Raw genomic sequence first — 144,179 nt, forward strand, 5'->3', positions numbered from 1 at the left:
CCATCACATTTCATCAGCAGAAATTAAACAGTCCATCACATTTCATCAGCAGAAATTAAACAGTCCATAACATTTCATCAGCAGAAATTAAACAGTCCGTCACATTTTATCAACAGAAATTAAACAGTCCCTCACATTTCATCAGCAGAAATTAAACAGTCCATCACATTTCATCAGCAGAAATTAAACAGTCCATCACACTTCATCAGCAGAAATTAAACAGTTCATCACATTTAATCAGCAGAAATTAAACAGTCCATCACATTTCATCAGCAGAAACTAAACAGTCCGTCACATTTTATCAACAGAAATTAAACAGTCTGTCACGTTTCATCAGCAGAAATTACACAGTCCATCACATTTCATCAGCAGAAATTAAACAGTTCGTCACATTTCATCAGCAGAATCTAAACAGTCCATCACATTTCATCAGCAGAAATTAAACAGTCCATCACGTTTCATCAGCAGAAATTAAACAGTCCATCACATTTCAACAGCAGAAATTAGACAGTCCGTCACATTTCATCAGCAGAAATTAAACAGTCCGTCACATTTTATCAACAGAAATTAAACAGTCCGTCACATTTCATCAGCAGAAATTAAACAGTCCATCACATTTCATCAGCAGAAATTAAACAGTCCGTCACACTTCATCAGCAGAAATTAAACAGTTTGTCACATTTCATCAGCAGAAATTAAACAGTCCATCACATTTCATCAGCAGAAATTAAACAGTCCATCACATTTCACCAGAAGAAATTAAACAGTTCATCACACTTCATAAGCAGAAATTAAACAGTCCATCACATTTCATAAGCAGAAATTAAACAGTCCGTCACATTTCATCAGCAGAAATTAAACAGTCTGTCACATTTCATCAGCAGAAATTAAACAGTCCATCACATTTCATCAGCAGAAATTAAACAGTCCATCACATTTCATCAGCAGAAATTAACCAGTTCGTCACATTTCATCAACAGAAATTAAACAGTCCATCACATTTCATCAGCAGAAGTTAAACAGTCCATCACATTTCATCAGAAGAAATTAAGCAGTTCATCACACTTCATCAGCAGAAATTAAACAGTCCATCACATTTCATCAGCAGAAATTAAACAGTCCGTCACATTTCATCAGCAGAAATTAAACAGTCCGTCACATTTCATCTGCAGAAATTAAACAGTCCATCACATTTCATCAGAAGAAATGAAACAGTCCATCACATTTCATCAGCAGAAATTAAACAGTCCGTCACATTTTATCAACAGAAATTAAACAGTCCGTCACATTTCATCAGCAGAAATTAAACAGTCCATCACATTTCATCAGCAGAAATTAAACAGTCCATCGCACTTCATCAGCAGAAATTAAACAGTCCGTCACATTTTATCAACAGAAATTAAACAGTCTGTCACATTTCATCAGCAGAAATTAAACAGTCCATCACATTTCATCAGCAGAAATTAAACAGTCCGTCACATTCTATCAACAGAAATTAAACAGTCCGTCACATTTCATCAGCAGAAATTAAACAGTCCATCACATTTCATCAGCAGAAATTAAACAGTCCATCACACTTCATCAGCAGAAGTTAAACAGTTCGTCAAATTTCATCAGCAGAAATTAAACAGTCAATCACATTTCATCAGCAGAAATTAAACAGTCCATCACATTTCGTCAGAAGAAATTAAGTAGTTCATCACACTTCATCAGCAGAAATTAAACAGTCCATCACATTTCATCAGCAGAAATTAAACAGTCCGTCACATTTCATCAGCAGAAATTAAACAGTCCATCACATTTCATCAGCAGAAATTAAACAGTCCATCACATTTCATCAGCAGAAATTAAACAGTCCGTCACATTTTATCAACAGAAATTAAACAGTCCGTCACATTTCATCAGCAGAAATTAAACAGTCCATCACATTTCATCAGCAGAAATTAAACAGTCCATCACACTTCATCAGCAGAAATTAAACAGTCCGTCACATTTTACCAACAGAAATTAAACAGTCTGTCACATTTCATCAGCAGAAATTAAACAGTCCATCACATTTCATCAGCAGAAATTAAACAGTCCATCACATTTCATCAGAAGAAATTAAGCAGTTCATCACACTTCATCAGCAGAAATTAAACAGTCCATCACATTTCATCAGCAGAAATTAAACAGTCCATCACACTTCATCAGCAGAAGTTAAACAGTTCGTCAAATTTCATCAGCAGAAATTAAACAGTCAATCACATTTCATCAGCAGAAATTAAACAGTCCATCACATTTCGTCAGAAGAAATTAAGCAGTTCATCACACTTCATCAGCAGAAATTAAACAGTCCATCACATTTCATCAGCAGAAATTAAACAGTCCGTCATATTTCATCAGCAGAAATTAAACAGTCCATCACATTTCATCAGCAGAAATTAAACAGTCCATCACATTTCATCAGCAGAAATTAAACAGTCTGTCACATTTTATCAACAGAAATTAAACAGTCCGTCACATTTCATCAGCAGAAATTAAACAGTCCATCACATTTCATCAGCAGAAATTAAACAGTCCATCACACTTCATCAGCAGAAATTAAACAGTCCGTCACATTTTATCAACAGAAATTAAACAGTCTGTCACATTTCATCAGCAGAAATTAAACAGTCCATCACATTTCATCAGCAGAAATTAAACAGTCCATCACATTTCATCAGCAGAAATTAAACAGTCCATCACATTTTATCAACAGAAATTAAACAGTCCGTCACATTTCATCAGCAGAAATTAAACAGTCCATCTCACTTCATCAGCAGAAGTTAAACAGTTCGTCAAATTTCATCAGCAGAAATTAAACAGTCCATCACATTTCATCAGCAGAAATTTTAACAGTCCATCACATTTCATCAGAAGAAATTAAACAGTTCATCACACTTCTTCAGCAGAAATTAAACAGTCCATCACATTTCATCAGCAGAAATTAAACAGTCCGTCACATTTCATCAGCAGAAATTAAACAGTCCGTCACATTTCATCAGCAGAAATTAAACAGTCCATCACATTTCATCAGCAGAAATTAAACAGTCCATCACATTTCATCAGCAGAAATTTAACAGTCCGTCACATTTTATCAACAGAAATTAAACAGTCCGTCACATTTTATCAACAGAAATTAAACAGTCTGTCACATTTCATCAGCAGAAATTAAACAGTCCATCACACTTCATCAGCAGAAGTTAAACAGTTCGTCAAATTTCATCAGCAGAAATTAAACAGTCCATCACATTTCATCAGCAGAAATTAAACAGTCCATCACATTTCGTCAGAAGAAATTATACAGTCCGTCACATTTCATCAGCAGAAATTAAACAGTCCATCACATTTCATCAGCAGAAATTAAACAGTCCGTCACATTTCATCATCAGAAATTAAACAGTCCATCACATTTCATCAGCAGAAATTAAACAGTCCATCACATTTCATCAGCAGAAATTAAACAGTCCATCACATTTCATCAGCAGAAATTAACCAGTCCATCACGTTTCATCAGAAGAAAATAACCAGTTCATCACAATTCATCAGAAGAAATTAAACTATCTGTCACATTTCATAAACAGAAATTAAACAGTCTATCACATTTCATCAGCAGAAATTAAACAGTTCATCACATTTCATCAGCAGAAATTAAACAGTCCATCACATTTCATCAGCAGAAATTAAACAGTCCATCACATTTCATCAGCAGAAATTAAACAGTCCGTCAGATTTTATCAGCAGAAATTAAACAGTCCGTCACATTTCATCAGCAGAAATTAAACAGTCCATCACATTTCATCAGCAGAAATTAAACATTCCATCACATTTCATCAGCAGAAATTAAACAGTCCGTCACACTTCATCAGCAGAAATTAAACAGTCCATCACATTTCATCAGCAGAATTTAAACAGTCCATCACATTTCATCAGCAGAAATTAAACAGTACATCACACGAATTAACGAAAGGTGCTGAGAACTTAAATGCATTTAACACTACAATTAAATTCTGATATAAAGGCAAATACTGTCATAAATTTCTTAGATCTTAGTATACTGAAACATAATGATAAACATAGTTTTGTCGTCTGCCGGAACGTGGTAGTTCTCTTTGAACGCATGTAAAATAGATGACTTCCGTGCCTTTTTTTTAAGCAAAATAAAAAGTGATGCTAACGTTTCTGATAGCGACTTTGGCATGTACACCCGAAGTATTGTTGTCGATGTTGGTTTGTTATCGATTCTGATTAGGACAACTCTGTCACTAAACTTTTCACGGCAACTTACTCTATACCTTACCTTCCAATTCATAACGAGTCGTACTCGGGCTGTTGCATTTTCTGGTGCTGTTGTTATTACCCTATACACCTTTGACCAGAAATTCTTGTCTTCCTTCTATTTCACTTCACGGATTCCCACGATATCTAGATCGAGCCTCCTTAGGCGATTGTTAGATGCTATCAGAAATCTACGCATCCTGCATGATAGATAAGTTTATTTCCGGTTTCCGGTAGGCAGATTATTCAGTCTACTCTAGATCAAACTGAGTATAATTATGAACTTGGAGTACTAAGAAAATTAGCTGCTACTAACCCTTACAAAGGAAAGGGCGTAATCAACTTGAACAAATAGTGCATTAAGAAGTGGACCAGCAGTTCAGATGATAAAAGCTGAAATAAAAAAATAAAAAATAAAAAAAATTCATATAAAGCGTGGGTGGTCTTCCCTACTGACAGCCAACTTCGAAATAAAATATGGCATCAGGAAATACTTGTTTGTAATAAATATTCAGTGTAGGGTGAACAAGATGAAATGCGCCACCTTTCTGAAATTTTGCGCCGGACGAACCGGTAGATATTTTGATATCCACTTAGAGACATTGTGACGTAGGTAGTTATAGAATACTTTTAGGTAACGTTCGAAAAACTCCAGACATATAGTAGTTCGCATAGAACAACGTCTTGATATCTTCTGAAGGATACCATCTGAATACACTTGAATAGCTTGAAGCTGTTACTAGTGAAAAAAATGTCTTTCCCCTGACTTGTTAAATGAACGAATTGTTTGCGTAACAAAACCTTTTCCCAAGTATTATCTTACCTGTTTGTCATTCTCGTTATTTACTTTTTTCTTTTGTTAGGGTTCCTTTTTCTGCCAGTTTTCAACTGTTGGTGGTAACTTGACGAAACAGGTCTCTCGTACTCGCTGTTCAGGGTGTTCGTGTGACAACTTAGCACCAGTCTGCCACTAAGGGATCTTGTCTATAGACAGCACCACTTAACCTGCTTCTATAGTCCGATTCACGTGTAGGTTGAGACACAGACGCGGAGTGCAGCGTTGCTGGTTCTAATTACAGTTGCGATATACGCTTACAGACATAGCATGTTTCCTGCAAATGCTGTCTCTCGCTCGTTTATGTGGCATTGCTCTTACCACCGTCATCAGCCATTACATCTTGCAACAAAGGGAATACAAATTCCCGCTAGGATCACGTTTAATTCTCACACTGGCTACGGCGTTCAGATCGGAGCGCTGAGAACGTTGCTGAATGCGTGACGCCAGGTGAGCAAACTGAGCCTAAACACGACCATCAACGTTCCTGAATCCAGCTCTAGTGAACGGATAGCTTACCTTCACCTGTAATCACACAATTTTTTTCTAGTGTCTACATTGAGAAAGGTACAGCTTACAATAAATTATTATTATTATCGTTAATTCCCCATTGAGGAGAGCGTTAAAACACAATCAATATTCACAATGACAATATGCTACATAAATTGGAACATTTCAAATTCATGGCACTTTTTTCTGTCTCTTTCTTTTCTCTTCCCAAAAACCACTCATAAATTCACTGTGCTTCTTCTTCCTCTCTTCTGTCCACTTCTTTCCTGCTTTCTTCTCTTTTGGTGTTTCTTCGAATTTCTGTTTGTTGATTTTTTCTCTGTATTTTCCTCTGTTTGATATTTCTTCTGTGGAGATGTTTAGATTTTTAAGGTCTTCCATGGTTTCCTTTACCCAGTTAGTTTTCACCTTATTCGTCACCACTATATTAAAAATCTTCTTGGTCAGCCTATTTTCATTCATCCTACGAATGTGTCCATAGAATTTTGCCCTTCTTTTTCTGATATTGTCTGTAATTGTCTCTGCCTGTTTGTACAATTCCTTTGTTGGTCTCTTTATTCAGATCCCCTGTCTCTGAACTGGCCCATAGATCTTTCTCAGAATTTTCCTCTCTTGCTTTTCCATTTCCTTGATTTTAGTTCTTCCTCTGATTACTGTTGTTTCTGAGGCGTACAAGGCCTCAGGTAAGACTACTGTTTTGTAGAGTCTTAATTTGGCATTGATGGAAGTATTTCTTTTATTGTAACGGTTCCATGTAAGTCTGTATGCTTTTTGTAGTTTTGTAGCCCTTTCTTCATTGGCTGTTGAATTCAGTCCTGTTTTCTGTATAATCTCTCCCAGGTATTTGAAACTTTCTACTAGTGTTATTTTTTCGTACTTTGTTATCAATGGGCTTCTGTCTGCAGATTTTGTGTCCACGTACTGTGTTTTTTCATATGATATTTGTAGTCCTGTTCTGGCTGCGATTTCATGCAATATCTCTAGGGCTTCTCTGGCTTCTTTTCTGTCATTTGTAATGATGGCTATATCGTCGGCAAAGGCCAGACATTTTATGTTGACGGTTCTATTTTTCTCTCTCCCCATCTTTACCCCATTGACTCCTTTGTCCCACGTCCTGATTATTTTCTCTAAAACAGCGTAAAATAAAATGGGTGACAGGCCATCCCCTGTCTCACTCCTGTCTTGATTTCGAAAGATTCTGAGATCTCGCCCATGAACTTCACTTTTGGCTTTGTATTTGTTAATGTTTCCTGAATTTGTTTTCTGGTCTTATTGTCTACATCCATTTCTTCTAGTGTATTAAAAAGTGTTTCTCTGTCTATGGAATCGCAAGCCTTCTTGAAATCAACAAATGTTACTGTGGTGTTTCTGGACTTTCTCGTTGTTAATAATGTTCTCAGGCACCAGATCTGCTTACTGCATGATCTTCCCTTCCTCAACCCTCCTTGGTATTCTCCGATCTGTGGATCTATCTGAGGTTCTAGGCGATTTAACAGAACTTTTGATAGAATTTTGTATGCCACCGGCAGTAACGAAATTCCTCTGTAGTTATTAGGGTCTGTTTTGTTTCCTTTCTTGCGTGTGTGTGTGTGTGGGGGGGGGGGGGGGGGGGGTGTATTAGGGCTGACTTCCATTGTTCTGGTATCTTTTCTGTTTCCCAGATGTTTTTGATTACACTTTGAATTTTGGGTGTAATGTTTTCATGGTCTAATTTCCAGATTTCTGCAATCAGTCCATCTTCACCTGGTGCTCTGTTATTTTTCAATGATTTTATTATTTTCACGATTTCTTCACATGTTGGGGGTTCGGAGTCCCTTTTCGGTTCTGGTTTTGTAAACTGTAATCTCTGTTTTGGTTTATCACAGTTAAGTAACATTCCAAAGTATCTGGCTAATATTTCACAGTTTTTCTTCGGATTTGTCTCCAGTGTTCCATCTTGTCTTTTGAAGCATAAGCTTGGTGGCTGATATCCTGTCATATTTTCTCGGAATACTCTTACAATAAATATTTTACTGTAAATATTTTTAATTCCATTATTTTTATTCAAGAGTTACTAGCTTTATACTGTTTGCAGTTAACTGTAGCTATGGCTGTCAGTTTCGCCAGTCAGTGTGCAAATGCGTTTACGTTGTGAATTTGTCCATTCTAGTCTGTTCACTTGCATTGTTATTAGACTTGCGGAAAAATATGGCAAGACAAAGAAGGAGCCGTGTGCCGTGTGATTGTTCGCCTACCTGGTTTACGTCCCTTCAAGTGGACTCTCCAAACATTCCGCTGTTTCGTTTATCTCAGCCAGAGGCAGTAGTATCGCCGGTGTGTGTCGATACGTGTTGACGTGAATGTTTAAGTTTAGTTCCTTTGTTTCGTTTTTATCACTGTTAAAATGCTAACCATTGAAGAACGTGTGTTTTAAGTCGAACAAGTGTTCAAAGCCCGCGGTAAATACAGTTTCAGTTCGTCAAATATTTAATTCAGTTATCCCGGAGACAACACTCGCACATCGCGATACTGTGCGAGATCTGATTAACATATTCCGAAGTACAGATTCAGCGACAAATGCACCGAGAACTGGTCGTCGTAGCATTTTGTCTGATGATAAACTACTCGATATTTCCGATGAAATATCCATGAGCCCGAACAAGTCAGTAACAACACTCGCCCGGGAAGTCGATGTTAGTGACGGAACGGCCCATACAGCTGTAAGGAAAAAATTTGAACTTTTCCCATACAAACTGACAGTGTTGCAAAAACTGAAAAATATTGATCACGGCAAGAGACTGCATTATTGTCAATGGTTCAAAATTTTCTTTCAACAAAATGGAAGGGATATTCTTAATGAAACGTTTTTCACCGGTGAGGCATGGTTTCATGTGTCCGAGTACACGAACTCGCAAGATTCTCGTACGTGGAGTACTGCAAATCCATTGTGTATTCATGAGGAACCACTTCATTCTGTGAAAATTGGACTGCAATTTCTAGTGGTCGGTTTGTGGGGGCAATATTTGTCACCGAAACAATAAACGCACAATGATACTGTTGTGATACACCCATGTACATGTGCGTCAGTGAAAAAGATCACTAAAAAGGTGTTAGCATGTGGAAGTAATGTGCTGTTCCAGTCTCTTCTGTACCTAAGGTCCATCACCGCTCCCTTTGGATCCCTACGTAATTCGGTGCTCTCCGATACACACGATCGAACAGCGGAGGAGTGGTACTCAAGCGTCAACTTTAGGTTACAATATCTCCGGATGTAATTAACATTTTACAATGCGACAAACGGCACTGATTACGTATTTGTTTATATGTTCAGATGGGCTAACAAAACAAATGGAGTTCCATTTAAAAAAACGTAGGTTTGTGTTAAAAAACATATTTCCGTGCATTTTTTTATGGTTTCTATTAACCAATTACACTAGCCCCTCTCCTCACGTTCGGTGTGTGGAATCGGTTAGTCAGTATTTGATGTGGTTTACGAAATATATCCAGCGGTAATGTTAGGTGACTCACCTTGTATATAGTTAAAGGCTACCCAGCCATTGACCTTCGTCTGCGCGAATGCGCACAGGTTGCCCAAAACTCTTACGGGAATCTCCAAAGCGTGCGCGAGCAATGAGTGAATGAGCAAAATGTCTATAAGGTACATTCAGTAGAATTGTGGACAGTTGAGAATGTGAGTCTCACAGGAAGCGTGCAAGGGTTAAGTCCCTGCAATCGCGCTATTCATCTGTGTCCTCGGTGGCTCAGATGGATAGAGCGTCTGCCATGTAAGCAGTAGGTCCTGGGTTCGGGTCCCGGTCGGGGCACACATTTTCAGCTGTCCACATCGAGGTATATCAACAACACCTGTCGGGAGCTGAGGGTTTCAGTTAGTCATCATTCGTTCCTCTATTCACCGAGTAAGTGCAACAGGTATCCCACAAACAGGCTTCTGGCACCTGTACTACACAATGCATGCACATTTTGATGCTTACATACAACACTCTGGCGGTAACACCACTTATTAATATCCCAGCATTTCACATTTGCAAATAGCTTATCTCGAATTTGCATTAACCTGTGATGTTAATCACTTATTTATGTTAACTAGGCAAATGTATTCTCGAAATTTCAATACTCTACACTGATTATTTTTTGGTGTGTCCAGAAAAGCTCGAGTACGTAAATTAGTTTCTTAACATTTTACTACCCTTTTTTTCTCCGGTTGTGTGGTCAAGTCCGCTCATATGGTTATTGACCCCGCAGAAGGTTGCTTTGAAGTAACAGGATGACTGACAGTGCAGCACGCATGTAGCACCAGGTTGTCGCCCATCACACATTCATAGAAGCTGTGCGAGAGGAGTATCAGATAAATTTTGTCACAATAAATACAGCAAACAAAAGCGTTGTCTTTTGCGGTTTGTGCTCAGCGTGTGAGGATTTGCCTCGGGCAGCAGTATTGCTGTAAAGAAAAGACGTCACCACCTCGGCGAGGGTTGGCGTCAGTCCTGCGTGCCGGCCGGCACGGCTTGGCAGCAAACTCCGAGGTAAGCAGGTCGCACCGTTTAAAGCAAATGCGTGAGCAGCTATCTACACTCATTCTCATAAATTAAGGATAATGCTGACACACGGTGAAACAACGCTCTCGTTGGCGGTTTGCGGGTCGTCGCACGGTGGCATATTGGCAGCAGTCCACGTACGCAGAGGTGCGTTCGTGCATGTCAGTCTTCGGTGCAGCGGGTAAGTGTGCAGACGTTTTCAGAGGTGCTAATGGTGACTGTGTGTTGAAAATGGCTCAAAGAACACGTATTGATGACGTTATGAAGGATAGAATTCTAGAGTGACTGGAAGCTGGTCAAACACAGCAGGTCGTAGCAAGGGCCCACCGTGTGCCACAAAGTGTGACCTCAAGATTATGGCAATGAGTCCAGCAGACAGGAAACGTGTCCAGGCGCTACAGTACGGGACGTCCACAGTGTACAACAGCACAAGAAGACCGATATCTCACCATCAGTGCCCGCACTTGGCCACGGAATACTGCAGGTAGCCTTGCTCGGGACCTTACCACAGCCACTGGAACAGTTGTCTCCAGACACACAGTCTACAGACGACTGAACAGACATGGTCATTGGAACTGTGGTCCCAGGTTATGTTCCCGGACGAGTCCAGGTATTGTCTGAACAGTGATCTTGCCTGGCTTTCATCTGGCGTGAACCAGGAGCCAGATAACAACCCCTTAATGTCCTTGAAAGGGACCTGTATGGAGGTCGTGGTTTGATGGTGTGGAGTGCGATTTTGATTGGTCCACGTACAGCCCTGCATGTGTTTGATTGAGGAACTGTAACAGGTCAGGTGTATGGGGACGTCATTTTGCACCAGTACGTCCACCTTTTCAGGGGTGCAGTGGGTCCCACCTTCCTCCTGATGGATGATAACGCACGGCCCCACCGAATTGCTATCGTGGAGGAGTAGCTTGAAACAGAAGATATCAGGCGAATGGAGTGGCCTGCCTGTCCTCCGGACCTAAACCCCATCGAGCACGTCTGGGATGCTCTCAGTCGACGTATCGCTGCACGTCTTCAAACCCCTACGACACTTCAGGAGCTCCGATATGCACTGGTGCAAGAATGGGAGGCTATACCCCAGCAGCTGGTCGACCACCTGATCCAGAGTATGCCAACCCGTTGAGCGGCCTGTGACATGTGCATGGTGACCATATCCCATACTGATGTCAGGGTACATGCACAGGAAACAGTGGCGTTTTGTAGCACATGTGTTTCGGGACGGTTTTCTCAACTTATCACCAATACTGTGAACTTACAGGTCAGTGTCGTGTGGGTTCCCTATGTGCCTATGCTATCAACGCTAGTTTTATGTAGTGTCACACTGTGACCACCACATTCTGCAATTGACCTTAATTTATGAGCATGAGTGTACTTGGGGTGTGGCCAGTGTAGGAAGGACCCAAAGACTGTGGGTGGCATCTGGGCATGGCTTTGAACTGAGTTCCCCCAGGTAGGTGGCCTGAAGTCAGCCAGCATTCGGTCCCCACCTCGAATGCATGTGTTCAGCTCCCACAAGCATTAGGATTAGGCACAACCCGTATATATGCCGATGGCGGATGCAGCGTCCTGCAGTAGTCGGGCAGGATGACCCACGCCACGTAGACGACTGCCGTGGAGCGCTTCTCGGAGCTCGCTGCGGACAATAACACAAACTGCATTACTAGAGCGGACAGTATTTGTGATCGCTTGACATAACGTTTTTCGACAGGACATCATGTGCTATCGTGTAGACCACCGAAGCAGCAGAGTGCTAGGCTCGGACATTATGTAATCTAGGTCACCATTTCGTCCTCCTACTATGACGTCTCGATTACAGTGGGGTATCTTAAGTAATGGGATAACGATGTGCACTTATACACATAGCGATAGTACCGCTTCGCAGGTATACAATGGCAGGCTACCGTCGTGACTGTGGCCTTACGACAGGAAGTAACAGACTTTGAACGCGTAAATGGTAATTGGAGCTAGATGCACGGACCATTCCATTTGGAAACTCGTTAGGGAATTCAATATTCCGAGATCGACAGTGTCAAGAGGAAGCCTAAAGTACCAAATTTCAGATGTTGCCTCTCACCACGGAAAACGCAGTGGCTAATGGCCTTCACTTAATGACGGAAAGTAGCGGCGTTTACATAGAGTTGTCAGTGCTAACAGACAGGCAACACTGCATGAAATAACTGCAGATATGTGGAACGTACGAATAGGGTATCCTTTAGGACAGTGTGGCGAAATATGGTGTTGATGGGCTGTCGGCCGGTGTGGCGGAGCGATTCTAGGTGCTTCAGTCTGGAACAGCGCTGCCTCTATGGTCGCAGGTTCGAATCTTGTCGCGGGCATGGTTGTGTGTGATGTCCTTAGTTAGGTTTAAGTAGTTCTAAGTTCTAGGGGACTGACGACCTCAGATGTTAAGTCCAATAGAGATCAGAGCCAATTGAACTACTTGTTAATGGGCTATGTGAGCAGAGTGCCTTTGTTAACAGCACGACATCGCCCGCAGCGCCTCTCCTCGGCTTGTGACCATGTCGGTTTGACCCTAGACGACCGAAAAGCCATCCAAGGTTAGATGTGTCCTGATTTCAGGTAGTAAGAGCTAATGGCGCAACCCAACCAAGCCACGGACTTAAGTTGCCAACAAGGTACAGAGCAATTTGGTGGTGGCTCCAAAGTGCTGTTGGCAAAGTCTCGGCTCGGCTCGGTCTTCTGGTCGAGCTGTACCAATCGACACCATTTCTGCTGTTCATGGCCTTTATGTTCTCAAACAACGATTCCTAGACAACGATGCAACTTTTATGGATGACAATGCGCCATCTCACCAGGCCACAAATTTTTGCCATTGGTTCGAAGAACGTTCTGGGCAATTCGAACGAATGATTCGGGCAACCAGTTCGCCCGACATGAACCTCATTGAACGTTTACGGTACATAATCCAGAGGCCAGTTCGTACACAAAATCCGACACCGGCAACATTTTCGCAATTATGGACCGCTATAGAGACAGCATGGCTCAATATTTCAGTAGAAATCATCCAACTTGTTGAGTCCATGTCACGTCCAGTTGCTGCACTACACCGGGAAAAAGGAGGCCAGACACGGTATTAGGAGACATCCCACCACTATTGTCACCTTGTCCACCTCGGTAGTAGGCAGTGAGTCTAGTCATGTGGCAACCAGACTCGCCTTACTGCAGGCCGGATCCTTCAGTCATCTCACCTCGAAGCCTTTCAGCTTCTGGTCGAGAAATGCAGTGACACCTTCCTACTCACTTGCCCGCAGGTTACAGATTCCAACTGGAAAGGCAGTCGCGCAACACTTCCTTTTTAAACAATTGCTCTGATGACCAATTCTCAAGGTGTTAAAACCGACTCTGCTGTTGTTTATGTGGCCTGAGGCTGGAAAAATCGCAATAAAAGAATGTTACTTACGAGATTGTCACTGTGTTTCCTTTAAGTATTATGCCTAGTGCGTACGATACTTTCATTTTCCCATATATAATGTCAAACAATGTTGAGTTTTATGAATTAAAAATTTTTTCCTGTATGGACGATCAAAAATTGCAGTTTATGTAGGTACCTGAACGGAGAGCACTGTAGTAAAATTTGGGGAAAATAAAGACTTATGGCAAGAAGTATAATAATGAAAGAGTTAAACAATACCATAAACTTTAAAGATTAAATAATGTTTGCTACTAATTCACACACTAAATATGAAGAAAAAAATAGTATTGAAAAATTTGGTAAAAGTTTAGGACAATGAAACCTATTTGTAATGAGTCTAGCATAAGTCTTCTTTTTGTAACAGATATTATTTGAAGAAGACATTTGTTTTTTTAAAAAAAATAACTAAATTTCGAAGCTGAATATTTGGATAGCCATCCAGAACACAATGGTGATTGTGCTCAAGTTAGTAAATCTGTTTGTATATTTTATAATATAACCTTAAGGAGCGTGGCTTGATAATTATAAATAAAGCAGGTTGAAATACTTTAAGAAACAACAAAAAATTAAACATAGTTACAAATGAAAATTTGACAAATAAAAGAGTTATTCACGGTAACTAATAATAATCACAAGAGCAGATTAGTACATTATAAACATTTAATAACTAAAATGTCTGTTTATTTAAGTATTAATGAGCATGCTCCTATACAATAACCAAAGTAACATCTTCATGAATGGTTACTGTTGTTACAAAATAATTTTTTGAAGCTTTTAAGCAATAGAGAAAATATGGAGCACACTACTTAAATTTTTTCCTTCATTCAGAAAGGTACTACATTTTTCCTTGATCAATTACTTTTCAGGTTGAATATTTTGTTCGACTGTATAAAACTATGTGAAACTTTGACTAATAAGAAATATGAAGTTCCTAAGTAATATATTCGTTTCGGAGTTTTGCCAGACTGATAACAATACGTTTTATCACTGAATGAATTATTGAAGACTAACAGTAGGGGTCAACAGTACAAAACATAGGGGTCTGTGAGATGCATTGCCGCGTTTCCAGAAAAAAACAGTATTCTGATTCTCTTGAGGAAAAAAAATTAATGGAACTTGTCATACAACGAGTTTGACTTCGCGTGATTTGTACAGTCGAGAGTAGCAATACACAGTAGAATGGAACGAAAAATTGACAAGTTGCTTGACAACTACCAGTCTAGATTGGAAACTGGTAAAGTTACAACTGAAAATAATTCTACGTTTTGATTAGTAATGGGAGAAAGATGGAACATTGCGATAAGCTGTAACTGGGTGCTAATAATCTAAATGTTTAGTCCAAATTCATTTAACCCGGATATGAGTCGACGCATTCTGTGCTTTTCCCTAACATCGTCACTGACGTGTTATTATCCACCTGCTATCTGTAATCTGATCTGATGTGACTCACTGACTGCGAATCCTCTCAACAATTTCTGATAAAATGTTGAGGCAGTGACGCAAGTAAACCAAACTTAACAGCTCATGCTTAGCTTGCTGTATTGTGATCGTTGTCTGGAGAGAAATGAAAAACAAGTGGCACTTGTTAGAATTTATTTCTCGAATATCGAGTGAAAATGCTAACTGAGAGTTTGATTACAGCAACTGCGCATATAACTCTGCAATATATAAACGCATCGTCAGCCATGTTTTATTGATGTTGTAGTTATCGGACAGAAGACTGGTTCGATGCACTTCTCTGTGCGAAACTATCCCATGCAAACCTCTTCGTTTCTACATAACTGTTGCACTCTACGTCTATTTGCATCTACTACCTGTGTTCAAGCCTTGGTCTCACTCGACAATGTTTACAGCAAATTCTTTAGTTCATTAACAAACCGTCGATCCCTTGATCCCGCAGGACGTGTCTTACCAAGATCCCATTCTTTTAGTCGTGTTGCGCCATAAACTTCTTTTCTGCCCTACACAGTTCAGTTGCTCTTCATTAGTTACCAGAACTGCTCACCTAGTCAGTAATTAAAACTTCCGGGCTAAGAGGCCGTGGTCCAATAGTAGAAATACTTCTCCTTGACGTTTCGTTGCCAGCTGCGGGCTACATCATCTGAGGTGAGTCTACGACTGGCTGCTAGGCCGTGGAGGTCCTGTTTATATAGAGCGCGTAGAGGGCGCCACAACTCGTCACGTGCTATCAACAGTAAAACTATCTCTGGCTGGCGTCATTCGATCGAAGGTAATCGATTGGAACCACAAAAAGAAGTATCTATACTCACCTAACTGAACATAAAAGGAACTGTCGACTGGGACACACGGACAAATCAGCTGTAGCAGAACATGTTTTTGAAACGGGTGACCTTGAAATAAAATTTAGTGAGACGAGCGTGCTAGCTAAGACATCGCATTATTATGCACGTATGTATAGAGAGGCTGTAGAGATTTTTAAACACCACAATAATTTTAACAGGAAAGAAGAAGGCTTGAAATTAGATGAGATATGGCGATCGACTTTGTACCAAAGATGTGACAATCGATTACCTTCGATCTAGAGTAATGACGCCAGTCAGAGATAGTTTTACTGTTGACAGCACGTGACGAGTGGTGGCGCCCTCTACGCACTCTATATAAACAGGACCTCCACGGCCTAGCAGCCAGTCGTAGACTCACCTCAGATGATGTTGCCCGCAGCTGGCAACGAAACGTCAGGGAGAAGTATTTCTACTATTGGACCATGGCCTCTTAGCCCGGAAGTTTTAATTACTGAAGACGCCGGCCGTGAAAGCGTACACGCTATGATTATGCTCACTTAGTCTTTAGCGACCTTGTGTAGCGCCACATGGAAAAAAAATCGCAGTATCAAAAGGTAATTATGGTACAGTAACGAAATTTCGGTAATACATTTCTCTCAATAATATATTTAAGTGATCAACATTGCAAGACCACAGGTTAATGCAAGGGCGAGATAAGCTTCTGCAAATGTGAAATGATGATGCATTAATAACAAGTGTAGCCACCAAAATGTTGAATGCAAGGAAACAAATGTACGTACGTCGTGTTGAACAGGTGCCGGATGTCAGTTTGTAGGCTTGAGTTCTATGGCTGTACAGTTGGTCGGTCAATACAGGAACGGTTAATGCTGTTTGTGAATGACGCTGGAGTTGTCGTCCGATGATATCCCATATGTTACTGATTGGAGGCAGATCTGATGATCGACTGGGCCAAGGCGATATGTCGATTATTACAGATACTGTTGGGTTACAACAGCGGTATGTGGGCTGCGTTATGCTGTTGGAAAACACTTCCTGGAATGCGGTTCATGCATGCAGCTCAAAAAGTCGAATCACCAAATTGACGTACAAATTTGTAATGAGGGTGCGTGCGATAACCACGCGAGTTTTCCTGCTGTCATACGAAATGGAACCTCTGAACATAAGCCAAGGTGTAGATTCAGTTTGTCTAGCACGGGGCCAGTTTGGTTTCACATCGTCAACTGGCTTCCAACCAACACACGGTCATCACTTGCACCGAGGGAGAAGTATCCTTCACCAGGCGTGCTCTGCAATCAGTTGTCGCTTGACAAGACTGAAGTCGCAGTTGATGGTGGTTTGGTGTCAGTTGCATACGCGCTATACGGCATCTGACTTGGAGCTATCCTGGAAGTAACCGATTTGTAACAGTTCGTTGTGTTACTGATGGTGCCTACTGCTGCTCAAATTGCTGCTGCATATGCAGTGTGAGGTGCCACAGCCATACGCCGAAAACGATAGTCTTTCCTCTCGATAGTGCCACGTGGCCGTTTGGGGCCCTGTCTTCTTGCGACCGTATATTCATGTGACCACCGCTGACAGCAATTTACTGAGGTTGAGTGAAGTCGTATAATTGAGAAACGAGAAGCTGGGTGTTATTTCTGCGATATTGCTGAAAGACTTGACAGGAATATAGCCACTGTAGATGATTCCTGACAGCGGTGGTCAGAGGAATGTACAGTGGCAAGAAGACAGTGTTCTAGACGGCCACGTAGCACTACTGAGAGAGAGAACCATTGTGGTTGGGGTATGAATCTGGCCCATCGTACTGCATCTGCAGCAGCAATTTGAGCAGCAGATGGCACAAATAGTGACACAATGAACTGTTACGAACCGGTTACTCGGAGAACACCCTGTAACGTGCGTGCCGCTGACCCCAAACCACAGCCATTTGCCATTTAAGTGGTGTCAAGCGAGAGCTCATTGGAGCGCATGGTGGAGTTCTGTTGTGTTTTCAGACACCAAAGGTGCTTCTGTCCTGGTGCCAGTGATGGTCGTATGTTGGTTTGAAGTCGGTCAGTTGAGGGTCTGAAACCAACCTGTCTGCGTTCTAGACAAACTAGATCTACACCTGGAGTTATGGCCTGGGCTACGATTTATGACAGCCGTAGCACTCTTGTGGTTATCGCACGCACCCTGACTGCAAGTTAGTACGTTAATCTGGTGATCCGACTTGATGTGCTGCCATTCATGAATAACATTCCAGGGGGTGTTTCCCAACCCGATAACGTTCGCCCACATACCGCTGTTGTAAGCTGACATGCTCAACGGAGTGTCGACATGTTGCCTTGGCCTGCTCGATCACCAACTCAGTCTCCAATCGATCACATTGGACATCATCGAATGACAGCTCGATAGTCGTCCACAAACAGCATTAACCATCTCTGTATTGACCGACGAAGTGCAACACGCATGGAACTCCAGCCCAAAAACTGGCTTCGGTAACCATACAACACAATTCATGTACGTTTGCGTGCTTGCATTCAACATTCTGGCGGTTACACATATTATTAACGTACCATCATTTCAAATTTATAATAGCTTAATGTGTGATCTTGCAACGTTGTTCACTTAAATATGTTACCTAGCCAAATGTATTCCTGAAATTTCATTACTCTAAATAATTTTTTGCTGTTGCGAATTTTTTATTTAAAACCTTTGAATACTTTTCTCTTCTTGGCAGAACTGTTTATCGTTCACGTTTCACTTCTGTACAAAACTACGCTTCAGGCACAAACCTTCATAACAGGTTTCTGAACTCATAAACTGATATTGTATGTTAGCAAATTTCTATTTTTCAGACATAATTTTTTTGCTGGATTTTACATTGTTTCTACTCCAGCCATCTTCTGTTATTTCGGTGCACTGATCAACTACTTTTAGCGTCTTATTTCCTAATCGAATTCCATCAGTATCGCCTGATTTGGTACAACTACATTACATTTGGCACTGTACATCTTGAAGCCTTGTTTCTATGCACAATCCATTCTGTTGAACGGATCTACATCTACATCAATACACTGTAAATCACATTTAAAAGAAATAGCGAAACGATTTAGAAAAGATACCTGTTTGGTGGGAAAAGTGGCATTTGGCTAAATAAGGACAAGTGTGAAGCCATCCACATGAATACTAAAAGGAATCGGCCAAATTTCAGTTACAGGATATAACACACAAATTTAAGGCTGGAAATTCTGTTAAATACTTAGGCATTACGAATAACTTAAATTGGGACGATCCCATAAAAAATAGTATGAGGAAAGCAAACCAAAGAATGCGATTTATTTGGCTGAACATTTAGAAAATGGTCTACTAGAGGTCTACTAGAGAGACTTCCCTAGCCCGCCATCTTCTGGAGTACTTTTGTGCGGTGTGTGACCCGCAACAGAGAGGATGGCGGAGGACATCGCAAAAGTTCAAAGATCGGCAGCTCGTTTTGTATTATCGTGAAATAGTCGAGAGACGATGATGATGATGATTCGATGATGATGATGCGCTAATGCTGTGTGTCAACGGTCTCTGTCCATCACTCAAAGCAGCGGCCACGTTCCTTGTGCTCCAGACGTGTGGACGTTATATTTATATCAAACATATTTAGACGTGACGCACATTGGAGTTATTTTTCTGTCAAGCAGTTGTGAAAATCAGTCAGATTGCTTACCAAAATTGCATTCTGTAATGATACGTAATTTTGCAACTGAATTGCTCCAAGACATCAGGTAACTTAGTTATTGGTTGGTCGGTTTGTGGGATGAAAGGGACCAGACTGCTACGGCCATCGGTCCCAACTTCGTTATTACAGCTCTTATGGTTGTGCTGCCACGTAATCATACAAAATACTTAAAATATTAAAATAACCGACTTTTTGCTACAGTCTTTGATTTATCGGCTTTTCCCGTCTGATTTGAGTATATCAGACAACAGACAAATAATATCAAATTATAACTCCACGTTCAAACTCACTTAAATCTTGATAACCTGCCATTGTAGCAGTGGTAGTCGATTTAACAACTGCACTAGACACTTCTCTTATAGAGGAGTTGACAACCGCAGCGCCGTATTCTGCCTGTTTACATACACTCAGTCGCAAAAGTATTCGGGCAGTGGGAAGTTTCACAATGAGTACTCGAGAAACATTGACTATGAAACCCAAACATATTTATTAGCAATATATATGGGTAACAACATTATTTACAAAAGATTATTGTATTATTTCTTTCCAAAACATAAATAACGGAAAAATTAACAACAAAACTGAAACATCCTGCTCACCCTGCTGTTACAAAAGTATTCAGACACTGTCCAGTAAATGTTCATAAGTTGTACGACGAAAATGTCAATACCTTGTGGATCCACCTTTCATTTTCAATACCTCCTCCAATCTACTAGGCATACTTTCCACAAGTTATTACGTGAAATCTGGGCCTATATTTGCCCATTCTTGGCGCAATTTCTCTTTCAAGGTCTCCTTCGTATAAATGTTGTCCGCGCGGAGGGTCCGTATCAATTTATCCCACAAATATTCGATTGGGTTAAGGTCTGGTGATTGGGGAGGGGGGTGCAATACTTTCGGGCAACTGAAGAGCAAACACATTTGTACAATGTGCGCGGTATGCTTGGGATCATTATCCTGATAAAAATGAAAGTTGCTCGCAATACCTAGATGTCATGCACTCTGCTTCAAATGTCCTCGCAGTATATTCAAATACGCTTCCTTGTTCTCGTATCGTACACGCATCCCCACACCATGATGCTCCCACCTCCAAACTTTACTGTTGGTTTGAGGTTCCTGGGATTCAGCTCTTCATTGGTCTTTCGCCACACGTTTGCCTTTCCGCCGCTTTGCCATAATGTAAATTTACATTCGTCGCAAAATATCACCCGATTCCACCAAGCCTGTTCGTATTCGGCGTATTCCCTCGCAAACTGCATACGTTTCTTCTGGTTCACTGCATTTATGAATGGCTTTTGCCTTGCCACTCGACCATGGTACTGCGATCGTCGTGGTACTCTCCGCACGGTTTCGGGATGAACTTTTATACCAAGGTCCCCTTCCACCTCACTTGCAATTCGTGTGGCAGATATTTTCGGATTCTGTTGTACCTTTCGCACAATCACCCGTTCATCTCTCCGTGAAAATGTCCGTGGCCGTTCTGTACTGCAACGGAATTCCAATCGGTCTTCTTTCTCGAACCGTTTAATAATGTCGGGTGAACTGTACTTTTCTTCATGTTCACTATTGCGGCAATTTCCCTGCAGGTTTTCCCCTTCGCGTGATGATAAACGACAAGTTGCCTTTGCTCAAACGTAGAACACTGCCCTCTGCATCCCATCGTTGACCTGCACAGGCTCGCGATACGTGTTTACTAATCATCGCTATCGTCTCGCGGAAATGTCGGACGCACTGCAGTCGCTTCACCCTCTGTGCGTCTCGGAATGAACTACTCTCTCACGTTGTCAGCCTTTGTCCGCATACTTTTGTTGCACCTTCCCATGCGGTTTTCAGGAAATATTACGTAACAGACACATGTCCAACAACAACTCTTCGTATTTGACGTTGTGACATCCTACCCAGAGTCCCAAATACATAACAAAGTGCAATTTCTGTATTTGTTCATGCGGCAAACTGCAACATTATGCGCCGTTACGTGCTGTCCGAATACTTTTGCGACTGAGTGTGTCTCTGTATTTCAATACTCATACCTATACTAGTTTCTTTGGCGTTTCAGTGTATTGCCGACGTTAAATTCATTAGTTTTTATTGGGCAAAATAACCACTGGTCCGCTGTACAACAGAGAGAGTGTTATGCAGGACGGACAATTGGACTGCAAGGCTTGCCGGTAATTGATAGACCACTGTAAAGTGGCGAGAAGCTGGTGGGTGAATTGTTATTCTGCTGGTAGTTACGAGGAAACGACGTCATTTCCACCCGTGCACTCTGAACACACTGTCTTGGCAAATTCCGATGACATCAGTAGGAAGTGATCACTAGAGGCTCGCTCTTCTCTGGACGCTGGCAACTGGGATGTCGGGGCCCTGTGGCCGTCCTCACCACTGAAATCGTTACGCTGCTTCATTTTCTCGAGGTATTCATGATCGCTGTTAGTGTAACATCAATATCTACATCTACATCTACATGACTACTCTGCAATTCACATTTAAGTGCTTGGCAGAGGGTTCATCGAACCACAATCATACTATCTCTCTACTATTCCACTCCCGAACAGCGAGCGGGAAAAACGAACACCTAAACCTTTCTGTTCGAGCTCTGATTTCTCTTATTTTATTTTGATGATCATTCCTACCTATGTAGGTTGGGCTCAACAAAATATTTTCGCATTCGGAAGAGAAAGTTGGTGACAAATTTCGTAAAAAGGTCTCGCCGCGACGAAAAACGTCTATGATGTAATGACTTCCATCCCCACTCGTGTATCATATCTGCCACACTCTCTCTTATAACGTGATAATACAAAACGAGCTGCCCTTTTTTGCACCCTTTCGATGTCCTCCGTCAATCCCACCTGGTAAGGATCCCACACCGCGCAGCAATATTCTAACAGAGGACGAACGAGTGTAGTGTAAGCTGTCTCTTTAGTGGACTTGTTGCATCTTCTAAGTGTCCTGCCAATGAAACGCAACCTTTGGCTCGCCTTCCCGACAATATTATCTATGTGGTCCTTCCAACTGAAGTTGTTCGTAATTTTAACACCCAGGTACTTAGTTGAATTGACAGCCTTGAGAATTGTACTATTTATCGAGTAATCGAATTCCAACGGATTTCTTTTGGAACTCATGTGGATCATCTCACACTTTTCGTTATTTAGCGTCAACTGCCACCTGACACACCATACAGCAATCTTTTCTAAATCGCTTTGCAACTGATACTGGTCTTCGGATGACCCTACTAGACGTCTCAGTTTTGGGACTCGATTCGTAGTTTCCTGTTAGAAAGGTCACAGTTTGTAGTAACTAAGGTAAGCACATCCAGTAAAACTAAAAGGATATCTGGCGTTCCCCATGGAAGTGTTAAAGGGATTTTACTGTTTATAATGCAGGCTATATGAACTGTTTACAAGGCAATCTACGCAGCCATCTTACACTGAAGCGCCAAAGAAACCGGCATTGGCATGCGTGTTCAAATACAGAGATATGTAAACAGGCAGAATACGGTGCTACGGTCGGCAACAAGTGTCTGAAACAGTTGTTAGATCGGTTACTGCTGCTAAAATGGCGGGTTGTCAAGATGTGAGTGAGTTTGGACGTGGTGCTATAGTCGGCGCACAAACGATGGGACACAGAATCTCCGAAGTAGCGATGAAGTGGGGATTTACCCGTACGACCAATTCACGAGTGTACCGTGAATATCAGGAATCCGGTAAAACATCAAATCTCCGACATCGGTGCACCCGGAAAGAATCCTGATAGAACGGGACGACGACGACTGAAGAGAATATTTAACGTGGCAGAAGCGAACACTTCCGCAAATTGCTGCAGATTTCATTGCTGGGCCATCAACAAGTGTCAGTGTGCGAACGATTCAACGGAAGCCCTTGATGACTGCACGAGACCAAGTTTTAGGCCGTGCCTGGGCATTGGACTGTTAATGACTGGAAATATGTTGCGTTTCTACATCTACATCTACATTTATACTCCGCAAGCCACCCAACGGTGTGTGGCGGAGGGCACTTTACGTGCCACTGTCACTACCTCCCTTTTCTGTTCCAGTCGCGTATGGTTCGCGGGAAGAACGACTGTCTGAAAGCCTCCGTGCGCGTTCGAATCTCTCTAATTTTACATTCCTGATCTCCTCGGGAGGTATATGTAGGGGGAAGCAATATATTCGATACCTCATCCAGAAACGCACCCTCTCGAAACCTGGCGAGCAAGCTACACCGCGATGCAGAGCGCCTGTCTTGCAGAGTCTGTCGCTTGAGTTTGCTAAACGTCTCCGTAACGCTATGACGGTTACCAAATAACCCTGTGACGAAACGCGCCGCTCTTCTTTGGATCTTCTCTATCTCCTCCGTCAACCCGATCTGGTACGGATCCCACACTGATGAGCAATACTCAAGTGGACTACATTTTCTAAGGACTCTCCCAATGAATCTCAACCTGGTACCCGCCTTACCAACAATTAATTTTATATGATGATTCCACTTCAAGTCGTTCCGCACACATACTCCCGGATATTTTACAGAAGTAACTGCTACCAGTGTTTGTTCCGCTATCATATAATCATACAATAAAGGATCCTTGTTTCTATGTATTCACAATACATTACATTTGTCTATGTTAAGTATCAGTTGCCACTCCCTGCACCAAGTGCCTATTCGCTGCAGATCTTCCTGCATTTCGCTACAATTTTCTGATGCTGCAACTTCTCTGTATACTACAGCATCATCCGCGAAAAGCCGCATGGAACTTCAAGTTGTATTGGGCGGGTGGAGGTGCTCGGGCATGGAGAGAACCTCAGGAATCCATGGCCCCTGCATGTCAGCAGGAGACTATTCAAACTGGTGGAGTTCTGTAATCGTTGTGGGACGTGTGCAGTTGGAGTGATATGGGACCCCTGATGCGTCTAGTACGACTCTAACAGGTAACACGCACGAAAGTATCCTATTTGATCACACCTGCATCCATTCACCTCCATTGTGCATTCCGATGGACTTGGGCAATTCGAGCAGGACAATACGACACCGCACACTTCCAGGATTTCTACAGAGTGGCTCCACTCTTTTGAGTTTAAAGACTTTCGCTGGCCACCAAATTCCCCAGACAAGAACATTATTGAGCATATGTGAGATGCCTTGCAACCTGCTGTTCAGAAGACTCTAACGCCTCGTACTGTTACGGATTAATGGACAGCCTTCCCTCCAGCGCTGCTTTAGACATTAGTCGAGGCCCTGACACTTCGTGTTGCGGCACTTCCGTGTGCTCTCGGGGGCCCTACACGATACTAAGCAGGTTAGCAGTTTCTTTGGCTCTTCAGTATGTTATGACTGCTGTAGAGACAAACAACAAAATTGACACTGAGGAAGTCGGCTGCAGCACTGCCTAAATTTCGGTTAATTTGTTGTTATTGTGGTCTTCAGTCCTGAGACAGGTTTGATGCAGCTCTCCATGCTGCTCTATCCTGTGCAAGCTCCTTCATCTCCCAGTACCTACTGCAACCTACATCCTTCTGAATCTGCTTAGTGTATTCATCTCTTGGTCTCCCTCTACGATTCTTACCCTCCACGCTGCCCTCCAATGCTAAATTTGTGATCCCTTGATGCCTCAGGACATGTCCTACCAACCGATCGCCTCTTCTAGTCAAGTTGTGCCACAAACTTCTCCTCTCCCCGATCCTATTCAATACTTCCTCATTAGTTATGTGATCCACCCATCTAATCTTCAGCATTTCGAAAGCTTCTATTCTCTTCCTGTCCAAACTAGTTATCGTCCATGTTTCACTTCCATACATGGTTACACTCCATACAAATACTTTCAGAAATGACTTCCTGACACTTAAATCTATACTCGATGTTAACAAATTTCTCTTCTTCAGAAACAATTTCCTTGCCATTACTACTTTAAGTGTCTCAATTCCTAATCTAATTCCCTCAGCATCACCCGACTTAATTCGACTACATTCCATTATCCTCGTTTTGCTTTTGTTGGCCGGCCGCGGTGGTGTCGCGGTTCTAGGCGCGCAGTCCGGAACCGTGCACTGCTACGGTCGCAGGTTCGTATCCTGCCTCGGGCATGGATATGTGTGATGTCCTTAGGTTAGTTAGGTTTAAGTAGTTCTAAGTTCTAGGGGACTAATGACCACAGTAGTTGAGTCCCATAGTGCTCAGAGTCATTTGAACCATTTTTGCTTTTGTTGATGTTCATCTTATATCCTCCTTTCAAGACACTGTCCATTCCGTTCAACTGCTCTTCCAAGTCCATTCAATACCTCCTCATTAGTTACGTGATCTACGCACCTAATCTTCAACATTCTTTTGTAGCACCACATTTCGAAAGCTTCTATTCTCTTCTTGTCTAAACTATTTATAGTCCATGTTTCACTTCCATACATGGCTACACTCCATACAAATACTTTCAGAAACGGCTTCCTGACACTTAAATCTATACTCGATGTTAACAAATTTCTCTTCTTCAGAAACGCTTTCCTTGCCATTGCCAGTCTACATTTTATATCCTCTCCACTTCTACCATCATCAGTTATTTTGCTCCCCAAATAGTATAACTCCTTCACTACTTTAAGTGTCTCATTTCCAGTTAATTTAGTGTTTTCAATATTGCCCAAGATGAGGCTGTAAGTATTTCATTGTGTTCGGCATCAGTCACTGGCGGTCGTAGATTTATACGAGTGAAATTGCTTCCTCTTGAACAACATCCTGCAGGCTCAGGTCCTTAACGTATTACTGGGATCTACAATAACGGAATCAATTATCTCTCACTTACAGGCAAATAAAAGCTCACGTGAGAGGTGATATCAAGCTAATGCAGAGTAACAGTACCTCTAACCTCGATTATTAGACAAGGAAGAGAGTCCACAGCTGTTTCAGATACATCTGATCCGGCCAAGGCCACTCGGTGATGATTGGAATCCCCCAGAGTCACTAAACTGGGGCGATGTTCGTTGCCACGTTTCACCCGTTGTTGCTCATAAGCCCAGACTTTTTCTATATGCTTAACATCGGATGGTTTAGCGAGCAAGGTACAGGTGCGATACGCAATTTCAGTATCCGTCCAACGACAGACATGCAAGGGTTGAACAAACATCTGTGAACACCGTGATGAATGCATGCTCGAACGTGTGCTGAGGTGACAAAAGTCGTGGGATACCTCCTAATATCGTGGCGGACCTTCTTTTGCCTGTCGTAGTACAGTAACTCGACCTGATATGGACTTAACAAGTCGTTGGAAGTCGCTGCAGAAATACTGAGCCATGTTGTCTCTATAGCCGTCCGTAATTGCGAAAGTGCTGCTGGCGCAGGATTTTGTGCACGAACTGGCCTCTCCATTACGTCCCATACATGTTCGATGTGATTTATGCCGGGTGATCTGGGAAACGAAATCATTTGTTCGAACTGTTCCTAATTTTCTTCGAAGCAAATGCGAACATAACAGTGTTAATGCAAACTATCGCCCATAAAAACTCCTTCGTTGTTTGGGAACATAAATGGCTGCAAATGATCTCCAGGTAGCCGAACACATATATTTCCAGTCAGTGATCCGTTCAGTGGGATCAGAGGACCATTATTGGGCTGCAACGAGGTTGCACAGTGTCTTGTTGAGAACGTGGGTAAATGGTTTCGTGCGGTCTACGCCACACTCGAAATCTACCATCAGCTCTTACCAAGTGAAGTCGGAACTCATCTGACCACGCCACGGCTTTACAGTTGTCTAGGGTCCAGCTTATATGGTCTCGAGCGCAGGAGAGTCGTTGTAGGCGATGTCGTGCTGGTTAGCAAAGGCAGTCGCGTTGGTCGTCTGCTACCATGGTCAATCAACGCACTGTTCAAATGGCTCTGAGTACTATGGGACTTAACATCTGTGGTCATCAGTCCCCTAGAACTTAGAACTGCTTAAACCTAACTAACCTAAGGACATCACACACATCCATGCCCGAGGCAGGATTGGAACCTACGACCGTAGCGGTCGTGCGGTTCCGGACTGAGCGCCAAGAGCCGCTAGACCACCGCGGCCGGCCGTACTGTCCTAACGGAAACATTCGTCGTGGGTCCCACATTGATTTTTACGGCTATTTCACGCAGTGCTGCTTGTCTGTCAGCACTGACAACTCAACGCAAACCCCGCTTCTGTCAGTCTTCAAGTGAAGGCCGCCGAGCACTGCCTCGTCCATAGTGATAGGGAATGCCTGAAATTAGGAACTCTCAGCACCTCTCTGACACTGTGGATCTCGGAATACTGAATTCGCTAACGATTTTCGAAATGGAACCACCCACGCGTCTAGCTCCAACTACCATTCCGCGTTCAAAGTCTTTAATTCCCATCGTGCGGCCATGATCACGCCGGAGTCCTTTTCACATGAATCAAATCTGCCAATAGACTACCCTTTTATACCTTGTGTACGAGATACTATCGCTATCTGTATATGTTCGTCTTGCTATCCCACGACTTTTGTCACCTCTGTGTGCATTAGGAACACTACTCAATAGTTCACTAAATAATTTCTAACACAAGAAGCAGTCAAAGATTTAGTTTTGTTAAGTGTGGAAATACGTAGAGACGCAATTTAATGGCGAAATGTAGCTGCACGTGTAGCCTCAGTAGCAAAAACAGCCAGACGCGGTGGAAAAGTTTTCAGGATATCGGTGTAGATTTTATTAACTTGCTCCAAGGAAGAGAATTTTTTTTTTAACTTGGTACAATCCCATCAATGAATTTGGCAATAAGCGCACAGGAACATAAGTTACTTTTTTGTACTATAACGCAAATTAGAGTAATAGAAAATATATAGTGTTCGGCACCTCCGTGGATTTTAATTTATAACCCTTCAGACACGAGTTCACGTAGGATATTAGTGAAAGTTGCAGTGAGCAGTTTGGTTACAAGGTTTCTCAATGGTGTCTACGAAAATTACAAAGTGATGAGACATTTTTGTGCCAGATTTTGTTTACAGATGATGCAGGGTTTACAAACCATGGACAAATAAATCTTCGAAATTAGCAATATTAGTCAGTAGAAAACCCATGTTAGTTGAGAGAAGTGGACTACAATGACCTCCCTATGTCAACGTGTGGCGCATGCTGTTCAAGACTGACATTAATGGTGTATGTTTCATCGAAGGGACCCTAAATAGAAGTCTCTACAGTTCCTGATAGATTTGCTACCATAGTTATCGGAAGACATCCCTCTGGGCCAGTGGCCGTCAAACTGTGGTCTGAATCAAGTGTTCATGCGGCCCGCGCGTCTCAGCCGTAATTTATAATAATATGCTTTTAGCAACTAGCAGCAGAATCGAAAACCATCAGCTAATATTGGAAGATTCTTATGAGTGTAATTACAGAGACATATTTGTAATTACAGAGACAGCAACATTTTAAGATGTGCTTAATTTTATCTGACATTGTTGAATACGGCTGTGAGAAAAGTAAAATTTGCCGCTTACGTCAAAGGCAGAAAGGTACGTTGCGATGCCACTGCGGGATTTATAGAAGTGAAAGTGGGGATGTTTTACTGCTTCTCTGCCATTTTGATATTCACGAGCGTGCGAAACTAGCACCGATCACCGCCTGTGGTGCCGATGCCAAACGGAACTAACAAAGATTTGTGGAATGCGCATTATAGGGCTGTTGTCCTCAAATATGGTAGATGTTTGTAGGAAGTAGTATGAATTCAGATAGAGGCTCATGTAGTACAATGTAATGAGTGAAAGAAAAATGATATTCAAAAAATTTGTTAAACATTTGTGATCATGTCACACATTTTAATTATTGTTATTAATGAATACAACTTAGTAATTTATGTAGGGTACCAGTTAATAACAAGATCAATAAGGGAAGTTGGGTAACGTGACCAGGGCGAGAAAAGCAGTCACTGCGTATATTTTTTTGGCCTGAACAGCGCTGCTGCCTGCCGATAAGTGATCAGACGAGTTCTAATATACACCGCCATTGTTGTCAGTGAAATGACTAATATAAGCTTTTTCCGTTATTTTTTAGTAAAATCGTTTTTTAGTGATATGACATAAGGTAAGTCATTTATATTATATACCGAGCGAGGTGGCGCAGTGGTTAGCGCACTGGACTCGCATTCGGGAGGACGATGGTTCAATCCCGCGTCCGGCCATCCTGATTTGGGTTTTCCGTGATTTCCCTAGATCACTTTAGGCAAATGCCGGGATGGTTCCTTAGAAAGGGCACGGCCGATTTCCTTCCCCATCCTTCCCTAATCAGAGCTTGCGCTTCGTCTCTAATGACCTCGTTGTCGACGGGACGTTAAACAGTAATCTCCTCCATTTATATTATATATGTTACTTCACGTGTATGGAGAGCAATAAGTCTTTACAATATCAGTATTTAAAAACGTCTTTTGGCCTGAAAATGTAGTTCCTTGTTACTTATTTCACTCTGATAGTTTCTTCTGTGGATCACTAATGCAGACATGGCGTCCGACCGAGAAAAGTGGCCACGCTAGTCGTCTGGTAAAAGTGTTCACCCCAGTTTGAGTTAGTTACCTACAGAAAAACATGCATAATGCAACAGATAAAACTGACTTCTAAACCCTTTTATGTACAAAACTATCATCCATTGTTCTATCCCTTTATGACAATTTTGAATTAATTAAGTAGTATTACGTAATCCATTCTCTGTGTTGTTATATTTGGCCTAGTCCGACTGAAAACAGTCTGCTGCAACCGCTTGTTATTCTTTCAGATAGAAGGGCGTGGAGACACCTAGAAAACTGCTCGGAATTCAGAAAAACAAACACGGAATCCCGTTGCGATGCCAATGGCCACGGTACCTGCTTAGGTACGGATAATTGGTAACAATGTAAGCCTCCAGAAACATGCAAGCAGTTCCAGTAGATTATTTTCTTTTTTAGTTGAAATAGTTGGTATGATACCTTATAATATGAAGATTCATAGTGCGTAAGTGGTAAGTTTCTATCAGTCACCATGGTTTGCTGAAAACTGAATTTCTCTCTCAACGACCGAGGAACCGTCTTGTAACGTCAGTATTGGCTCTTAAGCTAAAAAGTTTGAGGACCACTGCTCTGGACCGTCCATTTGGGCCAACGTGTGAAATACCCGCCCATTCTTCTCAGACTTTTACAGACATCAAATGTTTTTTATTCCAGTCTTTCCTCACAATATCAGTTCTTTTGACGACAATCGGTTTCAGCCCGTAATGACCATCCTCACATCTGCAATATACAGTATACAGGGTGTTACAAAAAGGTACGGCCAAACTTTCAGGAAACGTCCCTCAAACACAAATAAAGAAAAGATGTTATGAAGACATGTGTACGGAAACGCTTAATTTACATGTTAGAACTCATTTTAGTTTCGTCAGTATGTACTATACTTCCTCGATTCACCGCCATTTGGCCCAACTGAAGGAAGGTAATGTTGACTTCGGTGCTAGTGTTGACATGCGACTCATTGCTCTACCATACTAGCATCAAGCACATCAGTACGTAGCATCAACAGGTTAGTGTTCATCACGAACGTGGTTTTGCAGTCAGTCCAATATTTACAAATGCGCAGTTGGCAGATGCCCATTTGATGTATGGATTAGCACGGGGCTATAGCCGTGGCGCGGTACGTTTGCATCGAGACAGATTTCCAGAACGAAGGTGTCCCGGCAGAAATACGTTCGAAGTAATTGATAGGCGTCTTAGGGAGCACGGAACATTCCAGCTTATGACTCGCGACTGGAGAAGACCTAGAACGACGAGGACACCTGCAATGGACGAGGCAATTCTTCGTGCAGTTGACGATAACCCTTATGTCAGCGTAAGAGAAGTTGCTGCTGTACAAGGTAACGTTGACCACGTCACTGTGTGGAGAGTGCTACGGGAAAACCAGTTGTTTCTGTACCATGTGCAGCGTGTGCAGGCACTATCAGCAGCTGATTGGGCTCCACGGGTACACTTCTGCGAATGGTTCATCCAGCAATGTGTCAATCCTCATTTCAGTGCAAATGTTCTCTTTACGGATGAGGCTTCATTCCAACGTGGTCAAATTGTAAATTTTCACAATCAACATGTGTGGGCTGACGAGAATCCGCACGCAATTGTGCAATCACGTCATCAACACAGATTTTCTGTGAACGTTTGGACAGGCATTGTTGGTGACGTCTTGATTGGGCCCTATGTTCTTCCACCTACACTCAATGGAGCACGTTATCATGATTTCATATGGGATACTCTAGCTGTGCTGCTAGAACATGTGCCTTTACAAGTACGACACAACATGTGGTTCATGCACGATGGAGCTCCTGCACATTTCAGTCGAAGTGTTCGTACACTTCTCAACAACAGATTCGGTGACCGATGGATTGGTAGAGGTGGACCAATTCCATGGCCTCCACGCTCTCCTGACCTCAACCCTCTTGACTTTCATTTATGGGGGCATTTGAAAGCTCTTGTTGACGCAACCCCGATACTAAATGTAAAGACTCTTCGTGCTCGTATTGTGGACGGCTGTGATACAATACGCCATTCTCCAGGGCTGCATCAGCGCATCAGGGATTCTGTGCGACGGAGGGTGGATGCATGTATCCTCGCTAACGGAGGACATTTTGAACATTTCCTGTAACACAGTGTTTGAAGTCATGCTGGTACGTTCTGTTGCTGTGTGTTTCCATTCCATGATTAATGTGATTTGAAGAGACGTAATAAAATGAGCTCTAACATGGAAAGTAAGCGTTTCCGGACACATGTCCACATAACATCTTTTCTTTCTTTGTGTGTGAGGAATGTTTTCTGAAAGTACCTTGTTGTAACAAACCAAATCCAGGACGTCACAAGTAAGGCTCAGCATACAGAACTTTGAACTACCGATTGTCTGGGGCAAGGATGGTTGTGGAAAAAACATTCGGTATTATGGCCTCAGTTTTATGTGTCTTCCGAAAACCGATATTGCTGCAAACCTGAGAAGGCACGAACTGTCACTATGACAACTCTGAACTTCCATAATTTCTTAAGGGGAAATGCTGGTCAGTGAGCTCTTACAAACCACAAGAAAACTCCGATTCTGATTCTTCACACACGGGTGAAGTGACCTCAGGGGCAAAGAGACGAGGTGCTGATGCATCGTGATAACTGCACTATCAAATATACCACAGAGAACGCAAAGAAATTTGTGATGAATATGCAATTATTTTCAAGCACAGAAGGAGCTGTACTGTGGCAAAAAATTGATATTGAGGCAGAGGTGGATCTGTGTAGAAGGGCGGTGTCGATAGTGGATTGTTGTTCAGTACAAAATACTAACATAAGCAACACTCCGTCTGAGCAGGCCTTGGAAGGCCCACCTGTACCGACCGGCCGCCGTATCATCCTCAACCCACAGGCGTCACTGGATGCGGATATGGAGGGTCATGTGGTCAGTACACCTCTCTCCCGACCGTGTGTCAGTTTACCAGACTTGAGCCGCTACTTCTCAATCAAGTAGCTCCTCAGTTTGCCTCACAAGGGCTGAGTGCACCCCACTTGCCAACAGCACTGGTCACCCATCCAAGTGCCACCACAGCCCGACAGCGCTTAACGTCGGTAATATGACGGGAACCGCGTTACCTCTGCGGGGAGGCCGTTGGCAAACATAATCAAGCAAAACCTTATTTACCTGTTTTGATTGTGTCTCTTGTTTCGTTTGGTTCCTGAAATCATGCAGGAACAGTAATCAAATGAAACCAAACGCCTTTGGTTTATACAAAGATATTATACTACTTCCACACTGTGAATTTTAAAATTTTCCCTACGAATTGACTGTTGAAACAAATTTCGGGCTTGCAGCCGGCCGTCGTTCAATGCATCGCACGATATTTCAACTGGGCACCTGCCAGTCATCTTCAGGTAAGACGTCGCAGACTGGCGAAAACGTTTTCTTTTCTTTTATTGTATTTCGATTCCCCCCAAAGGGGGCGGGCTGGCAGCAGCTTCTTACACTGCTCTGCAGCCTACAGACTTTTTAAAATGTAAGGAGAAGTTAAGAAACAATAAAAGCAGGCGATAAAACGGGGACTTAAATTGTAAAACGGCGGAAAATTGGGGAAAGTTAAAACATAAAGCAAAAGGTTGGCAAAGCGAATAAAAATAACAGGATGCAGACAGATAACATAGTAGACAGACAAAAAAAGCATGGCGACAGTCTGGTTTCTGTTCGCAAGAGATGTAAGATCACAACCAGCGATAGCATGATGGCCGTTCGCAACTCTTCGGGAAAGACACACAACACTGAACACTCACTGTAAACACTGCACTAAAATGTCGGCACAAAGAGGACACACCATAGCCTAGGGCAGATGGGGGAGTTGGACCTAGACAGATGAGAGGGAAAACAAGGAGGGAGGAGAGGAAAAAACGAAAGGGGGCGAATCAAAGGAGGGAGAGGACCCTTAAGGGGGGTGGAAGGGGCATTGCAAACGCGAGAGAGAATGGGAAAAGGCAGAGGAAGGAAATGCAAAAGGACTCGGTGGAGAGAAGGGGGGCAGAGAGAGGGTAGGTGGGGGAAAAAGAGGATGGAAGGGGGGGAGAGGGAGCCCAAGAAAACGATGGAGGAAAGGAGGGGGGTGAGGACCAGAGTTGATAGGAGGGATAAATGGAGGGAGAGAGGGCATCATGTGGGAGGGGGAGTTGATGGAAGCCACCTTGGGAAAGGAGATAAAGGGTGTAGATGTGGAGGGTAGGGGGATCACAACATTGAAGATGTGGCAGGAGGTGGGGATGGGAGAGGAGTGGAGCAACCAGGGGGTGAGGGGGATCAAGGCGGCGGGAGGTGTAGAGTATGCGGATATGTTCGAGGAATAGGAGCAGATGGGGGAAAGGAATGAGCTCATAGAGGATCCGCGTGAGGGACGGGAGGCGTATATGGAAGGCGAGGCGGAGTGCAGGACGCTCAAGGATCTGGAGGGACTTATAGAATTTGGGGGGGGGGGGGGGGGCGAAAACGTCCCCGTTCCGCAAAATATAGCGTACTGTAACTATTCTGCGCATGTGTCGAAATCTTGATAGATGAACCACACTGCCCGCCGCAGTGCCCTCGCTGGTGGGATAGCCGCGGCCGTCGACGCAGTCTGTCGCCTTCGATTAGAGCAAATCGTGGAGATGATGGGCTTCCATGCACTGTCCAGCTGGTAGCCGCTGTCACGGTTTAACATATTTTCCGCCAGTCGTATTTCTACGGATTCTTTAATAATGGAGTCCCAGAAAGACGTTGCTGTGGACAAAATCATTGTTTTCTCATACTCCATTGAATGTCCAGTAGAAATACAATGTTCAGCATTAGCGGATTTGCTTCGCTGCAAAAGGCGGGTGTAAGATTCATGTTCCGAGCAGCGTTCTTTCACGGTGCGTGTGGTTTGACTTATGTAAGCTATGCGACATTGGCACGGTATCTTGTAAATTCCGGCCTTTCGTAGTAACGGATTGTCCTTAACTGATCCCACAAGGTCCGCAATCTTCTATGGTGGGCGGAAAACCACTTTTACCTGAAATTTTTGGAGGATTCTTGCTATTTTAAATGAAGTGTTGCCAACGAAAGGAAGAAAAGTTAAAGATTGTTCCGGCATGTTCTCCCCTTTATTCACTTCCTGCTTCTTAGTTTTAACTGTTAGTGCCTTGTTAATCTGCCGGATGGTATACCCATTTTTGCTGAATACTGTCTTTAGATGGGCGAGTTCTTGAGGTAAGCTATCTAGATCTGAGATAGTATAGGCTCTATGAACAAGTGTTTTAAGCTAACTCATGGTTTGCGATGGGTGGTGGCAACTCGATGCCAACAGGTATAAATCAGTATGAGTGGGTTTCCAGTAAAGTGAATGCCCTAGAGAACCATCATTGCCGCCCGGTGTGGCCGTGAGGTTCTAGGCGCTTCAGTCTGGAACCGCGTGACCGCTACGGTCGCAGGTTCCAATCCTGCTTCGGGAATGGATGTGTGTGATGTCCGTAGGTTAGTTAGGTTTAAGTAGTTCTAAGTTCTAGGGGACTGATGACCACAGTTGTTAATTCCCATAGTGCTCAGAGCCATTTGAACCATCTGAACTATCATTCTTCCTTCGAACCAGGACACCCAAGAACGGCAAACAACCATCTTTCTCTATTTCCATGGTGAACCGGATGTTATTATGAATGAAGTTGAGATGATGTATAAACTCCATTAATTTATCTTCTCCATGAGGCCACACTATGAAAGTGTCATCCACATACCTCCAAAAAACTGTTGGTTTCAGGACTGCTGATTCAAGCGCTCTCTCCTCAAAATTCTCCATGAAAACGTTGGCCACCAAAGGAGACAGGGGGCTACCCATGGCGATATCGTCAGTCTGCTCAAAATAGTTGAGGAAAGAGCATGCCTGAACAAAGCTACGATATCAACAGGAAACATTTTACCTATCAGTGTCAAAGAATCTGCAAGAGGAACTTTTGTAAAAAGTGAGATCACATCAAAACTTACTAGAAGGTCTACACTGCTAAGACGAAGAGCCCCCAGTCTATTGATAAAATCAGATGAGTTTCGTATGTGATGAGAGTACATTTTTTGCACTCCTTAATCTCTGTTTTCTCATGGTTGAACTGAGCCATGACAGATGTCAGTTTTTACCCCTCTTTCTCTTTTTATCTTTTTAGTAATATCTGCTTCATTTTAGGTTTTATAACTGTCTCTCTGAATTTTCCAGATTTACTCTTCTGTCTCACAGACGGTAACAAGTTCGTACATCTCATGTCTTCTCCACTCCATTTTCGAAACGTAACGCACAACGCACTGCAAGTCAACACGGAACGCCATACGAAGTAAGACAAAGCATAAATATAAGCGTTCTATAACGGCGTTTAGTGGTAGCAGACGAGAAACAATGTTCCTTTGATCTCTAGCGACACTTGGGGCACGTCTTTTCTGTCAAACTTAGCGTAAAGTCTTCCGAAGTAAGAGTGATTTCAGGTGTGCCGCAGGGGAGTGTCGTGGAACCGTTGCTATTCACAATATACATAAATGACCTTGTGGATGACATCGGAAGGTCACTGAGGCTTTTTGCGGATGATGATGTGGTATATAGAGAGGTTGTAACAATGGAAAATTGTACTGAAATGCAGGAGGATCTGTAGCGAATTGACGCTTGGTACAGGGAATGGCAATTGAATCTCAATGTAGACAAGTGTAATGTGCTGCGAATACGTAGGAAGAAAGATCCCTTATCATTTAGCTACAATATAGCAGGCCAGCAACTGGAAGCAGATAATTCCATAAATTATCTGGGAGTATGCATTAGGAGTGATTTAAAATGGAATGATCATATAAAGATGATCGTAGGTAAAGCAGATGCCAGACTGAGATTCATTGGAAGAATTCTAGGGAAATGTAATCCGAAAACAAAGGAAGGAGGTTACAGTACACGTGTTCGCCCACTGCTTGAATACTGCTCAGCAGTGTGGGATTCGTACTAGATAGCGTTGATAGAAGAGATAGAGAAGATTCAACGGAGAGCAGCGCGCTTCGTTACAGGATCATTTAGCAATTGCGAAAGTGTTACGGAGATGGTAGATAAACTCCAGTGGAAGAGTCTGCAGGAGAGACGCTCAGTAGCTCGGTAAGGGCTTTTGCTGAAGTTTCGAGAACATACCTTCACCGAGGGTTCAAGCAGTATATTGCTCCCTCCTACGTATATCTAGCGAAGAGACCATGAGGATAAAATCAGAGAGATTAGAGCCCACACAGAAGCATACCGACAATCCTTCTTTCCACGATCAATACGAGACTGGAATAGAAGGGAGAACCGATAGAGGTATTCAAGGTACCCTCCGCCACACACCGTCACGTGACTTGTGGAGTATGGATGTAGATGTAGATGTTTTGCTGCATGACTTATTTCATTTTATACTTTCTTTTTCTAGCTATATTAGTATACAGATGAGACGTTTGTGTATCCATGACATGAATTAAATTGGTGCAGAACTGTACGGAACCATATAATACGTCTCACTTACGAAATACGCGGCTCTGACAGTAGTGCTGGATATGGTTACCAAGAGAGGTTTCCAGACCCGATGTTAGGCTGTCGAGCTTTCGGTCCAGCAGCATGTCCGCCACAGGTGAAGTACGGGACGGAACAGTCACCGTCCCCTCTACCACCTCCCCCCCCTCTTTACGCTTCCTTTACAGATAATTACACGAGAAAACAGCTGAGTCAGTCTCGAACGCTGATATCTCCGCTGCTATATAACTGTTACTTACCTCAGCGTGCCATTCATTGGCAGAGGACTCCTGCCTGCAAACAGGGGAGCTCTGGTGCTAAACCGGTTGGCGTCTGGCGACTGAGGTGAGTCACATCTCCGTCTGCTCTGTGCTTTGTATCAGTGTTGTTTGTTTATTATGAATGGATGCGGAAGTGATGCTTGTGATTTTGTTCTTATCGCGTGAAAATTACAGCTTGATTTCCTCCATTCTGGTTTAAGGGCTTATGTCTATGACATCCAATAACGTATTAGATAATTCGCGAGAAAACCGTTTTGTTTAAACAAACATAACAATTCAACCCGTATTATGACTTTATTGTCAGATACTTTTTCGTGTACGTAATTTATATTCACGTTATTATACGAGGGCTATCCACAAAGTACATTACGTTTTGGAATTAAAAATTAATAAAGTATTGGCATTTTTAAAAATTATATACAGATGAAAGCTACACTTAAATACTACTTTTATACATAGTTGCCATTTAAATTAAGGCACTTATCGTAGCGATGGAAGAGCTTGGAAATTCCTTCGTCGTAAAATTCGGCCCCCTGCGCCTTCAACCACGTAATGACTGTCTTTTGGGACAGAAAAGGTGTGATTTTTGTGGATTTCCTGGAAAGAGGTACTACCTCAGCACAACTACCTCTGCACAACCTCAGAAGAGCAATACAAAACAAGCGCAGGGGAAAGTTGGGCTCAAAGATCTTGCTGATTCACGACAACGCCCGGGCCCACACGGCAATTGCCACTCGTGAAGTTCTCGAATCTTTTAAGTGGGAGTTGTTTCCTCATCCGCCGTACAGTCCCGACCTGGCACCGAGCGACTTCCACTTATTCCCAGCAATGAAGAAGTGGTTGGCTATGCAGCGATTTGATGACGACGCACAGGTAACCACTTGGTTGAAGGCGCAGGCGGCCGAATTTTACGACGAAGGAATTTCCAAGCTCGTCCATCGCTACGATAAGTGCCTTAATTTAAATGGCAACTATGTATAAAAGTGGTATTTTAGTGTGTCTTTTATCTGTATATAATAAAAAATGTCCAATATTTTATTTATTTTTAATTCCAAAACGTAATGTTCTTTGTGGATAGCCCTCGTAAATACCAGCTACTACGAAATTTTCCATAAGTACCGAACAAGGTCACTGTATGTAACTGTTTATATATTAGGTTTGATTTCATGTGGAAGCAGATGTGCCCAAGAACTGCATTTATTTGAAAAAGTAAAGAGTACAGCAATCAGTAACAAATACAATAGAATATTTGTGGCTTTTGTACTCTTTAGGATTTTAGGATTCTGTACATAGCAGACTTCACAATATTTTAGGGAAACTCTGGCTCTTTCAATAATTAAAAATTACAGGGCGACGGTTATGTAAGATATTATGAAATTATTTGCGTTATTTTCTGCACACAAAATTTAATAGAGATTCCACATGTTTTTCTTTAAATTAAGTCTTGGTGACTTAAGACATTAACATTTGGCTCTATACTAAGTGTAGTGGTGGTGGTTCTAGTAGCAGTAGTGCGTGACTAACGCCACGCCTTAGGAAACGTGATCTCTATTATTGCAACAAATAAACAACATAGTTTGGATCACAACTTGTTATTACTGATTACCAATTTGTAAACAAACTGCAGTTTGCGTCCAGAAACCTAAATATATTATATACTGCAGGCTGAAACCGATAATTGTTAGCAAAAAGTTGTAATCCAGACATTATTTAGTTGTAGTAGTTACTTATTCGTCCATGGAATATTTTACAGTGATGTACGATGTGTTAGCTTGTTACAAGGAAAATGCGAGTCATAGAGACAGACATATCAGTATGCACAAATGTTTTGATGAGGAGAGGAAGTGCCTAGCATATGACTGAAATGAGTTATGAAAACTACGTAAAACCTCAATCAGAATGGCTGGACAGAGTGCGAGTCCCATCTTCCGGAATCTGGCACCAATGTTTTAACAAATGCACCACCCTATTTGGTTGTACCTAAAGACCAATTCTCTTATATCTGTAGATACAAAGGTTAGGTTAACTAAAAATAATAACATACTGTTCATTTAATGTACCCATATTGCACATGCCATACTCATTACAGTTCCATCTCTCTCAAAAACTAAGTCAGATTCCCCTCACCTACCATATCATTATTATAATTTACTCCCATTCAGTTCTCTAAGTAGTTTTTAATAATCTAGTATACATTATTTACATGGTACACTACACAGGTGTATAAATCTTAAGGACGAAATGGTAATAAAAAAATAAATCTCAAACTGATGTTAATTCATGATTTATTCTCATGACCGGTTTCGTTCCATTATAGCAGGATCATTAGGTGATACTAAATACTGTAGAAAGGAAGAAGTTAAGGATATCCAATATACGTTGTGTCACATAGATTAGCAAACGGAGACGGCATCATCGTTCATAGTCACAGAATTCAACCCCATGTAGACCGCAATGCATGGCATGAGGCACAATGTCAAAAAGAACAGTAGGTAGCGTAATAAATATTGCTAAAATCTAATAGAAAAAGTATAAATAAGGTTACATCAGTAGGACGTCTATCTGGGAAACGTTACCCATAAACTAGCCCCATTACTACAAAGTTGAAAGCCTCAGAAGCAAAGAGTTAGGCAAGATTAAAAATCGGTAAGCGAGAAGATAATTAAGCTGTTGGGTCTACGTATGCATCCATGTTCATGCATGAAGGCAGATGAAGGACGAAAGGTTCTAAAAAGCCTTACGAGGTTATAAGTCTTATTTTAGAGACTCACCAATAACAAACTTGCGAGAATCGAGAAGGAAGATCTCTGATAGTAGCAGACCCGATTTATAATAGCAAGAGACCAGATTAATAAATCACACAACATAAATACATCAATGCACGAAACTTACATATCTTGGAGCTGGTTGCCACGACGGTAAAGCCGTGGACACGATCTGATGTATACTAAAGAGGCGGGGATCCCCATACGAAACTGTGATGCGCCATTGCCAAGTAACATAGATCGATGAACTTGAACCATACATAGAAAGAACTCCTACAATACAGTACAAAACGAATCTGATAGAAATGCGCAGTGAGATGAACAGAAATTCAAAGACAATAATTATACTGGCGTGATCGCGATACAAGATGGTCCCCAGGACATTACGAAAGATGGGACGTGGTTCTCAGTACAGTGTGTGATCAGCATAGACGACAATGCGTTCCCTGCAGTGAGCTCTTACGCTAGGCGCAAGGTTGATAACGAGTTCTTGTGGCATAGCGCTTCATTCCTCCACCAGCGCGGATAATCGTATCGCGACATTGCTGCTCGCGTTGGTCGAGATCCAATGACTATTAGAAGAATATGGAATCGGGGGGGGGGGGGGGGGGTTTCAGGAGAGTAATATGGAACGCCGTGCTGGACACCAACGGCCTCGTATCACTAGCAGTCGAGATGACAGGCATCTTATCCTCATGGTTGTAACGGATCGTGCAGCCACGTCTCGATCCCTGAGTCAACATATGGCGACGTTTGCAAGACAACAACCATCTGCACGAACAGTTTGAAGCAGCAAGGACTATCATCTCGGAGACCGTGGCTGCGGTGACCCTTGACGCTGCATCACAGACAGGAGCGCCTGCGATGGTGTACTCAACGACGAACTGGGTGCACAAATGGCAAAAAGTAATTTTTTCGGATGAATCCAGGTTATGTTTACAGCATCATGATGGTCGCATCCATATTTGGCGACATCGCGGTGAACACACATTTGAAGCGTGTATTCGTCATCGCCATACTGGCGTATCACCCAGCGTGATGGTATGGGGTGCCATTGCTTACACGTCTCGACCGCCTCTTGTTCGCATTGACGGCACTTTGAATAGTGGACGCTACATTTCAGATGTGTTACGACTCGTGGCTCTACCCTTCATTTGATCCCTGCGAAACGCTACATTTCAGCAGGTCATGTACGGGCCTTTATGGATACAGACAATGTTCGACTGCTGCCCTGACCAGCACATTCTCCAGATCTCTCACCAATTGAAGACGTCTGGTCAATGGTGGTCGAGTAACTGGCTTGTCACAATACGGCAGTCACTACTCTTGATGAACTGTGGTATCGTGTTGAAGCTGCATGGGCAGTTGTACCTGTACACGCCATCAACGCTCTTTTTGACTCAATGCCCAGGTGTATCAAGGCCGTTATTACGGCCAGAGGTGGTTGTTCTGGGTACTGATTTCTCAGGATGTATCCCCCCAAATTGCGTGAAAATGTAATCACATGTCAGTTCTAGTATAATATATTTGCGCAATGAATACCCGTTTATCATCTGCATTTCTTCTTGGTGTAGCAATTTTAATGGCCAGTAGTGTATATATTTCAAGTTTCTTCGATCTACGTTATTTGGCAGTGACACATCATGCGAATGCGACTTTCCTCTTTGAGTTTTGGACACCATTATATAACACCCTTTTATAAATAAATGTACTTTAGTCTCCTTTCTCATCTTGTTGGGCAAATTATAATACAATTGCTATCCCTGATAGAAATTAGAAATAATCTAACACGCTACGCAATGAGTTGTTGTGCAGTGCAGTAGTGGAACTTCGAGTATTTGTCATTGCAGCATCGCAACGGCATAACGTACGTGACAGAAGATATGCGCCTTTGAATTATCCAGGGCAGGAACAATTACTTTCAACAGCTTGTGTGACGTGTTGGTGGCCACATTCAGCATGGAAGTAAGAAGTTAGAAATGGCTTTGCACATTAGTAATAGTGCAAAATCTTCATTGACACTGTGTGTTCTTTGAGGCATTCCGGATTTCGTAAGCGAAACCTACTGAAACACTAATGGCAACCTATTGTATAAACAAACTGCTTCCATCGTCCACAGATTTCATGAAAAAGCTCTTTGATAGGTTCGGCACACAAGCAACCAGTAGTTGATTTAAATAGGCTCCATTGAGAATGAGATTTTCACTCTGCAGCGGAGTGTGCGCTGATATGAAACTTCCTGACAGATTAAAACTGTGTGCCGGACCGAGACTCGAACTCGGTACCTTTGCCTTTCGCGGGCACACTCCGCTGCAGAGTGAAAATCTCATTCTGGGATCATCCCCTAGGCTGTGGCTAAGCCATGTCTCCGGAATATCCTTTCTTACATGGGTGCTAGTTCTGCAAGATTCGCAGAAGAGCTTCTGTGAAGTTTGCAAGGTAGGAGACGAGGTACTGGCAGAATTAAAAGCTGTGAGGATGGGTCGTGAGTCGTTTTTGGGTAGCTCAGATGGCAGAGCACTTGCCCTCGAAAGGCAAAGGTCCAGCACACACATTTTTAATCTGTCAGGAAGTTTCAGGCTCCATTGAGTCCAACAAATGCCATAAATGATATTAGTTTATTTACAGGTACCCAAGTAGGTCATTCCCAAGAAGTGAGAATTATCTGTGGAGGGAATATGCTCTTGTACCTCAAACATTTCTTTCTACTATCCGTTGAGTTAGCATTCTAAATTTTCTAGTTCTTCAAATACGCGTATGCCAGTGTTTAAACTAACTTTCGCACCGCAGACGTTTCTACTAGTAAATAAGTAACATCTCTTATTCTGTGTAATCCTTAATTATTTGACGAAAATGTATCAATCTATCAGATCCTTAGACCTGTATAAAGCTCTCGTTTTTTGTCGAGCGAGGTGTCGCAGTGGTAACACACTGGACACATTTGCGGGAGTACAGCGGTTCAAATCCCCATCTTGTAGATTCTCTAAAACTATAAGGCAAATGTTGGGACATTTTCTTTCCTATCCTTCCCAAATCGATCTCTTGTCTCAGGATCTCATCGTCTGGACGATAGGAAGTTAAAATCTAATATTAGTTTATTTTTTCAACTTTTTTTTGCAAGGTCGATATTATCTTTTAATTGATTTAGTCTTTGAGGTATAACCAATATTTAGGTCAGCAAACTTATGTAACTGGCCCACATCATCTAAGTTTGCTCATAACTCTTATAGCAATCCCGGCCTAGGCCTATGAGCAGCTAAAGCTCAGAGCCAGTTATGAGGCTGATCACATGCCAGCAAAGACCTACTGCTCGTTCTGTCGTTTAGAAGTCACACATCATGCATTTAGATCAAAGTTCGTATGGTAGTGTAAAGCGTTGGACAAACGCACAGGAGTATCGTGAGAAATACTTGCTTGAACATAAACGCAAATACCAGCCACGCCTGTTGTATTTGACCACCAACGACACCTGTGAAATGTCGTCATTACGTTGCAAGTGTCTATCGTGGTCAGAGCTGTGTTCTGTACAGTATTGAGTGCGTTACGCTGGAGGTAAGTGAATTCAAAAGTTGTAAGAATGTTCGTGTTCGTAAGGTGATTGCTTCCGTAACATCTACATCTGCATCATACTCTGAAAGCCACTTAATGGTGTGTGACGCAGCGTACTTTTGGTACCATTAAGTGATCCGCGCCTGCTCTGTTACATCGCGAATGGCAAGTGAGAAGTATGTTTGTGGGAGACGTATGTGGTAGGAAATAATACGTTGTTCTACTCTTCCCTGAAAGTGCTCTCTCGAAATTTCAATAGTAAACCTCTCCGTGATGCACAACGCCTCTCCTGTAACATTTGCCAATGGAGTTTATTGAGCATCGCCGTAACGCTCTCGCGCCGACTGAACGATCCTGTGACGAAACGCGCCGCTCTTCGTTGGATTTCTCTCTGTCTTTTGTCAGTCCTACCTTCCTTAGTGGATGAGTTACATTTCCTCAACATTCTTATTATGAATCTGTCTGGCATCTGCTTTTCCTTTTATTTGTGTTGCACGGTCATTGCACTTAAGGTTGCTTTGGATACTTACTCTTAGATATTTTATGATAGATACTGCTTCCAGCAGTTTCTCATCAATAGTGTAGTTGTACAGTAGTGGCTTCCTTTTCCTACGCATGCGCAATATGTTACATTCATTTACGTTTGCGATTCACTTGGCAGAGTCTGCGCCATGCAGGTCATTCTACGAATCGATACTGTCTTCTGGCCTTGTTACTTTACTGTAGACAACCGCATCATCTGCGAACGTCTTACAAAGCGTCCCACTCTTCCTATTCTATCATTTATGTACATTGGAAACGGTAACGGTGCTGTCACTCTTCGCTGCGGTACTCCGGAAATTACCTTTACCTCTGCCGATTTTACTCTATTAAGAGCTACGTGTTGAGTTCTATGCCAGGGAAGTCTTGAATCTAATCGCAGATCTGGTCCAATAATCGACAAGCTCGTCTGTTTTTCACTAAACATCAGTGCGGGACGATACCAAAGTAGCCGAAATGTTTGATGTTTCAAGAGGCACTGTATCAAAGATTTATACCGAATACGGGGAAAGCAGGAAGACGTCACCTCTAGGTCACAATGCGGAAAATGTGTGTGTAGTGATTGAAAAGTACTGTGAGGAAAAGTAACAGAACTACAGCTGAAAAGTCCCTGGAGAACTGGGTGTTTCACTCGCGAAACCTGTCAACACCAAAACAACACGAAGGGTGCTCCAGAACTCACCCGTGATGCAAACGCCTGTAATAGGAAAATGTAGTCGCAAAGCCATAAAACCTGGACTGTCAAACAATGGAAGAACGTCATTTGGTCAGATGAGTCTCTTTTCATAACGTTACCAACTTATGAACAGTACTTCTAAATGCTCATTGCAGCCCACTTGCTTAATCATTACAGTCTAATAACCGAATGTAATATTTTAATGTGTTCAGAGAAAAGTAACATTTTTAAGGACTACGTTTTCACCTTAGACTTTTAGCTTTACTTAAATATGATCATAAATGTTTATACATCCATACCCTCCACACTCTGTGAGAGCTCTTGTCGCAAATTTGGCGTGTATAAAAGGAGTCCGTACTGCGGAAACTGCCTTCGAGATAATGCAGTTGATTCGAATCCAGGCTGAAAAATGAAAGGGGCGTGTTAAGGTGCGTTATCAGAAGATTGGCGGTTCACCACACTTCAGAACCTCCTTGGTTTTCTTCAACGCAAATTATGTTTGCGAACTGCGCGGGTAAGACAAGCGTCTAATTCAGAAAACATGAATATGATTTAAATTATCCCTCTTGCTGGCGTCACATGCGCCGCGGTTTCCTTCTGATCGTGCATTCATATATACTGAAACGTCCCCTTTGAAAATGAAGAAAGAGGGTGCTGGTAAAATTCTACGTTATTTGATACAGAAACTGCTGAGTAAAACGCAACGTACTCAGGCAGTTTTATCTTTACTTATTCTGATTATCACTAAACTGACACACAATATTTTAGCGCAACGCAATCTGACTTTCAATAATCCCCACTAAAGAACAACCCTGACTAACAATAACCTATACCTTTCATGAATCACTTAGGTCACAAAAATCTTCGACTCAAACTACTGAAATACAGCGAGCTCCAATACTGCCAGCTGAATAAACGTTTCTAACTAATGAAGGCATCAACTACTGATAGGCATAGTTATCAAATGCAAGATTTTGATAGAGAACAAACAATGTATTTATCTTAATACTGTTCGAAAGTCGTGACATCCAGTTTTACAAATTTCCTTTTTCTGGCGGACACACGTCCAGATCTTCCGCTGACAGTAACCTCTCAAAACTCTGACCTCTCTCTCCGCACATCCACCACTGCTGGCTGCTCACCTCCAAGTGCCCAAAGCTACGCGCTGTTCACATCCAACTGCCAACTGCCCAACACTACACTAGCGAATATTCCAACAATGAGTCCAGCCAGCCACAGACTGCACACAACGTAGTCAGCGATTTTAATACAGAGCGCTACGTGGCGTTACCATTATAAAAACCTAAACAATCTACTTACAATACCAAAATATTTCGTGTTTATTCTAATGGATAGCCTTTAAAAATGGAAAACTTCAGCTTCTGATAGACATATCGAGTGAAGTACATTAGCTTTGGCGTAAACAGTTCTTTACAGAACACTCCGTATTATTAAGTTTCCTTTAATTTACGTCTATGGTCACAAATCTTTTCTGTTTAACAGAAACTTACATATCTTGGAGCTGGTTGCCACGACGGTAAAGCCGTGGACACGATCTGATGTATACTAAAGAGGCGGGGATCCCCATACGAAACTGTGATGCGCCATTGCCAAGTAACATAGATCGATGAACTTGAACCATACATAGAAAGAACTCCTACAATACAGTACAAAACGAATCTGATAGAAATGCGCAGTGAGATGAACAGAAATTCAAAGACAATAATTATACTGGCGTGATCGCGATACAAGATGGTCCCCAGGACATTACGAAAGATGGGACGTGGTTCTCAGTACAGTGTGTGATCAGCATAGACGACAATGCGTTCCCTGCAGTGAGCTCTTACGCTAGGCGCAAGGTTGATAACGAGTTCTTGTGGCATAGCGCTTCATTCCTCCACCAGCGCGGATAATCGTATCGCGACATTGCTGCTCGCGTTGGTCGAGATCCAATGACTATTAGAAGAATATGGAATCGGGGGGGGGGGGGGGGGGGGTTTCAGGAGAGTAATATGGAACGCCGTGCTGGACACCAACGGCCTCGTATCACTAGCAGTCGAGATGACAGGCATCTTATCCTCATGGTTGTAACGGATCGTGCAGCCACGTCTCGATCCCTGAGTCAACATATGGCGACGTTTGCAAGACAACAACCATCTGCACGAACAGTTCGCCGACGTTTGAAGCAGCAAGGACTATCATCTCGGAGACCGTGGCTGCGGTGACCCTTGACGCTGCATCACAGACAGGAGCGCCTGCGATGGTGTACTCAACGACGAACTGGGTGCACAAATGGCAAAAAGTAATTTTTTCGGATGAATCCAGGTTATGTTTACAGCATCATGATGGTCGCATCCATATTTGGCGACATCGCGGTGAACACACATTTGAAGCGTGTATTCGTCATCGCCATACTGGCGTATCACCCAGCGTGATGGTATGGGGTGCCATTGATTACACGTCTCGACCGCCTCTTGTTCGCATTGACGGCACTTTGAATAGTGGACGCTACATTTCAGATGTGTTACGACTCGTGGCTCTACCCTTCATTTGATCCCTGCGAAACGCTACATTTCAGCAGGTCATGTACGGGCCTTTATGGATACAGACAATGTTCGACTGCTGCCCTGACCAGCACATTCTCCAGATCTCTCACCAATTGAAGACGTCTGGTCAATGGTGGTCGAGTAACTGGCTTGTCACAATACGGCAGTCACTACTCTTGATGAACTGTGGTATCGTGTTGAAGCTGTATGGGCAGTTGTACCTGTACACGCCATCAACGCTCTTTTTGACTCAATGCCCAGGTGTATCAAGGCCGTTATTACGGCCAGAGGTGGTTGTTCTGGGTACTGATTTCTCAGGATGTATCCCCCCAAATTGCGTGAAAATGTAATCACATGTCAGTTCTAGTATAATATATTTGCGCAATGAATACCCGTTTATCATCTGCATTTCTTCTTGGTGTAGCAATTTTAATGGCCAGTAGTGTATATATTTCAAGTTTCTTCGATCTACGTTATTTGGCAGTGACACATCATGCGAATGCGACTTTCCTCTTTGAGTTTTGGACACCATTATATAACACCCTTTTATAAATAAATGTACTTTAGTCTCCTTTCTCATCTTGTTGGGCAAATTATAATACAATTGCTATCCCTGATAGAAATTAGAAATAATCTAACACGCTACGCAATGAGTTGTTGTGCAGTGCAGTAGTGGAACTTCGAGTATTTGTCATTGCAGCATCGCAACGGCATAACGTACGTGACAGAAGATATGCGCCTTTGAATTATCCAGGGCAGGAACAATTACTTTCAACAGCTTGTGTGACGTGTTGGTGGCCACATTCAGCATGGAAGTAAGAAGTTAGAAATGGCTTTGCACATTAGTAATAGTGCAAAATCTTCATTGACACTGTGTGTTCTTTGAGGCATTCCGGATTTCGTAAGCGAAACCTACTGAAACACTAATGGCAACCTATTGTATAAACAAACTGCTTCCATCGTCCACAGATTTCATGAAAAAGCTCTTTGATAGGTTCGGCACACAAGCAACCAGTAGTTGATTTAAATAGGCTCCATTGAGAATGAGATTTTCACTCTGCAGCGGAGTGTGCGCTGATATGAAACTTCCTGACAGATTAAAACTGTGTGCCGGACCGAGACTCGAACTCGGTACCTTTGCCTTTCGCGGGCACACTCCGCTGCAGAGTGAAAATCTCATTCTGGGATCATCCCCTAGGCTGTGGCTAAGCCATGTCTCCGGAATATCCTTTCTTACATGGGTGCTAGTTCTGCAAGATTCGCAGAAGAGCTTCTGTGAAGTTTGCAAGGTAGGAGACGAGGTACTGGCAGAATTAAAAGCTGTGAGGATGGGTCGTGAGTCGTTTTTGGGTAGCTCAGATGGCAGAGCACTTGCCCTCGAAAGGCAAAGGTCCAGCACACACATTTTTAATCTGTCAGGAAGTTTCAGGCTCCATTGAGTCCAACAAATGCCATAAATGATATTAGTTTATTTACAGGTACCCAAGTAGGTCATTCCCAAGAAGTGAGAATTATCTGTGGAGGGAATATGCTCTTGTACCTCAAACATTTCTTTCTACTATCCGTTGAGTTAGCATTCTAAATTTTCTAGTTCTTCAAATACGCGTATGCCAGTGTTTAAACTAACTTTCGCACCGCAGACGTTTCTACTAGTAAATAAGTAACATCTCTTATTCTGTGTAATCCTTAATTATTTGACGAAAATGTATCAATCTATCAGATCCTTAGACCTGTATAAAGCTCTCGTTTTTTGTCGAGCGAGGTGTCGCAGTGGTAACACACTGGACACATTTGCGGGAGTACAGCGGTTCAAATCCCCATCTTGTAGATTCTCTAAAACTATAAGGCAAATGTTGGGACATTTTCTTTCCTATCCTTCCCAAATCGATCTCTTGTCTCAGGATCTCATCGTCTGGACGATAGGAAGTTAAAATCTAATATTAGTTTATTTTTTCAACTTTTTTTTGCAAGGTCGATATTATCTTTTAATTGATTTAGTCTTTGAGGTATAACCAATATTTAGGTCAGCAAACTTATGTAACTGGCCCACATCATCTAAGTTTGCTCATAACTCTTATAGCAATCCCGGCCTAGGCCTATGAGCAGCTAAAGCTCAGAGCCAGTTATGAGGCTGATCACATGCCAGCAAAGACCTACTGCTCGTTCTGTCGTTTAGAAGTCACACATCATGCATTTAGATCAAAGTTCGTATGGTAGTGTAAAGCGTTGGACAAACGCACAGGAGTATCGTGAGAAATACTTGCTTGAACATAAACGCAAATACCAGCCACGCCTGTTGTATTTGACCACCAACGACACCTGTGAAATGTCGTCATTACGTTGCAAGTGTCTATCGTGGTCAGAGCTGTGTTCTGTACAGTATTGAGTGCGTTACGCTGGAGGTAAGTGAATTCAAAAGTTGTAAGAATGTTCGTGTTCGTAAGGTGATTGCTTCCGTAACATCTACATCTGCATCATACTCTGAAAGCCACTTAATGGTGTGTGACGCAGCGTACTTTTGGTACCATTAAGTGATCCGCGCCTGCTCTGTTACATCGCGAATGGCAAGTGAGAAGTATGTTTGTGGGAGACGTATGTGGTAGGAAATAATACGTTGTTCTACTCTTCCCTGAAAGTGCTCTCTCGAAATTTCAATAGTAAACCTCTCCGTGATGCACAACGCCTCTCCTGTAACATTTGCCAATGGAGTTTATTGAGCATCGCCGTAACGCTCTCGCGCCGACTGAACGATCCTGTGACGAAACGCGCCGCTCTTCGTTGGATTTCTCTCTGTCTTTTGTCAGTCCTACCTTCCTTAGTGGATGAGTTACATTTCCTCAACATTCTTATTATGAATCTGTCTGGCATCTGCTTTTCCTTTTATTTGTGTTGCACGGTCATTGCACTTAAGGTTGCTTTGGATACTTACTCTTAGATATTTTATGATAGATACTGCTTCCAGCAGTTTCTCATCAATAGTGTAGTTGTACAGTAGTGGCTTCCTTTTCCTACGCATGCGCAATATGTTACATTCATTTACGTTTGCGATTCACTTGGCAGAGTCTGCGCCATGCAGGTCATTCTACGAATCGATACTGTCTTCTGGCCTTGTTACTTTACTGTAGACAACCGCATCATCTGCGAACGTCTTACAAAGCGTCCCACTCTTCCTATTCTATCATTTATGTACATTGGAAACGGTAACGGTGCTGTCACTCTTCGCTGCGGTACTCCGGAAATTACCTTTACCTCTGCCGATTTTACTCTATTAAGAGCTACGTGTTGAGTTCTATGCCAGGGAAGTCTTGAATCTAATCGCAGATCTGGTCCAATAATCGACAAGCTCGTCTGTTTTTCACTAAACATCAGTGCGGGACGATACCAAAGTAGCCGAAATGTTTGATGTTTCAAGAGGCACTGTATCAAAGATTTATACCGAATACGGGGAAAGCAGGAAGACGTCACCTCTAGGTCACAATGCGGAAAATGTGTGTGTAGTGATTGAAAAGTACTGTGAGGAAAAGTAACAGAACTACAGCTGAAAAGTCCCTGGAGAACTGGGTGTTTCACTCGCGAAACCTGTCAACACCAAAACAACACGAAGGGTGCTCCAGAACTCACCCGTGATGCAAACGCCTGTAATAGGAAAATGTAGTCGCAAAGCCATAAAACCTGGACTGTCAAACAATGGAAGAACGTCATTTGGTCAGATGAGTCTCTTTTCATAACGTTACCAACTTATGAACAGTACTTCTAAATGCTCATTGCAGCCCACTTGCTTAATCATTACAGTCTAATAACCGAATGTAATATTTTAATGTGTTCAGAGAAAAGTAACATTTTTAAGGACTACGTTTTCACCTTAGACTTTTAGCTTTACTTAAATATGATCATAAATGTTTATACATCCATACCCTCCACACTCTGTGAGAGCTCTTGTCGCAAATTTGGCGTGTATAAAAGGAGTCCGTACTGCGGAAACTGCCTTCGAGATAATGCAGTTGATTCGAATCCAGGCTGAAAAATGAAAGGGGCGTGTTAAGGTGCGTTATCAGAAGATTGGCGGTTCACCACACTTCAGAACCTCCTTGGTTTTCTTCAACGCAAATTATGTTTGCGAACTGCGCGGGTAAGACAAGCGTCTAATTCAGAAAACATGAATATGATTTAAATTATCCCTCTTGCTGGCGTCACATGCGCCGCGGTTTCCTTCTGATCGTGCATTCATATATACTGAAACGTCCCCTTTGAAAATGAAGAAAGAGGGTGCTGGTAAAATTCTACGTTATTTGATACAGAAACTGCTGAGTAAAACGCAACGTACTCAGGCAGTTTTATCTTTACTTATTCTGATTATCACTAAACTGACACACAATATTTTAGCGCAACGCAATCTGACTTTCAATAATCCCCACTAAAGAACAACCCTGACTAACAATAACCTATACCTTTCATGAATCACTTAGGTCACAAAAATCTTCGACTCAAACTACTGAAATACAGCGAGCTCCAATACTGCCAGCTGAATAAACGTTTCTAACTAATGAAGGCATCAACTACTGATAGGCATAGTTATCAAATGCAAGATTTTGATAGAGAACAAACAATGTATTTATCTTAATACTGTTCGAAAGTCGTGACATCCAGTTTTACAAATTTCCTTTTTCTGGCGGACACACGTCCAGATCTTCCGCTGACAGTAACCTCTCAAAACTCTGACCTCTCTCTCCGCACATCCACCACTGCTGGCTGCTCACCTCCAAGTGCCCAAAGCTACGCGCTGTTCACATCCAACTGCCAACTGCCCAACACTACACTAGCGAATATTCCAACAATGAGTCCAGCCAGCCACAGACTGCACACAACGTAGTCAGCGATTTTAATACAGAGCGCTACGTGGCGTTACCATTATAAAAACCTAAACAATCTACTTACAATACCAAAATATTTCGTGTTTATTCTAATGGATAGCCTTTAAAAATGGAAAACTTCAGCTTCTGATAGACATATCGAGTGAAGTACATTAGCTTTGGCGTAAACAGTTCTTTACAGAACACTCCGTATTATTAAGTTTCCTTTAATTTACGTCTATGGTCACAAATCTTTTCTGTTTAACAGATTACCGTATTCGGTCTTTAATTACCATCATCAGATCTGTCTCATAAAAACAAAGTCCTAATGCACTGCAGCCATGATGATGGTCATTAAAGACCGAAACCGGTAATCTGTTAAACAGAATAGATTGTGACGATAGACGTAAATTGAAGGAAACTTATTACATATACGGCTCACTGTGTTTTTTTCGCGTCGATGTCGCAGCTTGTGACTTTGTATGAAAAAAAGCCGCAACATCCATTTCGTAGTTCCATATTTCATTGAATATAGATATTAAACGTACGCCATAATTGTTTAACATCCTACACTGTTCTTTACAAAACCAAATATCAAAAATATTTGCGCACTCTCATTTGTAGCCCGAAGGTTGCTTGATTCTGTCGAAGGCATTTATTTTTCTTAACCGTCAGTGTTTGCTGTGCTCGCGCAACAACGACAGAATCTGGTAGTGCTGAAGAGACTTGTATGGCGACCTGGCACTCATCTTTCCCACATCGTCGTGCTTCAGACTTAATTATGTATATTGATAGTTCAGCCATCCCGGGAATCGAGATTTTCTGTGATTATTGCTGTTATCGGTACTGACAGTGTTAAGATATCAAAATGCGTGACGTAAATAGCCGTATCTGTTGCTTGCATTATCTTTTGCTTGCATTGACATATAACTTTAAATTTTTTATATCGCCAAGGGACCGAGGACATTAGCCGTGGAATAAATTTCAACTTGATACACTATGTGATCAACAGTATCTGGTCACCCCCAGAAACATACGTTTTTCATATTAGGTGTATTGTGCTGCCACCTACTGCCAGATACTCCATATCAGCGACCTCAGTAGTCATTAGAGAACCTGAGAGCAGAATGGGGCACTCCGTGGAACTCACGGACTTCGAACGTGTTCATGTGAGTGGGTGTCACTTGTGTCATACGTCTGTATGAGAGATTTCCACACTCCTATACATCCCTAGGTCCATTGTTCCCATAGTGAAGTGAAGTCGTGAAATGACACATACAGCACAAAAGCGTACAAGCTAACCTCATCTGTTGACTGACAGAGACCGCCGACAGTTGAAGAGGGTCGTAATGTGTAATAGGAAGATATCTATGCAGACCATGACACAGGAATTCCAAACTACATCAGGATCCACTGCAAGTACTATGACAGTTAGGCGGGAGGTGAGAAAACTTGGATTTCATGGTCGAGAGGCTGCTCATAAGCCACACATCGCTCCGGTAAATGTCAAACGAAGCCTCGCTTGGTATAAGGTGCGTAAACATTGGACGACTGAACAGTGGAAAAACGTTGTGTGGAGTGACGAATCACGGTACACAATATGGGGGTCTGATGCCAGGGTGTGGGTATGGCGAATTCCCGGTTAACGTCATCTGTGAGCGTGTGTAGTGCAAACAGTAAAATTCGGAGGCTGTGGTGTTATGGTGTGGTCGTGTTTTTCATGGAGAGGGCTTGCACCCTTTGTTGTTTTACGTGGCAGTATCACAGCGAGGCCTACATTGATGTTTTAAGCACCTTCTTGCTTCCCACTGTTGATGAGCAATTCGGGGATGGCTACTGCATCTTTCAACACGATTGAGCACATGTTCATAATGCACGGCCTGTGGCAGATTGGTTACAATTTTTGAGTCCGTAGACGCATCACCTCATTGCACTGGACAGATATTTAAGTGTTGTGCAGGGGCAGTTGAATTTAGTGAAACTAAACTTCTAATTGTTGTTGTTTATAAGTCCTGTAACTCTGACTTCAGAGCATTTCTGCTCAAGCTAGAGAGGGCACTTGATTCACTTTGTAGAAAGTACCAGCAAATTAGTTATATGTGGTGACTTCAATACAAATTTTGTGTATAGTGGTGGAAGGAAAAAGATGTTGGATGATCTCCTAAATTCATATGATCTGATGCTGACTCTGTCTTTTCCACCTAGGGTGCAGGGGAACAGTAACACAACGATTGACAATATTTTTATTCATTCTTCGTTAATAGATCGGCATTCTGTCAGTAAAAAGCTGAATGGCCTTTCAAACCATGATGCACAAATTTAAACAGTAAAAGGCTGTTGTACTCAAATGAATGTCACATGTAACTACAAACTATGTAGGAAAGTTAATCCAACAGCAATTCAGAGTTTTTCTAAACCTTGTCAAGGGACAAGAGTTGCTGTATGTTTATAGTGCTGATAACATAGATGATAAATATAATACTTTCCTTAACACATTCCTCATGCATTCAAAGGCAGGCCGGGTGGCTGACTAGTGGGATAAGGATATCATGTAGAACAAAACGGGAATTAGATCAAAATGTTAGAAGTAGTCACAATCAAACTGCAGTAGCCCATTACAAACAATACTGTATTGTGCTTAAAAATGTTATTAGGATGCAAAGGTATGTGGTATGCAAATAGAATAACTAATTAGCAGGACAAAATTAAAAGCATATGGTCAGTTGTGAAGGACGTGTCTGATCACCAGCACAAGATCGACAATATAAAGTCAGTTGGAAGTAAAATATATCTGTTACTGACAAATCACATATATGTACCGTATTTAAAGATCATTTTCTGAGCATTACTGGTGAATTAAATAAAAATTTAGTTTCTACAGGGAATCATATAATTTTCAAGGCAAATGCCTTTCCGAGATTGATGTCTGAAATACTCCTCTGTGATACAGACAAGGGGGAGGTTGAGTCAATAATTGAATCACTGAAGACTAAGGACTCTCATGGTTATATGTAGCTGGTATCTGTACAGATATCATTGGTGACCTTGCAGCTCTCGAAGAATGAAGTTATAATGAATTCTAGACCTATCGCTGCTTACAGGCGTTGATAAATAGCAACGGGGACAATTGTAAAATGTGTGCCCCGATCGGGACTGGAACCAAGGACCTCCTGCTTACATGGCATACGCTCTAGAGGACTTTTTTTTGTAATCTCGTTTTGTTCGTTTTCGATCATTGCATCTGCTCGGGGCGAACGTTGCAAGACACCTGTTTCAGTTCGCCGTTGATCCATTAACTCAGTTTATTTTTTTAATTACAGACCCCCTGACCGAACACGCTGAGTTACCGTCCTGCTGATTGAGCCATCGAGGACACAGGCAACAGTGCGACAGCAGGAACTTATCTCTGGCACGCTCCCCGTGAGACCCACACTTCCCAACTTCCTGTCCACACACTACACTTGTAGTGCCTCTGCCCACCATACTCATCACTCACGGCAGTCGAAAGGTCTAGATCTGATTATAACTTAATTCTTCGGTAGCTGCAGTATCACCAACGATATCTGTACAGATACCAGCTTCATAGAGATAAGGCTTACCGGCCAGTCATCGTCTTCAGTGCGGATGCACTCAAAATTGCCCGAACTCTTACGGGAATCAGTACAGTGACTGCCGCCAATAATGATATGGTGGACAGGGGCACTACAAATGTAGTGTGTGGACAGAAAGTTGGAAAGTGTGGGTCTCACGGGGAGCGTGCCAGAGATAAGTCCCTGCAGTCGCACAATCGTCTGTGTCCTCTATGGCTCAGTCGGATAGAGCGTCTGCTATGTAAGCAGGAGGTCGCGGTTTCGAGTTCCGGTCGGGGCACACAATTTTCGACTGTTCCCGTTTATATTTATCAACGCCTGTAAGCAGCGAAAGGTCTAGATTTCATTATAACTTTATTCTCTTGGTTATAAAAAAGTACCTAGAAGAATATTAAAGTACTGTGCTGCACATGTTAGCCCTGTATATAGCCATATTTGTAATTTTTCCGCCGGCCGTGGTAGCCGTGCTGTTCTAGGCGCGACAGTCTGGAACCGCGCGACCGCTACGGTCGTACGTTCGAATCCTGCCTCGGGCTTGGATGTTTGTGATGTCCTTAGGTTAGTTAGGTTTAAGTAGTTCTAACTTCTAAGGGACTGATGACCTCATATGTTAAGTCCCATAGTGCTCAGAGCCATTAGAACCATTTGTAATTTTTCATTTTGGAATCGTCAGTTTCCTGAATGACTGAACTGCTCAGTAGTAAAGCCGCTTTATAAAAAGGGAGAAAGGGATAATGAAGACAATTTTAGACTTATTTCTATGCCATCAGTGTTTGCTAAAGTCATTGAAAAGGCTGTGTATGTAAGAATAATTGATCATTTTATATCACACAATTTCCTGTCAAATGAACAGTTCGGCTTTATAAGTCACTTAACAACTGAAAATGCTAGATTGTATTTTCTCTGTGAGGTGCTGGATGGATTAAACAAAAGGTTTCGAACTCTAGGCATATTTTTTGAGTTAACTAACGCGTTTGATTGTATTGATCACAAAATATTGCTGCAGAGGTTTGACCATTACAGAATACAGGGAGTAGCTCACAACTGGTTCACCTCTTACTTTAACAACATACAGCAAAAAGTCATTACTCACAACGTTGAGAATAGCTGTGATGTTTGGTCTGAGTGGGGTACAGTCAAGAGGGGGTGCCCCAGGGATCAGTGTTGGGGCCACTCGTGTTCCTTATTTATATAAATGATATGCCCTCTAGTATTATGGGTAACTCTCAAATACTATTTCTGTTTGCTGATGACACTAGCTTGGTAGTAAAGAATGTTGTGTGCAACACTGGCTCGGTATCAAGCAGTGTAGTTCATGACCTAAATTTATGGCTTGTTGAAAATAAACTAACGCTAAATCTCAGTAAGACACAGTTGTTACAGTTTCTGACACATAATTCAAGAAAACCGGACGTTCTAATTTCACAGAATGGTCATATGATTAGTGAAATTGAACGGTTCACATTTATATGGGTTCAGATAGATAGTAAACTGTCGTGGAAAGCCCACGTTCAGGATCTTCTTCGAAGACTTAATGCTGCCGTTTTGCTATTCGAATGGTATCTGAAGTGAGTGATCGTTCGGCACGAAAATTTATCTATTTTACTAATTTTCTTTCGCTTATGTCGTATAGTATTAGATTTTGGGGTAACTCTTCGCATTCTAAAAGGATGTTTTTGGTTCAGAAACGGGCGGTTCGGGCAATAAGTGGTGTAAGTTAACGAACCTCTTGTCGACCCATGTTCACGAGTCTGCGTATGTTGACATTAATTAGCCTCTTAGCATATTCCCAAGAATAAGCAGCGTTCACTCGGTTAATACTCGGCAGCAAACAAACCTCCTTTATATCGACCTTCCTTAACTCTTGCGTAGATAGGTGTGCAGTATACTGCTGCATCCATTCTCAGTAAGCTACCACTCTAATTAAAAAATCTTATCAGTAATCCACGCTCTTTCAAATCGAAACTAAAGATTTTTCTGATGGCTCACTCTTTCTATTCTGTGGAGGAGATACTTGAAAAAGTAAGCTGATTCTTATTGTATTGTTGATTGCGTTTATTTAAACTTATGGAGCGACTTTTTTCGGATTTATGAATATTTTATTTTTATCTGTGATTACTTTTACGTTATAATTTCATATACTGACAAAAAATAGAGGCATACCAACAACTGGCGTAGCACAAGAATACACTTCAGAAAATAGGGTAGAATGCTTCAAATTTTTGGATTTACATGTTGATGGAAGCTTGAAGTTGAACAAGCGTATTACTTAGCTTCTCAGACAGTTACATTCAGCTACTTTTGCTCTTGGTATAATTGCTGGTCCTTGAAACAAACGAATCAACCTCGTGACGTATTTTGCGTGTTTCTACTCAATAATGTCTCATGGAATCATTCACTGAGTTAACTCACTAGTTATAAAGAAAGTATTAATTGCGCAAAGGCAAGTAGAAAGAGTAATGTGAGTTGTACATCCGCGGGTGTCATTTAGGGATCTCTTTAACGAGTTAAGACATTTTAAAATGCACCGTCGCAAATAATGCACCGCAACTCGAGAAGAACAGTTGACATCTGTACCTACAACATTAGAGGAAAAAATGTGTTTTTCATTAGCCATTATTAATTCTGTAAGTGACACAAAAAGGAGTTCAATATACAGCAACATAAAATTTCATCATTTGCCCAATAACATAAAACTTCTGACAGGTAGCAAGACAAGTTTTAAATCTAACCTAAAATCATTTCTCCTGACAACTCCTTCAGTTCTAAGGAAGAATTTCTATTTAAAAACTGGTAGCCTGTAAAAATAAAATAAAATATATAAAATAGAATAAAAAGCTTTGTTTTTAAGTGTATTAGCACGAGTACGGCTAAAACAATGATGCTTTCATCAATGTTATGTATCATGTATACATATCCTATAAACTGACAGTTTCACATAATTTCAATGAAAAAATTGTTTATACGTTCTATACAAGGAGATGAACTCGGAAGGCAATACCATAGAAATGGAAGATGATATAGATGAAGATGAGATGGGAGATATGATTCTGCGAGGAGAATTTGACGGATCACAGACCTAAGTCGAAATACGACCCAAGCAGTAGACGACACTCCCCCAGAAGTACTGATAGCTATGGGAGAGCCAGGCATGACAAAACTCTTCCGTCTAGATTGCAAGATATAAGAAACTGGTGATATACCCTCAGAATTCAATAAAAATGTATTGATTTAATAGCAAATAACTTAGGTGCTGACAAGTGTGAATGTTACCGAACTATCAGTTTAATAAGTCATGGCCGCAAAATACTGACACGAATTTTTTACAGAAAAAGGGAAAAGTAGTAGAAGCCTAGCTCTGGTTGGATTCCAGAGCAATGAAGGCACACAGGAGGCAGTACTGACCCTGCGACTTCTTTTGTGAGTTTGGTTAAGAAAAGGCAACCCTACGTTTATTGCATTTGTAGCCTTACAGAAGACTTTTGATGAAGTTTAGTGGAATACATTCTTAAAAACAGTGAAGGTAGCAAGGGTAACATACAGGCAGCGAAATACTATTCACAACTTGTACTGAAAACAGATAGCAGGGAAACGAGGCGAGGGGTATGAAAAGGAAGCATTGGTTGAGAAGGGAGTGATACCGGATTGTAACCTTCCCCCAATGTTAATCAGTCTGTACGTTGACGAAGAAGTAAAGGGAATGAAAGCAAAATTTGAAGAAGGAATTAAGGGGAGAAGAAACAAAAACTTTGAGGTTTGCTGATGACATAATTCTGTCAGAGACAGCAAAGGACTTGCTGCAGCAGTTGGATGGAGTGGACAGTGTGTTGAAAGATGAATATGTGATGATTATCAATAAAAGCAAAACAAGGGTAAATGAATGTAGTCGAATTAAATTAGGTGATGCATCTGGAATTATATTAGGAAACGAGACAAAGAAGTAGATGAGTTTTGATCCTTAGGCATACACTAAATGATAACAGCCGAAATAAAGGGAATATAAAATGCAGATGAAAATGGTAAGAAAAGAGTTTCTGAGAAAGAGAAATTTGCTAACATAGATTATAGAATTTAGAGTTAGTAAATCTTTTCTGGAAGTATTTGTATGGAGTTTAGCCATGTTTAAAAGTGAAACATGGACGATAAATGTTTTAGGAAAGAAGGAAATAGAGGCTTTTGAAATGTGGTGCTACAGAAGAATGCTGGAGGTTAGACAAATAGAGTACGCAACTCAAATGTTCAAATGTGTGTGCAATTTTATGGGACTTAACTGCTAAGTCCCATCAGTCCCTAAGCTTACACACTACGTAACCTGAAGTATCCTAAGGACAAACACACACACACCCGTGCCCGAGGGAGGGCTCTAACCTCCACTGGGACCAGCCTCTCAGTCCATGACTGCAGCGCCCTAGCGCCCTAGACCGCTCGGCTGATCCTGCGTGGCAGCACGTAACTATTGAGGAGGTACAGAAGAGAAATGGGGAGAAAAGAAATTCGTGACACAACCAGATTGGAAGAAGGTTTCGGTTGATAGGAGACATTCTGAGACACCAATGAGTCACCAAGTTAGTACTGGAGAGAAGTTAGCACATTCAGAAGGATGTAAGTTGCAATAGTTATTCGCAGATGTAGAGGACAGGATAGAGTAGAGCGCAGAGTTGTATCAAAATAGTCTTCGGATTGAAGACCACAACAACAACACGCTCTAAGGGACGTGTAAATAACTAACAAACATCGTGTTTTCAATACTATGTATTGATAAAAAATCTGGTTCCGCAATTTGCTTTGTTTACATGCGTTATGAAAACTGATCGAGTCTGTACGTTGCACGCTTTGTTGTTTCAGTACTGCTGGCAGCAGGTGGGTAGCGCCGCGCCTGTGACGTAATGGCCGTCTTCCTGGAGTCTTGGTTGGCCGAGCTGGTGGCCGTGGCGTTGGTGGCGCTCACGGCTACCTACCTGTGGTTCGCCAACAGATTCCAGTACTGGACTCGCAAGGGCGTCTTCCAGGTAGAACCCCAGTTCCCTTTCGGGAACATTCGAAAGACCTTTCTGGCCCAAAGTCGTCTGGAGCTGACAATGAAGGAAGTCTACGATCTACACAAAGGTACTGTATTTCATTACAGCGGCTACATTGTCTTCAAATTTCACTTTCATTGCTTAATCCCATATTTTTTACGTGTAGACCAATTTGCATTGTGATGACCTCATCGCGATTGGGGTTGCTGTGGTCTTCAGTCCTGAGACTGGTTTGATGCAGCTCTCCATGCTACTCTATCCTGTGCGAGCTTCTTCATCTCCCAGTACCTACTGCAGCCTACATCCTTCTGAATCTGCTTAGTGTACTCATCTCTTGGTCTCCCTCAACGATTTTTACCCTCCACGCTGTCCTCCAGTAGTAAATTGGCGATCCCTTGATGCCTCAGAACGTGTCTACCAACCGATCCCTTCTTCTAGTCAAGTTGTGCCACAAACTCCTCTTCTCCCCAATTCTATTCAATACCTCCTCATTAGTTATCTGATCTACCCATATGATCTCCAGCATTCTTCTGTAGCACCAAATTTCAAAAGCTTCTATTCTCTTCTTGTCCAAACTATTTATCGTCCACGTTTCACTTCCGTACATGGCTACACTCCATACAAATACATTCAGAAACCACTTCCTGTCACTTAAATCTATACTCGATGTTAGCAAATTTCTCTTCTTTAGAAACGCTTTCCTTGCCATTGCCAGTCTACATTTTATATCCTCTCTACTTCGACCATCATCAGTTATTTTGCTCCCCAAGTAGCAAAACTCCTTCACTACTTTAAGTGTCTCATTTCATAATCTAACTCCCTCAGCATCACCCGACTTAATTCGACTACATTCCAGTATCCTCGTTTTGCTTTTGTTGATGTTCATCTTATACCCTCCTTTCAAGACACTGTTCATTCCGTTCAGCTGCTCTCCCATGTCCTTTGCTGTCTCTGACAGAATTACAATGTCATCGGCGAACCTCAAAATTTTTATTTCTTTTCCATGGATTTTAATTCCTACTCCAAATTTTTCGTTTGGTTCCTTTACTGTGTGCTCAATATACAGATTGAATAACATCGGGGATAGGCTACAACCCTGTCTCACTCCATTCCCAGCCACTGCTTCCCTTTCATGCCACTCGACTCTTATAAATACCATCTGGTTTCTGTACAAATTGTAAATAACCCTTCGCTCCCTGTATTTACCCCTGCCACCTTCAGAATTTGAAAGAGAGTATTCCAGTCAACATTGTCAAAAGCTTTCTCTAAGTCTACAAATGCTAGAAACATAGGTTTGCCTTTCCTTAATCTATCCTCTAAGATAAGTCGTAAGGTCAGTATTGCCTCACGTCTTCCAACATTTCTACGGAATCCAAATTGATCTTCCCCGAGGTCGGCTTCTACCAGTTTTTCCATTCGTCTGTAAAGATTTCGTGTTAGTATTTTGCAGCCGTGGCTTATTAAACTATTAGTTCGGTAATTTTCACATCTATCAGCACCTGCTTTCTTTGGGTTTGTAATTATTATAGTGTTCTTGAAGTCTGAGGGTATTTCGCCTGCTTCATACGTCTTGCTCACCAGATGGTAGAGTTTTGTCAGGGCTGGCTCTCCCAAAGCTATCAGTAGTTCTAATGGAATGTTGTCTACATCCAGGGCCTTGTTTCGACTTAGGTCTTTCAGAGCTCCTCATCGGGATATCGTCATTAAACCAAAAGGTTTAGGGTCCGAGTTAAACAAAGGATAGAGCAGATCGCAGTTTTCCCCAGAGACATTCGTGGATAAACGTTTGCGGGTTCCTTGTATGAGATTTGTACGTAAACTGAACTTTCATCGACATCCTCTGTCATTATACTCAGGTGTTATCTGAGGCAGGGAAAGAGCGGTTATGACGGTGATCCTACGTTTGGTGATTTTTTTTCTTTTTTTAGCAAGAAGCAGTCGACCACTAAAATCTCGGGGTGTACAATCAAACTATTCTCCCATCTGCTCGATTTTTTTTCATTCTCGTTGGAAAAACGAAAGTTCCTAAATAATCAATAACCCAAAAAATATGTAAGAGGCCAGTATGCCCCACGGGACAAACACATTGACCACAGGTAAGAAAGGCTAAATAAATTGAGAAAACCATTTTCAGCTTTGAAACACCGCACTGAGAGGGAAAGAACTTATTACCGCGCAAATTACGTGTTGAGAGTAAAAACATTGCACAAAATAATGATGTTTTCAAGAACAAATTCATTATTACTACCGAGAAAAAGTGAAGAGTTTCGAATTTTTTTCAGCACACTTATCTCATAAATACTCGTTTTCGTTCTCATCAATAGCCACATATTGTTTGTGGACCCACATAGCGCATCCTAGTCACTAGGTCTCAACGTCAGTCTTGGAAACTGTTTCCGCAAATCACCAGTCCATCACTTCCCAGCCATTCTACTCTACTTATTAAAATTATGAGAAAGATGATTTCCCTCTGCCAGTTCAATTGCTGCCCATCACAGTTTGTTAACAGTCATGACGATAAATCTTCTCTCCGACAATAGGAGACGATTATATATTTCCTTTTCTTGTTTTGAGGTAAACACTCACACCGACAAACTCCAAATACCTTCTTGTTGTCAGCATCAGGTGGATTTTCCTTCTAAACTCATCTCCTCAATCTATACCTTAGAAGTTGATAGGAAGTCGCAGCAGTTTTGAAAGTTTGTCGTAATTCGCTGACTGTGTTGGTCTCTCCATGTCGCAGGGAAAATTAACTGTTCTGTTACTTAAAAAAAATGATTATTTATTAATGTATGGTAATTATTACCTTTATTGTTAATTAGGAATATTATTATTGTTTATAATGATTCATCGTTAATTATAGTTACGTTCAATATTTGTTGGCATGAATAACAGTAAAAGCGGAACAGATAACTTTTAGTTTTGGGCGGTTGTATTGGCCCCTGGCTGTCCGTTGTGGCCGCCTATACGCCATTCCACAAAAGGTCCTGTTACTCAGAACACCCTCCGTGGAAGCATTACTCTACGTGGTAATGTTTGCTAAGTAACCACCCTTTCAACTCAATTAAGTAAGAAAAACTAATTTTTTTGTAAATTTGTGATAGAACATGAAGTGAGAACTTCCTTCAAATCAGGTATCAAAACCATACAAAACGGGACTACGAGAGAACGTGGTACCCCGGTTTCTTCAAAAGACTTTGTGTAACTGAAAGGATTCGTAATGTAACACATTTTTTCTCGGCCCATTTCGGTTAAAAAAAAATGCGGTGTATGTTATGGGACATAGCGGCAGAGAGAGCTGTCACTGAGTTTCTTTAAGCGGAGAACCAAAGCATCGCAGATATTCATAGGCGCTAGCATGATGTCTACGGAGAACTGTCAGAGAACAAAAGCACGGTGAACCGCTGGGCGAGTCGTCTGTCATTATCGCAACAGCGTCGCTCAAATTTGTCAATCTCCCGAGTGCCGGCCGGCCGCGCACACCTGTGACTCTTGCGATGTTGGAACGTGCGGACACACTCATTCGAGGTGATCAAACACCTTAGTGTACAACAGGAAGTGCTGACGCACTCGCCCATCAGTTGGGATACTCAAAGGTGTGTGACCGCTAGGTTCCTCGCCACCAAACTTAAGGGCATAAAGAGCGACACAGAATCATCTGTACACATTTGCTTGCCCGGTTCGGCACGGTTCAAAAATAGGCTCTGAGCACTATGGGACTTAAATTCTGAGGTCATCAGTCCCCTAGAACTTAGAAGTACTTAAACCTTACTAACCTAAGGACATAACACACATCCATACCCGAGGCAGGATTCGAACCTGCGACAGTAGCGGTCACGCTGTTCCAGACTGAAGCACCTAGAACCGCTCGGCCACCGATAATCTATCAAGCGCATGGCGCTTCCCACGGGAAATCAAAGAAAGACTTCAGCGTGTTCTTCCCCACAAAGAATGCAAACGAACCTCTCCTTCTCCATGACAACACAAGACCTCATACAAGTCTGCGCACCCGAGAGCAGCTCACAAATGTTTATTGGACTGTTTCTCCTCGTCTACTGTACAGTCCGGGCCTCGCACCTTACGATTAGTATGAAGAATGAACTCCGCGTGAAGCATTACATGAATGGTGCGGAGGGTATTGATGCAACAAGACGTTGGCTCCGACATTGGCCACTAGGGTGGTACCGTGCGGACATACAGGGTGACAATTATTGAACTATATGAAAAAAACTTAAATTAGTTACAAACTATGGCGTGCACACATTTTGTTCAACATGGAAGCGTGACTACAGATAGTCATATTTCGGTTATGACATGTTCAATATACCTGCCATCGTTGCCGATGATGTGGCGCAGACGAATAGCGAAATTCTGCATGACCCGCTAAAGTGTCGGAACACTGATGCTGTCGATGATCTCCTGAATGGCTGTTTCCAGCTCAGCAATGGTTTTGAGATTATTGCTGTACACCTTGTCTTTAATATAGGCCTACAACAATGAGTCGCATGTGTCCAGATCCGACGAACTTGGAGGCCAATCGAGGCTCATGCCAGTGGCCTCCGGGTACCCCAGAGCCTGAATGCGGTCTCCAAAGTGCTTCTCCAGGATGTCGAACACTCTCCTGCTTCGATGACGTCGAGCTCCGTCTTGCATGAACGACATCCTGCCGAAATCAGGGTCACTTCTGGTAATGGGGATGAAGTCACCCTCGAAACCTTCTCGTACCGCTCGTCTGGTAACAAAGTTCTATGGCGTTCAGGTTTATTAGTGAGTGCCACCAAGCTAGTTCATCATATACCGTCAGTCGCATAACAATATGGGGACTATTGTGTTTGTCGCTCAGTACGCTTTCTTTGTTAATATGGCTACTATTTAAATTATTTTCATGAATAGCGCATAATTCAATGAGTGATACACTGAAGAGTCAAAGAAACTGGTACACCTGCCTAATATCGTGTAGGGCCACCGCTAGCACGCAGAAGTGCCGCAACACGTCCTGGAATGGACTCGACTAACGTCTGGAGTAGTGCTGGAAGGAATTGACAATGTGAATCTTGCAGGGCTGTCCATAAATCCGTAAGACTACAAGGAGGAGGAGATCTCTTCTGAACAGCTGGCTGCAAGGTATCCCAGATACACTGAATAATTTTCATTTCTGGGGAGTTGGTGGCCAATGGGAGATGTTTCATCTCAGAAGAGTGTTCCTGGAGCCACTGCGAACCAGTTCTGGACGTGTGGGGTGTAGCATTATCCTTCTAGAATTGCTCAAGTCCGTCGGCATGCACAATGGACATGAATGGATGCAGGTGATCAGACAGGATGCTTTCGCACGTGTCACCTGTCAGAGCCGTATCTCGACGTATCAGCGGTCCCAGATCACTGTAACTGTACACTCCCCACACTATTCTAGAGCCTCCACCAGCTTGAACAGCCCGCTGCTGACATGCAGGGTCCATGGATACATGAGGTTGTCTCCAAATCCGTACAGTTCCATCCGCTCGGTACAATTTGAAACGAGACTCTTCTGACCAGGCAACTCGTTTCCCGTTATCGACAGTCCAATGTCGGTGCTGATGGACCTAGGCGAGGCGTAAAGCTTTGTGTCGTGCGGTCATCAAGGGTACACGAGTGGGCCTTCTGCTCCGAAAGGCCATAACGATGATGTTTCGTTGAATGGCTGGCTCAAATGGCTCTGAGCACTACGAGACTTAACATCTGTGGTCATCAGTCCCCTCGAACTACTTAAACATAACTAACCTAAGGACATCACACACAACCATGCCCGAGGCAGGATTCGAACATGCGACCGTAGAGGTCACGCGCTTCCAGACTGAAGCGCCTAGAACCGCACGGCCACACCGGCCGGCCTTTCGTTGAATGGTTGTCAAGCTGACTCTTGTCGATGGCCCAGCATTGTAATCTGCAGCAGCTTGCGGAAGGAATGCACTTCTGTTTCATTGGACGATTCTCTTCATCCGTCGTTGGTCTCGTTCTTGTAGGCTCTTTTTCTGGCCGCAGCTAGGACGGAGATGTGACATTTTACCCGATTCCTGATATTCACGGTATACTCGCGAAATGGTCGTACGAGAAGATACCCACTTCATCGCTACCTTGGAGATGCTGTGTCCCATCGGTGGTGCGGTGACTATAACACCCCATTCAGACTCACGTACACGTTGATAACCTTGATATATCAGCAGTAACTTATCAAGCAACTGAGCCAGACACTTGTCTCTTGCCGATCGCAGCATCGAATTCTGCCTGTTTACATATCTATACCTATACCATTTTCTTTGGTGTTCTTTAAGAAGTATGATTCTTTTTACCTGTATAATTTGAATATGTCTTACATTCTGTATAACAAATGCACCGCTCTACTGGTATGTTTCTGATTTAAGATCATTTCACACATTGGGTGGTTATGTCACATCTCTGCCGTTCTCCAAGGAACCTTCCAGCACCAGGCTGAACTATGCCTGCGAGAGTGGAAGCTGTCATCCAGGCTAAGGGTGGGCAAACACCATACTGAATTCCGGCATTACCGAAGGAGGGCGCCACGAACTTCTAAATTTTCAGCTAAGTTCAAAATGGCTCTGAGCACTATGGGACTTAACATCTGTGGGCATCAGTCCCCTAGCACTTAGAACTACTTAACCCTAACTAACCTAAGGACATCACAGACATCCATGCCCGAGGCAGGATTCGAACCTGCGACCATAGCGGTCACACGGTTCCAGACTGAAGCGCCTAGAACCGCACGGCCACACCGGCCGGCCTTTTCAGCTAGGTGTCCTGATACTTTCGATCACATAGTGTCTCTGTATTATTATCTTGTGCCATACATCAGTTACTTGAATACTTGTTGACATCCTAATGTACAGGGCCTGAGAATAGCACCAAGGAAGCGACGAACCTGCTGATTTAAAGAAAAATAAATAAAAACTGAGTTAAATACGGCTGTTGTTTGGTTTTTATTCTATTTACAATAATGGAAGCCGATGCGTGCAAGTTCTGCTCTGAGATGAGAGGGTTGGCGCAAGAAAGGAAGACGTGACAGGTTGCATCAAACCAGTCACTCATGATGACTATAAAAAAAAGAAAACAACAAAGAGTGGGGGAGCAAAGTTATTTGCGTAATGTTGTGGTTCACCGGATTTTGGACCAATATCCTGTGTTAAATTGCAAAACTCTACGTAGGACCTCGGCGTTAAGCTTTGGTAAAGTAAAAAGAATGGACTTCCAAAATTACAGACCAATATCTCTAACATCGGTTTGCTGCAGGATAATTGGACATACCCTGAGTTCGAATATATTAAATGTTTTGAGACCGAGAAGCTTATGTCCACGAGTCGACCCAGTTTTAGTAAGCATTACTCGTATGAAACTGAGCTTGCCCTATTCTCACATGATGTACTGCAAACTGTGGAAGAAGGGGAACAGACAGATTCCATATTTCTAGATTTCCAGAAAGCATTTGGCACGGTGCCCCATTGCACGCTGTTAACGAAGGTACGAGCGTGTGGAGTAGGTTCCCAGATATGTGTGTGGCTCTAAGACTTCTTAAGTAATAGAACCCAGTATGTTGTCCTCGACGGCGAATGTACATCAGAGACAAGGGAATCGTCAGGAATGCCCCAAAGTAGTGTGGTAGGACCGCTGTTATTATCTACAAACTTAAGTGATCTGGCGGGCAGGGTGCGCACCAGCGTAGGGTTATTTGCTGATGATGCTGTTCTGTAGAGGAGGTTATCGAAGTTGAGTGACTATAGGAGAATAAAAGACGATTAGACAAAATTTGTAGTTGGTGTGATGATGGTAGAAAAAAAAGGAAGTTAATGTGGATGACAAGGGAAAACAAATGCGTAATGTTCAGATAGAGCATTGGTAATGCCCTGCTTGACACAATCAAGTTGTTTCAATATCTGAGAGTAACGCTGCAAAGCAATATGAAATGGAACGGGTATGCGAGGATTGTTGTAGGGAAGGAAAATGGTCGACTTCGGTTTATTGGGCGAATTTTAAAGAAGTGTTATTCATCTGTAAAGGAGGTCGCATATAGGAAGCTAGTCTGACCTATTCTTGAGTACTGCTCGAGTGTTTGGTAGTCGCACCTGGTCGGATTAAAGCAAGACATTAAAACATCTCAAAGAGAGGCTGCTAAATTTGTTACCGGTAGGTGCGAACAGTAAGCAAGTGTCACGGAGATACTTCAGAAAACGGGAATCTCCTGAGGGAAGGCGGCGTTTTTTCGAGGAACATTAGTGAGAAAATTTAGAGAACCAGCATTTGAAGCTGACAGTCGAGAGACTGTCCTGCTGCCAACGTACATTTGGCATAAGGACCGCGAAGACAAGGTAAGAGAAGTTAAGGCTCATACGGAGGCATATAGAGAGTCGTTTTTTTTCTCAATTGGAACACAAATGGAAATTGAAGTTAAAATCTTAGCTTCAGTGACTATGTCCAGGAAAGCCTGCAGACTTAGAGGGCAAAAAAAAAAAAAAAAAAAAAAACTGGTTGTGGTACAGAGTACACTCAACCACACCCTGTACTGTGGCTTGCGGGATTTGAATGTAGATGTAGATGTAGAAGGTTAACGGCTTGGCCGTGCTGAGGCTTGCGTTGGTGCCGTGTGTAGGTTTCTCCAAGGCTGTATCGTTTAGTTCGCACGGTTGCGTTGTTTGTCTTCTTCTCGTGTTCACTGGCGCCACTCGATTTCGTAAGCGTTGCCTGTCCGCTAGTGGCAGCAGCGGCGCTTATCGATATGTAGTTGTGCTGCCCTGTCTTTGGTTAGAGTGTGGATTCCGGTTGGAGATGCAGGAGCAGCGAGGTCCGCGCAGAGCGGCAACACGCCGGGACCGCTGGCGGCGTGTATGGACTGCCGGATCGAAGGGCAGTGGTCACGAGGGTGCACGATCTCGTCGAAAGCGGATCCTGCATGTTTAAGTTGACTGCATTGCAATTTGCGTAGAGAAACCTCCACCCTTGTGAAATCTCGCGATTCTCCAGTGACTTGAGTTTGTGTTGCTGCTCGTAGTGTCGCCGAGGCGAGAAGCAGCGAGTGGTGTACCTGGGGAAGCCGGATCTGATTAGCCTTCCTAAGCTTCTATTTCCTATTTACTATTTTTAGCTTGTTACATTGTTGAGTACAACCAGCGGTATTTTTCTGTCTTGTGGCCGCTAACGCCCCAGTTACGTGCCCTGGGGGTTAGTGTATGTAACGGCAGTGTACATTTGCTTGCCATGCTGCCGCTGTCCGGTGAGGCGTGTAAGTTTGACAGCTTCTTGATTGTAGGTTGGGTAGTCGTTCCTTCTTGTTCTGGACACTCTAAGCGCAGTATTCTGTGGGCGGAGCCCAGACCGCCGGTTCCGGCTTTGGCGTAATTTTACATGTTGCTTTTGTTTTGTTGGATGTCAGGTAGCTTCACCAAGATTATTATTAGTCGCTCGTTAGACAGCCACTAGCCCTAGTTACCATCTTGTGATCTGAATGCAACTTTTGGTTTCCTTTCTGTTCGCTCGCGAAAGCGTTTTTGGTGTGACCTACTCAGAGGTCGATTCCTGGAGCACCCTCTGTCACTCGCCCTTGTGTTTTATTTTATTATTGTATTACTAAGCTACCATCATTTGTCTCGCCTGTTTGGTGATCTGTTGTTGTTGTTTTGTTTTTTTTAAAATCCACTTTTGCGATGCTCTTTGCCGTTTGAAAGTACATTTCTTAGATTTTTTATAATTGCCAATTTGGTGTTAAGGGTATTCAGCCGTGATTGTGGTTACTTGCTTTAAAATTCTGATTGGGATCACATTGGGTTGTTTTCAAAAAATTATTTGTTGTCTGTATTTTATGTATGTTTGTGAATTTTTTTAATAATTGCCATTTTGGGAGCTAAAGGCCTTCAGCCGTGATCGTGGTTACTTGCTTAAAATTGTGATTGCGACCACATTGGCTTGCCTACAAAATTATTGGCTATCTGTATTTGTTAAATTTTAAGTAATTGCCATTTTTCGCGTTAAGGGCCTTCAGCCGTGATTGTTGTTACGTGCCTTAAAAGTCTGATTGCGACCTCATTGGCTTGTTTAAAAATTATTTACTAAAATAAATGAGTGAAATTGCAAAGCAAACCACTAGTAATTGATTCGGGCTCCGTCCACAATCGTAACCCAATCCTGCCTTCCTAAATTACCAGGTCTCAATGGCCGACTTGGCACTTTTCCGATTGCAGCAGGTTATGTGCCGCCACTGTGTTTCACCCTTGTCCTTCACGCCCTCACTGACATCGATAACATAAACAGGACACTGAACTCTATTCGCACTCGTCAAGCCAACTATCATGCACAGGAATACTTAAGCCGCAGAACTCACACTTTTTGATGAAAAGGCGTTATATGACTTTACTTTATTAGCGTCATCAGCGAAGCAGACTTTTAATTCTGTATGACGTGTCACACTGAGGCTCTGAAATCATCTTTTCATTTTTCTTTTCAATCTTCAAATCAAGAGCTCAGAAAGCTCGTGATATGGCTAGGTTTTGAAATATGTAAGTTAATCCGAAGTGTATCATGCGATTTGTTGCTGTATTCATTTTGATATCAGATAGATTCACCATTATTTTATCAGTAACTGTCGCAATTTTACTGTTCTTTCTCCGTACGGCAGGTGAGAGATATGTGGGAATGTATGCGTTCAACAGACCATTCCTCATGCTGAATGATCCAGATCTCATCCGTCTGGTACTGGTCAAGGATTTTGACACGTTCCGCGACAGAGGAATCAAGTACAACGAACAAGAGCCATTGAATCACAACCTATTCTTCATGGATGGGCCAAAATGGAAGCGAATGAGAACGAAGATGACTCCTACATTCACGTCAGGAAAGCTCAAAATGATGTCCCAGGTAAGTACATATTGAGTGCAATGAGTGAAGGCCGGCCGGAGTGGCCGTGCGGTTCTAGGCGCTACAGTCTGGAACCGAGCGACCCCTACGGCCGCAGGTTCGAATCCTGCCTCGGGCATGGATGTGTGTGATGTCGTTAGGTTAGTTTGATTTAATTAGTTCTAAGTTCTAGGAGACTGATGACCTCAGGATTAAGTCGCATAGTGCTCAGTTATCTATCACCAATGAGTGAATTGTCGTGCTATAAACACGTTTTATAGTTGCGTGGCTTTACTACAGTAATATAGTTCGCACATGCCTTATTATGCAACAGTATATCAAAATGATCTGGGTTTCAGTCAAGAGAGAATTCTTGTAAGTTATAATGTAGATTCACCTGAGAACAATAGTCAACATTTCTATGGCAAAGAACATTTATCATATTGAAAACGACATTTTAGGTGCTAATACTTTTCTGGTTTTCAGGGCTATAGATAGTAAAGTACAAATAAAAAATTCACTATTTTTAATAATAGCTGTATGGCAAAATGTAATACCAAGATCATATTGCAAAAAGATTGCCTATTCAAACGCCAAGGGAACGTGCCACAGTTTGTTACCAAATTTCCTATTTTCCAACGGTGCCTACATCAGCAATTTATTAAATGAAAGCTAAAATACGACAGAAAAGTTGAAAATCGAAAGAAAATCAGGAATTAGTTATCAGTCTATTACATCTACCTCGTGAACTGAAGAATAATTTTTTATGTTATGTAATAAATTGAAATTGTTTTGATTAATTGAAAATGATGTCACCCCACCTTGGGCGACAAACTATAGTGAACTGAAATGAGGTTATGCCATTCTGGGTGCCAAAATATATAGTAAAATTTAATGTGAAAATGGCTCCAAACTGGGCATCAACACGTAACGAATTGGAATCGAGTGACAATATTATTGCGTGCAAATCACGTCGCAGTGAAACCAAATGGATTTAAATATTAATACATGGAAACATTTACGTCTGTTGTTGGTGTTGTATTCTCTTTAGCCGCTTTTATGTCGTCTCGTTGTCTCTGTAGAGGTGTACATTGGGAAGCTAGGCGAGGAGGTTGGTTGGTGGACGGTGTCCTTGTTATTAATAACTGGGTTTCTTATTCATGAACAAATAGCTACTCCATTTAAGTTTCCATGTGCAGTGGTACAAGCTCTCTTCTCTGTAGTCCAAGTAGCCTCAATACTGTTTAGTGGAAGTCCGCTATGTTCACTGTAAGGTTCCTATCTGCTGCCTGTCCTGTGTGGCTGGTCCCGGAGGAGGTTGCGACGAGCCAGGTGCTCGGCCACCATTGGCCAGATGCTTTCAGTTGGTGAGAGATCTGGAGAAGGTGCTGGCCAGGGCAACAGTCGAACATTTTCTGTATCCAGAAAGGCCCGTACAGGACCTGCAACATGCGATCGTGCATTATCCTTCTGAAATGTAGGGTTTCACAGGAATCGAATGAAGGGTAGAGCCACGGGTCGTAACAGATCTGAAATGTGACATCCCCTTTTCAAATTGGCGTCAGTGCGAACAAGAGGTGACCGAGACGTGTAACCAATGGCACCCCATACCATCACGCCAGGTGATACCCCAGTATGGCGATGACGAATACACGCTACCAACGTGCGTTCACCGTTATGTCGCCAAACACGGATGCGACCATCATGATGCTGTAAACAGAACCTGGATTCATCCGAAAAAATGACGTTTTGCCATTCATGCACCCAGGTTCGTCGTAGAGTACACCATCGCAGGCGCTTCTGTCTGTGATGTAGCGTCAAGGATAACCGCAGCCATGGTCTCCGAGCTGTCACTCCATGCTGCTGCAAACGTCGTCGAACTGCTCCTGCAAATGGTTGTTGTCTTGCAAACGTCCCCATCTGTTGATTCAGGGATCGAGACGTGGCTGCACGATCCGTTACAGCCATGCGGATAAGATGCCTGTCATCTCGACTGCTAGTGATACGAGGCCGTTGGGATCCAGAACAGCGTTCCGTATTACCCTCCTGAACCCACTGATTCCATATTGTGCTAACAGTCATTTGTTCTTGACCAACGCGAGCAGCAATGTCGCGATACGATAAACCGCAATCGCGATAGGCTACAATCTGACCTTCATCAAAGTCGGAAACGTGATGGTACGCATTTCTCCTCCTTACACGAGGCTTCACAACGTTTCATCAGGCAACGCCGGTCAAGAAGTACTCTTGTTCTTGCATTTGCTCATTGTCGGAGTCGAGCAGCATCACCACGACGTCAGGAGCCACGCCAGGCGGCGAGACGATCGGGCATTGCCAGCAGCAGCCCTGAGTTCGAGACAGTGCTGTGGCTATTGCCACCAGCACTAAGTTTCTCATGGAGCCTGATGTCACAGCTACGCCAACCTGCTGCCTGTGTCTGCTGCCACCAGCACTGAGTTCTTAGTGGGACTTCGTGTTCTCAGCACCACACGCTGTCCAACTACTGCCAGCAGGTGGTTAAGTTGAATTCCGTGGACAGCTGTCTCCACACGCCGTCACGGAAGGCACATAATGAGCCAAGTGGCCGAAAGACCTCCACACCACTGAAGGAAGTAGGACACCGCTGACGACACGGCTATGGCCCCAAGAAGCCGTCGGCCTGCTACGGACCTTGTGTCAGCACTCGAGGACTGCTACTCAGCATCCAGGCTGGAAGCTGGTGCCAACACATCAGCGCTGGATAGGGACAACAGAGTGATTCATGTCTGCCTCGTTGACCCATGACACATCATATATTGGAATAGACTGAAGGCATTCTTTACTGTCATTAGTGTTTCCACTTGTCCTGCTGGCCATCCTGCCTTCTCAACCCCCTGAGTGCAACTACTGTCTCCAAGACGGTGACCGAGTGGTCGTCACTGCCAGGCGGTCTTCAGATTAGTGTCAGAAGTGGGATCTTCAAGCCCGTCGCCTCGTCGTTTGGTGACAACAGAAGAAGTAACAACACCTACATTATCTTCATTGTGGGGCGAATATAGGCTTTTTGTTTGACTACGAGTCTCACAGCAATACAGTGAGTTTTTTCAGAATTTAACACTTGTCAGTTCAGCTGCTGATAAGTAAATGCAGACAATAATTGGAGGAGGCGTAAATGCAAGTGTTAGTTTTCACCTGGTTGTTATTGGCAATACAGGTGTCAGAAGCAAGAGGTGTGGCTCATTGTCTATTAGTGTATAAACTAGTAGTTGTGACGTCCCCTCTCCATTTTGTTGTCGCTGTTGATGTTGAGCAGCTACTGCTACAGCTCGGTCGGTGGAATGGAGACGCGAGTGAGCATGGAGATGTAGATGTAGATGTAGAAGCAGTGATGGTTGTCCCCGTCGGATAACGTGGAACAGCACCTGAAATTCTCTAAAGAAAGTTGTTCCTCGCGTAATGTATGAAAGTCAGTTTGCGAGTCCGCACAGTCTTCTCAGCGATGAGAACTGCTGATTTTAATTGTCTTTTATGGTTTCATGCTTATTTCCCATGCCCGGTTAGTTAGTTATTGCAGTATTGAGTGAATCATTCATCACCGGCGTCGTTTCACACCACTGAAGCGAGCGAAAATTCATTTGCGGTTCAGTATCAGTAGTTGTTACACTGCTAGGCAGAAGTTTTCGCTACGGCACGACGCAAATCCATAGATAATCTATAATGCTGTCTTGCTTTCGTGCGTCGTAATATTATTTCGGAAAAAACACTCCATTCAATGCTCAATGTTCATCAAGTCACCCTTTCAATTAAAATGTTCACATTTAATTAGTTTTGATCATCACCTATCACACAGTTCAATTAAATGGCTCTGAGCACTATGCGACTTAACATCTGAAGTGATAAGTCACCTAGAACTTAGAAATACTTCAACCTAACTCACCTAACGACATCACACACATCCATGCCCGAGGCAGGATTCGAACCTGCGACCGCAGCGGTCGCGCGGTTCCAGACTGTAGCGCCTAGAACAGCTCGGCCACACCGGCCGGCGACACAGTTCAATTAATGATGGAGCTAACACGTGAGATTTCCGTTACTGACCAACAATTTTTATTGTTCCTTCTTAGCAGTTAGTTTATGATCACCACTCCACAAGCACACCGATGGATCAGATCAATTACGATTCTTTTCACTTCTGTGATCGTGACAATTACGACAACTTTTACAATCGGCGTATTTGTATTATTTTCGTGTGGTCGTATTAATGTTTCCTACTCAAGGCTAATCAGGTATTGCAGTCTTCGATACTATGTCCATTCTTCGTTGTAACTGTTCACTTTGATGAAGGTGGAGTCCAACAGTAATATCTCCAATAATTATAAAGTTCATTAACTCATCCTACACTGTCAGAATATCACTTCAATTCAAGTTCTCAAGTCAGAATAACTGAGAACAAAGTCCGTCTATCTGTATCACACAGTAGTACCTTTTTGAATAGAAACAATCTCGTAGCGTTCCGTTTGTAGTACTATAACAAACTGTGCTCTCTCACGACTTTATAGCAAGCAAGCTAACAAGCGACTAACATTTCCATGATCGAGCATTGTAGACGCTTTGAATTTCCTTTTCGCCGCGTTTACAACTCTCTTTCACAATAAATGTTATCTCTTACCAACATATTACTTTGGACTTAACTTTCGTCGTACTGATTTGCAGTTATTACTAAGGTCTTTAATAGCTAACTAAAAATAACCTTTCTTTCTTTCTACCTTTATATCATGACATACTCAGTAATGATTGAAACTGGTGTTCATCAAAACTTTAAGGTGTTATGTTATTGTCAAAGTCGTCTTACCTGTCAGGATGACACTGTTCCGTAGTTTTAATTATCATGATATTCTTATTTGGGTTTTCGGGTTTCTTCGAGTATTACATAGTGTACAAGCTATGAATCATGAGTAGTGATTTAGAGGGGCAAGATAAGTTTGGTCACTATTACGATTTATAGCAGTAATCATCAGTAGACACTGCGCCGAGAGTAAGTAAGTTACAGTAAGAAATGATATCGTAGTATTGCAGTTAGATGTTATCGTGATTTGGATTTATTTCGTGCAGAACAAGGAATATGGCTCCGAGTTGAACCATGTAAAGTAGGGGGAAGAGTTAGGGTTGTGGTATGGTTAAGTGTTTTTTTTTCCATTTGTGTGGTTCAGATCGCAGGTAGCACGGCTGTCAATGCCGTAAGGAGCCAGTTGAGAGAAGGTATTGAGAATTTTAAGAGACGAAGTTGGTAGTTGCAAATAGAAAAAATGGACTGGGATGAGAGATTATAAGCATGTGATGCTGAGTTGAAGGAAATGACTTATCACAGATCTCCGGAGTGTAGAGGAAATTTGCAGAGAGAGCCCGAGGAATAGATAATTGAAAACGGGCCTCGGAATGTGAGAAATATGTTGATTATGGAGAAGAGGGAAAGGAGGAAAAGAGAGGAAGCAGAGCGGAGGGAAAAAGGAAGAAGCTGAAACGGAGTGGAACAGGCTTGTCGATATTTTACATGTTCCTGCGGAACAGCCAACTACCAATGATATAATCAACGCTGTCGATCCTGTGAAGAGTAGGACAGAATGTCCCAAATGGCTTTTTTAGTGGGAAGATTACATTAGCTGTAGACGATGTCATAACACCACTTTATGGGAATTTAAGCAACGCACAGAGTAATGAGGTTGTTGAAGTGAAGGAGAGTAATATAGGAATACCAACTCCGACATCCAGTGGAATTGTGGAGTCTGTGGTAGCGGGAATGAGTGTGGGCTGTACCGAAGTGATACAGTGTATGGATAGCAACGTGGATGATTTAAGGGCACTAGTATCTGCCCCGTTGGGTGATAATAAGCGTTATATTGAGGCTGGAGAACATGGGTCGGATGCGCAAGTAATTGCATTTCCTGGTGATTTTCGCATCGTGCAAAGTGGAACTGCAGTTTAGTTTGTTGTTTTTTCTGTTCTACAGGGAATAGAGACGAGGTTGTTGGTAATTGTGTTGCAGATGTCGTGGCTGAAATGGTACAGGCATACCCATTTCCTCAGATGCACGGCGAACGGGAGAAATTAAGAGGAGACGAGTCGATAGAGTGGATGATCAAGTCGACAGAGCTGAATCTGTTGTCGAGTGTACGCCAGTGGTTCAGTACTGGGTCACAGACTCGCAGGACAAGCATCTAACGTGCCGGATGAGCTGTTTACAGGCAGCCAAGGTCTGATGTACGCGACGGATATGAAATTAGTGAAGGATGTAACGTGAGCCTGAAAGTAAATGTTCTGACTGAACATCGTGCCAAAGTTAAACTTCAGCGACGGAAAGCTCTTGAGAATGTAGAGATGCCACGAGATGCATCTGTTGTACAAGACAAACCAGTTAGCCAATGGACAATTACGTTAAGGACTAATCTGGATGGTATACTGCCACCAGGCAATAGGAAGGTACATGAGGTGAGCAGTAGTACCAGAAAACCAAGTATTTCGAGGAGAATTCGGTCTGTAATGAGAGCTACAGTAGAAGAAATAAGTGGGACTACTTGACGAAGCTTCAGTCCGGAACCGCGCTGCTGCTACGGTCGCACGTTCGAATCCTACCTCGGGCATGGATGTGTGTGTTGTCCTTAGGTTAGTTAGGTTTAAGTAGTTCTAAGTCTAGGGGAATGATGACCTCAGATGTTAAGTCCCATAGTGCTTGGAGCCATTTGAACCATTCTGAATTTTTTGTTTGGCATGTCGTTTTTCTTTTTTTCTTAAGAGTGTGGAAGTGCAAGAGTTCACAGTAGAAATAAAGGGAAAAATCCGTGAACTGTTAATGTGTGATTATAGCACACAAAAACATTTGTTGTGTCATTTGTTGTCTGACTTCGAAATTAAAATTAAAACATTAATAAAAGTCTTGGAATTCATTATACATAACGGACAAAATCGTCGAGATTCTCGATTCCAGGGATGAATGAACTGTCTATGTACTACATAAATAAGTTTGTACGAATCCCTCGGAACGCGATTTCTACACGCACTTGGCCAATTTTTTTACTGTTCTGTCAGTTCCTTCTGGAAGAGGCCGCCATCATCGGCATGTCCAGTCCAAGAAACGTATATATCTGCGCGTTATCTTACCAGGGAAGCTTATCCGTGATTCTAGCGGCGTAGGGTGGAGTTTCCATGTCTGTACTAATGTTTGTACATAGTGATCAGAGATATGTAAGTGAAGCAAAGGAAGAAGGAAGGAAGATTTCGTTTTAATGTTCTCTAGACTACTTAAACTTTAAAGACAGACATCTAGGTCTGATTGGGGAAGATTGGTGAAAGCGATCATGTCCTTCCCGAAAATTCCATATCACAGGTTTAGGGGAAACATGTAAAACCTAAATCTAGATATCCGTAAGGGGATTCGAACTGTCGTCCTCCCGAATGCTTCTCCTGTGTTTTACCGCTGCTTCACTTCGCTCTATATGCTTGGGTTTCGGGATTCTGTACCCCACAGCGGGAAGGAGGTTTTGGGCGGTGTAACTAATCTCCAGTTGCAGCCCAAGACTGATCTGGCTGGTCATGTGATGTATTGTGGTTTGTCTGTCAGCTGTTACACTCCTCGTTACTCCAAACTATTGTATTGTATTGTATGTTAACCGGGGACCTAGAAACGACGGAGAGGCTCCGTCCCCGCCGCAGCCGCAGTAGTCCACAACCCCACGACGACTACCGGAGTCCACTTCACCCTCTGAAGCACCACACCGAACCCAGGATTATTGTGCGGTTCGGCCCCTGTTGAACCTGCAGGGAACGTCTCACACCAGACGAGTGTAACCCCTATGTGGTAGAGTAATGGTGGTGTACGCGTACGTGGGGAACATGTTTGCGCAGTAATCGCCGACATAGTGTAACTAAGGCAGAATAAGGGGAACCAGCCCGCATTCGCCGAGGCAGATGGAAAACCGCCTAAAAACCATCCACAGACTGGCCGGTTCACCGGACCTCCTCGACACCAATCCGCCGGGCGGATTCGTGCCGGGGACCAGGCGCTCCTTCCGGCCCTGAAAGCCGTACGTTAGACCGCACGGCCAACCGGTCGCAATACAATGTTGCTCATTGTATCTGGTTTTGGCGGGCGCGGTTTCCTACGTAGCGTAGTGCTCTCAGGACATACTTGGCAATGTGGCACAGGGAAAGCACCACTGCCTACATGATGTTTTAAATACTATTTGATGGTCGCTTCTCCTCCGCAGACGATGCAAGACTGCGGCCGCGAGATGGTCGACGTCCTGGAGGACTCGGCACGCCGTGGCGAGGTGCTCGAGATGAGGGAAGTGTCCGCCAGGTACGCCACGGACATTATCGCATCTGTCGCCTTCGGGGTGGAGGTCAACTGCCAGCGCAACCCAGAGGCCGAGTTCCGACAGTGGGGGCGCAAGGTGTTCGAACCATCGCTCAAGAACAAGGTTGCTGTGCTCATGTACGAGTTCTTTCCGCTACTCGCCAGGTTACTCAGGTAAGACCTGTTGGCAGTTTCGCTCACCTCCTCCGTGGAGGCCGTGAACGCTGTCTCGCTTTCGATGTCCATTTACCCTCTACCGCATCTTCCCAAACACCTGAAATGTTTTAGCCAGTCCTACGTCTATCACAAAACCGTCTAGCAACACCCCAGTGTACCCTTCATCCTTGAGAACGTGATCGACTGCCATTACTCCCGCTAATCATTCATAGTCCCACTCATCAATCCTGAGATCTAACCACCCTCCCAACTATAGACCTCCCTGCTTCTTTCATTCCAAAAGCCAACCGTTTCACTTCCTAACACCAACAACCTGTTTCTTCAGCGTTCCCGAAAAGTATCCCACATTCCATTCTCGTGTCGCTTCCTCTCCACCTCATTTAAATCCAACTTTGTCACCTTAGGAAATGTTACTAGGTGCCCACATCCTTGACATCCTTACTTGTTCAAGACCACACATATCAATAACTGATTAACTGAAAACAATTACTTACCTCTTCTACTAAAAAAATTAATCTCAAGGACATGCGGTATTAAAAATAGTACACAGACAAAATATTCACAGAGAAAGTCAAAAGATACTCGCAAACAACGCAGAATGACAACCAAGCAGTCGTCAGTGAAAATAGCACAGAAGATCTGTCCCAAATACTTTTAAATTACCGTCTTGCTAGATTCCAGATACCTTTTCAGAGTTTATCCCTTGTTTTAATCATGTCTTACCACAAAGTTCTTTTCTCCACAATTCGATACAGAACCTCTCCAGTTATTACTCGATCTGTCCATCTGCTCTTCAGCATTCTACTATACCACAACATTTCAAATGCTTTTATTTCTCTCTCTGTACTTTCTACCGTTCACGTTTCAAATCCATATAAGACTGCACTACACATAAATACTTTCACGGGATGAGATTTTTACTCTGCAGCAGAGTGTGCGCTGATATGAAACCTCCTGGCAGATTAAAACTGTGTGCCGGACCGAAACCCGAACTCGGGACCTTTGCCTTTCGCGGGCAAGTGCTCTAACATCTGAGCTACCGATGCACGACTCACGCTCCGTCTTCACAGCATTACTTCTACCAGTACCTCGTCTCCTACCTTCCAAACTTTACAGAAGCTCTTCTGAACCATACATTAGTCTCAAGTCACAAAGAACTTAGAGACATTATCTGCCAGCCCACCTATGGTCTAGGGCCAGCGTCTTTGATTAGTAATCAGAAATTCCTCGGTCCCGGATTCGTATCAGTCGGAGGGTTAGCAGACTTATGTAATAAAACAACTGAGTGAGTAGATCAATGATGGACTTGAGAGGGTGTCATGGAACGTTCACCCCGAACAAATGCAACAAACAGTAACGAACAAAATCGATGAAAGAAAGAAACTTGTCACCGCTTAAATTTGGAGTAATAATCAGCATTGGCTGTCGAAGACTTGCGCCATAAAAAGTCACTCTCATTATGCCAACGGCCTTGTCAAGTAGGGCGGAGGAACGAACAGACGTTCAGGACACTCTCTTGTCCTTGCGGTGGGAATCTGCGCCTAAGGGGGAAGAATCAGCAATAATCAATGGCATGACAATGCAGCCGGAAATGGAAACCACTGCATTAAAGACACATAATGTGTATCGACAGGACCTGTGGCCTATAATTGAAAAAGTGTCATCATGATCTCTCCATTTGCATATGATTCTGGAATAGTTCCCCATTCAGATCTCCGGGAGGGGATTGGATGGGGGAGCTGACCATGAGAAAAAGATTAAATAACCAACGAAAAATAACGTCCTTCGAGTCGTGGCGTGGTAGGGAAGCTAGAAAATATTAATAGGGAAATACAAAGGCTTTGTCTAGATATAATAGGGGACAGTGAAGTGAAATGGAAAGAAGACAAGGATTTCTGGTCATATGAGTACAGGGTAAACCATCACCGACAACGATTGTTCAGATATATATGAAGCCACCGAGAGCCGATGATGAAGAGAGAAAAAATATATTAGATTATTGGACGGTTAATTCAGTACGTAAGGGGTGATGAGAATATAATAGTCATGTGGAATTGGAATGCGGTTGTAGGGAAAGGAGTAGAAGAGTGGATTACCCGAGAATGTGCGGTTGGTACTATAAATGAAAGAGGAGAAAGCCTGAGTTTTGAAGTAGGTTTCAACTAGCAATAGCGAATAATCTGTTCAATAATCACAAGAGCAGGAGGTATACTTGGAAAACGCCGGGGGGTACGTTAAGATTTCATTTAGATTACACATAGAAGACAGAGGTTCCGAAAGCAGATGCTGGATTGTAAGGCGTACGCAGGAGTTTAAGAGATTAATCAGGAAGAATCAGCGTGCAAAGAACTTTGATACGGAAGCACTAAGGAATGACAAGATACGCTTAAAGTTCTCTAAGGGTATTGATACACAAATAAGGAATAGCCCAATAGGCAGTCCAGTTGAAGAGGAATGGAAATCTCTAAAAAGTTGGTACGAAAAACATAGGTACAAAGAGGTAACTGCGAAGATCCGTGGGTAACAGAAGAAATACTTCAGTTGATGGCTGGAAGAAGGAAGCTGAAAAACGTTCAGGGAAATTCAGGAATACAAAAATACATATGGCTGAGGAATGAATTAAATAGGAAGTGCCGGAAAGCTAAGACGAAATGGCTGCGTGAAAAATGTAAGGAAATCGAAAAATAAATGATTGTCCGAAGGAGTGACTCGGCGTATAGGGGAGTTAAAACAGCCTTCGGTGAACTTAAAAGCAAGAGTGGCAACTTTCAGAGTGCAACGAGAATTCTATTGTGAAATGCAGAGGAGAGAGCAGATAGGAGGAAAGAGTACATTGAAGGCCTCTATGACGGGGAAGATTTGTCTGCAAGTGCGAGAATTATCGCACAATCAGCTTAACAGCTCATGCGTCCAAATTGCTGACAAGAATAATACACAGAAGAATGGAATCAAAAATTGAGGATGTCTTAGATGACGATCAGTTTGGCTCTAGGAAAGTGGAGAATTACATGAGCTACTAAATGAGGAGTCTACAGAGTACAGAAAACATACTGAGAGTAAATCGAAGAAAGACGAAAGTAATGAGAAGCAGCAAAAATGAGAACAGCGAGAAATTTCACTCAGGATTGATGGCCAGGAAGTAGATGTTGTTAAGGAATTCTCCTACCTAGGCAGCAAAATAAGAAATGACGGACAGAGGAAGGAGGACATCAAAAGCAGACCAGCGCTGTCAAGGAGGGCATTTTTGGCCAAGAGGAGCCTACTAGTATCAAGTATAGGACTTAATAGCGAGGAAAACATTTCTGAGAACATACGTTTGGAGCACAACACTGTGTGGTAGTGAAACATGGACTGTGGGAAAACTCTAAAGGAGGACAGAGGTTGCAATACGTCAAGCAAATACTCTACTGGCCACTAAAATTGCTACACCAAGAAGAAATGCAGGTTATAAACGGGTATTCATTGGACACATATATTAGACTAGAAGTGACATGTGATTACATTTGCACGCAATTTAGGTGCATAGATCCTGAGAAATCAGTACCCAGAACAATCACCTCTGGCCGTAATAACGGCCTTGATACACCTGGGCATTGAGTCAAAAAGAGCGTGGATGGCGTGTACAGGTACAACTACCCATGCAGCTTCAACACGATACCACAGTTCATCAAGAGTAGTGACTGGCGTATTGTGACGAGCCAGTTACTCGGCCACCATTGACCAGACGTCTTCAATTGGTGAGAGATCTGGAGAATGTGTTGGTCAGAGCAGCAGTCGAACATTGTCTGTATCCATAAATGCCCGTACATGACCTGCAACATGCGGTCGTGCATTATCCTTCTGAAATGTAGGGTTTCGCAGGGATCGAATGAAAGGTAGAGCCACGGGTCGTAACGCATTTGAATTGTAACGTCCACTGTCCAAAGTGGCGTTAATGCGAACAAGATGTGACCGAGACGTGTAACCAATGGCACCCCATACCATCAAGTCGGGTGATACGCCAATATGGCGATGACAAATACACGCTTCCAATGTGCGTTCGCCGCGATGTCGCCAAACGCGGATGCGACCATCATGATGCTGTAAACAGAACCTGCATCCATGCGAAAAAATGACATTTTGCCATTCGTGCACCCAGGTTCGTCGTTGAGTACACCATCGCAGGCACTCCTGTCTGTGATGCAGCGTAAATGGTAACCACAGCCATGGTCACCGAGCTGATAGTCCATGCTGCTGCAAACGTCGTCGAACTGTTTGTGCAGATGGTTGTTGCCTTGCAAACGTCCCCATCTGTTCACTCAGGGATCGAGACGTGGCTGCACGATCCGTTACAGCCATGCTGATAAGATGCCTGTCATCTCGACTGCTAGTGATACGAGGCCGTTGGGATCCAGCACGGCGTTCCGTATTACTCTCCTGAACTCACCGATTCCATATTCTGCTAATAGTCATTGGAACTCGACCAATGCGAGGAGCAATGTCGTGATACAATAAACCGCAATCGCGATAGGCTACAATCTGACCTTTATCAAAGTCTTCAAAACAACGTTTCACCAGTCAACGCCGTTCAACTGCTGTTTGTGTATGAGAAATCGGTTGGAAACTTTCCTCATGTTAGCACATTGTATGTGTCGCTACCGGCGCCAACCTTGTTCGAATGCTCTGAAAAGCCATTCATTTGTATATCACAGAATCTTCTTCTTGCCGGTTAAATTTCGCGTCTGTAGCATGTCATCTTCGTGGTGTAGCAATTTTAATGGCCAGTAGTGTAAATGAGGACGTAGCTGGAAGTGCTTCTCTGAGATGAAGAGGTTGGCACAGGCGGGTCGCAATCAAACCAGTCATAAGACTGATTCATCCCCCCCCCCCCCCCCCCCCCCACCCACCACACCACCTGCTTGACCCAAATTCTCAAATTATACCGCACACTACTGATGTAGTGCCGCTTCTGATTAGCTTCATTACTCGCGGCTACTTACCGACTGCTATAAGACTTGGAGGTTGCAGTGTATCTGCACTGAGGGGAAACCCCTGTGATGGCTACATGTATCACCAAGGCGCAGCATCGCAAGGCCTATGTTTCATAGTGGATGATAATAATGATATTAATAATGGGCCTGTGTAATGTTTAGTTCAAATTCCAAATGGACATGATATAGTGTATTGATAGCAGCCATCCACGTTTTCACCTGGAAATGTTTGAGAAAATGTTGAAAAACACATCCTACGCGACATATCAGTATACTGACATACTAAATGAGGTGAAGGGAAAATTGTTACTAATTTTGTTCTCCATAGTCATGGACCGCCGCAGAATAAAAATTAGTGACACAGAACTTAATGTAGCAAATGCTTCAATGAAACTCCCATCTCACGCTATATTTGTCGTCAGCTGGATCCCTATCTTATCAGTGTGATAACTGATTGCACAGTATAATACGTGAGAGCGTTGGTTACGATGAGCTGTGCGATCTGTGTTTAATCTTCTTTAGGTTGAAATCATGGCTGGGGAAACCATCTTATTTTCATTTACAGTTTACAGTTCCTTTGTGTTGCTGGTAAGAAATAGTTGCTGAAAGAAAATACGTAATACCCTCAAGTCGCACAATTTGAGAAGACGTGGACAAGTACGCTGATTATCAACGTTCAGTTGGTTATTCTCTACACTTGAAAATGGATACAGAGTGGAAACTACGTAGCAATGGTCAAAACAAAATGAGGGTTTAATCCTAAGAAAAGCAGGTGGGTGGCAATTCAAAAAAAAAAAAAATAGTGGTGACTGTGGATTCTATTGTATCTAAAACATTCCTTTCCCTTATTTACAGAGTTGATTCTGGAACGCAAGACGTGTCCGCATTCTTCCGAAACATGGTCAGACAGACAGTGGAGTACCGAGAGAAGCACAACGTAACGCGAAACGACTTCATGAACCTACTCGTACAACTGAAGAACAAAGGTTTCATCGACGGAGAGAAGATAGGCGACAAGGGAGAAAACAAGGACATCGACAACTGGAGTAAGTGCAGACGTATGAAGGTGTTATAAGACAGGAAGAAAGCCGTCTCACGGAATTAGCAGCAAGAAAAGAATTGTTGGTGTTGCATCGTTAAAAATTAGTGAACGAGGGTTCTGCAGCAGCCTTAATACATTCTACACTAGCCCCAAAAAATCATTTCCTTAGAGGATTAAAGATGGTAATGCGTTTTCACATTTACACCATCTCAACATTTTATTGTCGTTGCTATTGTTTTCTGAAGGCGTATCGGTTTTACAGTACTTTCGATCTTTTTGGGTTACAATGGTTTTTTATATTTTATTCTCGTTTAGTTCACGTAACGTGTAGCAAGAAAATTACGTAAGTAGTACATCTGATGATTAAAAAAATGTTGTTCGGCGATACCACTCATTATAAGATAAGGGAATCTTACAGCTTCATGTTGACTGATTGCATAATATGCAGCATCACGTATGACAATCATTATTTAAAAAAAGGTGAAATACGCAAAATAGATAATTATAAGGTTGCAAATGGACAGAATCTGACGCGATATCTCTCAGGACATCAAAAAACTCGGTCAATCAATGCCAGGCCGAATAACTTCTTTTATAAGGACCAGAGGTGGACCAAAGAGTTATTGAGTTGTTTAATTTGTGACATTCGTTCCCTTGAATAAATCATCGAATTTTTCTGAAATTGTAATCATTTGTTTTTCTGTGTACGTGTACAACGCATCTACCGATTTCCGTCCCATTCGGATAATTCTTAACAAGACATGAAAATAAAAAATTTAAAAAGATATCTGTGAAATCTTTTGGGAAATGATTTATGTAAAAGTAAGAAATAAAAACGATTAGAAAATTGTATGATGTAACTCTGTCGTACATGATTTCGAGTATCATTCAGAGTCATGTCAAAGTTTATCTTGTCTATTTTATTTCCTATATTCAGAGAAATTATTTCACAAAACCTTTGACGGTTTTTTATAAAATTTTATTTGGTTATTTTTCTGCCGTGGCAACGGCCTTGCCGCAGTGGATACAGTGGTTCCCGTGAGATCAGTTAAGCACTGTAGGGGGTGGTCGGCACTTGGATGGGTGAGTATCCAGGCAGCCATCCGCTGTTGCCATTTTTCGGGGTGCATTCAGCCTCGTGATGCTAATTGAGGAGCTACTCGACCGAATAGTAGCGGCTCCGGTCAAGAATACCATCATAACGACCGGGAGTGCGGTGTGCTGACCCCACGCCCCTCCTATCCGCATCCTCCACTGAGGATGACACGGCGGTCGGATGGTCCCAGTAGGCCACTCGTGGCCTGAAGACGGAGTGCTTTATTTTTCTGCCGTAATTGCCGATTTCGATGTGAAGCTCGACCACTTTGCATTCAGCCGATAACTGCTTAATTAATATACGGTTCTACCATCTCTGGATGAATTTATGACTGCGATAAATCGTCAAAAAGCAGAAAATGTCATGATCTTAAATCAGTTTATACCTTTGAGTGCAAGACACTACACTACACGGAACAATTTATTAAACCACAACTCGAGTGTTTTCAGTAGTCTCTGTGTGCCAGGCCGGAGAATTTTCGCTGTTTACCTGTGTGTAAGTTTTCGCACGGAACCTGACGGCGCCCTCTGTTTCTGTTCCGTCCAGAGTTGTCTCTGGATGAGGTGGCCGCGCAGGCGTTCGTCTTCTTCCTGGCGGGCTTCGAGACGTCGTCAACGACGATGAGCTTCGCGCTGTACGAGCTGGCCCTCAACCCGGACGTGCAGAAGAGACTACAGGAGGAGGTGGACGCCACGATGCAGAAGAACAACGGACAGCTGACGTACGAAGCCATTGCCGAGATGCCGTACCTGGACAAGGTCGTGTCAGGTGAGGCCTTGAACCAGCACCCATTGAGTTTATTTATTTCGGCAAGGTTTTACGGCAACCACTTCGTCATCTCCATCCAGCCCACATGACACATTACAAGGTTTTCATTCTATGCTAATTACGCAAAACAAATTGGTATCTTTTTTAGTAGCTGTTTATCGTATTTTCCTATAGCAGCGAAGGGTTCCAAGTGACTGACGAAAGGTAAGGTGAGCTGTCATGACGTCACAAACTTGAAGCCGACGTCCGCCGTGGTAGTTGCCCTAAACATTAGCTTCTGGTGGAAGTGTTTTGATCAAAAGTGCCGGTTTGCATCATTTACGGGTTTAATAATCATTCTAATCATTGTCTAAAGTGTACAGGTACCACATTTGATTCGTAAGATGCCTTAAGTCAGATTTTTGTTTATGCACATGAATTTTAGTAGAGCTACATACTTTTACTATGCACTGAGATGACAAAAACCGTGGGATACCTCCTACTATCATATCGGCTCTCCTTTTGCCCTGCTTAGTGCAGCATCTCGATGTGGCATGGACTCAAGTCCCCTGCAGAAATATTGAGTGCATAATGGCGAAAGTGTTGCCGGTGCAGAGATCTGTGGACGAACTGACCTCTCCGTTGTGACCCATAAATTTTCGATGGAATACTTGTTGGCCAATCTGGGTGGCCAAATGATTGGCTGGAATTGTCCAGAATACTCTTCAAGCTAATCGCGAACTATTGTGGTCCGGAAAATGGCGCATTATCATCTATAAAAAAAATCCATCGTTTTCTGGGAACAAATAATCACCAAGTAGCAGAACAGAACCATTTACTATCAATGCTCTCGGTCGTTAAGTGAAGGCCATCGGCCACATTATTTTCTGTGAAAAGAGATAATATCTGAAACATAATATTCATATACACCCTTGACACTGTGGACCTGAGACTATTGAATTTCCTGACGATTTTCCAAATAGGATGTCCTATACGTCTAGCTCCAACTACCATTCGACGTTCAAAGTCTGTTAATTCCCATTCGGGTGGCCATAATCACGTAGGAAACCTTTTCATATGACTAACCTGAGTACAAATGATAGCTTCGCAAATGCACTGCTGTTTTATACCTAGTGTATGCGATTCTACCCCTACCGCTATTTCACGACTTTTGTCGCTTCAGTTAAGTTTTTACTTCTGTCATTTGACCATAGATTACCTATCAGTCTCTCTGGATGAACGCTAGGAGCCAGAAAAATTGGAAAGTGACCTAACGTAGCAAAAAAATGTTCTCAAAATTTTCGTAATGTTGACACAGACAGGCATCAGTTTCGTCATTCCGCCTTACTGAAAGTGCTGGATTACGAAATCAGCCTTTTTATATCATATACCTGTTGTTGTCTTCTCGATTATTCGAAAGGTGAAACAACAAGGACATGCATCGTATTACTGGTTCAAATATGAATTAAAGACTAGAAAAAAATCTGAAAACGCCTTGATGACGTTGTATTATTCACGAATGCACTGTGATATTTTCTGTTTTACACAGCTTCTGTCTGCTAATGTTGGGGCATCTAAAATGGTGTCAGCAGCTTCAAAACGTAAGTCTGGCATCATCTAACCATATTATGTCTCCATGCATCGGGCAGAGCTCCAAAGGCCTCTTCCGCTGCAGACGATTTATCGCCAGAATTGTGGAACATGTTTTACGCTGACGTATAAGATTCTTGGAGAACAAGAATCTCAAACACAAAAATCATCAAGGTGGCGCGACAAACGTTTTGTAAAGCTTATACAGCTCTATTTGTAAATAGGATCCATTGAACCGAACATAATCATACTTGCAATGATAGTTCGATGCCCCATCCCTTGATTTATGGAAGGCTTACACGATCGCACCGTCCCGTAGGGAACAGGATACGAGCTTACGAAATATCGGACCAACATTGTGTCTGGATTCAAACTTTCCTAGAAGAGATCGTAACGAAAGAAGATTAACGAGCTTAGCCAAAGCAATCAAACTTGTGTTTTCTCTACTGTTCATTTCTATTGCTGCCTGTGTATTGTTTTCTACTGCCATTAACAGCACAATTCATGAACTGATTTTATGACTACCACCATGACTGTGTTTTCGTTGCTCATTTTTTTCCAGAAACATTGAGAATGTACCCTCCAGGCGCAGTTCTTCAACGGAAAACTACACGGCGTTACAAGATTCCGGAAGGGCCAGAGCTCGATGAGGGTACAATTGTTTTCATCCCAGTTTACGCACTTCACATGGATCCAAAATACTTTCCGGAACCAGAACGCTTCAACCCCGAGCACTTCTCGGAGGAGAAGAAAGCCACGAGGCACCCTTACGTGTATCTGCCGTTTGGTGAAGGACCGCGCAACTGCATAGGTAAGTTCATGTTAGGGTCACTAAGCGGACATGAATGTGTGTTTACTTTGTCATTCTCTGCTAAATCTTGGACTGGAGAAATCAGTGTCCACTCTCCTTACATGTGTACAAACATGAGTATGGACTGTAAATAGGAACGTAATTATAGTAAGACCTGACAGAATCATATCTTAGATAAGAAACAACCTGTGCAAATTTGCGTAGAATTGCCCGTTGTTTGTTTTGGAGCAATAAGCCGTAAATACAGGGTGTTGCCGACGTAAGTGGAGATTTTTCTATAGGACTGTATTTTGAATAACATTACATCAATATTTACTTCATATGCTGACGAATAATTATAGCCTTTACAAGCCGTGTGTTTTTAGGATGGTTAGTACCTCTAAGTACATGAGGCAAAAGCAAAAACCATTAATGCTTAATCCCCGGGGCACCAGGTCAGGTGTTGAAGTGGGGACGTGTAGATGCAAAACGGTCAGTTTATACTGACAGGTGTAGTCTTCTCAGTGGTGCAGTGCGACAACGAAGAAAACATCAGAACCTAAAGTTTGTGAGGTGTTAGTGGGAAGACTGTTCGACACAGAGAAAAAACAAACAACACATTTATGTGTGTACAAATTAAGGTACAACATACAAAAATATCTGCTCCCTTACCCGTTACACCCTGCATAAGACGTAAGAAAAATTCAAACGTCTCTGAAAATAACAGTAACCGGTAATAGGTTAAAACAGGGTGTTCATTAATTTTGAATGTCAGTCTTTGTTTTAGTTTTTTGCAGCAATTTTTAAAGCTAAATCGTTGCTCCCAGTGTAGACACTAACGAAGGACCGTTTTTGTGCGTGGTTACCTCAACATCTCAGGCACAAAAATGCGAGGCAGCCATTCGCGGAGCTGAGCCCTTTCGTCGAGTTACTTATCTAAGCAGTTTGTGCAGCTCAATATTAATACAACTTCTGAAATGGAATCACAGTTACTTTTGACTCATCGTTCTGGAATCGACTAAGGTAACTCGCAAATGAGCACAATCAGATCCAGCAAAAAAGCAAAAATCCAATATCATAACACAGTATAGCTTGTCTATGCTGGTTTTCTCAACTGTATAAATGACCGACTCGCATTTTTCAGTTTGTTGTCACACACAGAACTATAGTGTTGTTGCAAGGTGTTTTTGAAGAAAATTCAAACGGGGTGTCACTAGAGTGAACGGAACATCGAAATATGCATTCCAAATGCACAGGCGTGAACGGAACGGGACGGGACAAAACGCCAACGTTAAAGATTATCGGGAAGAGGTTTTGACGTTAACATGAAGGAGTAACGAGTGGGCTGGGGCAGTGGTGTCATCTGGTAACACAGAATGTTAACTGAAACTTCATGGAAGATTAAAACTTTGTGCCCGATAGAGACTCGAACTCGGGACCTTTGCCTTTCGCGGGCAAGCTACCAAAATCTGAGCTACCGTAGCACGACTCACACCCGATACTCACAGCTTTACTTCTGCCAGTCTGGAAACAGAATGTTAACGTCACAGAGATCATTTGTCTAATAGTAGTGGATTTCATACTTTCGCGTCTTCTTAATCTTTATTTTTGTTAGTTTCTTTGTTTTAGTAACGTATTTCGAAAGTTACATGAGGAATTCGAAATTTGTTCTATGATTAATCTTTTGCGGATTGGGCCAAATATTTGAAAAATTAAATAAATGAAACAATTTTCATTAAAATATCACGAGAAAAGAGTAGTTTTCCATGTTATTTGTACTTGGAAGGAAAAACAATGGTTAAAGCGAAAAGCGCTATGCATTGCTCTCTGAGCATTAAGTGATGTCTTTGTACTTATATATTTTCTCGATTAAATACGTTTTCTTTTTGTTTTGTTTTTGTTTTGTTTTTTTGGTCATCAGTGTACTGACTGGTTTGATGCGTCCCGCCCAGAATTCCTTTCCTGTGCTAACATCTTCATCTCAGAGTAGCACTTGCAACCTATGTCCTCAATTATTTGCTTGACGTATTCCAATCTCTGTCTTCCTCTACAGTTTTTTGCCCTCTACAGCTCCCTCTAGTACCATGGAAGTCATTCCCTCATGTCTTAGCAGATGTCTTATCATCCTGTCCCTTCTCCTTATCAGTGTTTTCCACATATTCCTTTCCTCTCCGATTCTGCGTAGAACCTCCTCATCCCTTACCTTATCAGTCCACCTAAGTTTCAACATTCGTCTATAGCACCACATCTCAAATGCTTCGATTATCTTCCGATCCGGTTTTCCCACAGTCCATGTTTCACTACCATCTAATGCTGTACTCCAGACGTACATCCTCAGAAAATTCTTCCTCAAATTAAGATCGGTATTTGATATTAGTAGACTTCTCTTGGCCAGAAATGCCTTTTTTGCATTAGCGAGTCTGCTTTTGATGTCCTCCTTGCTCCGTCCGTCATCGGTTATTTTACTGCCTAGGTAGCAGAATTCCCTAACTTCATTGACTTCATGACCATCAATCCTGATGTTAAGTTTCTCGCTGTTCTCATTTCTACTTCTTCTCATTACCTTCGTCTTTCTCCGATTTACTCTCAAACCATACTGTGTACTCATTACACTGTTCATTCCGTTCAGCAGATCATTTAATTCTTCTTCACTTTCACTCAGGATAGCAACGTCATCAGCGAATCGTATGATTGATATCCTTTCACCTTGTATTTTAATTCCACTCCTGAACCTTTCTTTTATTTCCATCATTGCTTCCTCGATGTACAGATTGAAGAGTAGGGGCGAAAGGCTACAGCCTTGTCTTACACCCTTCTTAATACGAGCACTTCGTTCTTGATCGTCCACTCTTATTATTCCCTCTTGGTTGTTGTACATATTGTATATGACTCGTCTCTCCCTATAGCTTACCCCGACTTTTTTTAGAATCTCGAATAGCTTGCACCATTTTATATTGTCAAACGCTTTTTCCAGGTCGACAAATCCTATGAACGGGTCTTGATTTTTCGTTATCCTTGCTTCCATTATTAGCCGTAACGTCAGAATTGCCTCTCTCGTGCCTTTACTTTTCCTAAAGGCAAACTGATCGTCACCTAGCGCATTCTCAATTTTCTTTTCCATTCTTCTGTATATTATTCTTGTAAGCAGCTTCGATGCATGAGCTGTTAAGCTGATTGTGCGATGATTCTCGCACTTGTCAGCTCTTGCCGTCTTCGGAATTGTGTAGATGATGCTTTTCCGAAAGTCAGATGGTATGTCGCCAGACTCATAGATTCTACACACCAACGTGAATAGTCGCTTTGTTGCCATTTCCCCTAATGATTTTAGAAATTCTGATGGAATGTTATCTATCCCTTCTGCCTTATTTGACCGTAAGTCCTCCAAAGCTCTTTTAAATTCCGATTCTAATACTGGATCCCCTATCTCTTCTAAATCGACTCCTGTTTCTTCTTCTATCACATCAGACAAATCTTCACCCTCATAGAGGCTTTCAATGTATTCTTTCCACCTATCTGCTCTCTCCTCTGCATTTAACAGTGGAATTCCCGTTGCACTCTTAAAGTTACCACCGTTGCTTTTAAAGTCACCAAAGGTTGTTTTGACTTTCCTGTATGCTGAGTCTGTCCTTCCGACAATCATATCTTTTTCGATGTCTTCACATTATTCCTGCAGCCATTTCGTCTTAGCTTCCCTGCACTTCATATTTATTTCATACCTATGTTTTCCTTCCCAACTTCTGTGATGACCCTTTTTAGAGATGTCCATTCCTCTTCAACTGTGCTGCCTACTTCGCTATTCCTTATTGCTGTATCTATAGCGTTAGAGAACTTCAAACGAATTTCATCATTCCTTAGAACTTCCGTATCCGACTTCTTTGCGTATTGATTCTTCCTGACTAATGTCTTGAACTTCAGCCTACTCTTAATCACTACTATATTGTGATCTGAGTCTATATCTGCTCCTGGGTACGCCTTACAATCCAGTATCTGATTTCGGAATCTCTGTCTGACGATGAAGTAATCTAATTGAAATCTTCCCGTATCTCCCGGCCTTTTCCAAGTATACCTCCTCCTCTTGTGATTCTTGAACAGGGTATTCGCTATTACTAGCTGAAACTTGTTACAGAACTCAATTAGTCTTTCTCCTCTTTCATTCCTTGTCCCAAGCCCATGTTCTCCTGTAACCTTTTCTTCTACTCCTTCCGCTACAACTGCATTCCAGTCGCCCATGACTATTAGATTTTCGTCCTCCTTTACATACTGCATTACCCTTTCAATATCCTCATACACTTTCTCTACCTGTTCATCTTCAGCTTCCGACGTCGTCATGTATACCTGAACTATCGATGTCGGTGTTGGTCTGCTGTCGATTCTGATTAGAATATACGTAGGAACTCTAGAAAGTAAGTCACATGTCCCACACTAAGATCATTCCGCTACAAGAATGGTGCATTGTGATGATAGAGTACACGCTCCTGGTTTCCTGCAGACACTTCTCTGCTGCGGTGCGAATGTCAAGTGCATCACGCAGGCGACTGACATGGGGTAGCAACTGGAAACGTACTACAAAGAGAAAGTTCGCGGTTGTGGATGGCTCGATTTTTGTCGGGCGAAACGGTTAAATTGTACGCAGATTGATCGCGAAATTCTGGTAGTATATCGACCAAACGTCGCATACAGCTGTTGTGAAATGGTGCCATATATTTGATCAAGGCTGCAGCGATGTTGCCGATGCTGATCGGGAAATCCAGACGTTGCACTATACTATTTCAATCATTCCGCCAAGGTGAAATAACGTCTGGTAGGAGAGAGATTTTCAAAAGATGGGGATCTTCATAGAGCGTGTCTCGAATATCTCCGTGACCAAGAAACGGATTTCTGTCGTCCAGCAATTGAAAGACTGGCAGAACATTCGAACCGTTGTTTACATAGACTTTGTGACTATTATGGATAATAGTAGAGTTTGTCTGTGTCACTTTGATGTGTAGTGCAGCAGTCAATATACGAGGGCGAATCAAATGAAAACCTTAAATATTTTTTAAAATATTACTTATTGTGCAGAAAGGGTACAAAGCTGCATCACTTTCCAACATAATCTCCTCCACGCTCAGTGCAAGTCCTCCAGAGCTTACAAAGTGCATAAATTCCTTTAGACTAATTTTTTTGGTAGTCCACGCAACCACTCATGCACCACGTGGCGTACCTCTTCATCAGAACGGAACTTCTTTCCTCCCACTGCGTCTTTGACTGGTCCAAACATATGGAAATCATTTGGGGGCATGGTCTGGTGAGTATGGTGGATGAAGAAGACACTCAAAATACAGGTCTGTGATTGTTGCAACTGCTGTACGGGCAGTGTGGGGCCAGGCATTGTCATGTTGCAAAAGGACACCTGTTGACAGCAATCCACGTCGGTTTGATTTGATTGCAGGCAGCAGATGATTTTTTTAGGAGATCTGTGTATGATGCACTGGTGACAGTGGTTCCTCTAGGCATGTAATGCTCCAAAATGACGCCTTTTCGTCCCAAAAGAGAGTCAGCATAATCATCCCTGCTGATGGTTCTGTTCGAAACTTCTTTGGTTTTGGTGATGAGGAAGGGTGCCATTCCTTGATCGCTCTTCGCTTTCAGTTGGTAGAAGTGATCCCAGGTTTCGTCCCCAGAAACGAGTCTTGCAAGGAAGCCATCACCTTCTCGTCCAAAGTGCCGAAGAAGTAGATCACAAGCGTCAACACGTTGTTCTCTCATTTCAGGAGTCAGCTGCCGTGGCACCCATCTTACGGACACTTTGTGAAACTGGAGCACATCATGCACAATGTGGTGTGCTGACCCATGACTAATCTGTAAACATGCTCCAATGTCATTCAGTGTCACTCGGCGGTTTTCCTTCACTATTGCTTCAACTGCTGCCCCACACTTGGACGAGGAGCATCTTCAACTGAAGTCACACCATTTGCGAACTTTCTACTCCATTCGTAGACTAACCGCTGTGACAAACATGCATCACCGTACTGAACCTTCATTCGTCGATGAATTTCAATAGGTTTCACACATTTACTACGCAAAAACCGAATAACAGAACGCTGTTCTTCCCTGGTGCAAGTCGCAAGTGGGGCGACCATCTTTATACTGATACTGCGACGGTATGTGTGCATCTGCACTGTGCTGCCATCTACAGGCCATTATGCACTCTGTAGCACGCTTACCAACTTACAGGATAACGGCGCGAAATTTCTATTTGTTATTACAAATGTAAGGTTTTCATTTGACTCACTCTCGTAAGTTACTTGACCCGCTATAAGAATGTGTAACTTACTTTCTGAAATTGCTGTTTTGAAACGTTTGGGCGACAGTTTCCCTATTTTTTCAGTTTTCAGAAGTGTGGAAAATTTATCATAAAACTTTTCTGTCAGGAACACGATGTGAATTTTGCCATCAATAGAATCCGTTTTAACTGCTAGTTTCTTGGTAGTCTCCGTTACGTTTCTCATAATCTTCGTAGTTCTGTACATTCTGACTGTTTTTAGAAGGGTCATACCTCACAAAGTCACTTTCACCATTCAATACTGGACTAAGTGAACACTCCGCCATTTGAATGTCTCCCTAACGCTTGTGCCTTGTCCCACAGTTGCGCAGGGTCGGCGTGGTTAATCGGATTCGGCATGGATAGTTTAAGGGGTGGCCGGATGCACTTCCTGCCCCCACCCCATACCCTTTGGGACAGAATGAGTGTATCCCAACTGTCTGCGACTTGTGTAATCCATGGAAAAGTGCGATGTGTTCAGATGTCTGCGAGATGAGTAACTGAGGCGGAACGTGGGAACCAGTCCGGTATTCACCTAGTGGGATGTGGAAAACCGCCTAAAAACAGCATCCAGGCTGTCCGGCACACCGGTCATCGTAATTAATCCGCCTGCCGGATTAGATCCGGGGATGGCGCGCATACCCGAGTCCAGGAAGCGGCACATTTAGTGTGATATTCCCTTATGTTCCGTTGACGTCGAGTATCAGTCGCCCTTGACGGTCGATGCACATGAGTGAGTAAAAGTAGAGACTCGCAGAGACAAAAATCGTTTCAACACTCACACACAAACACACCACGACGATGACGACGACGTTGCAGCGATAATCATACAGCAGTACCAAATTTGAGTCAGCATAATCATCCCTGATGATGTAGGTAACGAAAATCAGGTCCGCGTTTGTAGCTGACGGGTCAGCGCGATTACTGCTTTGCAGAGGAGCTGGGTTCGATTCCCAGTACTGCCAGTGATTTCTTTTCCTTGCTATAGGACAGGAAACCAAGTGAGAAGCTACTTCACCGAGTAGTAGCGGCTCCTTTTCACGTAAACTGATAATGTTCATTCAGGTGAGCGGTGTCTTGACCCCACACCGTCCATTCCACACCCAGTGACGTTCAAAAATGGTTCAAATGGCTCTGAGCACTATGGGACTTAACATCTATGGTCATCTGTCTCCTAGAACTTAGAACTACTTAAACCTAACTAACCTAAGGACATTACACACATCCATGCCCGAGGCAGCATTCGAACCTGCGACCGTAGCAGTCGCGCGGTTCCGGACTGAAGCGCGTGGAACCGCTAGACCACCGCGGCCGGCACACAGTGATGTCATGGTGGGAGGATGAGGTGGTGGTCTGTTGGTACAGATGGCCACGGCAAGGTCTGTGAACGGGGTTTACGTTTATGAGAGGAAAACAGGCTGTATTTGATAATCTCGTTTATCAATCCATTAACCTTAGAACACTAAAGAGAGGAACATGTTTACATTGTTATCAAACAGACGTATATTTTACTACTCCATAGTTTATTCAAAAGAAATCATAATTTATACTTTATGGACTATATAATTACGATTATAAGGCCTCCAATGGTACGCCTCACACAAAATAAGTACAAAATGTCCGTATTTTACACACAATACTGACAGTACCAGATTGGCGGGAATCGCGAATTGGTTCCAGCTGCAGTTGTACATTTTACGTCGGTTTTGTCATATGTAGTTAATAAATGCAATAGAAACGGGAATCGCGAATTGGTGCCAGCTGCAATTGTACATTTTACGTCGGTTTTGTCATATGGAGTTAATAAACTCAACAGTAAAATTGGGTCTCACCCACTGCTTAGTTCACGAATGCTGAAAGGAATATTCTTATTCTGTTTTTAGATCTGAGGGAAGGTGACAGTAGAAGTTCGCAGTAAAGCTCTCGCAAATATTTTTATGCACTTGAAACCGTGAGGCTTTCTTCTCAATTTCATCACAGTACTCCTAACGAGATGTCTTCACCTCTCCAGTGCACAGTTACAAACCCGAACCGGCTGCATAGATAACGAACCTACTGCAGCGGATGCTAGGGTTGCGAACACGCGCGCGCTGCCCAATTCATATCACTGCGAAGCAACAATGGTTGGGTGAACAAAATTTTCCCTCTGTGTCCTATTGGACTGTTCGCAGCTTCACTGCCGTGTATACGTGGCTCCACGCCTCCATTGTTTCACATGTTTGTGCTGTTAAATAATCACGAGGAAATGACATTCCAAGATCGAGACAATATATTTCTCGTCTGTATACTATCTTACTACCAAACCCTTGCACGCACCGGTTCCCCATCAAATATCCGAAGTTAAGCACTGTCAGACTTGGCTAGCACTTGGATGGGTGACCATCCGGTCTGCCGAGCGCCCTTGTGAGGCAAATTGAGGAGCTACTTGACTGAGAAGTAGCAGCCCCGCTCTCGAAAACTGACACCGGCCGAGAGACCGGTGTACTGACCACGCGCTCCTCCATACTCGCATCCAGTGACGCCTATAGGGTCAGGAAGACACGGCGGTCGGTTAGTACCGCTACGGTCTTCCTAGACCTGTTATGACGGAGTTCAGTTTAGGAGTCGAAGGTGCACAGTCACTGACACTATTCTGGACACCTGACAAATAAATCTTTGGAAATCTATTGAATCAAAAAATGGTTCAAATGGCTCTGAGCACTATGGGACTTAACATCTGTGGTCATCAGTCCCCTAGATCTTAGAACTACTTAAACCTAACTAACCTAAGGACATCACACACATCCATGCCCGAGGCAGGATTCGAACCTGCGACCGTAGCAGTCCCGCGGTTCCGGACTGAGCGCCTGAACCGCTAGACCACCGCCGCCGGCTCTATTGAATCAAACCAAGCGTTATCAGTTAGGTACATACAACTATTTCTTTACGGAGAGAGGTCTCAGATGTTTAATTTGTAATTGACATTGGTGGTGAAATTTTGAAGTGAGGGCTTTTGAACTAAATGGGTGTTTATTTTTCAGGAATGCGGCTCGGTCTGTTACAGACCAAGATCGGACTGGCGTACCTCATGTCCAGGTTTGAGGTGCAGCGCTGTGAGCAAACCATAGTACCAATGGAGTTCAGCACTGTGTCTCAGATCATAATGCCCGTCACTGGGGTGCAACTGCGTTTGGCTGTGAGGAAATAGATGCTGCGGGCTTGAGCTGTTACGTGTGAGCAAAGTGTAACAATTATTGTCACCAGAAAATGCAATCGAAATATACAGCTCTTCTATTGATCTGTACCATCTCTGCTGCATTTAAATATTTGTATGTATCCCAATGCTTCCTGAATAAACTATTTGTTATTATTTATTACAAAATATTGATTTGTATTGTCGTTTTGTTTTAAGTTAGATGAGGATTACCACTTCCGCGCCATTCGTGTATGAAAATTTATAAGCACCAGAAGTTTCATAAAGTTTTATTGATAGTCCTCTGACTTGAAAAATTAAATTATATTAATGCACTGCGAAGCAACACAAGAAAGCTGGCTCTGTTTATTTCCAGGAGTGAATCAGGTGTGTACATGACCATATATCGTATCCTCAGCAGATAAAGGAAAGCATATGTTGTCTCATACCAGTAGTCCAGGTAACTTATCACCCGAGTGAAACGAGCCAGTGGTCAGAATACTGGATAAAAGAAACAACGTACGCAGGCATTTCACGCAAAATTACAGCAAGCAAAGGACACACACACACACACACACACACACACACACACACACACACACACACACACACGTACACAAACATTCACGTAGGCGTTTACAGGGTTGTCATAAACAGTCTGTTAGGAAGTTGCGCCGAGGAATAATCGCTGAACAAAACATTCTATACTTTGCGCCTTTTCCGAGGTAATTACGGTAAGACTGAAGTCAGCCAGTCAGGTCCTTGTGTGCTCGAATTCAAGTGTACAGCCAGACAAAATTTTCGCAGTTGTTCTCACAGCATAGACGATGACGCACGATGCTGCTGAGTCACAAAATGTTGTGAAACAGAAATGTTCTTTTTTGTGTTATTGTATTTTCTCGCTCTTTTCCGTAACCAAAAGAATAGTGCCACTTTTGTGTGACAAGTGATATTTGTCTTCAGGTACGTGACAGGTAATCTTCTGATGATTTAAAATATCTTCTTGTACAAACTAAAATTGGCTTCTTGCCAAATAAGGGAAAATAAGAAATAATAATTATATTCACATAGGATAGTTCTGTAAGTTTTACTTTTTCTTCCATGTTCTTGTAATACGTTGTTTTGTGCTAAATATGCACTTAAATAAATTGATTAACATCTGCACCAGAATTTTCAACATGTTACCATACGTGTCGCCGTAATCTCTTTGTCATTTTATTTTTGCATGTTCGTATTCCATATATGCACAGTATTGTTCAAGTGTTGTGTGCAGTGGTGCGACGTAAAATCGAAATGGTGGCATATTGCTTCCTACGAGGGTATCGTATTTTTTGTGATCTGGTTAATTCCATGACGTCGTCGTTGTGCCAAACCGCGCGGTCAGTTATCGTTAGTCCGCATGTGTGCCGTGATCAATCCACGTGCACCACTTGTTAGCCTATGCATTAAGGCGTTCACGCTGCCACACCTCGGACCGGTGGGAGTGGTGCTCAGGTGGACTTTGTGGAGTTTCTCATTGGTTGGAACTGTGTTGTCGATGACTAGATACTATCTAAACCCGACGCGTGACGGCAATACAGAGCTATGGATATTTCACCAGATGGTATTCCACTTTGCTTTCCGGTAATTTTCAATGACTCTGTTTTCCATACCATCTGTTGTGAGATTACTATAGATTTTCGCGTTTGTATAATGTGACTGGATGTTGTCAGCTTATCGTACGTAATTGAACTCGCAGTAGTAGAGTCTAATATGGCGAAACGTTATTGGTATCAATGTTCCAGTAATAGGAGGCATTATACCGCATGACTTCCAATTTAGCATTAAGTTCTTAGCTAAGCTCGGTGTGTTATTGCTATAGCCGGCCGCGGTGGTCTCGCGGTTACAGGCGAGCAGTCCGGAACCGTGCGACTGCTACGGTCGCAGGTTCGAATCCTGCCTCGGGCATGGATGTGTGTGATGTCCTTAGGTTAGTTAGGTTTAAGTAGTTCTAAGTACTAGGGGACTGATGACCAAAGCAGTTGAGTCCCATAGTGCTCAGAGCCATTTGAACCATTTTTTTTGTTATTGTTATAGTTCATGGATACGGTTGATTAGTAAGGTCCGACATCTATGTCTGTCAGTGATGAGACCAATCCTTCCTCGTGATGTTGGTGAGGTCAACTTTGGAAAGCTTACTTTGAAAATGTGGCCTCTGAGGACATCCCAACAGAACGCCTCTGTATGCTGTCTGCTAGGTGAGCCGGCCGCTGTGGTCGAGCGGTTATAGGCGCTTCAGTCTGGACCCGCGCTGCTGCTACGGTCACAGGTTTGAATCGTGCCTCGGGCATGGATGTGTGTGATGTCCTTAGGTTAGTAAGGTTTAAGTAGCACTAAGTCTAGGGGACTGATGACCTCAGATGTTAACTCCCATTGTGCTCTGAGGCATTTGAACCTTTTGCTAGGTGATTATAGACTGGAAGGATTTGCCCTAGGTAGTACGTTCTGCTCACTATAGGTATTCTCTTTGTACACTTTGCAGGAGATCAAATTCTCTGTCAGATTAAATGCATGTTGTGGCTCTGGTCTTGTGTGACATGTCAGTCCAGTTTTTTGTTGCCATAGTGTCGGGAGATTCAAAAGTGCAATCTCCCACGTAGCTGCGAATGGCCCGTGGGGCGCTGGGTGTGATCAGCGAAGGTGACGTCTATATCGCACAGAACATCGAAGAACAGTAAACAAATACACTCCTGGAAATTGAAATAAGAACACCGTGAATTCATTGTCCCAGGAAGGGGAAACTTTATTGACACATTCCTGGGGTCAGATACATCACATCATCACACTGACAGAACCACAGGCACATAGACACAGGCAACAATGTCGGCACTAGTACAGTGTATATCCACCTTTCGCAGCAATGCAGGCTGCTATTCTCCCATGGAGACGATCGTAGAGATGCTGGATGTAGTCCTGTAGAACGGCTTGCCATGCCATTTCCACCTGGCGCCTCAGTTGGACCAGCGTTCGTGCTGGACGTGCAGACCGCGTGAGACGACGCTTCATCCAGTCCCAAACATGCTCAATGGGGGACAGATCCGGAGATCTTGCTGGCCAGGGTAGTTGACTTACACCTTCTAGAGCACGATGGGTGGCACGGGATACATGCGGACGTGCATTGTCCTGTTGGAACAGCAAGTTCCCTTGCCTGTCTAGGAATGGTAGAACGATGGGTTCGATGACGGTTTGGATGTACCGTGCACTATTCAATGTCCCCTCGACGATCACCAGAGGTGTACAGCCAGTGTAGGAGATCGCTCCCCACACCATGATGTCGGGTGTTGGCCCTGTGTGCCTCGGTCGTATGCAGTCCGGATTGTGGCGCTCACCTGCACGGCGCCAAACACGCATACGACCATCATTGGCACCAAGGCAGAAGCGACTCTCATCGCTGAAGACGACACGTCTCCATTCGTCCCTCCATTCACTCCTGTCGCGACACCACTGGAGGCGGGCTGCACGATGTTGGGGCGTGAGCGGAAGACGGCCTAACGGTGTGCGGGACCGTAGCCCAGCTTCATGGAGACGGTTGCGAATGACCCTCGCCGATACCCCAGGAGCAACAGTCCCTAATTTGCTGGGAAGTGGCGGTGAGGTCCCCTACGGCACTGCGTAGGATCCTACGGTCTTGGCGTGCATCCGTGCGTCGCTGCGGTCCGGTCCCAGGTCGACGGGCACGTGCACCTTCCGCCGACCACTGGCGACAACATCGATGTACTGTGGAGACCTCACGCCCCACGTGTTGAGCAATTCGGCGGTACGTCCACCCGGCCTCCCGCATGCCCACTATATGCCCTCGCTCAAAGTCCGTCAGCTGCACCTACGGTTCACGTCCACGCTGTCGCGGCATGCTACCAGTGTTAAAGACTGCGATGGAGCTCCGTATGCCACGGCAAACTGGCTGACACTGACGGCGGCGGTGCACAAATGCTGCGCAGCTAGCGCCATTCGACGGCCAACACCGCGGTTCCTGGTGTGTCCGCTGTGCCGTGCGTGTGATCATTGCTTGTACAGCCCTCTCGCAGTGTCCGGAGCAAGTATGGTGGGTCTGACACACCGGTGTCAATGTGTTCTTTTTCCAGGAGTGCATATTTACCTGTTTCCATGGTAAACATGATGTTCGTATGAATAGATTTTAGATGATGCCAAAACGTCTTTGGTTTGCCCTCTTCAAAGGGCACCTGATTCCAGAGCTCTCTTCACAAAATCCTTCACAGAAGATGCCGATCAAGAAAGGAAGAGTACTTCGCAGCGTGTTAAAAAAAATCCTTTTTAGGGTTAAGGTTGTTATCAACCGACCGGTTCCATCGATGGACCATCGCTATATATCTGTTTGTATGATGTTTACTGTCATCTAGCTATGCTAAACCGTCTTTCCAGTTGAGAAACTCGCCACCATCTTAGTTTGAAAATAGTAGTTTACAGTGAAGACCTGATGTACATGAATGAAGGAAACTCCGTTATTTGACGTAACGTCAGGTTCAGATTGAACTGTGTGTGATATTAACATCGACTATTCCAGGTCTACTCGTAAATCTCCTGCTAACCCAAAGAGAAAGCTTCCTATAGCGAGTCAAACGAAACAAGCGAAAAGCGCGAACACCAATGATTGGTTTTGTGAATTACGTCAAATCAGTGAAAGAAACGATTCAGTGCATGACATTTAGGAAGTGGGATAGTGGGTTCATAAAATTACACTGGAGTAAGGTAGAATATTAAAAGATACTTTTGTTTTAATTGCAAATAGACTGTACCCCATTGTTACAGATGCAATGGGAATTCAATTATGGTATAAAGGAGTCTTAAGTTCACTTAATTCCATAATAATGTCATTTTAGATTTTACTGCACTTCAGTATTGGTCTAATTTTTTACGTTCAGAATCAACATTCCACGACATATAAAAAGTAAGTATCACTTAAGTATCCTTCTATTTTCTTAATTACGCAGTGTGAAAGTATTCAGATCCATCCAGCCGTCGTATACTCCAATAATAGGATTTAATCACGCTGCTTCATTGATGGAAATAGGTATCCTTGAGCGTACCTTTACAGAAAGTAATTTAGAAATTTTTCCTGACGATATTAAAAGTACTTCAGAAATAAACGCTATACACTGCAATGAAGGTAACCTAACTTCAGTTTCACATTTTTACCATTGGACTGCCTTCAATTCGAGACTAACGTTAACTGGTCCTTTGATGACAACCTTACCCTAAATATAAAATATTTGGGGAAGAAGCATGTCAAATGAGTTCTGAGATGCTACTCCCCCCTTTCCGACAAATTCATAGCCAATCACTGATAGGAACTGTATGAGTTGAACCCTTATAAAAGAATGAAACCACAGCGACCTGAGTTACTTACACGAAGCGCACTAGGTCTGTAAGTAGGCTGTTTAGGTTATTATATTGGTAACGCCGCCGCCACGTAGCGCTCTGTATGAAAAATCACTGGCTGTGCCGTGTGCAGTCTGTGGCTGGTTTGTATTGTTGTCTGCCATTGTAGTGTTGGGCAGCAGCAGCAGCTGGATGTGTACAGCGCGTAGCTTTGGGCAGTTGGAGGTGAGCCGCCAGCAGTGGTGGATGTGGGGAGAGAGATGGCGGAGTTTTGAAATTTGTAAGAATGGATGTCATGAACTGCTATATATATTATGACTCTTAAGGTAAATACATTGTTTGTTCTCTATTAAAATCTTTCATTTGCTGACTATGGCTATCAGTAGTTAGTGCCTTCTGTAGTTTGAATCTTTTATTTAGCTGGCAGTAGTGGCGCTCGCTGTATTTCGAGTAACCAAGATTTTTGTGAGGTAAGCGATTTGTGAAACGTATAGGTTAATGTTAGTCAGGGCCATTCTTTTGTAGGGATTTTTGAAAGTCTGATTTCGTTGCACTAAAATTATTTTGTGTCAGTTTAAGCACAGTCTTGTATAATTTTTCCAAGGGGACGTTTCATAGGTCCATTTAAGAAATCCGCCGAGTTTTGAATGTGGTATGAAAATTGTACTAGGAATGGTCTCAATAAGGAAGCAAAATACACTACTGGCCATTAAAATTGCTGCACCACGAAGATCACGTGCTACGGACGCGAAATTTAACCGACAACAAGAAGGTGCTGTCATATGCATAACATTAACTTTTCAGAGCATTCACACAAGGTTGGAGCCGGTGGCGACACCTACAACGTGCTGACATGAGGAAAGTTTCCAACCGATTGCTCATACACAAACAGCAGTTGAATGGCGTTGCCTGGTGAAACTTTGTTGTGATGCCTCGTGTAAGGAGGAGAAATGTCTACCGTCACGATTCCGACTTTGATAAAGGTCGGATTGTAGCCTATCGCGATTGCGGTTTATCGTATCGCAAAATTGCTACTCGCGTTGGTCGAGATCCAATGACTGTTAGCAGAATATGAAATCGGTGGGTTCAGGAGGGTAATACGGAACGCCGTGCTGGATCCCAACGGCCTCGTATCACTAGCAGGCAGTCGAGATGGCAGGCATCTTATCCGCATGGCTGTAACGGATTGTGCAGCCACGTCTCGATCCCTGAGTCAACAGATAGGGACGTTTGCAAGACAACAACCATCTGCACGAACAGTTCGACGACGTTTGCAGCAGCAAGGACTATCAGCTCGGAGACCATGGCTGCGTTTACCCTTAACGCTGCATCACAGACAGGAACGCCTGCGATGGTGTACTCAACGACGAATCTGGGTGCACGAATGGCAAAACGTCATGTTTTCGGATGAATTCAGGTTATGTTTACAACATCATGATTGTAGTATCCGTGTTTGGCGACATCGCGGTGAACGCACATTGGAAGCGTGATTCGTCATCGCCATACTTGCCTATCACCCGGCGTGATGGTATGGGGTGCCATTGGTTACACGTCTCGGTCACCTCTTGTTCGCATTGTCGACACTTTGAACAGGGGACATTACATTTCAGATGTTTTACGACCCGTGGCTCTACCCTTCATTCGATCCCAGCGAAACCCTACGTTTCAGCAGGATAATGCACGACCGCATGTTGCAGGTCCATGTACGGACCTTTCTGGATACAGAAAATGTTTGACTGCTGCCCTGGCCAGCACGTTCTCCAAATCCTTCACCAACTGAAAACGTCTGGTCAATGGTGGCCGAGCAACTGGCTCGCCACAATACGCCAGTCACTACTCTTGACGAACTGTGGTATCGTGTTGAAGCTGCATGGGCAGCTGTACCTGTACACCCCATCCAAGCTCTGTTTGACTCAATGTCCTGGTGTGTCATGGCCGTTATTACGGTTAGATGTGGTTGTTCTGGGCACTGATTTCTCAGGATCTATGCACCGAAATTGCGTGAAAATGTAATCACATGACAGTTCTAATATATTTGTTGTCCAATGAATACCCGTTTATCAGCTGCATGTCTTCTTGATGTAGCAATGGTAATGGCCAGTAGTTTATGTACTTCAATAATATGTATGCACAGCAATATTGTTTATTATTTGCATGAATTATTATTATGAATTTTAGGTTGGCTGTTAAGTGTGGGTGGAGAGTAAACATGGATCTTAGCCTCTTGATAGCTTGAGGAAGTGGAGATAAATTCAGGAGTGCTATAGTTTTTGTTATGCTATAGAGCTACAGTTGATCTTCTGACGGGAAATCCTACACATTCCGTAAACTCTACCAGTAAAACATTATTCTGTCTCCACTTCTATCATAACCTCGGTCAGTACAGCATGCAAAAACCATCAAAGAAAAGTTATTATTGTAGACCAACAATAATAATACAGTAGATGTAAGAGCTTTTTACTGATATTAAAAACATAACAGAAACTTCATGTTTCTCATTCTAGTCACCCGAAAAATGAAGAGTGAAAGCAGTTCACGTAAAAATATTGCTATCGTGGGTGCAGACAAAGATGCATAAGAAAACAAAGAAATAATGTTAATGATTAACGATGAAAAAAGGTTTCCGTAGAGCCGTTTGAAGGCAATACTATTATTATTGTTAGTAAACAACAGTATGTATGAAAAGTAAATGAGTTCATAGTTAATAAAGATATCGTGGCACTCCCAATAAGTTTGGTACTGATGTGACAAAAATGACAGACGTATTGAGCAAAAACCATTTGTGTGAAACACTGATTGCTTTATCCAGACATGAGATCTTGCAAACCGTAGGTGAAACTGAACAGGTAATTCCAACTTCTTGGAATTCTCTGAGGCGTTCGCCACTGTATAACATCGTCGACTAATATTGTCAGTGACTTTATGAATGTTTGACGTTTAGTATGCAGCACTCTATAGAGGAAGACAAGTCCCCAACAGAAAAGAAAGAAAAATTGAATATGTTTCAAGAATGTGTAATATTACTTCTGATACTCTCAGACTACATAAACGATTAGGGAAATAGGAACAGCACCACTATAAGATGGCTTACTATGTTGTTGTCGGTGGGAAAGTACAACTGTACTGCGATCATACAAAAATGCAGAAAGACCTGGGCAAAATTTCATTTTGATGTAATGAATAGCAGCTCTATTTCTATAATAATTATACTGAATCTTTCCTAAATACAGAGCTTTCATTCCAAAATAACAGTATACTCGGAACTCTTTACAAAGAGTATTACACAAGTATTCTACACTTTAACCTCAAGATGTTTCCCTAGGTATTCAGAACTTGCGTATTCTATTCTTCACTTGGCTGGGTAGCACGTGGTCTGTGGCGTAGTACTACGGTTCGCGCGGCTCCTCCCGTCGGAGGTTCGAGTCCTCCCTCGGGCATGGCTCTGTGTGTTGTCCCTAGCGTAAGTTAGTTTTAGTTAGATTTAGTACTGTGTAAGTTTAAGGACCGATGACCTCACGAGATTGGTCCCATAAGATCTGACCAGAAATTTCCAATTTTTTTTTCCTTCTTCCACTTCAAATGTTCTCATTTCATCTGCTCATTTTGGAGCCACGTAGTCATCAGTCGTCTTCTTCTTGTTCTTCTATCAACTTCTCATCCCAGTATCAGTCTTTTTGTGTTCTTGTCACCTTAAAACTTGTCTATACTACTATAATTTCTTCGATTGATCATATCACTTATTTCTTGTTTCACTTGTTTATCACTTCCACGTTTCTTACGTGGTTTTTCCAGGAAATTATTTCTGATCCTCGCCATAAATTCATCTTTAACAGTTTGAGCTTGTTTATATATCTCTGATTAGTTGTTCATGTCTCTGCTTCATACCAGACAAAAGTGGATAAATTCAAGGTAATGCCAATAATAAAGAGAAAGAACCCCATAGGACCCGATTACAAGATAAGTGGTGAACATCTTGATCATATTTATGCATAATACTACGAAGCGGCATAAGAAGGGACTGCAGCACAGACATTACATATCGTCTGTGAATTTACTTGCTATAGTATCTAGTTTGTTATTGTAACTGATGTAAATCCTTCTCAATTATTCTGTTATTGGATAACAGAATAGTATATTAGCGGCTGTCAGAAAAGCCGTTGTCGTCTTTAAATAGTGTTTCTACCAGAATATTCGATATGCTTCCAATGTGTCAGAGGTGAGTCCAACTTGTATACACACCACATTCGCAGTCTCTCTCTGTCATACTACACAATAAGATAGTCAAATAACAAGCCACAACTTTAAAGTAACAGATAAATAAAGAGTGGTAATGTAATATATGAGAGCTACTCGGAAACCACGGTGAAAAATCAAAAATATTTAGTTTGCAACAGGTAGCTGCATCATCCAGCTACTTTTCTACACAGTTGCAGTTCCGACTTAGACATGCGTCGTAGCATTGTACCAGCTTTCCAGTGCCCTCGTCGTGGAAGGTAGCCGCCTGTGCTTTCCTCCAATTTTGTACGCTAGTCGGAAGCTGTTTGTCTGTGCCAAAATATTGTCTTCATAGCCAGTGGTTCATGCGAGTAGAGATGAAACTCAGGGAGAGCCAATTAAGGGCTGTGTGGAGGGTGATCACTTGCCATCTAAAACGCTGCAACAGCATCTTCATTGCCCCTGCAGAGTGCGGCCGAGAATTGTCATGAATAAAGAAACGCATGCGAGTTAGGTTATGTGGGTTGCATGACATCAGGCGAACAATCTTACCAGGCTGTCGTATTTAGCAGGTGACACTATTTACCTATGCCTCTTTAAGCGCTCACTGTGCGCTCAGAACAGAAACGAGCGATGTGACGCGATCGATGGGCATATTAGACACACTTTCCAACTCATCTGTGCAAAGCTTCATTCGAGTTTCACTGTGGTTTACATTTCGCGCATGATCAGACATTAGTTTCCGAGTAGCCGTCGTATATTGCGCTTAGATGTTCATGAAGAAAAACGAAGGAAAAAAGTCGAGACGGTACAGAAAATAATTGACTACATTTTGCTGGATAGACAACGAAAATATTTACAGTCCTGTGATGTGAAGGTAATTGGGATGCCAGCTTATCTAATGACTCGTGATAGAAGACGACAGTGAAAAGTAAGTCAGTTAGACATTTATTATCTGAAAACTAGCATTACTTGATAAACATTAACTGTGATCTGTTCTGTTTCACTTTTGTAATGAATCAGTAAATGATGCTGGAATTCCATTCACTTTTCGTGGTTTGTCGATTACTGTTGCCAAGCTGCCAACCAACTAATTCACTCACCGAAAACGTTGATTGTTTGCATTACACAACCTTCTACAGTTGATCAGCTAGCTCTACTTCAGATTCTACTTTAGTTTTTGTAAAAACCATACACATAAATGTGCATTAATGTAAAAAGTAGTCAATAGTTGCTCTGTCTTCTCTTGTCACCGCTGAGTTTCGTCAAGACAAGAGAGATGTCACAGAACACACTTATCACACTGATAAGATAGAGATCCAGCTGACGACAAATATAACGTGAGATGGGAGTTCCATTGAAGCATTTGCTACATTAAGTTCTGTGTCGCCAACTTTTGTTTTAGGGCGGTACAGGTGTAAGAAGAACAATAAATAGTAATATTTTTTCCTTCACCTCATTTAGTATGTCAGTATACTGATACGTCGCTTAGGATGTGTTTGTGGCCGAATTTCGACCTACTGTGCACCGCATCTGTTTTCACGATTAAAATTTTGCCTCTTTTCAAGCGGTTTACTTTACAGATTTATTCTTAATAGCGTGTAATGATATTACGCAGAAACTCATTTGAAGTACAAGCGACAATCTTTTTCCTGTGACTGCCATTAGAGCAATACATGGTTTTAAGCCATGACTCTAACGCAGGATACTATTTAAGAATCTGTAGTCCTTATATCGACATGACAGTACATATACACAGCCATGAGATTTGTTGTTGACAGTATTAATCTGTTTAAAAGGGACAGCTGCAAGTATTAAATCAACAAAAGGTAAACAATCTATGTATGGGACATTTGCCACTCTCTACCGTCCAGAAAAGTGTGCTTTGTTGATCAACAAGAATTTTCTTTGTACTTTCACAGTAAATGAAGGCGACCTGTATCTTTTTTCACCGGCAGCTTAGAGGCTTACCTCTTGGAATGCTTATTTTTTTGTTGGTGCAGTTAAGATGCAGGTAACATTAATTATCGCTATTGTGGAATAATTGAACCTACTTATTCTTTTCATGATTCTTGGCCGTTAAATGATCCTACTATACTGATTTGGCTTTTTCAACGTTTTCTCAAACATTCCAAGGTGCAAACATGAATGATTGCTGTCAATACGCTACATCATGTCCATTTGTAATTTGAACTGAACATTACACATTATTATGTTGATCTCGCTATTATTATTATTATTATTATTATTATTATTATTATTATTATTATCGCCCTACAAACAACAGGCCATATAATGCTGGCATTATATGTTTTCCTCCGTAATAGATGTAGCCATCATAGCGGTGTTCACGGAGAGGCCAGACTAATATACACAGGGTGAGTCACCTAACGTTACCGCTGGATATATTTCGTAAATCACATTAAATTCTGACGAACCGATTCCACAGACCGAACGTGAGGAGAGGGGCTAGTGTAATTGTTTAATACAAACCATACAAAAATGCACGGAAGTATGTTTTTTAACACAAACCTACGATTTTTTAAATGGAACCACGTTAGTTTTGTTAGCACATCTGAACATATAAACAAATACGTAATCGGAGCCGTTTGTTGCATTGTAAAATGTTAATTACATCCAGAGATATTGTAACCTAAAGTTGACGCTTGAAACATTGTCCTCACTTCATTGCAGGGGCCCAAACAGCTGCAATATACGTCGCGTTTCTACAGAATGATCTGCCAACGTTGCTTTGAAATGTCCCACTGGAAACGCGTCGACGTATGAGGTATCAGCATGATGGAGCACTTGCACATTCCGCAATTAACACTAGGCTGACCCTTGACAGGATGTTCGACGGGCGTTTCTTAGGACGTGGCGGACGCATAAATTGGCCAGCCCATTCTCCTGATCTTACACCTCTGGACTTCTTTCTGCGGGGTACGTTAAAGGAGAATGTGTACCGTGATGTGCCTACAACCCCAGAGGGTATGAAACAACGTATTGTGGCAGCCTGCGGCGACATTACAACAGATGTACTGCGGCGTGTACGACATTCATTACGCCACAGATTGCAATTGCGTGCAGCAAATGATGGCCACCACATTTAACATCTATTGGCCTGACATGTCGGGACACACTCTATTCCACTCCGTAATTGAAAACGGAAACCACATGTGTACGTTTACCTCACCCCTCATGGTAATGTACATGTGCGTCAGTGAAAAAGACCAATAAAAAGGTGTTAGCATGTGGACGTAATTTGCTGTTCCAGTCTCTTCTGTACCTAAGATCCATCACCGTTCCCTTTGGATCCCTACGTAATTCGGAGCTCTCCGATACACACGATCGAACAGCGGAGGAGTGGTACTCAAGCGTCAACTTTAGGTTACAATATCTCCGGATGTAATTAAACGTAAGTTTTCAGAAATTTAGTTCATCAAATTAAGGCCTATGTTTAATACTAGTAAACTTCTCTTGGTCAAGAATGTCCTTTTCGTCAGTGCTATTCTGCTTTTGCTGTAATATTTTCTCAGTCCCTCATTGGTTATTTTGCTACCTAGGTAGCATAATTCCTTAACTTCATGTATATCGTGGCCATCAGTTCTGAATTTAAGTTTCTCGCTGTTCTCGTTTCTGCTACTTCTCATTACTTTCGTCTTTCTTCAGTTTGCTCTCAATACATGTTCTGTCCTCATTAAACTGTTCATTTTTTTAGTGGATCACGTAGTTCTTCACCTATATTCAGAACTGCAATGTCATCAGCGGAATAGATCATTGTTATCCTTTCACCTAGAATTTCAGTTTCACTCATGAACCTTTCTTTTATTTCCATCACTGCTTCTTCGATGTACAGATTGAACAGTAGGGGCGAAAGACTTCATTCCTGTCTTACATCCTTTTTAATCCAGAATTTCGTTCCTGGTCGTCCACTCGTACTGTCCCCTCTTGGCTCTTGTACATATTGTACATAAGCCGTCTCTCCCTATAGCTTACCCCAATTTTTCTCAGAATTTCGACCATCCTGCATCATTTACGTTGACTAACGCTTTTTCCAGGTCGACAAATACTATGAACGTGTTTTGAATATTCTTCAGTATTGCTTCCATTATCAACCACAACGTAAGAATTTCCTCTCTGGTGCCTTTACCTTTCCTAAAGCCAAAATGATTGTCATCTAACACATCCTCAATTTTCCGTTCCATTCTTCTGTATCTTATTCTTGTCAATAACTTGGATGCGTGAGCTGTCGAACTGATTGAGCAATAATTCTCGCACTTGCGGACAAATCTTCCCCCTCATAGATACCTTCAATGTACTCTTTCCACCTGTCCACTCCCTCCTCTGCATTTAACAATGGAATTCTCCTTGCACTCTTAATGTTAACATGTAAGGTGTCAGGCAAATCCAACACCTTCCATGAAAACCCTGACATGATAAGCAAATCCAGTAGTATGTCACATAGCTCCGAATAAATCGTGACATTAAATTAACCAAAGTAATACGAGTAACGAGTGGGCAAATGGAATACCACAGACTAACACAAGAATGCCTAAATGCATGTCATACTTTCCCACCCTGAGACAGACGCATTTCCGAGGGGAGAAACGAGAACAGCAGCCGAGAGCAGAACCGTGTTAAGCTGGAAGGCCCTAGGAGAAGGGATGGACACCCACGTCGCCAGCTAACCGCTAGGACCACCCCCCCCCCCCCCCAGCCCATGTTAAAAGCTAGAGCTCTCCAGAAGAACAGTCTAGATCTTACGATAACACAAAAAGGGCTACCCCAGCCGCAAGTTTTAGCGTGAGACTTTTTCGCGTCCCTGTTACGTCAGGACCACCCCCCAGCCCACGTTAAAAGATCTTACAATAACACTAGAAGGACCACACCAGCTGCAAGTTTTAGCGTGAGACTTTTTCGAGTCTCTGTTACGTTGCAAACTTTAAAAACATTGCCCCACCATGAAAAGTATAACGTTTCTCATTGGGTAAACAGAATTTTTGTAAGCGGAGCTTAAGGTTAACATTGACACCCTGATTGGTCAGATGAAAACACAGCCAGATAGTTTTTTTAAACCAACTTCGGTAAATTATAGTAAGGAGAAGTTAGGAGAGAGTTGCTTCCGAGACGGCGAGGTGAGCGGAGCTGTCCTACCCGCCGCCCCCTGACGAACACAGACAAGGTAATGAACGCATGCGATGCCGCATTTTTGAGTGCATAAGGTTTCACTCAGAACTGCAGAAGTCTCATCTGTTACATCACCTTTTTTTACGTAATACTAGTGGCGATCGTCAATTGAAGCTCATGGTATTCACATTTGCTACGTAAGTTAAAATCTGAAGCGCGATGATTTTTCTGTTATATAATTATTGAGAAGACACATCAGCCACTGTAATTTACGACAAGTTAGATAAGTAATTAAAGATAATTGAGGGTACTGTAGACCATTTTGATAGTTTGCTCTTTTGTGAAACTTAATTTAAACCTAGATTATAGATGTGATATAGCGTAGGTCATCCTTCGATCCATTGTAGAACTTGGAAACCCATTCAGGGAATATTCGTTCACATTTTTGTTGAACGCAGTTGGCTTTTACCATCCTGTATTGAAACATTTCCTTTTATCAATAGTGCAATTTATAAACAATGTTTTGTGAGTAGAATAAAATTTCCAATGGTAAACTTAACTGCTTTTTCGACGTTATTTTACCAGCTAACTAAAAATAGGAAAGCCTTGAACCCCTTCCACTAAATTTAGTTATTATTAAGATTATTTTACAGGGAGTGCAGTGGAGCTGACGCTGAAATCATTAAGTATTTGGTTATATCATCGCTAATCTCACTGAACTCTTCTGAACTCTACATGTCATGTGTGGTCTGGCGTCTCCTTACCAGCAACAGGTCCTAATACCCTAAAGAACAGGCTCAGAGCGTCCGTTGCGCAAAAGTGGTAGGGAGACAGGACTTAGAACAACAGACACCACGCAGAATGTCAGAAACACTCTCGCTTTTAATTTCACCGAAGACTGTTTTGACTCTCCATGTGCTTTCCAAGTCCCACAGTGCAGAGGATGTACTGCGAGGTCTTCGATATGCACACCACAAAACATCCCATCACCAGACAGATCAATGCTGGAAAGCGATTGGTAGTCAGCTACAGTACCCAGAATCTCTTTCGCACTGTGGGGTACAGAATTCCGCAGTACAGGCACGTAGATCGATGTGAAGCAGGAACAAAAGACAGGAGGGGCATTCGGGAGGACGGCGGTTCGAAATCCCCTACGGATATCTAGACTCAGGTTTTCCATGTTTTCCCTAAACCTCTGAGAACCTTCGAGAAGGCCATGACCGCTTTCACCTATCTTCCCCAATCAGAGGTAGATCCCTGTCTTTAAAGTTTAAGTAGTCGAGAGAACATTAAAACCAAATCTTCCTTCCTTCTTCCTTTGCTTCACTTACATATCTCTGTTCACTGTGCATCACAAGGCACAAAAATTGGTACAGACGCGGAAAGACCATAGGATTCACTCATAAGATTATTCGCAGGTACATGTCTTCGACTGGATTTGATGATGGTGGCGCCCAGTCCCAGATTAAACTGACAGAACAGTAAAAAAATCAGCTAGGTGCATGTAGGGCTCTAGATCCGAGAGTTTCGTAAAAACTTATTTATGTATATAGACAATTCATCCACCTCGGAAATCGAGTATCTCGACGATTTTGTCATGTTAATTATATTTAATTTCGAGACCTCCATTAATGTTTTAATTCTGACGTCGGACAACAAATGACAAAAGAAAAATTTTTTGTGTGGTACAATCACAGATTAAAAATTTTAGATTTTTTCTCTATTTGTACTGTGAAATCTTGCTTCCTGCCAAATTACATGTTTCTAGGCCAACAGGAAATGCCGTACATGTTTTAATAACAAATTTTACGAGTATGAAAGTATGTGACATAGGTAGCCGTACCTTTTGATCGCATTGGCTTGGGAGCTTCAATTTGTTACACAGTCAAGGGACCGTTGACCTTACTATGTGGCACAAAGTTCAAGTTGATATGTCCACGCGTTCCATAGAAAAAGGGCTTTTTAACATCCTGGCATACAGACAGACAGATGGACAACCAAGTCATCCTATAAGGGTTCTGTTTTTATAGATTGAGATACGGGTCGTTAAAAATGAAACGAAACTGTAACACGCTTTTCATAGGTATACTTAATTTTTAATACATTTACCACGATTTTCTGTTGCTAGTTGTATTTTTGTAGACCTAATGTGACAGTATGTTTAAATTACTGCTCCTTAAAAAATAGCACCTGAAGGAGAATAATGCCTATAATTAATTTTTTATTCAGAGATAAAGCGCAATACGTAGTTACAGTTAGCAGAGCGTTGTTTGCTAGACCATGTGCCTTGATCATAGCTATATGAACATCTGTCCAGTGATGAAAACTTAAGTGGTACCTTTTTCAATGAAATAAAAAAAAACTCTAAGAAAACAACTTTACATTCCCAGTATTACAGCAATAACATCGAAAGTGACCATGGAGTGCTGCGTAAAACGGGGGAATATTTACCGTGTTGTCTCTTTACATCATAAACCCTCAACTTCTAGTGCCAGAATTAGCTCCAGAGCAATAGACATGGATGGCATTTTCTGGAGCTGATTGTCAATTTAGAAATTATTGTGAGAACGCTCTAAGGAACCTACTTTTAGAATATATCATTGAAACTATTTATACGATATTCATTTAAACAATGATCATCACATTACCATTAATACTACAGTATAATATGGATTGTTGAATTCAAACTTTTAGTTAGTGATCCACTTAAAATGGTGAATAGCATATTATTGTCTAGTAACTGAATTACTTCACAACAAGATGCTCAGAGTAAAAGGGATCCACTTAAGCCGCACTTGTATGTGAGACGTTTACAAAGGCCAGACAGGTACGATTTAGATGAAGTGTTATTTTCCCTCTGAAAGGATTGCCCCATTTAAAGTCTGACTGTCAGCAGAGGGGCGCCATTGTATCCTAAATGCCTGAGGACCAAAGCACAGGCATTCCCATTAAAAACAACTGGGCTTGTTGTTGAGCTGTTGCCTTCGTGATAATTCAGGAAAGCAGACGAATACTTAAATAAATTCCTAGTGAAGAACAATCCTCTAGAGAGCCAGAAACTATTGCTGAGAGGTGCCATAACAATGGACATCACTGGAATGACGTGTTAGTTCCCAGGTTAAAGGCCAGCTGCTGCAAGACCGAGAATTTTAACACCCTATGCGAAGATCAGCAGGCATGTTTACATGGTGTTCATTGTTCATTGCCTGACACTGCAACTTGAGTCTGCTAATAACTGAGACGATACAACAAGAAATTCGGTGCCCTGGAGGACGGAGTGGACAATGAGGGATAGATAAGTGAGAGTAGGAGTCAGAAATATCTGAAAATATGTGATAATTCATGCTTATTTGCTGAAGGCTCTCTAGCTTCGCTTTCTAGAGACATTTCAACCAATTAACGACTCAGTTCTCAGACTTTGCGTCCTTTGATTGCATACATTCCGATGCCTATCGTCACATTGCGATATATTCATTTACCTTTCTATTCACTTCTAGTACCTTGCGGTCTGGTGCTTGAATCTTTAAGCATCCCACTGCATTTTCTACTTTCATATCAGCTTCCAAATATTACTCGGACAACACGGACAACAGTTACTGAATGCGAAGACAATAGCACCACGTGGGTCTCTGGGCCACACAATACCTGAAGGGTTGGGGCAGGAGTGTAAAAGAAGGAGGAAGGAGTTGAGCCACCCTGGGCGTCACATCAAAACTCAAGAACATGGAAGATGAAACTGGTGGCTATGAACCCACACGAATAGTGAGAAGTGAATGACACATTGCAACATTATCACATCGGGGACACATGTCTTCACGTACAACTGACTCGGTTGAAGAGTGACAGTTGGTGATGACCATTCGGACACCACTCTGTAGAGTGTAGCTGTACTCAGGCGGGTGGTGGTGGCAGGACAATAGGCCCAATGCAAACGCTATTGACATTTGACTCGGTTGAAGAGTGACAGTTGGTGATGACCATTCGGACACCACTCTGTAGAGTGTAGCTGTACTCAGGCGGGTGGTGGTGGCAGGACAATAGGCCCAATGCAAACGCTATTGACAGTTGACTCGGTTGAAGAGTGACAGTTGGTGATGACAATTCGGACACCACTCTGTAGAGTGTAGCTGTACTCAGGCGGGTGGTGGTGGCAGGACAATAGGCCCAATGCAAACGCTATTGACAGTTGACTCGGTTGAAGAGTGACAGTTGGTGATGACCATTCGGACCCCACTCTGTAGACTGTAGCTGTACTCAGGCGGATGGTGGTGGCAGGACAATAGGCCCAATGCAAACGCTATTGACAGTTGACTCGGTTGAAGAGTGACAGTTGGTGATGACCATTCGGACACCACTCTGTAGAGTGTAGCTCTACTCAGGTGGGTGGTGGCGGCATGACAATAGGCCCAATGCAAACGCTATTGACAGTTGACTCGGTTGAAGAGTGACAGTTGGTGATGACCATTCGGACCCCACTCTGTAGACTGTAGCTGTACTCAGTCGGATGGTGGTGGCAGGACAATAGGCCCAATGCAAACGCTATTGACAGTTGACTCGGTTGAAGAGTGACAGTTGGTGATGACCATTCGGACCCCACTCTGTAGACTGTAGCTGTACTCAGGCGGATGGTGGTGGCAGGACAATAGGCCCAATGCAAACGCTATTGACAGTTGACTCGGTTGAAGAGTGACAGTTGGTGATGACCATTCGGACACCACTCTGTAGAGTGTAGCTGTACTCAGGTGGGTGGTGGCGGCATGACAATAGGCCCAATGCAAACGCTATTGACAGTTGACTCGGATGAAGAGTGACAGTTGGTGATGACCATTCGGACACCACTCTGTAGTGTGTGGCCGTACTGAGGCGGGTGGTGGTGGCAGGACAATAGGCCCTATGCAAACGCTATTGACAGTTGACTCGGTTGAAGAGTGACAGTTGGTGATGACCATTCGGACACCACACTGTAGAGTGTAACTGTACTCAGGCGGGTGGTGGTGGCAGGACAATAGTCCCAATGCAAACGCTATTGACAGTTGACTCGGTTGAAGAGTGACAGTTGGTGATGACCATTCGGACACCACTCTGTAGAGTGTAGCTTTACTCAGGTGGGTGGTGGCGGCATGACAATAGGCCCAATGCAAACGCTATTGACAGTTGACTCGGATGAAGAGTGACAGTTGGTGATGACCATTCGGACACCACTCTGTAGAGTGTGGCCGTACTGAGGCGGGTGGTGGTGGCAGGACAATAGGCCCAATGCAAAAGCTATTGACAGTTGACTCGGTTGAAGAGTGACAGTTGGTGATGACCATTCGGACACCACTCTGTAGAGTGTAGCTTTACTCAGGTGGGTGGTGGCGGCATGACAATAGGCCCAATGCAAACGCTATTGACAGTTGACTTGGATGAAGAGTGACAGTTGGTGATGACCATTCGGACACCACTCTGTAGAGTGTGGCCGTACTGAGGCGGGTGGTGGTGGCAGGACAATAGGCCCAATGCAAACGCTATTGACAGTTGACTCGGTTGAAGAGTGACAGTTGGTGATGACCATTCGGACACCACTCTGTAGAGTGTAACTGTACTCAGGCGGGTGGTGGTGGCAGGACAATAGTCCCAATGCAAACGCTATTGACAGTTGACTCGGTTGAAGAGTGACAGTTGGTGATGACCATTTGGACACCACTCTGTAGAGTGTAGCTGTACTCAGGCGGGTGGTGGTGGCAGGACACTAGGCCCAATGCAAACGCTATTGACAGTTGACTCGGTTGAAGAGTGACAGTTGGTGATGACCATTCGGACCCCACTCTGTAGACTGTAGCTGTACTCAGGCGGATGGTGGTGGCAGGACAATAGGCCCAATGCAAACGCTATTGACAGTTGACTCGGTTGAAGAGTGACAGTTGGTGATGACCATTCGGACCCCACTCTGTAGAGTGTGGCCGTACTGAGGCGGGTGGTGGTGGCAGGACAATAGGCCCAATGCAAACGCTATTGACAGTTGACTCGGTTGAAGAGTGACAGTTGGTGATGACCATTCGGACACCACTCTGTAGAGTGTAGCTTTACTCAGGTGGGTGGTGGCGGCATGACAATAGGCCCAATGCAAACGCTATTGACAGTTGACTCGGATGAAGAGTGACAGTTGGTGATGACCATTCGGACACCACTCTGTAGAGTGTGGCCGTACTGAGGCGGGTGGTGGTGGCAGGACAATAGGCCCAATGCAATCGCTATTGACAGTTGACTCGGTTGAAGAGTGACAGTTGGTGATGACCATTCGGACACCACTCTGTAGAGTGTAGCTTTACTCAGGTGGGTGGTGGCGGCATGACAATAGGCCCAATGCAAACGCTATTGACAGTTGACTCGGATGAAGAGTGACAGTTGGTGATGACCATTCGGACACCACTCTGTAGAGTGTGGCCGTACTGAGGCGGGTGGTGGTGGCAGGACAATAGGCCCAATGCAAACGCTATTGACAGTTGACTCGGTTGAAGAGTGACAGTTGGTGATGACCATTCGGACACCACTCTGTAGAGTGTAACTGTACTCAGGCGGGTGGTGGTGGCAGGACAATAGTCCCAATGCAAACGCTATTGACAGTTGACTCGGTTGAAGAGTGACAGTTGGTGATGACCATTTGGACACCACTCTGTAGAGTGTAGCTGTACTCAGGCGGGTGGTGGTGGCAGGACACTAGGCCCAATGCAAACGCTATTGACAGTTGACTCGGTTGAAGAGTGACAGTTGGTGATGACCATTCAGACCCCACTCTGTAGACTGTAGCTGTACTCAGGCGGATGGTGGTGGCAGGACAATAGGACCAATGCAAACGCTATTGACAGTTGACTCGGTTGAAGAGTGACAGTTGGTGATGACCATTCGGACACCACTCTGTAGAGTGTAGCTTTACTCAGGTGGGTGGTGGCGGCATGACAATAGGCCCAATGCAAACGCTATTGACAGTTGACTCGGATGAAGAGTGACAGTTGGTGATGACCATTCGGACACCACTCTGTAGAGTGTGGCCGTACTGAGGCGGGTGGTGGTGGCAGGACAATAGGCCCAATGCAAACGCTATTGACAGTTGACTCGGTTGAAGAGTGACAGTTGGTGATGACCATTCGGACACCACTCTGTAGAGTGTAGCTTTACTCAGGTGGGTGGTGGCGGCATGACAATAGGCCCAATGCAAACGCTATTGACAGTTGACTCGGATGAAGAGTGACAGTTGGTGATGACCATTCGGACACCACTCTGTAGAGTGTGGCCGTACTGAGGCGGGTGGTGGTGGCAGGACAATAGGCCCAATGCAAACGCTATTGACAGTTGACTCGGTTGAAGAGTGACAGTTGGTGATGACCATTCGGACACCACTCTGTAGAGTGTAACTGTACTCAGGCGGGTGGTGGTGGCAGGACAATAGTCCCAATGCAAACGCTATTGACAGTTGACTCGGTTGAAGAGTGACAGTTGGTGATGACCATTTGGACACCACTCTGTAGAGTGTAGCTGTACTCAGGCGGGTGGTGGTGGCAGGACACTAGGCCCAATGCAAACGCTATTGACAGTTGACTCGGTTGAAGAGTGACAGTTGGTGATGACCATTCGGACCCCACTCTGTAGACTGTAGCTGTACTCAGGCGGATGGTGGTGGCAGGACAATAGGCCCAATGCAAACGCTATTGACAGTTGACTCGGTTGAAGAGTGACAGTTGGTGATGACCATTCGGACCCCACTCTGTAGACTGTAGCTGTACTCAGGCGGATGGTGGTGGCAGGACAATAGGCCCAATGCAAACGCTATTGACAGTTGACTCGGTTGAAGAGTGACAGTTGGTGATGACCATTCGGACCCCACTCTGTAGACTGTAGCTGTACTCAGGCGGATGGTGGTGGCAGGACAATAGGCCCAATGCAAACGCTATTGACAGTTGACTCGGTTGAAGAGTGACAGTTGGTGATGACCATTCGGACACCACTCTGTAGAGTGTAGCTGTACTCAGGCGGGTGGTGGTGGCAGGACAATAGGCCCAATGCGAACGCTATTGACAGTTGACTCGGTTGAAGAGTGACAGTTGGTGATGACCATTCGGACACCACTCTGTAGAGTGTAGCTGTACTCAGGCGGGTGGTGGTGGCAGGACAATAGGCCCAATGCAGACGCTATTGACAGTTGACTCGGTTGAAGAGTGACAGTTGGTGATGACCATTCCGACACCACTCTGTAGAGTGTAGCTATACTCAGGCGGGTGGTGGTGGCAGGACAATAGGCCCAATGCAAACGCTATTGACAGTTGACTCGGTTGAAGAGTGACAGTTGGTGATGACCATTCCGACACCACTCTGTAGAGTGTAGCTGTACTCAGGCGGGTGGTGGTGGCAGCACAATAGGCCCAATGCAAACGCTATTGACAGTTGACTCGGTTGAAGAGTGACAGTTGATGATGACCATTCGGACACCACTCTGTAGAGTGTAGCTCTACTCAGGCGGGTGGTGGTGGCCGGACAATAGGCCCAATGCAAACGCTATTGACAGTTGACTCGGTTGAAGAGTGACAGTTGGTGATGACCATTCGGACACCACTCTGTAGAGTGTAGCTGTACTCAGGCGGGTGGTGGTGGCAGGACAATACGCCCAATGCAAACGCTATTGACAGTTGACTCGGTTGAAGAGTGACAGTTGGTGATGACCATTCGGACACCACTCTGTAGAGTGTAGCTATACTCAGGCGGGTGGTGGTGGCAGGACAATAGGCCCAATGCAAACGCTATTGACAGTTGACTCGGTTGAAGAGTGACAGTTGGTGATGACCATTCGGACACCACTCTGTAGAGTGTAGCTTTACTCAGGTGGGTGGTGGCGGCATGACAATAGGCCCAATGCAAACGCTATTGACAGTTGACTCGGATGAAGAGTGACAGTTGGTGATGACCATTCGGACACCACTCTGTAGAGTGTGGCCGTACTGAGGCGGGTGGTGGTGGCAGGACAATAGGCCCAATGCAAACGCTATTGACAGTTGACTCGGTTGAAGAGTGACAGTTGGTGATGACCATTCCGACACCACTCTGTAGAGTGTAGCTATACTCAGGCGGGTGGTGGTGGCAGGACAATAGGCCCAATGCAAACGCTATTGACAGTTGACTCGGTTGAAGAGTGACAGTTGGTGATGACCATTCGGGCACCACTCTGTAGAGTGTAGCTGTACTCAGGCGGGTGGTGGTGGCAGGACAATAGGCCCAATGCAAACGCTATTGACAGTTGACTCGGTTGAAGAGTGACAGTTGGTGATGACCATTCCGACACCACTCTGTAGAGTGTAGCTATACTCAGGCGGGTGGTGGTGGCAGGACAATAGGCCCAATGCAAACGCTATTGACAGTTGACTCGGTTGAAGAGTGACAGTTGGTGATGACCATTCGGACACCACTCTGTAGAGTGTAGCTTTACTCAGGTGGGTGGTGGCGGCATGACAATAGGCCCAATGCAAACGCTATTGACAGTTGACTCGGTTGAAGAGTGACAGTTGGTGATGACCATTCGGACACCACTCTGTAGAGTGTAGCTGTACTCAGGCGGGTGGTGGTGGCAGGACAATACGCCCAATGCAAACGCTATTGACAGTTGACTCGGTTGAAGAGTGACAGTTGGTGATGACCATTCGGACACCACTCTGTAGAGTGTAGCTGTACTCAGGCGGGTGGTGGTGGCAGGACAATACGCCCAATGCAAACGCTATTGACAGTTGACTCGGTTGAAGAGTGACAGTTGGTGATGACCATTCCGACACCACTCTGTAGAGTGTAGCTATACTCAGGCGGGTGGTGGTGGCAGGACAATAGGCCCAATGCAAACGCTATTGACAGTTGACTCGGTTGAAGAGTGACAGTTGATGATGACCATTCGGACACCACTCTGTAGAGTGTAGCTCTACTCAGGCGGGTGGTGGTGGCCGGACAATAGGCCCAATGCAAACGCTATTGACAGTTGACTCGGTTGAAGAGTGACAGTTGGTGATGACCATTCGGACACCACTCTGTAGAGTGTAGCTGTACTCAGGCGGGTGGTGGTGGCAGGACAATACGCCCAATGCAAACGCTATTGACAGTTGACTCGGTTGAAGAGTGACAGTTGGTGATGACCATTCCGACACCACTCTGTAGAGTGTAGCTATACTCAGGCGGGTGGTGGTGGCAGGACAATAGGCCCAATGCAAACGCTATTGACAGTTGACTCGGTTGAAGAGTGACAGTTGGTGATGACCATTCGGACACCACTCTGTAGAGTGTAGCTTTACTCAGGTGGGTGGTGGCGGCATGACAATAGGCCCAATGCAAACGCTATTGACAGTTGACTCGGATGAAGAGTGACAGTTGGTGATGACCATTCGGACACCACTCTGTAGAGTGTGGCCGTACTGAGGCGGGTGGTGGTGGCAGGACAATAGGCCCAATGCAAACGCTATTGACAGTTGACTCGGTTGAAGAGTGACAGTTGGTGATGACCATTCCGACACCACTCTGTAGAGTGTAGCTATACTCAGGCGGGTGGTGGTGGCAGGACAATAGGCCCAATGCAAACGCTATTGACAGTTGACTCGGTTGAAGAGTGACAGTTGGTGATGACCATTCGGGCACCACTCTGTAGAGTGTAGCTGTACTCAGGCGGGTGGTGGTGGCAGGACAATAGGCCCAATGCAAACGCTATTGACAGTTGACTCGGTTGAAGAGTGACAGTTGGTGATGACCATTCCGACACCACTCTGTAGAGTGTAGCTATACTCAGGCGGGTGGTGGTGGCAGGACAATAGGCCCAATGCAAACGCTATTGACAGTTGACTCGGTTGAAGAGTGACAGTTGGTGATGACCATTCGGACACCACTCTGTAGAGTGTAGCTTTACTCAGGTGGGTGGTGGCGGCATGACAATAGGCCCAATGCAAACGCTATTGACAGTTGACTCGGTTGAAGAGTGACAGTTGGTGATGACCATTCGGACACCACTCTGTAGAGTGTAGCTGTACTCAGGCGGGTGGTGGTGGCAGGACAATACGCCCAATGCAAACGCTATTGACAGTTGACTCGGTTGAAGAGTGACAGTTGGTGATGACCATTCGGACACCACTCTGTAGAGTGTAGCTGTACTCAGGCGGGTGGTGGTGGCAGGACAATACGCCCAATGCAAACGCTATTGACAGTTGACTCGGTTGAAGAGTGACAGTTGGTGATGACCATTCCGACACCACTCTGTAGAGTGTAGCTATACTCAGGCGGGTGGTGGTGGCAGGACAATAGGCCCAATGCAAACGCTATTGACAGTTGACTCGGTTGAAGAGTGACAGTTGATGATGACCATTCGGACACCACTCTGTAGAGTGTAGCTCTACTCAGGCGGGTGGTGGTGGCCGGACAATAGGCCCAATGCAAACGCTATTGACAGTTGACTCGGTTGAAGAGTGACAGTTGGTGATGACCATTCGGACACCACTCTGTAGACTGTAGCTGTACTCAGGCGGGTGGTGGTGGCAGGACAATACGCCCAATGCAAACGCTATTGACAGTTGACTCGGTTGAAGAGTGACAGTTGGTGATGACCATTCCGACACCACTCTGTAGAGTGTAGCTATACTCAGGCGGGTGGTGGTGGCAGGACAATAGGCCCAATGCAATCGCTATTGACAGTTGACTCGGTTGAAGAGTGACAGTTGGTGATGACCATTCGGACACCACTCTGCAGAGTGTAGCTGTACTCAGGCGGGTGGTGGTGGCAGGACAATACGCCCAATGCAAACGCTATTGACAGTTGACTCGGTTGAAGAGTGACAGTTGGTGATGACCATTCCGACACCACTCTGTAGAGTGTAGCTATACTCAGGCGGGTGGTGGTGGCAGGACAATAGGCCCAATGCAAACGCTATTGACAGTTGACTCGGTTGAAGAATGACAGTTGGTGATGACCATTCGGACACCACTCTGTAGAGTGTAGCTTTACTCAGGTGGGTGGTGGCGGCATGACAATAGGCCCAATGCAAACGCTATTGACAGTTGACTCGGTTGAAGAGTGACAGTTGGTGATGACCATTCGGACACCACTCTGTAGAGTGTAGCTGTACTCAGGCGGGTGGTGGTGGCAGGACAATACGCCCAATGCAAACGCTATTGACAGTTGACTCGGTTGAAGAGTGACAGTTGGTGATGACCATTCCGACACCACTCTGTAGAGTGTAGCTATACTCAGGCGGGTGGTGGTGGCAGGACAATAGGCCCAATGCAAACGCTATTGACAGTTGACTCGGTTGAAGAATGACAGTTGGTGATGACCATTCGGACACCACTCTGTAGAGTGTAGCTTTACTCAGGTGGGTGGTGGCGGCATGACAATAGGCCCAATGCAATCGCTATTGACAGTTGACTCGGTTGAAGAGTGACAGTTGGTGATGACCATTCGGACACCACTCTGTAGAGTGTAGCTCTACTCAGGCGGGTGGTGGTGGCCGGACAATAGGCCCAATGCAAACGCTATTGACAGTTGACTCGGTTGAAGAATGACAGTTGGTGATGACCATTCGGACACCACTCTGTAGAGTGTAGCTTTACTCAGGTGGGTGGTGGCGGCATGACAATAGGCCCAATGCAATCGCTATTGACAGTTGACTCGGTTGAAGAGTGACAGTTGGTGATGACCATTCGGACACCACTCTGTAGAGTGTAGCTGTACTCAGGCGGGTGGTGGTGGCAGGACAATACGCCCAATGCAAACGCTATTGACAGTTGACTCGGTTGAAGAGTGACAGTTGGTGATGACCATTCCGACACCACTCTGTAGAGTGTAGCTATACTCAGGCGGGTGGTGGTGGCAGGACAATAGGCCCAATGCAAACGCTATTGACAGTTGACTCGGTTGAAGAATGACAGTTGGTGATGACCATTCGGACACCACTCTGTAGAGTGTAGCTTTACTCAGGTGGGTGGTGGCGGCATGACAATAGGCCCAATGCAATCGCTATTGACAGTTGACTCGGTTGAAGAGTGACAGTTGGTGATGACCATTCGGACACCACTCTGTAGAGTGTAGCTGTACTCAGGCGGGTGGTGGTGGCAGGACAATACGCCCAATGCAAACGCTATTGACAGTTGACTCGGTTGAAGAGTGACAGTTGGTGATGACCATTCCGACACCACTCTGTAGAGTGTAGCTATACTCAGGCGGGTGGTGGTGGCAGGACAATAGGCCCAATGCAAACGCTATTGACAGTTGACTCGGTTGAAGAATGACAGTTGGTGATGACCATTCGGACACCACTCTGTAGAGTGTAGCTTTACTCAGGTGGGTGGTGGCGGCATGACAATAGGCCCAATGCAATCGCTATTGACAGTTGACTCGGTTGAAGAGTGACAGTTGGTGATGACCATTCGGACACCACTCTGTAGAGTGTAGCTGTACTCAGGCGGGTGGTGGTGGCAGGACAATACGCCCAATGCAAACGCTATTGACAGTTGACTCGGTTGAAGAGTGACAGTTGGTGATGACCATTCCGACACCACTCTGTAGAGTGTAGCTATACTCAGGCGGGTGGTGGTGGCAGGACAATAGGCCCAATGCAAACGCTATTGACAGTTGACTCGGTTGAAGAATGACAGTTGGTGATGACCATTCGGACACCACTCTGTAGAGTGTAGCTTTACTCAGGTGGGTGGTGGCGGCATGACAATAGGCCCAATGCAAACGCTATTGACAGTTGACTCGGTTGAAGAGTGACAGTTGGTGATGACCATTCGGACACCACTCTGTAGAGTGTAGCTGTACTCAGGCGGGTGGTGGTGGCAGGACAATACGCCCAATGCAAACGCTATTGACAGTTGACTCGGTTGAAGAGTGACAGTTGGTGATGACCATTCGGACACCACTCTGTAGAGTGTAGCTGTACTCAGGCGGGTGGTGGTGGCAGGACAATACGCCCAATGCAAACGCTATTGACAGTTGACTCGGTTGAAGAGTGACAGTTGGTGATGACCATTCCGACACCACTCTGTAGAGTGTAGCTATACTCAGGCGGGTGGTGGTGGCAGGACAATAGGCCCAATGCAAACGCTATTGACAGTTGACTCGGTTGAAGAGTGACAGTTGATGATGACCATTCGGACACCACTCTGTAGAGTGTAGCTCTACTCAGGCGGGTGGTGGTGGCCGGACAATAGGCCCAATGCAAACGCTATTGACAGTTGACTCGGTTGAAGAGTGACAGTTGGTGATGACCATTCGGACACCACTCTGTAGAGTGTAGCTGTACTCAGGCGGGTGGTGGTGGCAGGACAATACGCCCAATGCAAACGCTATTGACAGTTGACTCGGTTGAAGAGTGACAGTTGGTGATGACCATTCCGACACCACTCTGTAGAGTGTAGCTATACTCAGGCGGGTGGTGGTGGCAGGACAATAGGCCCAATGCAATCGCTATTGACAGTTGACTCGGTTGAAGAGTGACAGTTGGTGATGACCATTCGGACACCACTCTGTAGAGTGTAGCTGTACTCAGGCGGGTGGTGGTGGCAGGACAATACGCCCAATGCAAACGCTATTGACAGTTGACTCGGTTGAAGAGTGACAGTTGGTGATGACCATTCCGACACCACTCTGTAGAGTGTAGCTATACTCAGGCGGGTGGTGGTGGCAGGACAATAGGCCCAATGCAAACGCTATTGACAGTTGACTCGGTTGAAGAATGACAGTTGGTGATGACCATTCGGACACCACTCTGTAGAGTGTAGCTTTACTCAGGTGGGTGGTGGCGGCATGACAATAGGCCCAATGCAAACGCTATTGACAGTTGACTCGGATGAAGAGTGACAGTTGGTGATGACCATTCGGACACCACTCTGTAGAGTGTGGCCGTACTGAGGCGGGTGGTGGTGGCAGGACAATAGGCCCAATGCAAACGCTATTGACAGTTGACTCGGTTGAAGAGTGACAGTTGGTGATGACCATTCCGACACCACTCTGTAGAGTGTAGCTATACTCAGGCGGGTGGTGGTGGCAGGACAATAGGCCCAATGCAAACGCTATTGACAGTTGACTCGGTTGAAGAGTGACAGTTGGTGATGACCATTCGGACACCACTGTGTAGAGTGTAGCTGTACTCGGGCGGGTGGTGGTGGCAGGACAATAGGCCCAATGCGAACGCTATTGACAGTAAAGAAAGCCTTTATTCAATACCAGTACACGGCGCGGGACCCCTCAGTGAAGGAAAGACACCTAGCTCTGCTGGCCCTGGCTGGCGCAGACGTATGGGCTGGGCGGTGGCTTCTGTTTATGAAGTAAAGTCAATTTTTTTATAATTAACTGTTATTCTTTCGAAGGCAGGTCCTTAGTTCTTGGCCGAACACTACGAAGATTTTTAGTAAATGCTGTCTTTTAGCCACCACTACAGTTCATTTTTCTTGAGTTGTTCGATCATTTGAAGTGAGTCCTTTATACAGTGCGGTGAAAAGCAAGTTCTGTATTAACGGTGGCATATTTCTCTTGTGACAACACAATGCGAATGCCGTTGTATCCCGTGATGTAACCTCAGATGCAAACTGTCTCACATTACAAAATGTGCAAAATTCATCAAATCGGATTTATATCTCTTAAAATCATTTGGAATTATGTTTGCTGCACATTTAAATGTTATGTTTCAAAACAAAAAATGAATTACTTTCATCAGTGTCCACGCTATCCCTGTTACTTCGTCTACGCAAAAACTGTGTACTTCTAGCCTTCCGTCTTTCAGTCCGACCCGTTAGTGTTTCTCTTGCAGGCATGTGTTAAGGCAAATACATATTCCGTATATAAGGAAAAACGAAGTAATCGAAAATTAGGAACTTTCTTTAGACGTTGTGGTAACAGTGGCAAACGAACACAAAGTTAGTTCCGTTTACTCTTGGCCAAAAATACGATAAAACGAAGCCAATAAACAACGGCATTTTCATTATGTGTTGCCCCCGAAGGCTTCGTTACTACGCTGTTTTGTTTTCCATTGCTGGCAAGATCAATGACCTAACAGTTATGGTTTTTTAGCTGCCCGGTATATGAATATTACTACAACTGAACTATTTGCAACATTTAAACGTTAGCGTCTCCAGAATGCGGTTTCACCAAACGCGGACACTTTCGCATGTGATTTTTACCATAGCACCTGGTCTGTACGCGGTGCAGGAGTTAGTAGCAGTGTGGGACAGAGAGAAAAAACTTCTTTAGTGTGTGTATATCTATTTCTTTTTAATTCTGATTACAAATACGTAGACATACGACTTTTTTCATATCGATTGCAAGTTTCTAACATTTGTCGACATAGACAAGCTTTTGGAAATGTTGACTGGAAGACTCTCTCTTAAATTCTGAAGGTGGCAGGGGTCAAATACAGGGAGCGAAAGGGTATTTACAATTTGTACAGAAACCAGATGACAGTTATAAGAGTCGAGGGGCATGAAGGGGAAGCAGTGGTTGGGAAGGGAGTGAGACAGGGTTGTAACCTATCCCAGACGTTATTCAAGATGTATATTGAGTAAACAGTAAATGGAAGAAAAGAAAAATTTGGAGTAGTAATTAAAATCCAAGGAGAAGAAATAAAAACTTTGAGGTTTGCCGATAACATTATAATTGTCAGAGACAGCAAAGGACCTGGAAGAACAGTTGAACGGATGAACACTGTCTTGAAAGGCGGGTATAAGATGAACATCAACAAAAGCTAAACGAGGATAATGGAATGTAGTCTAATTAAATCAGGTGATGCTAAGGGAATTAGATTAGAAAATGAGACACTGAAAGTAGCAGATGAGTTCAGCTATTTGGGCAGCAAAATAACTGATGATTGTCGAAGTAGGGAGGATATAAAATGTAGACTGGCAATGGCAAGAAAAGCGTTTCTGAAGAAGAGAAATTTGTTAACATCGAGTGCAGATTTAAGTGTTAGGAAGTCTTTTCTGAAAATATTTGTACGGAGTGTAGCCCTGTACGGAAGTGATATATGGACGATAAATAGATTAGACAAGAAGAGAATAGAAGCTTTCGAAATGTGGCGCTGCAGAAGATGGTCAAGATCAGATGGGTTGATTACGTGACTAATGAGAAGGTACTGAACAGCATTAGGGAAAAGAGTTTGTGGCACAACTTGTCTACAAGAATGGATCGGTTGGTAGGACATGTTCTGAGGCTTCAAGGGATCACCAATTTAGTATTGGAGGGAGGCGTGGAGGGTAAAAATCGTCGAAGAAGACCAAGAGATGAAATCACTAATTAGATTCAGAAGGATGTAGGGTGCAGTGGTTACTTGGAAATGAAAAAGCTTGCACAGGATAGAGTAGCATAGAGAGCTGTATCAAACCAGACTCTGGACTGAAGACCACAACAACAACATTGATGGCAAAATATATAAGTTTCATTGGCCTCCTTGAATAATTAAGATTCAAAATCGGTACCTCGACTTTCGGTGTTCACGTATTAATGTTATTATGATATTGACACAAGTGGTTAAGAGGGAAGGATGTAAGCGAGCAAGGGGAGGGTTTACCGTCTCAACGAAGCCATGACGCAAGGGAGAGTGCCCAAACTTGGACTGGTGGGAGACCTGCGAAGCAAAAGAACCGGGTCCTTTAAAAAGGAATCATTCAAGAATTTCCTTTAAACAATTTACCAAAACCACGAAGAATGTAAATATACATAGCTAGACAGAGATTTAAACCATTATCTTACCAAATACGAGTGCTTCTCTTAATCACTGCAATACCTGGCTGGATAGATTGTAAAAAAATTTCGTTTGTGGTCGTCATTCACAAATATTTATTACGAGCGGCATCCGATTGGTAGGACTGATTTTCGAATAGCGCAGGCCATTGGTTAACACTTGAGACATAACAAATTGCTGTAAATTAATGTCAGATAATAATCTGTAGCAATATGTAGTGCATCGAAAAAGTACGGAACCTTCTTTGATCTTGCATAAGCCAATGAAGTGTGAGAAACTTTCTGCTGTTGAGATGTGGGTTATATTTATGCGCAGTCGTGAATTTTTTCCAGCTACCAGAAAGGTTCAGTCAAAGGCGGTTGCTCTCTGAGTAAGGACGTGTGCCCACTTGGTTCTAGAAAGTCGTAAAATGACGGAACAAACGAAGCATCAAAATTGCGTCAATTTCGCCAAAAGCCTGACGATACCTAAGTTGACACCATTCGCAAGACTCAACAGGGTTGTACTGCAACTTGTGGGTAAAGGACTGGTACGTTCAATCCAAAGATGGAATCACATCAGTGGACAGTGGACTGCATTCAGGCAGATACTCAAAAGGCTAAATGACAATGTTATTGAGCAATTGCTGTCTTTTATCATAGCTTATGACAACACAATGCAAATGCTGTTGTATCACGTGATGTATCCTCAGATGCAAATTGTCTCACATTACAAAATGTGCAAAATTCATCAGATCGGAATTATATATCTCAAAATCATTTGGAATTAAGTTTGTTGCCCATTTAAATTTTATGTTTCAAAGCCACAAAAGAATTACTGCCATGAATGTCCACTCTATCCCTATTACTTCGTCTACGCAAAAACTGTGTATTTCTAGCCCTGACGGACGCATCACAGCAGGAGAAATTGTGAACGAGATAGGGGTAAGCACTGGATCTGTACATTCAGTTTTGACCGTCGACTTGCGCGTGAAGAGAGATTCCGCGAAATTCGGATCGAAACTGCTGACTATGCACCCGAAGCAACGTCGCCGGAAATCGCACAGGACATACTGGACAATGCACACAGCAACCCCAAAGTTCTGAACGCATACAAAGTGACGTGAGTTTATGGGTATGACTCAGAAACCAAGATGCAGTCGTCACGTTGGGAACATCCGACATCCCCGAGGCCAAAAATAGCACGGTCGCTTTTCTTCTATTCCTATAGGATAGTGCATCATGAGTACGCACCATAAAGCCAAACCATCACAATGGCTGTCCTCCATCGCCTTCGTGATGCTGCAAACAAGAAACCCGGTAGGTCCATCATGATAATGGAGCCCCCCATTCTGCTCATCTGATCCAGACTATCCTCGCCAAATGAAACATTTCTCTGTTTAGACGGGCTCCCTACTCCCACGACATGGTTCCGTGTGGCTTTTGGCTAGTTGCCGACCTGAAAATACCTGTGAAAGGAACACGACTCGAATCAAGGGAAGATATCATGTGGACTGAACGGCCTAGCCGGTTACAATCCCAGAAGACACATTTCAGAAGTGCTTCTAACAATGACGGGAGCGCTCGGAGAAAAGTATGCGTTACCAAAGACACTACTTTGAAGGCGAATAGCGTTCCGTACCACGAAATCAATAAACATATGTTTTGCTAACAAAAGGTTCGATAGTAGCTGAACACTTCTCCTAAGTTTATTTGTCTATGTCAGCTGTTCGTCGCCACTGTAATTTAATATAGAGAAACTTTCTTGGTATTGACCAGTGAAGTACTTCCTTTTCACGTCTCTAAATGAAAATTCAAAGTGATTATGTTCGTATGTAAAGTACATCAGCTGCAAGACACAGTCAGTGTCTTCACTGCGTGATTAAAAGAGTAATATTACCATTGACATCGCCACTAAGTACGAGTTACTAAACACAGTTTTCAGAAATTTCTCCACCCAAGAAGTCAAAGTAAATATTCCAGAATTCGAATCGAGAACAGCAACTAACATGAGAACCTTAGAAGTAGACATCCTCGGGGTAGCGACGCAGTTTGAAGCACTTAATAACGGCAAGTCTTCCTTTCCACATAGCATACCAATAAGGTTCCTTTCAGAAAATGCTGATGCAATAGTCCCATACTTAGTAATCATATGCAACCGTTCTCTCGACGAAAGATCCGTACCAAAAGATAGGAAAGTTGCACATCTCACACCTACACTCAAGAAATGCAATAGGAGTAATCCACTAAATTACGTTCCCCTATCATTAACGTCGATACGTTGCAGGATTTTGGAACGTACACTGTGTTCGAAGATTATGAATTATCTTGACGAAAACGATCTATTGACACACGGTAACACGGATTCGGAAAATATCGTTCTTGTGAAACACAACTAGGTCGGTATTTGCACGAAGTAATCACTGTTTTTGACACGGGATCTCAAATTGATTCCATTTTTCTAGACTTAGAGAAGACTTTTGGCACGGTTCCTAACAATACACTTGTTATCAATTTCCATGCGTATGGAGTATCGTTTCAGCTGTGTGACTGGTTCTCCGATTTCCTGTCAGAGAGGTCACAGGTTCGTAGTAACCGACGGAAAATCATGGAGTAAAACAGAGGTGATATCCAGCGTTCCCAGGGAATTGTTATAGACCCTCTGCTGTCCCTGATCCAAATAAACGATTTAGGGGACGATTTGAGCATCTCTCTAAGATTGTTTGCAGCTGATGCTGTCGTTTACCATCTACTAATGTCATCAGCTCGTTTTGTGCTATCGTGAAACGGAGGAGAGAGTGAACGGACATGATAATCCAGTTGGGATGTCAGTCATTAAAAAGAAAGCGTTTTCCGTTGCGGCGAGATGCTATCACGAAATTTCAGCCAGTAACTTTCTTCAGTGCTTGTGAAAATATTTTATTTTCGCCAATCTACAAAGGGAGAAATTATCGTCATTTAAAATAACATAAAGTAGAGTTCGAACAGAAAGATGATCACTTTTCCCATGCTGCTAGAGAGCGGAACGGTAGAGAAATAGCCTCATGGTGGTTTGAAGAACACTTTGCCAGACACGTAAGTGTGCATTGCAGAGGATTCACGCAGATGTAGATGTAGGTGTAGAGTTATGCAGTGATCCAATCGTTTCATGTAAATTTCAAGAGGTAGTTTTTTTGTTAGTTGTTGTGCAGAAAATTGCCTAATATCTGTGGACCAACTTGGAAGAGAAATGGTACGCCAACTATTAAACAGCAACTCGTACTACGCGACAAGAAGTACAAAACAGTGCTAAGGGGAATTCGAGTGACTCGTGGAATACTAAGAGCGATTCTTCCTTTTGGAGGAAACTGCTACTGTGGCGATGAAACAGCAGTTTCTGTAACAAAACAGCGGTTACTGGAACTCGAGTTACTCGCACAATATCGCAGTGATAACGGCGACAGGTGCGGCGTCACATGTTAAACAGATAAGGCATACAAAGTTCTCTGTGGGAACGCAGTATCAGAAGGAGCGGCAGATTTTTACGACACTCTGTATCTAGCAGTAATTACATTCGTTGTGTGCGGGGTGACGCACAAAATATGTTACCGTCTGTTTCGTACATAATTTATGAGTCGCAGTAGGTGTCTCGTTGACCGTTGGAGCAGTAGCAGCAGTAGAGCTTGGAACAAGTACGTTACGAAATGGCCTGTAATTCCAATTCCGTCGCTAGGAGACTGGAGTTTACAACATGGCTGAAAATGGACGACTACAATCCGTTGATCATAAGAATAAACCTGATGTAAACATTGCACTATGTATTCTTCCGCGTTTGCTGGAACCTCATTGGATTCCCGTTTCACGGGACTGCAGCCAAGCTGTCTCGAGTCTGTCAAATACGATAATAAGGGTACGTTTTGGGCTGCGTGTTACACGCATATCGACTTGGCGATAATACGGCACAATAGCTTTACCGGCGCATTTAACTTGGACAGCACTGGCCGGTCAGCTGGTACAGCTAGCCTGCAGTTCCAAGTAAAAAGCGAGCAGGGGAGCAATACAGCTTCGAATGTCATTTAATTTTTAAGCAGAATGAAATATACGCTGCAAATATCCCACAATATACTCCTTAGACGACTGGACTAAAACCGCAACACGCTACCGTTTTTAGCTAACGTACTATTGTAATTGAAAACAAGAATGATGAAAATTCCTGACATAACCACAGGATAATTTTTCTGCCTAAGTTGTGCGTAACGTAAGAGATTACTGAAGGATTTCAGAATATAGTTAAATATTGAGGCCACTGAAGGTATTACTTACACTTAGTCGTCTAGTAATCTCTTCGCTCCTTCCTTATCCGAATCCGAGAAATACATTTCAGTTCTGGAAGTGTCACCTGCTACGTTGGTAATGAGTCTATCAACAACAGTTCAGCGAATGTTGTTGAATATGGGGTTCGTACGTGTTCCTATGTCCTCCCAACGACATCGTCAATTACTACTGCAGGAGGCATGGGATCATCGGGACTGGACCGTAGATCAATTCGTTTGGTGGAGTGAATCAGTTTTTTTGTTGCACCAGTTCGGTGGTCGTATCCGCTTGTCCCGTCACCCAGGCGAATGAACGTTCAATACATGCACGGCGCTATGTATGCAGGCTAGAGTGACTATATTAGACTATGGAGAAGACTCACTTGCGCTTCTGTAGGCTCTACGACAGTAATCGCAGGCACTACGACAGTTGTGGACTGCGAGCTCTGTGAAATTTAAAATTTCCCCGGCGAATTAAATGTTCGAAGAGATTTTGTGATTCCAGCCGGTCGTCGTAAACTTCACCCCACCTTGTTTCGAGTGGACACCTGTCAGTCATCTTCAAGTGAGCCTTCGAAGACTGACGCAGATGCAGGTCGCAAGACAAACGGACCTAGCCTTTGATCCGAGGTGCGAGGGGCTAAGCAGAAGGCTGCAATTCCTCCTCGATCTTCTCTGGTTGAAGATAGTGGGCCTCTCTTGATGGATCGTCCTGGTGTTGTACTGGTGTAGACAGAAATCATGCCAGCCATCAAGCTAGCGGTTAAATGATCCCTATCTTCTTCAGCTTGATGACGTACTCGATGGCTGGCATATCTTCCGGGGAAGGCTTCCTCCTTCCCGACCGCCATTCCTCCTTCAACCACCTTTCTGAGGCACGAAAGATGTGATCCCAGTCGTCAAGGGTGAATACAGGATTGGCATATATGACCCCAAGCTCCTTCTTCGATATGACATCAATCATGAGGTCACGAATTTCGCGGAGATCATGTGGCGTTTGGGGAAGAAGGCATTTAGGAAAGTCCAGAGGGCTAAAAGGAAATAGACTGTTCAGGTGTAGGTACGTCCCGTCTCGAAGAGACGCGGCTATCTATTAGCACGGCCTGCACGCTGTGCTCGTTTGGGAGAGGCATTCGTGGAATTCTTCCTCCCTCTGTTACTCTTCTTGTGTGATTGTCTCTGTCTAGGATGCTGCAGTGTTTCCCAGCCAAATTGTTGAAGCGACACCTTTGTCCAATTGACACTGTGGGGGCGGGCGTTATCATCCAACAGGACGATTCCGTCCGACGGCGTTTCTGGGCGTTTTGACTTTTTAGACATCGCGGCCACTGAAAAGTGTCTTCATAGTGCTGCACACTGATTGTGGTTTCTCAGTCGAGGAAGTAGACGAGTAGTGGACCTCTGAAGTCGAAGGGGACGCTAATTGTGACGTTACCGGAACTTCTCTGAAAAGCTTTTGATTGTTCTGACGGTGGATTATTGCATTGTTGGCTTTGGCGTTTCCCCTCGGGCTGTGTGGAAGTTGTCGGTCGGAATGATCCTGCTGCACGATAGCGCCCACTATCACACTGCCAATGGAACGAAGGTTACGCTTCAGCGATTTGAATGGGAAACACTGCAACCTCCTCCGTACTGGCCGGATCTTTCACTGTGTGATTTTCACATCTTTGATGGCCTGAAGAAAGACATGCGTGGACGTCGGCTTAAGTCGTACGAGGAAGTGCAGGAGTGGGCGCGGTTATGGATCTGTCAGCGGACAGCTCCGTTCTACGACACAGGAATTCATTGTCTCCTCTCCCAATCTTAACGCTTGTGGTGATTACTTATGAATGAAACCATTCCATGGTCCCGTTGTGGTGGGTGTTCAGTTTTCATTTAACTGTCCGTCATATCTCCTGTTGTCGTGAATTTACTGCTACACAATCCTGAACTCCAATGTCTGTTTGCAATATGTATTTCTTAAATCTCTGTCAATAGTTTGAAAGCAACAGATATCTTTTTTACGAAAATTCTTCATCTTTTCTTATCCACACCTATTATTTCGCTTGAGCTGGTTCCTTTCTGCACACATTGCTGAATAATTTCATTTATTCAACAGCTGTCCATTGCGCTTCATATATTGCTACTCTTATTCCCTTATGCTTGACGCAAATGCTTTTATAATCACATATTTCACTTTATTGCTTCTTATTTTAGGTCAGCACAAAAGTGTTTTGCGAGTAATTTACAGTATTGTCTACACCATTTATAATTTCATTTCTCATAGCCACCTTAAAATAAGACTGTTAGAAGATTCTTCAGCTTCAGATCTCTAAAAAATTATTGGACTGTTATTTTATCAAACACACCTGATCTTACAACGGGAAAACACCAAATACTGTATAAATAAAGCAAGAGGTGAAGCTGTAGGCAAGTGTAGCGCAGGGGTTGGTTGGATGGGGTTTGGGCTCGGTGTTGTGTAAAATGGCGATTAATTTACTACAGCATTTATTTAACAACTTATATACTATCACACAAAAACAACAATATCAATAGAAATATTGGCAGTTAATAAGAAATTATCAGTAATTTGCCCATAAATAACTCTTATTCAAACATAGGAGTCAGACAATAATAAATAACAAAATAAGAAACTTATCTTAAGCAAAATAATACGTACAGTCGTGGACAAAACGAGAGAGACCCCTCGCCTTTTCGTTATGCTGATCCGCACAGCTTCAAAGTCTGCTACACAGTATCACAGGCAAGGCGACGAAGTGCTATCAACATACTACGCACAGGCGTGAAATTGAAAAACTATCCGAACTTTGTCAGACTGTTTTCAATCATGTGTAAGACTACATTAATGCTGATTAGTTCAAATGGTTCAAATGGATCTGAGCACTAAGGGACTTAACATCTGAGATCATCAGTCCTCTAGAACTACTTAAACCTAACTAACCTAAGGATATCACGTACATCCATGCCCGAGGCAGGATTCGAACCTGCGACCGTAGCAGTCGCGCGGTTCCAGACTGAAGCGACTAGAACCGCACGGTCACAGTGGCCGGCAATGATGATTAGTGTGTTAAGCACAACACGTAAAAATAAGATATAATTGAGAGAAGAAACGCTAATTAGTATGAACTATATTAACAAAAATGAATTTCAGCTTATCGAGATAATCTAGCTGTTTTAGTAAGACAAAGTACCCCAGATCGTTACGAATTAGCAAAATATTTTGCGCATTCGGCCGCGGAACGGTCTGTGTCAACGTTCAGACCAGTCATACTGGACTACTGTAGCTGAACTACCATAAAAGAGTGCAAATTTAGCAATGCGTGAAGATTCATAACGAAATTCAGTTAAAATTATTTCAGTGCTACACTTAAAAAGTTAATTCAACTATTGACAGAAGCGGAAAAAGTAGGCACTAACAAGTATGAAATTCTACAAGGGTTTCAAATTGACATCCACAGGTAACCGGTACAGAATAAAGGTACCAATAAAATGTACTGGGGGCGCGAGAATTTCTTAAAATTGCTTTACTGGTACTCTACCTGCCTCCATCGAGATTAGAACAGAAAACAAACCAGACCTCCCTTGCAGTAGCAAACACCTTTCACTACACTAGAAGACAACCCAGGCAAACAGCCCTCTATTATTACTCCAGACATGAATAAGCCAGCAATTTCCCAATGAAAATGGCTAAATAATTTGCAGTTTCTGTTGCATAGAGCTTTCTGGACTCAAAAACATGAATTTTCTGCCTTTATGTCACCACTCATGTGACAATCATTCGGAATGTTTATCGAAATAACAAAATACTGTTGCTAGCGAGTAAATTTAGTAGGATAATTCTGCACCACTCTAGGAAATAAACTGCGACATAGCTGCCAAACGTATTCTACCATGTTTCGAATTCTCCATTAGACTCGCGACAGTGAGAAAACGCTCATTACCCGAAGTGTTTCTTAAGCTAGCTAGCAATGGGAATGCTCGCACTTCTAAAACGCATTGGGATCTGAATTATCACGTGTATAGCGAAATGAACTTTATTTACAACCCTATAAACGGGTTTTGGTTCGAAAGCGTAGCTACGATTAATATGCTGATGTATCGACTACAACTAGAACATTTCTAACAAAGAGTAGAGGGAATTATTTATGCAGCCCTCATCTTCAGTAACTGTCGTAGCTATTTTCGTTGTTAGGATTTCGTCACCTAAATCTGTAAAAATGGAACCCTACTAGTCTCACTTTCTTGACCGTCTATCTGTCTACCCAACTCTTAAAACCCGTTTACCTCGAGTAGGCATAATAAGCGGAAATGTATCGCAGTTTCTGAGGAATACGGTCCCTTGGTGGTGTAAAAAGTGACCTTCTATGTTAGGATCCAGTATGACTGGTGTGAAAGATGACACAGACCGTTTCGCGGCCGAATGCGCATGTTTTGCTAATTCGTAATGGTCTGCGGTACTATGTCTTACTAAAACAGTTATCTCGATAAGCTGACATTCATTTTTATTAGTACAGTTCATACTAATTAGCGATTCTTCTTTAATTTATATCTTATATTTGCGTGTTGTGTTTAACACACTAATCAACATTAGTATAGTCTTACAGATGATTGAAAACAGTCTGACAAAGTTCGGATAGTTTTTCAGTTTCACGCCCGTGCATAGTATGTTGGTAGCACTTCGTCGCCTTGCCAGTTATGCTGTGTAGCAGACCGTAATGCTGTGCGGATCAGAATAACGAAAAGGCGAGGTGTCTCCCTCGTTTTGTACACGACTGTACAACTTTTGGGGCGACAAGATGAAAGTTTTGTGATAGCTTCATGAGGTACTGTTTGTTTTTGGCTACATTTAGTATGCGTTTATGCGATTTTAAATACCACTGATGTTTAAAAGAGTCTGAAAAATATTTGCGTGTTCAGCCAGAAACTAATAGGTAACCTGCTGCCCGTAATCTCTTCCACAATTCCACAACCCAACTCGACGAACTGGAATAAAATGTTCTGCCTCACTATTTATGATCAAAATGAGTCAGAAACTACTGCGATAAATCAAAATTTTCTGTAAAAAAATCAGTATGTTCAAGAAAAAACTTTAACACGCCCACAGCGACTTTTGTGAAATTTATTAAATTATCCCTGTAGTAATCAGCACTCGATACAGTTCAGAGTAAACTTCTGCACGAAGTTTCAAGTATAGATAATTATCGATTCGTCTGTTAATTAAGTACAGTTTAATTGTTAGCGTTAAAAGTAGTGAAGAAGCTGCGCGATTTTTCAAACACAACGAGCGGCACACAAGATAGAAACATCGAAACTACAATACAGGTTTTGTATCACGCCTGGAAGGCTGCGCGTGCGGCTGCTCCTGTAAACTGGAGGGTAGGCCGAATGTAGGAAGTGAGTATGAGCAGGGAAAGGTGAAAATCTCTCGGTCTGCTCTTAGAAATGGTTTTACTATAGCACAATATTGACTGAATACGTAACTTTGCACTGAGGTGCGAAGCGTTAGACTCGTCGTATGTGGTACATAGTCTCAATAGCAAGCTGAGGTTGAAGCGATGTTTCCAGGCCATCTGCTCTTGATCAAATGGGAGAATCTGCAGCGGAGCTCATAGATCTGCACAGCGTCTGCCAGCACGCGCTATCGTCGGTGTCGTCGTAGTGCCAACTTAAGTGCTTGCACCTATACCTTGGCATCGTGGCTATCGATACCACAACAGGATTTCCGGTAAACTATCAATCAATAGCAGCTTACCTCTATACATTTGCATAAAAGTCCACGATAACTAATTTGATCGAGAAACACACAAGTCAGTGGTCTTAAATGCCGTACGAAGCTTAGCGTACGCCGTCGCAGACAGTACGTCCTGAAACATAGCGAGATACATCTCGGGCGACTGATGAGTATCGCATCAATCCAATATATCGCTACGGTGTTCCTTATATACTGTCGGTGCAGTGCAGTTTTGCACCGGACGGCAAACAGAACGTTTGTAGTTAGAACGTCTTAAGCACCTGCAGCAGTGCCCAAATGGCACCATTTCTTACTTAACAAAGTGGTCTCACAAATCGTTGTCTGTTGAACTCTAACAGCTTTCCCAATGTTTGTTTGATCGATACTTTAGTCTATGTATAAGGGAAAGTGAAATGGCAGGTGGAAAAAAAGAAAGATAGCTAAAGATAAGCTATTCGTTAGTTCGAAACTAATCGCCATAGTTGTTACGACATTTATCCCAATGTGAGACAAGACGGTCAGTGCCTTCATGGAAAAGTTTTTCCGGTTACCTGCGGGACCGTGATCGTACCCAGTCGTTCACCTTTTCATTCGAAGCAAACTGAAGGCCACGAATGTCTTTGGAAATTTGTGGTAAGGTCTTACGGGATCAAACTGCTGAGGTCACCAGTCCCTAACCTTACACACTACTTAATCTAACTCCGTGCCTGAGGGAGGACTCGAACCTCCGACGGGATGAGCCGCGCGAACCGTGACGCCCTAGACCGCGCGGCTACCCCGTGCGGCACACGAATTACACCAGCTTCACCATTAGAATTGTGAAGTACGTCAGAACATAATAGGGTAAAAAGGTTTACCATTTTAATTCCTTATAGAAAATTCTAATTTTAAACAATTCAGTTTGTCTCTAAATATTTTCGCAATGTACTATTCCGCTGGTATTTTATCAGTCGGCCTTGAGACCCAGAAAATTGTATATTTGACACAAATATCGGTCGTTTTCGACACGTTACGACTAGTTTCCATGTATGAACACGCCTAGAAGAAATTTGGCGATAGAAGCAATCATTCTGATCCAAACAAAGGATGTGCTCTGCAACGTCGGATATTAAAATTTATACCTCTACAGGTTTCGAACCACGATCTCTGCTATACGCGTAGCTAATTCTACCTCGGTACCACAGACACCTCCTCGATCTTCTACGCATGGACAGACACTGACCCAATCACCATGACGTTTTCCAGCGGCTTTTGC

General features: G+C 43.3%; 1 protein-coding gene across 2 annotated transcripts; it reads left to right on the plus strand.

Annotated features, from left to right (window-relative positions):
• Nucleotides 1-10,310: 10,310 nt before the first annotated feature.
• LOC126273119 (cytochrome P450 6k1-like) lies at nt 10,311-100,667 on the plus strand. Of its 2 annotated transcripts, none has more exons than XM_049976572.1 (8): nt 10,311-10,360; nt 61,215-61,475; nt 72,042-72,280; nt 80,500-80,762; nt 86,591-86,781; nt 88,420-88,641; nt 90,773-91,021; nt 100,325-100,667. In XM_049976572.1, the coding sequence occupies exons 2-8, from the start codon at nt 61,256-61,258 to the stop codon at nt 100,489-100,491; spliced, it is 1,551 nt and encodes a 516-aa protein (XP_049832529.1). In that variant the 5' UTR covers nt 10,311-10,360; nt 61,215-61,255; the 3' UTR covers nt 100,492-100,667. The 2 variants fall into 2 exon arrangements, with proteins under 2 accessions (XP_049832529.1, XP_049832530.1); XM_049976573.1 differs by lacking the exon at nt 10,311-10,360 and adding an exon at nt 37,844-37,917.
• Nucleotides 100,668-144,179: the final 43,512 nt, after the last annotated feature.

The sequence above is a fragment of the Schistocerca gregaria genome, chromosome 5 (genome assembly GCF_023897955.1).
Source record: "Schistocerca gregaria isolate iqSchGreg1 chromosome 5, iqSchGreg1.2, whole genome shotgun sequence".
Taxonomy (NCBI): domain Eukaryota; kingdom Metazoa; phylum Arthropoda; class Insecta; order Orthoptera; family Acrididae; genus Schistocerca; species Schistocerca gregaria.

What these genes read in the sequence shown, in the direction of transcription:
- LOC126273119 (XM_049976572.1), top strand. Translation starts at nt 61,256, where the DNA reads ATGGCCGTCTTCCTGGAGTCTTGGTTGGCCGAGCTGGTGGCCGTGGCG. An exon ending in AGTCTACGATCTACACAAAG is followed by an intron (nt 61,476 to 72,041) that starts GTACTGTATTTC and finishes TCCGTACGGCAG; the next exon opens with GTGAGAGATATGTGGGAATG. An exon ending in CCTGGACAAGGTCGTGTCAG is followed by an intron (nt 88,642 to 90,772) that starts GTGAGGCCTTGA and finishes ATTTTTTTCCAG; the next exon opens with AAACATTGAGAATGTACCCT.